The following is a 144,179-nucleotide window of genomic DNA, read 5'->3' on the forward strand; positions in this document are numbered from 1 at the left end:
GATTGAACATAGGAAAATGCATAGAAAAAACAATATGTCAAAGGATGAATGGAATACACTACTCAAACTAGCAGCACAACCCGATATAGTGATTCAACCCGCTGATAAGGGCGGGGCCATTGTGGTATTATCACAAGCAGATTACCACAATGAGATAAAACGACAACTTAGCAATACGCAATTTTACAAGCGCCTGACACATGACCCCACAGAGGAAGTACAACTGATTATTAGAACAGTGGTGAATGAAGCATTAGCTGCTGACCACATATCAAAAGCGACTGCTGAATATTTATATAATGAGTTTCCCAAAGTACCTAAGTTTTATGTTCTGCCTAAAATCCACAAACAGACCCGCCCTCCACCAGGTAGACCAATTGTTGCAGGGATTTCCTCTGCCTTAGAACCCTTAGCTAAGTATCTAGAATCTTTCCTTCATGAGTTTACTTTAAAAACTCCAGCATACATTAAAGATACTAAACATTTTATTACATGCATAGAACAACTGACTATACCACTGACTGCGGTGCTTTGCACCCTAGATGTTAACGCACTATACACAAACGTCCCCACGGACGTAGTACGTGTTATAATTGCTGATTTATTGGACTCACGTGCTAACTTACAACCTCCGACCCCATTTCTTTTGAACTTACTTGACATTGTTATGGAAAAGAACTACTTTGTATATGATGAGGAATTTTATTTGCAGATACATGGGGTCGCCATGGGGAGCGCCTGTGCGCCCTCAATTGCAAATATTTATATGATCGCATTTGAATATGCACATATATTGACCAATAACCCATTTAGTAATAAGATCTTTTTTTATTTTCGTTACATAGATGATGTTTGCTTGGCTATGCAAGATGCACATACTTTCATGCAATTTAACCAATGGATTAATGAACAAGATCTAAATATTCAATTGAGTGGGGCATGTAATTTAGAGTCAATTCCGTTTCTAGATGTGACCGTTTACAAAAATTCTGATGGTAAATTGGGCGTTCGCCCCTATAAAAAGTCTATGGCCAGGAATGCTTTATTGCATTATGATTCTTTCCATCCGGTCCATCTAAAAAATAATATCCCATATGGCCAATTACTTCGATTGAAACGGAATTCAACTCAACAAGTTGATTTTTTCCAAGCAGCACACAATTTGAATGCTGATCTCCTACAACGGGGATACCCTAAACATGTCATTCTAAATGCTATGCATAAAACTAATAACAAACCTAGGGAATCATTAATTACAGAATGCACCACTCTTAAGCCTACACGACTTACTTATGTGATGCAATATACTTCCATGTCACCTCTAATTGGCCAAATCCTCCGTAAACACTGGCACCTGGTGCAACATCTACCCGGTTGCCAAGTACCTCCACGGATTGCATACAAACGCACCAGGTCTTTTAGAGACATACTAATAAATCCAATATCACGCCCTATGTCCTCATCCAATTTGCCTGCAGGTAATTTCAAATGTGGCTCCTGTCAGAGCTGCAAATACATGCTGACAGTTCGTGAAATCACGAACCCAGTAACGGGTCGCATATTCAAAATTGATAGTTTTAATAATTGTGACTCACGGCACCTTATTTATGTGATCAGATGTGCATGTCCTCTCTGGTATATTGGACAAACCCAGAGACCTATAAAATACCGGATCAGTGAGCACAGGTCCAGAGTAAGAAATCACGTTCTGGAGGCTCCCCTTACCTCACATTTCCTGGAGAAAAACCACTCTGATGAGGAACTTTCTTTCTTTGTATTATGGCGTTATACTAACACTAAGAAATATGAGAAAACTGACATTGAATTGATACTTAGACGTCAAGAGTCTAAGTACATACATATGTTCGATTCCTTACATCCTAAAGGACTAAACACATCGCTAGATCTAGCATGTTACCTATGAGCAAGTACATCACTTACACTATATGGTTCTGTCACTTTAAAACATTCTGTTCACATGGTCTCCTTGTATCAGGTGACTAGACTCTTTAAATGCTCTCCGTACTCAGGGCTACTTTGCCAACGCGAAAGCCAGTTAGTAACAGCTCGCGTGTAAGTATCAATTGTTTGTTTATTCCTATAATGCTTACTTTTGATTCCTGTTATTTATAGACCATTTTGCATTGTATATATTGCTGTATTTTTGTAGTGGCCGCTGAGGAAGGCTTTTTTGTTAAGCCGAAACAGAAAGACAACCGGGCTTCTGTTTAAATGAAGAACTGACCTTCTTACCTCTTGAATGACAAGACGTTCTATACAGCTAAAAGGACTGCAAAAAATGGACATTGCACCTATGTTCTGTAGTTTAATTTTGTGTTCTTTGGTATATACAGTTCAGTTTGTAAACCAAGTTCACTGTATATAGTGTATATGATAGTTTGAATAACACTATTACAAGTATTTAATTTTGAATTATTCATTGTTTTTGCAACACGTTGCTGGTTTGGGTTTGCTCAACCTCCAGGTACTAGCTGGAGATCAGTTGTATTAGCAGATCTCCAGCTAGTACTTGGAGGTTGGCAACCCTACTAACAAGGAATGGCTATTCCTGAAACCCGTAATTTACTTGCATGGTAGGGTGGGAAGGGTATTGAGACAACAGGCCTGAAACATAAAAAAAATCACTGAACTCCAAAAGAGGCCCCCAGGAAGATATGTTTAGAATTCAGGGGCAAACAGAAGGCGGCAAAGAGGAGGTTATATTAGAATCAAACAAAAGTGTAGCATAGTTGGCTCAAGGCTAACCAGATACCAAAATAATACTGAAAAGAGAGACTGGCATCAGGAATCTTAAAGGAGGGATGTGATTAATGGTAAGCCAGATTAAGTGCCAGGTGCAGTGATGAACGTCAAACAGAATCTATGTAAACCATAAAACAACGATAAAAAATTTTTCCTGCTCTTTTCTTTTTTCTAATTTTACTTAGACGTTATGAAAATAAAGGAGACAAAGTATGACATGTTAAAAAACGTTGACTATTTGAATCCTGTTAAGGGGGTAAAAACATGTATTTTCCTTTTGCTAATAATCTCCCTTACCCTTTTTCCTTTCCTGTATCCCCATTTAATATCAGAAATCAATAAAAATATTTATAAAAAAAAAAAACAGAACCTATGTGACCAATGAAATTATTCCTGCTTTTATGTTAACCAATGATGTTCCTTTATGTTGTAACCAATTAGAAATAAACTAAATATAATCATTAGCCAATAATCTGTTAGCCAAAACTCTGTATCCAGTAAAAAGTTATTAGAAAATATGCATAAATTATGTATTGTAATGAGCTTGCTAAAGGTTATAAAACATCTTGCATTCTTTTGTCCTATACCCCCAGCTTCAATTTTAATGCTCCTGAGAGCAAAGCTTGGGTCCAGCAGCGGCTGCTGAAATAAAAACCTGTTTTTCCAGAATACTGGCCCTGGGTCTCTGTGCCTTAGAATCCTAAAATCCAGCTCCTGGTTTTTGCTACAACAGTATGCCATTTGTAATGAGTAGCTGTCAATCAAATCATTGTTGCTGGAGTGGCACACTGGGAGAGGAAGATGAGGCTTGTCACCTCCTGGAACAGTTAATATGCCTGCTGGGATAAACAAGGCTGGTGGTAGTTGTGAGATCTTTTGCTATTACCTGGTGATTGGCAACCCTAGGCCCCCACCTTGTGGAAAGGCCTGCCTGAGGAGGTAAGGAAGGCTCGCACTCGCTTGGCTTTCTGCAAACTATGTAAAACTGAATTATTTGCGACAGCTTTTTTATACAGGCAATAGGGTAGCACCGTACAAAATGATTCACAAAAATTAGTAGCAACTGTGGTCTATGCTACTATTAAGGTTGCTAATCTCCAGGTGGTGGCTGGAGATCTCCCGCTATTACAACGAATCTTCAGCTGATGGAGATCACTCCGCCTGGAGAAAATGGATGCTTTGGCAATTGGAATCTACGGCATTGAAGTCTCTCCCCTACCCAAACCCCGCCCTCCTCAGGCTTCACCCCAAAAACCTCCAGGTATTTTGCAACCTGAAAATGGCAACCCTAGCTACTATGTATAGCTTGTTAAAACTAGGATCCTACTATGCAATTTTGCTTCATTTAATGTGTCGTGTTAATATTTATTCTTTGCTTTAGTTCTGTTTTTACACTTCTGGTTGGTTCTACAAGTAGTGTCAGTCAGTATTTTATTACAGTCAATTGACCAGTTCCATATAAAATTCAGACAAAATCTACAACAGTCACTCTTCCAACATCCAAAGAATATAAATCCGAAAACGAATACTAATAGTTAAAATTCAATAATATACATTAATAAACGAATACAATAAACGAATACAAATAATATCCTTAATGCACTATTTAGTGAAATCATGAGTCCCCATTAAGAGCTGGAATAAAAGTATAAATCGGTTTGGCCTTCCTTGCCTTACACACCAGTCTGCAGAACCTGGCTGCCTGTTTTGTTATGTCTGGAGTTCATCATGAAGAAGTAGATTTACTCTATCTGCCTCAGCGTAACCTGTTCTTTTCTCAAGAAGGGGTCCCAATATCTTTCCGCGTGCCTCATTATAAAAACTACACCTAAAAAGAACATGCCCCGCTGTCTCCAGTTCACCAACCTCCAGGTACCAGCTGGGGATCTCCTGCTATTACAACTGATCTCCAGCCAATAGAAATCAGTTCACCTGGAGAAAATGACTGCTTTGTCAATTGGACTCTGTGGCATTGAAGTCCCTCCCCTCCCCAAACCCCACCTTCCTCAGGCTTCACCCCAAAAATCTCCCAGTATTTCCCAACCCGGAGCTGGCAACCCTATCTACAACCCTAAACCTATTGCATTGTTTACCAAATGTTCCATCCGTTGATTGTATTGACTCGCTCTGTGTAATCTGCCTCAACTCCAAGTAAGAGAGGCGGATTATAAATAACACAAATAAATAAATAAATAAATAAAATAATGTGTAGTTTGGGTTGCATGGTCAGTCAGAAGCATTACATCCTTTTCTCATAGGCCCTGCTTTCGGTCCCTTTAGGCCAAGCCCATGTACATTGATGAAACAATAATCTCACGGTAATTCTTTACCTTTCCAGACGTTTAACAAAAGGCAGCTCCACCCCCCTTCTTGGCTTAAAGGAATGTATCTGTTCATGTTTTAGAAGCAAGATGGCGAGGCTGATCCAAAAAGGTCATTCGGCTTGCCCAAGATAGTTGTGCGACTGCGGAGAACCGCTTTGAGCCTTCCTGCCCACAGCTTGTAGATTCCAAAGGAAGATGGACTTCCTGAAAAAAGAACATCTGAAAAAAGGTATGGCAGCTTTCTGAACAAGCCACCAAGTCACCAAAATGCACACCTCGGTCCATCCTTTACCCTAAATATTTGTTATCCATTAGATACAACTTAAGAACATAAGAAAGGCCCTGCTGGATCAGACCGAGGCCCATCAAGTCCAGCAGTCTGTTCACACAGTGGCCAACCAGGTGCCTCTAGGAAGCCCACAAACAAGACAACTTCAGGATCCCACACAGCACAGGGCTCCTGACTTTTAATAGTTGTGGACTCTTCAGCTCTCTGTGGCGTGGCAGCAATGTATAGTTTATATGTGAACCACGTGGGAACCAGCTGATGAATTATTTCAGTTTTCAAGGCAAACAGCAGTTTTCCACCATGACATCTGAACTGCCAAACTGTTTGCAGGAACAATGATAATCCTAGGGTCAATTGACATGTTACAAAACCCTTGTGTTCTGCATGTAGCCACCCTGGATCCTGTTAATCAGATGTGCTCTGGGAGTTCTGAGCTCAACGTAACGCCCATGCATGTGTGCAGGCACAATTTGGATTGAGACCACAGGACACATCGATTGGAGGCCACACATACTCCTGCTTTCCTGACGTAAAATGGCCTTGGGGAGCTGCTGTTTGTTCCTGTGGGGAAACTTACGTGTAATATATGCGTAGCCCCCAACAAGGCAAATAACAGGTCCCTGCAGCCATTTCAGGTTAGGAAAATTGTGTGGTTTGGAAGGTGCATGGTATGCTTCTTCTCCCTATGAGCTTCAAGACCGATCTGAATTGGCCCCATGCATGCATGGGAATTAAGTTCCTATGGAACTCTTAGACCACATCTGATTGACAAGACCCAGGCCAAGCCACATGGACACTGTAATATGTGAACTGGCCCCTAGTTTGTCTGTGTGACATTACATAACAGCAGTACAAACATAGCCTATTTTCATTCTTTATTTTCTAAAGACTACTTCAATGTTCTAATGCTTATGTGTTGCCCAATGTGCCTTTTGTACAATCAGCACCAAAGAATTGCAACTGGGGTTCCCATAAAAAGCCAGCGATGCTCATCCACATGGGCAAGATACTCCTATATGTTTACTCTCAAGATCCTGCTTCTCCCTGTAATTTTACGTTGGTTTCTTTGTTTCATAGGCTAACTAACTGCTTCTTGTTCTCTTCATGGCTAGCTAGCCAAATCTATGCTATCAGTTTTGTTTGGGGAGGATGGGGTATAAATAGAGTTGCCAACCTCCAGGTAGTAGCTGAAGATCTCACTCTATTACAACTGATCTCTAGGTGACAGAGATCAGCTCACCTGGAGAAAATGGCTGCTTTGGAATCTGGACTCCATGGCATTATACCCCATTGAAGTCCCTCCCCTCACCAAACCCCACCCTCCTCAGGCTCCCTCAGGGGAGGAGCTGTGGCTCAGTGGTAGAGCATCTGCTTGGCATGCAAAAGGTCCCAGGTTCAATCCCTGGTATCTCCAGTTAAAGGGACTAGGCAAGTAGGTGATGTGAAAGACCCCTGCCTGAGATCCTGGAGAGCCGCTGCCGGTCTGAGTAGACAATACGGACTTTGATGGACCAAGTGTCTGGTTCACTCTAAGGCAGCTTCATGTGTTCATGTGCTCCACCCCCAAAATCTCCAGGTATTTCCCAACCTGGAGCGGGCAACCCTAGGTATAAAGAAATTAAGTGCAGCTTTTCACTTTGCAGTCAGAACCACTCCTTGTTATTTCCAAATGATTGTACTTGTGTGAAAGTGCTATTAAGAAGTAATTTTTAAAAGTTCAGTTTTGCCAGCAAAGTGAAAGACAACATTGCTCCTGACCCCACCCTAAAGAACTGTTAATTAACAGTTGATTCATGAATTCTGAGGCTGGCAGTGGGAGAGGAGAACAGGAAGTAATTAATTCACCAGGTAGCAGAACAAAAGAAGGAAAAATGAATGGGGGTTAGTAGCCCTGAGAAACCTAATTAGTGGTTTGACTCCATACATGGGACAGTCTAACATAGCAATTGTGTTTTATTTTTATTTATGTATTTTTTATAATCCCTACCCAACCCTTCCAGCTACTTTAGAGTGACTAATTCTGAAAGTATATTCAAACTGAAATCAACCAACGTTAAAACAAATAATGCCCATATCTGAACAGCATAAAACCTTTCAAGGGTATAAAAAACACTCTGGAACAAAACAGTCTTGCAAGCCTTCCAAAAGCCTGGTAAAGGGACTGTGGCTCAGTGGTAGAGCATCTGTTTGGCATGCAGAAGGTCCCAAGTTCAATCCCCGGCATCTCCAGTTAAAGGAACTAGGCAAGTAGGTGATGTGAAAGGCCTCTATCTGAGACCCTGGAGAGTGGCTGCTGGTCTGAGTAGACAATACTGACTTTGATGGATGGAGGGTCTGATTCAGTATAAGGCAGCTTCATGTGTTCAAAGACAGAACTTTGTGCACTGCCTCTGTAATGGGGTTGCCAGCTCTGGGTTGGGAAATACCTGGAGATTTTGAGGGCAGACCCTGAGGAGGGCAGGGTTTGGGGAGGGGAGGGACCAGTGCCATAGAGTCCAATTGCCAAAGCGCCTATTTTCTCCAGGTGAGCAGATCACTGTCAGCTGTAGATCAGTTGTAATAGCAGGAGATCTCCAGCTACTACCTGGAGGTTGGCAACCCTACTCTGTAAGCTCATCCCAAAGAATTTGTGCAGCAACAGAAATGGCTGAAAACTACCAGCAGCATTGAGAGCCACCTATAGAGAAGGCAGTATGGTCAGAAACTATCAGGTGTAATGTAGCCCGTGCATAGGAAGGGTAATTCTTTTTATGTTAAAAAAATCACCACAAATCAGTTCTGGGGAAAAAGCTGGGAGGAGGGCAAAAACAACAACACTGGCATGCAGTGGGTCATAGACAATATTTTCTGGATTCTCCATGAAAACTGTGAATTAGTCATGGCAGGTTCAGACTAAATAGCTAGTGTGCAAGTAACCTATAGGAAAAAGCATTACATAACTAGGGTTGCCAGGTTCCTCTTCGCCACCAGTGGGAGGATTTTGGGGGCGGAGCCTGAGGAGGGCGGGCTTTGGGGAGGCGAGGGATTTCAATGCCACAGAGTCCAGTTGCCAAAGCAGCCATTTCCTCCAGGGGAACTGATCTCTATTGGCTGGAGATCAATTGTCATAGCAGGAGATCTCCAGCTGCCACCTGGAGGCTGGCAACCCCATACATAACTATGTAATCAGACAAGTTGCATTTTGAAATCAAATTTCATAATAAATGCATTTGTACATTTCTTTGCATTTGCGGTAAGGTTCTCTAATCAACTTTCCTTTCTAGACAGGACCTTTTCTTCCATTCCTTTAAAATACCATACTACTGTGATCCCAAACTCCGAAAAGAAAGGTTTCAGTTCTCAATCGAAGAGATTTCTGTTTGTCCCGGTAAGCAAGCCCCTTTTTCCTGCGATTCAGACAGCTTCTCTAGAGAAAAATTCTGTGACACCAGAAGCAACCCAGGAGTCTTGTGGCACCTTGAAGATGCCAACCTTAAGCCACAAAACCTTATGTCACAAGTCTTCACGGTGCCACAGGCCTCTGTTTGTATGCCCCTGTTTGTGTCTTCGAGTATATCTATGAGCTGTTTGGGGCAAGGTTTCAAATGCACTTTACTGAAGAGTTCAGCTCCAGCAAACCACATGGCGTCGTGAGATACGTGGTGATGCTGGCCGATCCACCAAGCAGGGTAGGAGAAGGAAGCACAGCCCGTGCTGAGGAAGCACATCTTCTAGGGCTGCCAGTTCTGGCTTGGGAAATTCCTGGAGATTTGGGGGCAGAGCCTGGAGAATTTGGGGAGGGAGGGAGCTTAGTGGGGATATGACTCCATGGAGTCTAACCCTCAAAAGCTGCCATTTCCTCCAGGGGAACTGATCTCTGTTGCCTGGAGATCAGTTGTGATTCTGGGAGATTTCCAGCTACCATCTGGAGGTTGGCAACCGTAACATCCTCCTACATTTCATAGATGAAAACAAAGACTTGTGGCGCTCAGAACCTAACAATACATTACAAGCAGTGGTTCCCAAACTGTGCTCCTCAGAGCACTTGGTGCTCCGTGAAGAGATTGGAAAGAAAAACACAAGTCATTCGGTTTAGTATATAGGTGCTAGGTGAAAATTAGTGCTCCGTGACGAATTTCCCTCCTGAAAAGTGCTCCATGACACAAAAAAGTTTGGGAACTGCTGCATTACAGGTTCTCCATGTGTTCCCCTACCTGGGTCCTGTTGATCAGACATGCACTTGGAGCTGCATGCTAGAAACTTAATCCCCAGGGGTCTGATTCAGAGTGGAATCACAAAACACAAGGAGAGTGGGCTTAAGCCTCCCCTCCCCTCGTACCGTTCCCCTGACCTGAACTGGCTCTGGGAACTGCAGGTTGCCCTGCTGGGGAAACACGTACTGATGGATCACAAATGCAGCAGTAGGTTACATGTAAGTTTCTTAATATTCTAGCCCTCAAGGTTCTAAGGCTAGGCTTAGAAAGCGCCCAGGAAATACCTAGTGGACATTCTATCATTTGCAGGTTCATACAAAACATTTTACACATACTCTAAAGTGCATACATGCCAAGGCTGCCCAGGAGAGATTTACAAACGGTAATGGCAAATCTCTACACTCAGGCAACAAAGCAGAGGATTCTGGGTGCATAGACTACCATGGGTTTGTTTGCAGCTTGAGTGAGTTTCAGCCGGGAAAATTGCAGCAATGATAGCAGCAGCGGCGTAGCTGCAAAACCATTTGGAGAATCACTTCTAGCTGTACTCCCATACCAGCCTGAAAATGTCCACTCAACTGGTCACCTGTGGCGAGCAAGATTCCTCTCTTGGCGATGAGGCAAAGAAGCTTGTTGTTTCTTTTAAGGTCAAAAGTGATTCAGAATGGAAATGAGCTTTACATGTCTGTTATCCATTTCTCCAACTGATTATAAAAAAATGCAATTGCCAGGGCTGAGATTCTGAATGTGAGACTGAAGCAGTGGGAGAGAGAGTATTCAAACTTTTCCTTTCCTCCTTTTTCCTAGTGTAAATAGCCTTTTCTAAACTTCTCTTACCTCCATCACTCTAAAACCCCAAAACTTTTCCCAGTCAAAGTAAAAAGAGTTTGCTGTGGCAATTTTCAGCAGCAAATGGGGGAGAGGCTTAATAATATCCCTTCTCTGGCCATACCGATCTCGCCCTTTAAATCACAGCTAAATTATATTTTTTAATAGTGATAAATTATGGCAGGCTAGTTTCAAGCGGGTAGCTGTGTTGGTCTGCGGTAGAAGAGCAAGATCCGAGTCCAGTAGTAACTTTTGAAACTTTTGAAAAGTGAACACGCATTTCTCTGCCAAGATCTTCTCAGATTGGGGTGGATACTCTTCCTTCTGACCAGTAGATGGCAGCAGAATTTCACAGAAGGGGCAAGTTCAGTCCTTCAGAGGTGTTTTGGTTGGAGAAAGCCAATGCCTAGAAAAGACAGGTTTTTCTCCAGCCAGAGCAGTTGTGCAGAAGACACTGGCGACCCCTGGTTGTTTGGAAGTGCACATTTGCTCACTGCTGCACTCACAGAGAACACATTGCACACCACTGCAATCGTCGTTGGCACATCTGACCTAAAATTGCTCTGGTTTTCCACACTAAATTCCCATACAGAATGTTTCGGGAGAGGGGATTGACCCTTTAACTTTATGGGAATGCTACTTGGAGGCAGCTGCCTTGGAGGGCAAGCCAGGAGCAAACCAAGCCCCAACGCTGGAAGAGCTACCAAGAATGGGCTGCTTCTTTTCCTAGACTTCTGTTGTCTTGTTTGAATGAAGCAACCACAAGTGTTTTAGGTCCCCCAGATATGCCTGCTTTTGAGAGCCATGGGTGGCCACAGTTTTGCAGAGCGTGTACACCAGGGGTGGGGAATGTCAAGCCCGGGGGCCGTTTAAGGCCCGCGAAATCATTTGGTCTGGCCCTTCGTGGGTCCTGGCAGATCTCTAGCTCAAAAGGATCTAAGACTGGCGCCACCGATTGGATGCCTGCCTGCTTGCCCGCACCCCCGGGGTGGATGTCAGCCAGGGCAGCTGCCTGCTTGGGGCTTGGTTGGCTAATTTTTAAGTTGATAGTTTTGTATGGCCCGCAAATGATGTTATAAATATCCAAATGGCCCTTGGCAGAAAAAAGGTTCCCCACCCCTGGTGTACACTGTGGTGACATAATGCACGGAGCAGCTTTCCACTGGAACGGCTGTACAAGCTTGATCTATATTGTGTGACATGTGGACCCAAACATGATGGGTCTTTTCACGCTGAGGTTTTGTGTGCTGAGCTGCCACCCCGCATCCTCACATCCTGTTTTCCATTTGTTTCCTCGTCATTTCTCTGTGCCTTCTGAAATTGCACCAAAGGTAGTTTGCGAAAACATGGATTAATAACGAGGAAACCGTGGAAAAAGTAGAGCTGGGAAACAAAGGGCCAAAACGCACGGTCGCTTTAGCCTCCTTTATTCCCTGTTTATCGACTGCTTGATGGTATGCCAATAAAGGTATTGAAAATTTATTCCCTGTTTCAGCCAGGATCCAGCCAGGATCGAACGCACGTTCGGCGAAAACGCATGCGTTTGATCCTGACTGAATCCTGGCTGAAACAGGGAATAAAGGAGGCTAAAGCAACCATGCGTTTTCACCCAAAGAAGCGAGGAAGCTCAAAGAGAAAAAAGCTGCAGTTCACCACCCAAAATGCAGGTGAACCTCCGAGTGAAACACCCAGCAATCTTGATGATTCAACGGCACACATATGGTATTACAAGCAAGGTACTAAGGGTCAAGCTATGCGATACACCCGATACATGCCTGGTCATGGGTACACGACCGTACACATAATTAGGCATACATGGGAAACTCACCTTTAAAAGCACTTGTTCACTCTGCGCTGTGAGTAGGGAGAAGGAGCTTCCTGTTTCTCTAACCACCCTGCTTCTACCAACAGAAAGGCGAAAGGTCGTTGTTGCCCTTTCCACTGGCAAAAGCAGGGTGGGAGGGAAGCAGGAAGCTCCTTCTCTCCTAGGGTTGCCAGGTCCCTCTTCGCCACCAGCGGGAGGTTTTTGGGGCGGAGCCAGAGGAGGGTTTGGGGAGGAGAGGGACTTCAATGCCATAGAGTCCAATTGCCAAAGTGGCCATTTTCTCCAGGTGAACTGATCTCTATCAGCTGGAGATAAGTGGTAATAGCAGGAGATCTCCAGGTAGTACCTGGAGGTTGGCAACCCTACCTATGTCAGAACATAAGAATCTGGGCCGGAGCTCACCAAGAGCCAGATGGCCCTAGGAAACAGGCCTTCATTCTACTACAGCAGTTGCCTCATTCTGCCCGTGTCAAGTCTGCGGTTCAAGAGCCAAGGTTCCAACAGAACCAGAATTGAGATGGTGCTCCAGCAAAGGCTGAGCATGAATTGAGGCCTTAAATACTCCATCAAGGAGGTGGAGATGTAAACCCCACCCCTCCAGAATAGGGTTGCCAACCTCCAGGTAGTAGCTGGAGATCTCCCGCTATTACAACTGATCTCCAGCTGATAGAGATCAGTTCCCCTGGAGGAAAGGGCCGCTTTGGCTGTTGAACTCTATGGCATTGAAGTCCCTCCCCCAGACCTCGCCCTCCTCAGGCTCCGTCCCCAAAATCTCCGGCTATTTCCCAGTCTGGAGCTGGCAACCCTTCTCCAGAAGGAGGCTACTAGTTTTTAAAGGGGCCTCACCTGGTCACATCAGCGAGCTCTGGGGGTTTAGGAGGCTTCAAGGGGAGAGACCGCATGTGCTTCAGTGGGCTCTGGGATGGAGGGTTCAGGGTCCAAATTTGAGGCACAAGGCTGGGTTGTATCCCAGGGTAAGTGGGTTGTCACTGACTTTTGGGGCCCCTCCTGCATCAAACAGCGCTGGGGGGGGGGTCTCTACTGCCTCCTTCTGCAATGGAATTGACCGCAAAATGTTTTGACCATCCATCTCCTCTCAGCAGCTTGATTGTATGAGCCATCCCCAAAACATCTTGAATTGACCCTCGACTTTTCGGTATGAGCCATGCCCCTGCTTTAAGCCCTGTTTCTTTGACTGAAAGGTGGTGTCCTGGACAGTGAATTAGTTTTGTTTTCTTTCGCTCTATAAATAGAAATCCCACCCAGAAATCGTTCTGGAATAAAAAGAAAAGGCATTTTCGGAAGGGAGGTTGAGTCAGGGAGGGGTGAGGCACCTTGAAATAATATACTCTGCCCACACGCTGAAATTATTTGGGCCAAATCAAGAGGTAAAGGTGGGATTAGGAATGCAACGGATTTGAACTCCCCGAGCCTCTCTCTTGCTGCCGCGCAGACACCGGAGAAATCTAATCCTCTGTTTCAGACCCATTTTTGCCGTGCAACTTGAGACTCCCCATTAAAATGAGATTATTTTGATTTTGAAACAAGCAGAGAGCCTTCTTAGCGTACAGTGACAATTGACAAAAACCAGCCAAAAAATCCAGAGGCTTAAATCATGGGAGGGGATGCATTGAGCCCACATTATAATGCCATTGTGTGCAACTCCACCCACGAGGTCATGCTCATGTCATGCATATTCTGGAGGGAGGAAAACAACCTGCCCTCATTTTGACATTCAGCGCCTTTTCTAATAGGGCTGACAACCGTTTACAGAATTTTCAGTTGATCGACCCGTATGCCTAACCAGTTAATGAGTGTAACAATAGAAAAGGTAGGGTTGCCAATTCCCTCTTCACCACTGGCAGGAGGTTTTTGGGGTGGAGCCTGAGGAGGGTGGGGTTTGGGGAGGGGAAGGGACCTAAGTGCCATAGAGTCCAATTGCCAAAGCAGCCATTTTCTCCAGGGGAACTGATCTCTATTGGCTGGAGATAAGTGGTAATAGCAGGCGATCTCCAGCTAGTACCTGGAGGTTGGCAACCCTAAGAAAAGGGTTCATTGGCCATGGTTTTCAGAAAACTCCCATCAATCATCAGGGATTTCCTGCGTATTGGCAGTACTCCCTCTGCAATATCACTCCGCCTAATCATGATTATGTGTTCTGTTCTCCCCAGAATGAAAATCCAGGCCCAGGATGTTATAATGTCAGACATCAATCTGCACTTCTCAACAGTGTTTCCCAGTCCCAGAAAGGAACTTGTTTTTTTCCTTCCTTGGTAAGGGAAATGGTAGGGCTGTAGTAAAATGGGAATGGTTTCGGAGAGGCTGCCGGGGGGAGGGAAAGCTGAAGACGGGTGCAAATAAAGTGGGAATCAGGAAAAGGGAGTTTTCAGGGAAGGGAAGGAGGAAATAATAGGAAATGAGATGCCCCACGTAAGTCCTTATGGGTCCCCTGTTTGTTGTTTTCTAACTTCTGTAATCCAGGGTTTGGGTTGTTTATGATACATCATATCTTGTACTGTTTCTATTACATTGTTTCCTAATTTTGTAACCTGACTTGAGTCTCAATGAATAAGGGAGACTACAAATAAAGTAAATCAATAAATGTTTACTGTCAAGAAGAAAAGGCCAGAACTATGAAGCCCTTGTCATTCTCTCAATGATTAAAATGTTAAATGTTCACACCTTTCCTTTTTTTTTTCTTTTTGCTGCAGCATAATAGAGCTACAGTAATAATAGCATTTCTTATTGTCAGGAACAGACCTGTGATAGAGAGCGAGAATTAATTATGGCTGAGATGGCTGTAATTAAACTTAAATTCCACCCTAAGGTTTCCCTTGGAAGGCAAATGTTTCTGAAATTAATGAGATGTAATTCCAGGCAAATGTGTCTGGAAGTGTGCTGGCAAATAGTACTTGAGATCCCAAAATATCTGTACTTTGTGTTTCAACATAAGATGTGTGCCATGTACAGCCAGCATGGTGTTGTGGTCAAGAGCAGTGGTTCAGAGTGGTGGACTCTAATCTGGAGAACCAGGTTTGATTCCCCACTCCTCCACATAAGTGGCAGACACTAATCTGGTGAACTGGGTTGGTTTCCCCACTCCTCCACATGAAGCCAGCTGGGAGACCTTAGGTTAGTCACAGCTCTCTTAGAGCTCTCTCAGCCTCATCTACCTCACAGGGTGTCTGTTGCAGAGAGGGAAGGGAAGATGATTGTAAGCTGGTTTGATCCTTAAGTGGTAGAGAACGTCGGCATATTAAAATTCACAGTTGGCCCATCCCCAAGGTTCAAGATATCTGCACAATCGGGTCACTCAGGGCTTGAGACTTTTGTTAGCGAAAGGTGGGTTAAAAATGTCAGAACAGAATGAATACATACAAAAGGGGTAGCTGTTTCTGAAACCCTCAGGTATGCAGAAAAATCTGGAGGGGAAATTGTATATGTTTGGGCGTTAAAAAAATCTCTGTTCTGTCAACGTGCTGCCATTATGGGAGATCTCCAGGCCCTACCTGGAGGTTGGCAATCCGTGAAAAGAAAAAAAGCATTGCCTACCCATGTTCTAGGGTTGCCAAGTCCCTCTTCGTCACTGGCAGGAGGTTTTTGGGGCAGAGCCTATAAAAAACATTGCTTTAAAAGGGTTTTTGGATACCACGGCTTATAAATGGTTGGAAGACGTCTTCACAGCTAAAGGGGCCAAACAAAGTGCGAACAGTATTTTTTATAACGTTTTCAAACTCTTAATAAATCGGTGGGAATACATAGAAAGTGCGAACAGTATTTTTTATAACGTTTTCAAACTCTTAATACATCGCTGGGAATACAAGTGCGGTAACCCTCCAGGTGAACTGATCTCTATCGGCTGGGGATCAGTTGTAAAAGCAGGAGATCTCCAGCCCCCAAATCGCTGGTGACGAAGAGGGACCTGGCAACCCTACCAACATGTCACTGACCCATCTCCAATCTCCCTTCCCCCAAGGCTCTGGGTATGAGCCTGAGGAGCTCTGGTGACCATATTATGAAGGGAACGGGCCCATGACAGACTCTTAACCAGGTTCAGGCCTGTCTTCAGAAATAATGAGTGAACGGGCCAGTTTTTTTTCCCCAACAGTTGTTAGAAAAACCATGTGAAGTACATCAGTTTCGTTATGCCCATATTACAGAAGGAGATCTGAAACTGAGAGACAGCAGCTAATAAAAGGCTACCCAGTTTCCTGGCTTCAAACCCAGGAATGCCTGATGCTACTTTTAAAAGGTCTGAAGGGCAATGGGTTTGAGAGCCTTTTATTACTCAAGGGCCATTTTGATATTTTCAAATCACTTCAGCCCCATCATTAACCCTTCTGATCATGTAGACAGATCAGAGACCTACATCAGTCAATGCATGTTTTCTTAGGATGATGGTGGTGGTGGTGGTGGAACTTGCTATCAGGTCGCAGCCGTCTTATGGCAAGCCTGCAGGGTTTTCAAGTCAAGAGACTAACGGGTGGTTTGCCATTGCCGTCCTCTGTGTAGCAACCCTGGACTTCCTTGGTGGTCTCCCATCCAAATGCTAACCAGGGCCGACCCTCCTTCCAAAATCTGACGAGATCAGGCTAGGCTGCACCATCCAGGGCAGAGTATTTTCTCAAGGTAGCCAAACAGTATGAACATACCCAATTTTTGTTTTCTTCTTCCCAGGATGTACGTATCGCTCGCCACAGAGCCCCTCACTGCCCTGCTGCAAATGCCTACAGCCTCCCTCCTACTCTTCAGTCCAAGCAAAACTTTAGCTTGGGATATTCCAGCATGTTTCAACAGCCAATTGCTAGGAAGATACCCAAAACACCTACTCCAGCCCCCAACCAATATAATGTAAGATGGCTTGAGGAAGTGGAAAGGAAATTGAGAGCAGCCAAGAAATGATGAAAGGCAGGCCAGATTTCAAATGTTGGCAAGAATTGGAACTGGAAAGCTATTAAAAGTGTGCGTGCGCGCAATACAATCCTAAACGGTGTTACGTCCATTGGAGTACACTGAAGTAGGGTTGCCAGGTCCCTCTTCGCCACCGGCGGGAGGTTTTTTGGGCGGAGCCTGAGGAGGGCAGGGTTTGGGGAGGGGAGGGACTTCAATGCCATAGAGTCCAAATGCCAAAGCGGCCATTTTCTCCAGGTGAATTGATCTCTATTGGCTGGAGATCTGTTGTAATAGCAGGAGATCTGCAGCTAGTACCTGGAGGTTGGCTGCCCTACCACTGAGGTCAGTGGGCCTAGAAGGGTGTAACTCTGCTTGGGATTGCCCTGTTAGTGTTGCTCTTTTGATCCCCCCCCCCCAGTTATATTCATTCATGTGCCATTTCCATCAGGCTCCGTTCATTCATTGGTTTAGACTAGTGAGGGATTTGGTCCACATAGTGGACATATACATGAACTTAAGCATATCTGAATAAGCCCACGTAAAGGCTTTGCTCCATTAGTTGCTAAAATTAGACCGACTTAAAAAAACACACAAGGTATTGTAAATGTGATGTCTCAAAGCAGTTTACAATTACCTTCCCTTCCTCTCCCCACAGCAGATACCCTGTGAGGTAGGTGGGGCCAAGAGAGTTCTGAGAGAATGACCCAAGGTCACCCAGCAGGCTTCATGTGGAGGAGTGGGGAAACCAACCTGGTTCACCAGTTTAGAGCCCACCGCTCACCACACCACTGTCACAATCAGCTTAAAAGAAAAAAACCCCAAGGAACTGGATACTGTGAATGCGGTCATTAAAAGGCAGAGACTTCCTCTAGCACGAAGAGCCTCTCTCCCACACAAGAGAGTCCTGGGGTCAGAGAAAGATTACCCCTATTAATGGAGCCCATTGGAGGCTGCAATGCAAGAAAAGAACCTGCTTCTACAAGAGACTGATCACAAATGAACAGGAGTGATCTGGGGTCAGATCAGGAGTGATGTGGGAAACCTGTGCATTTTAAATCTGTAAAAGCTGGAGGGGAGGGGGATCTGGAGTCTATTCTCTGATGCTGCAGGAGACCAGTCCTTTTAGGGTTGCTGTCAACTCTGGCTTGGGAAACTTGTGAAATTCCTGGAGACTTGCGGGCAGAGCCTGGGGAGTAGTGCTGCCAGGCCCCTCTTCGCCACTGGCAGGAGGTTTTTGGGCGGAGCCTGAGTAGGGCAGGATTTGGGGAGGGACTTCATTGCCATAGAGTCCAATTGCCAAAGCGGCCATTTTCTCCAGGTGAACTGATTGCTATCAGCTGGAGATGAGTTGTAATAGCGGGAGATCTCCAATTACTACCTGGAGGTTGGCAACCCTACTAAGGAGGGTGGTGTTTGGGGAGGGGAGGGAGCTGAGAGAGGGATGTTATTCCATAGAGTTCAGCCTCCAAAGCTGCCACTTTCTTTAGGCGAGCCGGTCTCCATGGCCTGGAGATCAGTAACTCTGGGAGAACTCCAAGCTCTACCCGGAGACTGGTAACCTAAATTACCTTATTCCCATTGTCTTCCTGATAGAAAAATCTTCCCCAAGCTGCTATTACCCCAACACAGAGAAATAAAAATAAGTACCCATGTCGATCCTTTCTTTCCCCCCTACCAGAGTTGGCAGACACACCAGAAACAATACTGTGTGTATGAGAGCGGGGTGGGGGGGGGACCAAAAGCCTGAGGCAGAAAAGCCCTGCGTCAGGAAACATGATGACTGCTCCCCCCCCCATTATGTGTCTTTCAGCCCTAAGTCATCTGCCCAGCTGGTGGCTCCAGCCCTTCAGCGTTTTGCTGAAGACCAGACACCGGGCACATTTTTTCCCCACCCTGAAGACATTCCCTATTTTTGCAGGTTCTCATTACCGTCTTGCCATCCACACCCTTAATAAAAATATTAGACTTATATTTTAATATTCTAAACAGGGCTTCTTCTGGGAAGAACCATCTGGAGTTAATCACTAACCCTAACCCGTGATTTACTCAGAACGACAGTGCGTAAGCTTTTGGCCAAGCCAAACAGGAAATGATCCATTTGAAAGGCACCTGAGCTGGGATAATTTATGGACAGGGGCAAGAGAGACACCTGAGGAAGAAACTGAGGGCCCAGTTTTGCAGTCTGTTGGGTTGCCAACCTCCAGGTGGAACTTGGAGATATCCTGAAATGACAACTGATCTCCAGAGTACAGCGATCAGTTCCCATGGTCAAAATGGCTGCTTTGGAGGTTTGTCTCTATGGCATTTTACTAGAGTTGCCACCGGCAGGAGGTTTTTGGGGCGGAGCCTGAGGAGGGTGGGGTTTGGGGAGAAGAGGGACTTCAGTGCCATAGAGTCCAATTGCTAAAGCAGTCATTTTCTCCAGGTGAACTGATTTCTATCGGCTGGAGATCAGCTGTGATAGCAGATCTCCAGCTAGTTCCTGGAGGCTGGCAGCCGTACATTTTTACCCTGAATGGACATGTTCATGGAGAAGAGGGGGATTCTTGGCTACTAGTAAAAATGGATACTAGTCATGATGCATACCTAGTCTCTCCAGGATCAGAGGAGCATGCCTAATATATCAGGTGCTTTGGAACATGGGCAGGATAATGCTGCTGCAGTTATCTTGTTTGTGGGGTTCCTAGAGGCGCCTTGTTGGCCACTGTGTGAACAGACTGCTGGACTTGATAGACCTTGGTCTGATCAGTATGGCTAGGGTTGCCAGGACCCTCTTCGCCATCGGTGGGAGGTTTTTCGGGTGGAGCCTGAGGAGGGTAGGGTTTGGGGAGGGGAGGCATTTCAATGCCATTGAGTCCAATTGCCAAAGCAGCCATTTTATCCAGGTGGACTGATCTCTGTCGGGTGGAGATCAGTTGTAACAGCAGATATCCAGCTAGTACCTGGAGGTTGGCAACCCTAAGCATGGTCTTTCTTATGTTCTTATGGGCAATGTCATGACTTAAAGGGCTTGATGATTATACCTAAACTGAGGCATTGGCTTGTTTGCATAGGGATCAAGGTCCCAAGCCATGTTTAAAGGCCAAAACAAGATCTTGAATCAAACCTGGAGTCAGACTGGCGATTAACGTAGTTGTTGCAGAATAGGATGTATATACACATGCCATGCATTGTTAGACAAAAAAAGTGTGCATATATTCTGCACCAATTGAAGCTTCCATATGGTTTTCATGGGCAGCCCCAAATATAGCCCACTGCAACATTCAAGCCCAGAAGGTAAGAAAGCATGGATCAGCATGGCAAGTTCAGATACGTCTGGATGAAAAGAGGTGCTCTTGGCAATGGCTCCAAGCTACTTTTCCAGAAGCAACACTGGGTGTAGGGTTGCTAGGTCCTTCTTTGCCACCGGCAAGTGATTTTTGGGTCGGAGCCTGAGGAGGGTGGGGTTTGGGGAGGGGAGGGACTTCAATGCCATAGAGTCCAATTGCCAAAGCGGCCATTTTCTCCAGGGGAACTGATTTCTATCGTCTGGAGATCAGTTGTAATCACAGGAGATCTCCAGCTAGTACCTGGAGGTTAGCAACCCTAGCTGGGTGACAGGATAACTTTTGGCTCTTGTTTAATAGGTGCTAACCTGTAATTGACATAGGGATGCCAAGCCACCAGCTGGCATCCTGAGCAACTTTTGGGGTGGGGTTATAAGTGGAACTGACATCCAGTAACATGGGACATCACATCTGCCCAAAAACCATGGGAATTTTTAGGGATGGCCAGAGCGTCACTGAACACATGTCATCACATCCATTTTTTCAGGAGGATGTGACATCATGAGTCCCTGGATGTCATTTTCAGCCCCAGGCCTTTCTCCCACCTCTCCAAGGAGCAAGGACTGGAGGGAGGGTCTGACCAGTGGGAGGCCTCCTGCTACAAGCGGGCAACTGGCATCCTTAGATAGACATGGCTGATAGGGCAATCCCTACCTTTCTGTCTCAGGAAAGTAAATCCACTCCAAAACATTGGCATTCTCGGCTAGTGTCACAGGATCTGGTGAAATCCAGTACTGTAAACCTAAATTTCTGTAGTAGATTTAACATAAGAACATAAGAAAGGCCATGCTGGATCAGACTAAGGTCCATCAAGTCCAGCTGTCTGTTCACACAGTAGCAACCAGATGCCTATGGGAAGCCCACAAAAAAGACAACTGCAGTAGCATTGTCCCAAAGCACTAATATAATGGGCATGCTCCTCTGATCCTGGAGAGAATAGGTATATGCATCATGACTAGTATCCATTTTTTACTAATAGCCATGAATACCCCTCTCCTCCATGACCATGTCCACTCCCCTCTTAAGGCCTTCCAAGTTGGCAGCCATCACCACATCCTGGGGCAGGGAGTTCCACCATTTAACTATGCGCTGTGTGAAGAACACATTTCAGAAGCCACATTTGGCCCATGTGCTGCCATTATTCCAGTTTGGTGATAGCCTAGCAAATGCCATTTTATTAAGAACAGTCAGTTGACATCTTTTTTTTGGTTGTTGTTAAAATGAACACCAGAAAAAATTTCTGCAGAAACCCCATTTCTATTCACAGGTCTCCCTGGATGCTTGCAAGAGGAGCCAGAACATAGGCGCCAAGTCAGTGTTCTCATCCAGAACAAGACGGGAGTTGCCAGTCAATAGCAAGGAAAGAGTTCCTTCTCCTTGTGAGTGATGATCATATGTTTCATTTAAGTGTGTGTGTGTGTGTTAAGTGCCGTCAAGTCGCTTCTGACTTATGGCGATCCCATGAATCAATGTTCTCCAAAATGTTCTATAATTAACAGCCTTGCTCATGCCTTGCAAACTGAGGGCCGTGGCTTCCTTTACAGAGTCGATCCATCTCTTGTTGGGTCTTCCTCTTTTCCTGCTGCCTTCATCTTTTTCTAGCATGACTGCCTTTTCCAGCAACTCTTGTCTTCTCATAATGTGACCGAAGTATGATAGCCTCAGTTTAGTCATTTTAGCTTCTAGGGTCAGTTCAGGCTTGATTTGGTCTATAACCCACTGATTTGTTCTTTTTGGCAGTCCACGGTATCTGTAACGCTCTCCTCCAACACCCCATTTTAAAGAAATCTACTTTCTTCCTGTCAGCTTTCTTCATTGTCCAGCTTTCACACCCATACATAATATGTTACATTTAAACCCCCCCACTCTTTCTTTTTCTAGCTCCCAAAAGTATATCAGAAATCAAAGGCATAATGTGATAAAGGGGTTTCCTCTCTTTTCCCCGACCAAGTGGGAGAGTTTGTCTCTGCCAGGGTAAGAAAAAGAAGAGTTGGTTTTTATATGCTGACTTTCTCTACCACGTAAGGCAGAATCAAACCGGCTCCCACTTACATCTTCCCCAACAAGGAAGAGCCAGTCTTGCCCTCCTCCACGGGATGCTTTAGAAACCAGGAACCTTTGTGTCTGCTGGGGGCACAATTGCCTCCACCATAGGCGGATACTTGGCTTGGAGTCTCCTAAACCTTTGTAGAACCTCTCAATGTTTTGTGACTGGCCCTGGACCTCCCGGCAGACATTTTGCGATTGGTTCTGCCCTCAGAAGCCACTTCACTATAGCACCCACTACCTGTTCTTAATGTTCCAAGACATGCACAATGTTTCAACAAGGTTGGGAATGTCTGTTGTAAGTATCCACCTTTCCTATACTAGTTTATCATTACAGGACAACTGCAACGCAAAACTTGGCTAGGCAAATTTTGGTGTCAGTTTCCGTGTTTGTTTTCAATTTAGGTCATTACCAAATTAAAGACTCTTTCATCCGGCAGTCGCCTGCAATGCTGGTGTCCTGCTTCAAGTCTACAACTACTCGTGAAATCAAAACACAGTCCCTGAGTCCAGGGCCTGCAGCCTACCAGCCCATTGGAAGTCCCATCCCAGTATCAAGGAAGTTCCTTGGCTTGTGAGTTCTGACCTACATTATTGAAGTGAGCGGAACAGGTGTATCCATGCCCCAAAGAGCTGGCATGAGGGCATATTGTGCATAGCGATAAACCCGTACTGAAACCTGAAATTAGCCATTTTTGCAATATTTGGGTTTTGTTTCGGACAAATACCGAAACCTGGGAATCTACCCAAAGCCGAATAGGCGATTCCCAAAAAGCCAATTAGATATTTGGCTTTTTTGGATTTTGGCTGTTCGCCTTTGCTCAGATGCACGGCTTTGTGCTTTCTTCCATTTTTCTATCTTTGACTGGTTTTGTTAGGCCCTTTTGAGGCAGGGGTTGTGTAATCGCAGCCAACTTGGTCAGACCAAACTAGTCTGGAAGGGACATTTTAAAAGACGGGCTTCACCCAGTCCCGTCCAGAGGGATATACCCTCTAACTAAAAATGACTAGCTTCCACAACTGCTTACCAGGCTTCTGAAGAAGACTCCTCACCCCCATGGATGAGCAATCTTCTTCACAAGAGCTGCCTTGGTCATGACTTCCACTGGCTTCACTATCACCCCCCCCCACGAAAACCTGCTCTCAAACGGAAGGTTGCCCCAAATAGTGGCTTCGTTTCCCCGCACCGTGACCATCTCTTGAAATCAGATTTTTGATGACTATAATAAAGGACAGTTCACCATTTGCCACCAAAATAAATGTTTTCCGTGCCTTATTTTTCTTGCATTTAAGCTGTTTTCCTCAGTTTGGAATATAATTTGCATGGACATCATGCTATGCACCCCAGATACAAAGGGAGCCCCCAGACTGTGAGGCACCAGCCTTCCAATTGGCTCTTTCCACCAGTCCTTGGCAATGCTGAACTTCTGACCCTGAAAACCGATGGACAGCTCGGCTCGCAAATGCCTGGAGGATGGGGGCAACTCCTTTGCAGGCCCATAAAATTGGACCAAACTTTTCCAAACTTCGGTGTCTGTCTAGGGAGAGTCCCTTGCAGCTATGCTGTAAATTTTGTGACTCTACCTTTTTGGGTTTACTGAAAAAATTCGCGCCCAATAAACCCGAACCTGAAATTTACCGATTTTGTGTGTGTGTGGCACAACCCTAGTTGGCATCAAGACTCTTTTAAAAGAAAATATCTGACCCTGATGAATCTAAAAGGTGGGGCATTCTTCGTCTGGAGATATTAAGAATCAGTGGAGGAAAACATTAATTGTTTAGAAGTGTCTTCGGGCAGGGATCTGCGTTTTTTGTTGTGTCACTCTAGACCACTCTAGAATCATAGGGTTGGAAGGGACCACCAGGGTCATCTAGTCCAGATCTGGGTTGGGAAATCCCTTGAGATTTTGGGGGTGGAGCCTGGGGAAGGTGGGGTTTTGGGAGGGGAGGGAGTGGGGTATAATTCCAACGAGTCCACCTTCCAAAGCTGCCTTTTCACCCAAGTGAACTGATCTGTGTAGTATGGAGATCAGTTGTAACTCATTTCTCCAGGCCTCACCTGGAGACTGGCAACCCTAGCCCATTCCCAGTGGTACCCTCTGTTATAACTCCATATATTCCAAAGGGTTAATAACCTCCAGGTGGGGCCTGGAGAATTCCCAGAGTTACAACGGATCTTCAGGCTACATAGATCAGTTTCCTTGTACATAACAGAGCAGCAATATGGGAGCAGTGGAAGGTAAAATAAAGATGCAGACCTGCATGAGTCCCAGCTGCATTATGACATGTAATAAAGGGAATTTCTACTTTCGTTCTGTAAGGAGCCGCACTTCCCCGTCATGCACTTTCCCCGGCACACACTTTCCCCTTTCCCTTCATCCTGAGGTCCAATAAATCTAACTATCAGCCAGTTACTCAACCAAGCCATTTTTTTTATGGCCACCGGACCTGTAAACAGCCATGTTGGTTTGCTTGAGATAAGATTAAGATCTAACCCCCCCTTCCTGGCATTCCTGCCCCTGTGCTCCTCATAGTCGGAGCCCTCTGCACGCGGTCAGGGGTATCTTTACTACATCTCATGCCTTTTTCTAAAGGCAGGGCTTTCTAGAGGAAGAGGGAGTGGGGGCTGGCACTGGCCTGGCATGTAATAAACCAAATATGACTTAGGGAAGATGTAAATCAAACCTGACGGGGCAAAGGAACATTCATCCACGTTGGCAGAAAATACCAGACCTATCAGCTGCTTGGAGACTAATCCAACTCCCATTTATGTCAGTGTGATTAATGCCTCTGGGGTCAGAGTGGCAGCTGGTGCAAAGTTGTCAGCTCCAACAGGGAGTCGAGGCCAGTTTGTTCCTGGTGAGCATCAGTCCCATGGATTTCAGTGTGTCCCTTCTAGTTTATTCTCACCAAAGTCCCCGGCTGCAGCTCTCAGCCAGAACAGGACTAGACTGGCCAGGGAATACTCAGCCCTTTGTCTGCCTTCTCTGTTGACCTGGCTGGGTTTGGTGTAACGGGTAGGGTTGCCAACCTCCAGGTACTAGCTGGAGATCCCATGCTATTACAATTGATCTCCAGCCGATAGAGATCAATTCCCCTGGAGAAAATTGCCACTTTGGCAATTGGACTCTATGTCTCTCCCCTCCCCAAACCCTGACCTCCTCAGGCTCTGCCCCCAAAATCTCCAGGTATTTCCCAACTGGGAGCTGGAAACCCTAGTTGTGGGTCTTGCAGCAAAGTTCACTTGGCTGCACCAGCTCCAGTTTAGGAAGAAAAAGTAAGAGAGGCCAATATGCAGTCACTTGCCTTACCAAACACAAAAGGTGCTGGAGGCAGAGCCGGATTTAAGCGAAAGCCAAGTAAACTACAGTTTAGGGCCTCAAGTAATAGAGGGGGGGGGTGTCTCAAAATGCAAAAAAAAGGGGGCCTCCAAATTACTATTTTGGTAATTATATGGAGCGCATTGAACTTGTTATAGTTTAGAGCCTTATCACGTGCTAATCCAGTAGGGTTGCCAACCTCCAGGTGGTGGCTGGAGATGTCCTGGGATTACAATTGATTTCTAAGTGGCATACATGAGTTCGCCTGGAGAAAATAGATGTATTGGAGGGTGGACTCTTTTGCATTGTACCCTGCTGAGGTCCCTGTCCTCCCCAGGCTTCATCCCCAAATCTCCAGGAGTTTCCTAACCTGGATCTGGCAACCCTGTAATCCAGCCTGGCTGGAAGGGGCTGTTGCCACCACCACAAAGGGTGCGCATTTCGAGCTCCACAAAATAGCACATACTTTGCTAATCACAGTGGTGTTCACCCTGTGTTCCTAGGGACTCTGGGCGTCCTTGGAAGCTGACCATGGGAACCCTCAATATAAGGCAATATATCATGGTGCATTCTAGTTTGCACACTGAGTTTACCGAGGGCCCAGCATGACTATCCTGCACCCCATGCAAAACCGAGAATGCCAATAGAACATTCTGTGGAACTCAGCACCAAGCAGATAAAGTTAGGGCTGTTAGTGCTCATCCCTTTAGAATGGGATTAGACAAATTCCTGGCTGATGGGTCTATTGAGAGCTAGTAGCTATTTTAGCCAAAAAGGAGCTCTTGTCCAGAGGCCACTTGTCCAGAGTGCATAGGCTTGCCAACCTCCAGATACTAGCTGGAGATTTCCCGCTATTACAACTGATCTCCAGCCGATAGAGATCAGTTCCCCTGGGGAAAATGGCCGCTTTGGCCATTCGACTCCATGGCATTGAAGTCCCTCCCCTCCCCAAACCCCCCCTCCTCAGACTCTGCCCCCAAAACTTCCTGCCGATAGCAGAGAGGGACCTGGCAACCCTAGGAGTTAGGGTTGCCAGCTCTGGGTTGGAAATACCTGGAGATTTTTGGGGTGGAGTCTAAGGAGAACGGGGTCTGGGGAGGGGAGGGACTTCAATGTCATAGAGTCCAATTGCCAAAGCAGCCATTTTCTCCAAGGGAACTGATCTCTGCCGCCTGGGCATCAGTTGTAATAGCGGGAGACCTCCAGCCACCACCTGGAGGCTGGCAACCCTACTAGGAGTGTAACACCAAGCTGAGATCTAACATGCAATCATTGCTTTTAAACATACCCAACTCTGTTCTGGATTCTGACCATGGGCCAAAGCTCAACTTGAAACCACTTATGTTCCACTCCAAGCCAAAGTCTGTTTGGACAGAATCTCTGTTTGCTTCTCCTAGGCGAAAGAACATTTTGAACTTCTCAGCCCCACCTGCCCATCGTCCCAGAACCCCCCCTCCGCCCGGACCTGGCCAGTATGAAATAGTAGACTATGAAGGGCCGAGCAAGCACTACATTTCCAGCGCTGTATTTGTCTCGAACACAGACCGTTGTTTCAGAGATAAATTCCACCAAGAGATACCTGGCCCAGGTAAGAGTACAATTTTTAAAAAATGTTTTGACAGCATATATTAAAAAAAAGAAAAGAAAAGAGGCGGCACGTTTCTTCATTTAGCAGAAAAGGTAGTTTATTATGAGCCCGAGAGAGGACCAATGCAGATTGACTTCTGTGGGCCATCAGGGTGGGCATTTTACTCCCCCAACAATAAAGCAACTTCAGGTAGCTGCGTGTGACTGAAGGTTTTGATCACCATTAAAGTGTTGAGTTAAACCCCTTTTTTGTAGGGTTGCCAGGTCCCTCTTTGCCACCGGCGGGAGGTTTTTAGGGTGGAGCCTGAGGGTGGGGTTTGGGGAAGGGAGGAGCTTCAATGCCATAGAGTCCAATGGCCAAAGCGGCCATTTTCTCTAGGGGAACTGATCTCTATCGGCTGGAGATCAGTTGTAATAGTGGGAGATCTCCAGCTAGTACTGGGAGGTTGGCAACCCTATTTTTGTGTGGCCCCAATCCAAATCATGTTCATGTATGCGTGCAATTTCCCCACCCCCGATGAACAAAATCTCTGACCTTTGTCATGTCTGTTTTGGGCCTGTGCCCCACATTAAGCAATCTTATTATTTTTCAGAAGAAATTTTGGGTGAGTCCAGTGGTTACTATAAAGCAGATTTGGGGGTTCAGCCCTCAAAGAGTTCTACCAGCACATCCATCTCTACCTTTTAAAATAAATCAGATACCTTCCATTTGAAAAGAGGCTATACCAAAAGTAGGGTTGCCAGTAGGGCTGTTGATTCGGTTCGGTCTGAACTGAAAAACAGCCGAATTTCCCGCAATTTGGTGGTTTTTCGGTTCGGACGAACCAAACTCAAAAAGGGGGGGAAACCGGGGAGCCGAATTCGCCGAGTTCGGGGTGTTCCCGAATAAATTCGGCGACTTCGGCCCCTTTAAACAGATCTGCGCCTTCCAGCTGGGAGGCGCAGATCTGTTTAAAGGGGCCCCCCCGCGCCTTCAGGAAATCCCCCTGAAGGCACGCGGGGGGCCGAATTTCCCCCCGAACTCCGGATCCCCCCGAATTTCTGGGGATCCAAAGCGGGGGAGTTCGGGCTTCGGCACGGCCCAAATAAAAAAGAGCCGAATTTTGCCGAAGCCGAACTATACCGAATTTTTTTTCCCAACAGCCCTAGTTGCCAGGTCCCTCTTTGCAACCAGTGGGAGCTTTTTGGGGCGGAGCCTGAGGAGGGATGGGTTTGGGGAAGGGAGGGACTTCAATGCCACAGAGTCCAATCGCCAAAGCAGCCGTTTTCTCCAGTGGGACCGATCTCTGTCGGCTGGAGATCTCCCACTAGTACCTGGGGGTTGGCAACCCTAACCAAAAGCAAAGAAAATTAGCCAGAGCTGGGAATAAAAAAAGGAAAATGGGGAGGGGGCAGCACCAGAACATGTGCTTTTCCTCATTAGGAAGCTGATACTCGCCTGCAAGTTTATTCTTGCCGAATGACTCCAACTGCATTAGGCTCAGCCCAATTACATTTTTTTACGAGAACACTTGCTCAGTAAGTCCCATTAGCACGTCACTCGACAGGGAAAGCTCTTGACACACAAACAGGTCTACAGTAGTGACAACAACAACAACAAAAAGCCAGATTTAGGGAAACAACATTTGACTCCGCATGTTGTCGTGGCAGCTGATTTCTTTCATTCATTTAGTTCGTGATGAGGTCAAAGGAGGGGCAGGGGTGTCAAAGGAGAAGGAGGATGACGAGGCCTTGTAATGTTTGACTTGCCCAGCCGGGAAGTGCTCTTAATAGCTAGCTTCACTTTCTGTCAGCTGCCCAAGGCTGCCTTCATATTTATTTATTTTAGCTTTCTTTGTTTGACCTGGGACCCGCCCTGTTCATCGAAGCACAGGGCAGGTGACAGGATGATAAAAGCAAAACACCTGTTCATTCTTTGCAGAGAGGGTTGCCAGCTCCGGGTTGGGAGATACCTGTAGATTGAGGGGGCGGAGCCTGGGGAGGGCGGGGTTTGGGGAGGGACTTCAACGCCACAGAGTCCAATTGCCAAAGCAGCCATTTTCTCCAGGTGAACCGATCTCTGTTGGCTGGAGATGACTTGTAATAGCAGGAGATCTCCTGCCACCACCTGGAGGTTGGCAAACCTATTTGCAGAGTACACAGGTTGCGTCTGGATCCCCACTCTGTGTCAGAGGTTCAGAGGTTAACCCCGTCACACATGAGTTGTGGGTTCTCCTCAGTTCCAGTGTGTGCCATGTCCAATTAGGATAGGGACCAGTGTTGGGCCTGTTGGGGAAACTCACATGGATCTCATAGGATACATGGAAAGACAAACTAATGGAATATGCAACCATGGCCCAAATGACCCATATCATGAACGTAACAGATGAGGTGACTTTTGATCAACATAACGATAAGTGGAAATTTTATTTATAGATATGTTGAGGCTGAAGATTAACCGAAATAATACCAAAAGTATATAACCATAAGGTCGCTTTTCAGTCTGGAGCAGAAAACTGTTTGGATAGTAACAAGAAATGTAGGATGTCTATTCCTTGAATGTACTTATATTTTCGCCCGGATAATAGCTAATTCGAAAGATATAACAGTCATAACGTAGTCTGTTCGACCAATTTTTTCAAGAGGAAGTGTTCTTTTCCCCTCTCTATTTCTTGATGGATACCCTGTTTTCCCTTCCCCTTCTTACCTTCTGTACCCTTAATAATATAAAATAAAAATTTATATATATATTTAAAAAAGGATACATGTGTTTCCCCAAATACTGACTCCCACCCCCCTCCTGGATCGTTCCTAGTTGGCAAAAAGGCAGAGGAGGGAAGGCTGAAGCCTGATCTCCAAGTGAAACATAATCCTGATGTAGGGTTGCCACGCCGAGCCTGACAACCAACAGGACTTCAGGGTGGGGGCATGGGGGCACTGTCAGCAATGGTGTTATGCCACTTCCAAGGGAAAACCTGGAAACAGTAGAGTTTCTAGCAATTGCTAGGGAGAACTCACATCACATCTGGGTTTTCCCCAGAAGTGACATCGCCATAGAATTTTCGTCAGTTGCTAGAGAGAACTGACATCACTTCCGTTCCCCCCCCCCCGGAAGTGATGTCACAGTCACCTATGGCAGTCCTTCCCTTCCTTTATCTCCTGGAGTGTTAGTGGGCAATGGCCACTGGGGGCAGGAGATCTCCCACATCCAGTGGTCATATGGCAACCCCATCCTGATGCTATATATTAATTATAGGAATAAGAAGTTCTATTATACATTCTATGAGAAATGCCTGGTTTTCCTAATTCTGGGCAGGAAACTTTAAGCACGTGTGGTTTTTTTTTTTTTTTTTAACCAATTCCTGCATGTGTGAATGGGCAATTTAACAAGGCACTCAAATTAATGAGGGTGGGTGAAACTTCACAACAGTCATGGGTAGGATAACCCACCTCCAGGTGGGACCTGGAATTCTTCTGGAATTATAAATGATCTCCAGACTACAGAGATCAGTTCCCCTGGAGGAAATTCATTCTAGCTTAGGGTTGCCAGGTCCCTCTTTGAAACCGGCGGGGGATATTTGGGGCTGAGCCTGAGGAGGGCGGGGTTTGGGGAGGGGAGGGACTTCAATGCCATAGAGTCCAATTGCCAAAGCGGCCATTTTTCTCCAGGGGAACTGATCTCTATCGGCTGGAGATCAGTTGTAATAGCAGGAGATCTCCAGCAAGTATCTGGAGATTAGCAACCCTATTCCAGCTGTATCTGAAGAAGTGAGCTGTGGCTCACGAAAACCCAAACCCGGCCAGAAATTTTGTTAGTCTTTAAGGTGCTACTGGACTCTTGCTCCTTTCTACTGCTAGTGACAGACTAACACGGCTACCCATCATGATCTATCTCTCTGGAGGAAATGGCATATTTGCAGAGTGTTTCCAGTTGAAACAGGAGTACTAGGCCAGGGGTATCAAACATATGGCCTGAGAGCTCTTATCCGGCCCACGAGCCACCTGAGGCAGCCCCCCCCGTCCTGATCTAGGCTGGTGAGTCCACTGTGGGCTTGCCAGCCAAAGCAGCTGTGTCCCACTCTTGATCTGGGATGACAAGCCCGCTGTGGGCTTACCAGCCAAGGCAACCCCCCCCGCCCCCGATTTGGGCTGGCAAGGTATGTCCCGGCCCCACCAAATAACGTTTATGTCATATCCGGCCCTCGTAACAAATGAGGTCAACACCCCAGTGCTAGATTGACATCACATCCTCTCTGAGCTCCCACTCTCCCCCAAATTCTGCCTTCCCTGGGCACCACTCCCAATCTCCAGCAATTTCCCAAGCCAGAGTTGGAACCCTAGTCATGGCCGTAAGTAACATGATCCAGTGACTAGCATTGGTTAGAGGAAGTAAGCACTACAGGAAATACAAATCTAAGCTCTCCTGACAGATTAATGTAGGGTTAGAAGCACAGAAATTTCAATTGAGCCCATTATTTACAGTATGCAGATGGCTTGATTCGTCAGTATGATTTGTACCTCTGCTGTGTGTTCTGGATGGTTGGATATACTTGTCGACAGGGCAACCAGACACAAAGAACAGAGCTCCTGTACCTTTAATCCAAAATGTCAAAAACAAAAACAAAATCAAGGGAAATTCATCAGAGAGAAAATACCTGAGTGTCCTTGGGAGCAGAGGGATTTTGTTCTATTTCAGGAATTCAGACTACCTTCTAGACTTGCCAACCTCCAGGTACTACTGGAGATCTCCTACTATTACAACTGACCTCCAGCCGACAGAGATCAGTTCACCTGGAGAAAATGGCCGCTTTGGCAATTGGACTCTATGGCATTGGAGTCCCTCCCCTCCCCAAGCCCCGGCTTCCTCAGGCTCCACCCCGGAGCGAAGAGGGACCTGGCAACCCTACCTCCTTCCTTTCTCGTTTCCTTATAGCCCGTCTTACTAATATCATGACTCCATACCTTCCTGAGCCATGCCCTCATGCTGAAAGGTTTTGGGAGTATGCCCTGAGGGCACCCATTACTAAGAAAACCAGTGGGGTCTGTAGACCATACACCATATCTTGTGTGACGGCTGTGTGACTTGCTGTTTCACCTCAATTCCCTCACACGCAGCACTCAATTTAGATCATGACTGTATCATGCACGGAAAGGGTTTCAGCTACCTCCACCCTTCTTGACCTGAAATGACCCATGAGGATGTTATTTGGTCTGTTGGGGAAACCCACAAGTTTGTGGTTCCCTAGGACCGCAGCTGGTCAGAAGAACAGTACAGGGTAAGGCTTAAACCCCCTTCTCTGTGCTTACCACAGTTTTAATGTAATTTGGGCACCACACATGCTGGAACTAAGAAGAACCCGTAATTCTTGTGTGAGAGTAACACATGACACAGGAGTGCAGGGACCCTGACCTTACTGTACTCTGTAATGTGTGAATTGGAGTCAGAATTAAAGAAGGAAACAAGAGATAAGGTGCAGGATCGGTCATAAGAGACAAGACACCAGGGGATCTTGTGATCAGAACAGAGAAGAGTTTATTAGGGTTGCCAACTCCGGCTTGGGAAATTCTGGGAGACTTGGGGGTATTGCCTAGGGAGGGTGGAGTCCAGCGAGGGGAGGGAACTCAGTAAGGATGTGATGACATAAAGGTTGATGTCCAAAATGGTCTTTTCCTCCAGGGGAATTGATCTTTGTAGTCTGGAGATCAGTTTTAATTCCAGGAGAACTCCACCTTGAGGTTGGCAACCTTAGTTTAATCCTTCCGTACCTGCACAGTTTTGCCTCTGAAATTGCCCCCATTGTGCAGGGGTCAAAGGATTAAACCCACTCCTTGCGTCACCCTGATCCAAATCCAGGCCTCGGTGTGTCTGGAATATATCTTTAAAAAGGTAAAGGTAAAGGTCCCCTGTGCAAGCACCGGGTCATTCCTGACCCATGGGGTGACGTCACATCCTGACATTTACTAGGCAGACTCTGTTTGTGGGGTGGTTTGCCAGTGCCTTCCCCAGTCATCTTCCCTATACCCCCAGCAAACTGGGTACTCATTTGACCGACCTCTTAAGGATGGAAGGCTGAGTCAACCTTGAGCCGGCTACCTGAAACCAGCTTCCATCGGGATTGAACTCAGGTCGTGAGCAGAGCTTGGACTGCAGTACTGCAGCTTACCACTCTGCTCCATGGGGCTCCTTAACAATTGTGTGTAAAGTGCCTTCAAGTCGCAGCCAACTTATGGCGACCCCTTTTGGGGTTTTCATGGCAAGAGACTAACAGAGGTGGTTTTGCCAGTGCCTTCCTCTGCACAGCAACCCTGGTATTCCTTGGTGGTCTCCCATCCAAATACTAACCGGGGCTGAACCTGCTTAGCTTCTGAGATCTGACAAGATCATGCTAGCCTGGGCCATCCAGGTCAGGGCCCTTAACAATTAACAGGTGCTAATTGATCCAAGATCTCTTTCCCATCTAGTTTGACCCTAGATCTGGCAACACTCAGGTTGTTTATGCGTGGGTACTTTCACTCATGTTCGCCCCCAGTCTGTCTCAGTTGTTCCTTGGAGTTATGCGTGAGTTTTCCATCCATTAGAGATGACCTCGCTGCCAGCCCTCACAAATCCTGGGGTTTCCTATTCCTCTATTAACCCAATTCTTCCCTCTCCCCTGAGCTCAGCCTGGGTGAAATCTCTGTTCAGAAGGCAAAGCACGGGACACAGAAGCTTGATTTCTATCACAGCCAATTACAAAGCAGCATGTCCAGAGGCGTGGATTTAAATGCTTCCTGCTTCCTGGGAGCTCTTTCTGAGCAGAAAAAAAGCTTTTTAAAACTGAGGCTTGGATTTCTCCCCTCCCCCCTTCCTTTCAGATTGCTCCATTTTTTGTTCTTAAAATGCTTTTTTATGCAGCAATTGGGGTTTGGGGAGGGATTTTCTCTCACAGTAAGCACTACAAAGTAAGCCAATTACAAAGCAGCATTTAAAGGGGCGGGGACTTGATTTGAACTTGGAGACTGCTGGTGCAGAGATTCGCAACTGGAAAGTGTGGGTCCAGCCAGCAATGAACCTCAGGTGAAACTCTCATGCATAAACGACCTCACAGGAAGAGAAAACAACAACAGTTTCTAGTTCCCTTCAGCAGTCTGCCAGCGGCCATCCCCAACTGTTAAGTCCTCAGCAAGAGAAGCTGCACCTTTCTAACTTACTTTCTCAGCAGGATCACTCTGGGTCCATCTGCTCAGGCCTTCCTCTGGTTCCGACCATCCTATCCTAAAGAAACAACCTGCCATCTCTGTTCATATTAACAGAGAGTCTTGCGGCTCCTTAAAGATGAACCATGTTTACTGTGGCAGCAGCTTTCGAGAGCCACAACCAGCTTTATGCAACTGATGAACTGGGCCCTGGTCCACAAAAGCTTGTGCCCACAATAGGGATGACAGCCTCCAGGTGGGACCTGGGGACCCCCCGAATTACAGCTCGTCTCCAGACTACAGAGATCAGTTCCCCTAGAGAAAATGGATGCTTTGGAGGGTGGCCTATGGCACTGTACCCCACTGAGGTCCCTGTCTTCAACAGGCTCCACTCCCAAATCTCTAGGAGTTTCCCCAACCTGGATCTGGCCACCCTACCCCTCCACCCACCCACCGGTGGCCAGTGGGGACCTGGCAACCCCTATGCCACAATAAAGTTTGTTTTTCAGAGGTGGCAAGACTTCTGGTGGTTTGGGCTGCAGCGGATTAATGGGGAATTTGTCTCAGACCATAGAGTCTGTGTGTTGCTCATTAGCCTCTTCCTGAGGCCCAGGAATGCCAGCAAATGCCTCTGGCAAGGTTTTCAAGGCAAGAGACAAACAGGTGGTTTGCCATTGTCTGTTTCTGCGTAGCAGCCATGGCAAAGACATCACAAACTCTCTACTGGAGTCTGTCTGGGGGCTCAAAAAAAGAAAAAAGAAAAAGCTGCCACCCTTTCCAGAATAGCCACAGGCTGATAAGCTGTAAAACACATTAAAAATTTAAATTAAAGAAGAAATTAAAGATGAGAGATCTAGTGAAAGGCAGGGGGAAAGGGTGAATAAATCAATGTTTCCCTTACATCTCATAGAAGTTATTGGAACTCCATGCAAATAGCTTTCCAGCTGTTGATGATGATTTCCCAAATTATAAAACCATGTGCCTGCCAGCTCTTTCCTGACAGTGATCTAGGTTACCAACTGTATTTCCCTCCCCCCCGCGCCCAACATCACTTCCTGAAGAGAGATCAGCAGAAAAATTGTCTCACGTTTATTCTAAATGTGAGATGCAACTTTTTTAACTAGAACTGCTGCTCTAGGTATAATTTGAGATTTGCAACCCACTCACAAACTCCCTAAGCAGGAGCCAAAACATGCTAAGCATGACTAGGGTTGCCAGGTCCTTCTCTGCCACTGGTGGGAGGTTTTTGGGGCGGAGCCTGAGGAGGGAGGGGTTTGGGGAGGGACTTCAATGCCATAGAGTCCAATTGCCAAAGCAGCCATTTTCTCTAGGTGAACTGATCTGTATACTCAAGAGGAAGTTCACATGTTATAAAATCCATGTGGTGGACACACAGGGTCAGATATGTGCCTGGAGTACCCCACTGGGAACTTAATTCCCAGACGTACAAGGGCCAAACTCAGAGTGGAACGATAGCACACCAGGGGATGTTGCTTAACCCCCCCCCCCACTACTTTCCCGACCCACTATGTGATCTGCACTGTTGGGGAAATATATGTATAAGAAAGGGGGGGATAGACCTGTAACCTAGACATAAATTGGAAAAAAAAGCCAAAGGGGGTAGCAATAAACCTGTTAGTTAAAAACCAATAAAATATGGACAAAATATGTCTTTTAATAAATAAACAGCAGTATCACAAAGCAGTCATATGCATAAAATGTACTAGTGTAGTGTAATGGTTAGAGTGTCAGACTAGGATCTGAGAGATCCAAGTTCAAATCCCCACTCTGGCATGGAAGCTCACTGGATGACTGTCGGCCAGTCACTCTTTCTCAGCCTAACCTACCTCACAGGATTGTTGTGAGGATAAAATGGAGAACGGAACAATGAAAGGCTCTTTGGGTCCCCGAGGTATTGATGAAGTAAATAAACGAACCACAACAGTATGTAAAACACTCCTCAGAAGACTGAACATAATGCCTTAGTCAGTTGGGTTGTTATAACAAAAGCAACAAGACAACATATTCCGATGTCAAAACAAGTACCCAAACCATAACCTCAGTAAGGCCTATATACAATACTCACAGGTAGGGTTGTCAGGTCCCTCTTCGCCACTGGCAGGAGGTTTTTAGGGTGGCGCCTGAGGAGGGCGGGGTTTGGGGAGGGGAGGGAGCTCAATGCCATAGAGTCCAATTGCCAAAGCAGCCATTTTCTCCTGGTGAACTGATCTCTATCGGCTGGAGATCAGTTGTAATAGTGGGAGATCTCCAGCTAATACCTGGAGGTTGGCAAACCTACTCACAGGGGGAAATTTGTCAAAAATACAGATAGACTGTGAGAGTCTTGTTGGACTGTGTCTAAGACAATATTCTTTTATAAGCTGATTTTCAGTAAACTGGAAAGTACAGTTCAGAAGAAACTTCTGCTGGTTTTCAAAACACCAATACATAATATACGGTTGAGCTCTCTTTTTTTTTTAATTCATTGGTATTTTAAACATGGCAAAGGTGGCTCCAGTAAGATGAAAAGGCTGCAAATTACAGAGGGGGAGCATTGCACCAGCCGGGCTGACACCCTTTCACAAGCTGCCCCTGGGGGCCGAGGGAGGGGCTGCGGCTCCAGAGCAATGCGCCTACCTCGAATGCAGATATTGCTGCTGGCGGTGGGTCCTAGAGGGACTAAATTCCAGGGGATCTGCTTATATGTCAGGCGATCTCTTTTCATCTGATCTTTGGCTTGGATCTGGGCAGTGTGAGGGGGGGGCTCCGGAGGGAATCTTTGTCTGGGGGCCTGTTAGCAGTGGCTCGAGGCAGCCGTACACGCAGAAGGACCCAGGTTCCGTCTCCGGTGTCTGTAATTAAGGGCTCCCAGAGAGCAGGTGTTGGGAAAGAGCTTTCTGTGCCAGGGGGCTACTGCCAGCCAGGAAAGACAGTGTTGAGGGAGTCATGCCGATGGATTGGCTGGGTTCCAGGCAGATTCATATTGATGTGCCTGGCTGTTTTCAGATGACAGTTCTTTTGTGTACAAAGGGATGGTGGGGGTGGGGGTGGCTTCCATCCCTCCCTCAGAGTCCAAAGCAGCCATGTAAAACAAAACAAATGGGAAACATGTTCGCCTGATTCTACTGGTGTAGTGGTCAAGAGTGGTGGTTTGGAGCGGCGGACTCTAATCTGGAGAAGCGGGTTGGATTCCCCACTAGGGTTGACAACCTGCAGGTGCTAGCTGGAGATCTCCTGCTATTACAACTGATCTCCAGCCGACAGAGATACGTTCAGCTGGAGAAAATGGCCGCTTTGGCAATTGGACTCTATGGCATTGAAGTCCTTCCCCAAACCCCGCCTTCCTCAGGCTCCGCCCCAAACACCTCCCGCTGGTGGCGAAGAGGGACCTGACAAACCTATTCCCCCCTCCTCCACATGAGCTGTGGATGCTAATCTGGTGAACTGGATTTGTTTCCCCACTCCTCCACGTGGAGCCAGCTGGGTGACCTTGGGCTAGTCACAGCTCTCTTAGAGCTGTCTCAGCCCCACCGACCTCACAGGGTGTTTGTTGTGGGGAGGGGACGGGAAAGTGATTGTAAGCCTTAAGTGGTAATGTTGGCATATAAAAACCAACTCTTCTTCTTCTGCTTCGCTGTTGTCCCTGGCAGCGTTGACAGCTCTTAGTTTCTGGCAAGGCTCTTATATGGCAAGGCAGGTATGTGGCCAGCAGAAATCCAGGGCTCTTTTCTGCCTGCAAAGGCTGCAGCAGGAAAAGGCATTTCCCATCCGAATGCCCATTTGTCATGCAGTGGGGTACACCTGTCAGGAAAAAAGATGGCAACCTAACACCTGCTGACACCCTTCCTCTGGACACCTGTTAAAAGCTACGGGATGCACCTTGGTAATCTGGTCACCCTAATTAAATCTCCTCTGTATTTTCTAAGTAATTTCTCATCGCAGAGTGTGGAACGATTCTTCCAGGACATGTAGGGTTGCCGGGTCCCTCTTCGCCACCGGCAGGAGGTTTTTGGGGCGGAGCCTGAGGAGGGCAGAGTTTGGGGAGGGGAGGGACTTCAATGCCATAGAGTCCAATTGCCAAAGCGGCCATTTCCTCCAGGGGAACTGATCTCTGTCGGCTGGAGATCAGTTGTAATAGCAGGAGATCTCCAGCTAGCACCTGGAGGTTGGCAACCCTATTGGCAACCCTAAGCACATATGTGAGGTGGTGCAACCATGCTATGTATTCAGAAGGGGTTAAAGCAGCCATTAAAATTATGAAAAGCTAAACATGAAACCAACCCTGACAACTTTTATGCCTGGTTTTTTTTCCCCCATTGTAGGGACGTACGACTTACCAGTACCCCAGAAGCAGTCCTTCATCTACAACAACAATAAGAAATGGGTGCCAGTACTTTGATGCATAGGACCCTGCGAGGATTTCTCTTGCCTGTGAACAAACAAACAAACAAAAAAATAATAACTCATCAGTTTGGAGTCCTGTATTTCTTTTGAGTGGATCACTGGATCACCCCCCGCTTTTGCATTTCACATGCTAAGAGTTTTCCATAGAAATGGGTGTCTGTTTACCATTGGCTTTAGGTGAACAAAATTGAATAGGCCTTTTAGGTTTACTGATAAAAGTACCAATCTTCTTTTAAGAAGTCCAGCAGGCTGGACTACTTTGTCTGTTAGGCCAAGCCTAGCTTCAGGGGATGGGCCAGGCTAGCCTGATCTAATCCGATCTTGTAAGCTATGCAGGGTCAGCCCTGGTTAGGGCTTGGATGAGAGAACACCAAGGAAGCCCTGGGTAGCCATGCAGAGGCAGGCAATGGCAGACCTGCTCAGAAAACCCTATGGGATTGCCATAAGTTGGCCACCAACAGTTTTGTGTGTGTGTAAAGTGCCATTAAGTCGACGCTGACTTTCAATAAGCAAGGGGCTCTCAAGGCAAGTGAGAAGCCGAGGTAGTTTGCCATTGCCTTCCTCTGCAGGGTCTTCCTTCATTAGGGTTGCCAACCTCCAGGTACTGAAACAGGCAGATAACAATGCATAATAACAATAGTGTATTAAATGTAACAACGTGCTACCAAGCAAATATACAACAAAAAGTCTATTAGTCCAAGTACAGTAACAATCAATCCGAGGTTGATGTCTTCAAATGAAGAAGGGTAGAAAGGGATACGATTGTTTAAATTCTTCCTCAGTCCCGTGGCTGCTGCAGTTTGTATCCCATCTGGGAAAGTGGAACTTTGAATCTGTCTGTGCAACCATGTTTCAATGGATATCCTGATGTTGGAATACAGAAACTAAGAAAGAAATATATATGGTTGCAATTTTGATCCCTAAAAGGGTAATGTTTAAAAGTTAAAAGTTTATGGAAATTATTGGAGCTACAGAAGCTTATATTGAAATTAATACATTTGACATCAATATTTAAACGGGACTGAGGAAGAATTGAAACGATCGTATCCCTTTCTACCCTTCTTCATTTGAAGACATCAACCTCGGATTGATTGTTACTGTACTTGGACTAATAGACATTTTGTTGTATATTTGCTTGGTAGCACGTTTTTACATTTAATACATTATTGTTATTACGCATTGTTATCTGCCTGTTTCTGTACTAATTTTCTAACCTTAGGTATAGGTACAGAGGTGTTGTTTTTTGATTGCTTAACCTCCAGGTACTAGCTGGAGATCTCCTGCTATTACAACTGACTTCCAGCCGATAAGAAATCAGTTCCCCTGGAGAAAATGGCCACTTTGGCAATTGGACTCTATGGCAATTGGACTCCCCTCCCCAAACCCCGCCCTCCTCAGGCTCCGCCCCAAAAATCTCCAGGTATTTCCCAAACTGGAGCTGGCGACCCTGTCCTTCATGGTCTCCTTTCAAAGTACTCACCCTGCTTAGCTTCCAAGGTCTGAGGAGGGGAAGAAGAAGAAGAGTTGGTTTTTATATGCCGACTTTCTCTACCACTTAAGGAGGAAAAAACCTGCTTACGGTCACCTTCCCTTCCCCTCCCCACAGCAGACCCCCTGTGAGGTAGGTGGGGCTGAGAGAGCTGTGACTAGCCCAAGGTCATCCACAGTCATACCTGCAACAGTTGTTCATTGTGTTGTTTTCTGTGCAGGCACGCATTGGGACTCTGCATACGCCTTCTGTCGGGAGAACGTTCTAGCTTCTGCAGACTGGAGAAGGTGCCCCTCCCTCTCAGCGTGCGCAGTTGCGTTTTCCCCCCGAAACCCATTCTCGCCTAGAGGGAACGGCACCTTCTTTCCCTCAGCACACAGCCATTCTCTGCTCCTCCCTCAGGCAGAGAACAGAAGGTGGGGTGGGGGTGGGGGGAGGACACTTTCGGTGTATCATTTATATTTTGTGCTCACGGTCAGTAGCGTCCACCCCACTCAGTTGTCCTGCTTTGCCAACAAATCCATGCCAATCAGAGTTAATAAACTATGGTAGTTTATGCATGGGAACTTTCACTCATGTTCACCCCCAGTTGTTCCTTGGAGTTATGCATGAGTTGTTCTGTCTCGGTTGTTCCTTGGAGTTTTGCATGAGTTTCCTCTCCATTAGAGATGACCTCGCTGCCGGCCCTCACAAATCCCGGACCTTCCCGTTCTTCTGTTAACCCGATTCTTCCCTCTCCCCTGAGCTCAGCCCGGCTAAAATCCCCGTGTATAAGGCAAAGCGTGGGGCACGCAAGCTTAGTTTCACTCACAGCCAATTACAAAGCAGCATGTCCAGAGGCGGGGATTCAAATACGTCCTGCTTCCTGGGAGCTCTTTCTGAGCAGAAGAAAGGCTTTTTAAAATCCGGGCTTGGAGTTCTCCCCTCCACCTTCTTTTCAGACTGCTGCGGTTTTTTTGTTTTAAGTTCTTAAAATGCTTTTTTATGCGGCAATTGGGTTTGGGGGGGGGGGAGGGAACTTTTCTGTCACTACAGCCAATTACGAAGCAGCATTTCAAGGGGCGGGGATTCAAATACTTCCTGATTTGAGCTTGGAGACTGCTGATGCATAGACTCCCAACAGGAAGGTGTGGGTCCGGCGAGCAACGAACCTCAGGTAAAACTCCCATGCATAAACATCGTATGTAGCCTATCAGATTTCATTATGCAACAACATCATGAAGCCAGTTCTGAGGGCAAGAAGCACATTGCTCTTGGTGAATGGGTGTTGCAGCGAGAACATTCTCGCACCACCTTGCAGATCCCCATCAATAGACTAGGGTTGCCAACCTCCAGGTGGTGTCTGGAGATCTCCTGGAATTACAAGTGATTTCCAGACCACAGAGATCAGTTCCCCTGGAGAAAATGGCTCTTTAGACTCTATGACATTATACCCCACTTAGGTCCTTTCCCAGGCTCCACTCCCAAATTTCCTAACCCAGAATTCTCTAGCCTAAATTAGAGGGGAAGTATATTGTGCTTCAGGGCAGCAGGGAGGGGAATGTTTCCAAAGTGTCTCCCCATTTTGACTCAGCTTGACTGGTCTGTGACTCTAGATATTAATGAGTTCTTTCTGAATAAATTGCAGACCAGAAGTGGCAACTCCAAACCTTTATGCCAAATAACACCTCCTTCAGTACCATCACTTTCGTTTCTGGTGCTACCAGGAATGGCTTATAGTCAGGATCACCAATGGGTTTTCCAACCTCCAGGTGTGGCTTGGGGTTCTCCCAGAATTACTACTGATCAGATGACAGAGTTTCCCTTGGAGGAAATGGCAGCTTTACAGGATGGACTTTATGACATCACATCCTTGCTGAACATCCCCCTCCCCAAACTTTACTCTTTCCAAGCTCCACCCCCAAATCATCAGGAATTTGCAACCCAGAGTAAAAAGAAGAAGAAGAAGAGTTGGTTTTTATATGCCGACTTTACCATTTAAGGGAGACTCAAACTGGCTTACAATCACCTTCCCTTCCCCTCCCCACAACAGACACCCTGTGAGGTAGGTGGGGCTAAGAGAGCTGTGACTAGCCCAAGGTCACCCAGCTGGCTTCGTGTGTAGGAGTGGGAAAACAAATCCAGTTCATCAGATTAGCCTCCACTGCTTGTGTGGAGGAGTGGGGAATAAAATTCGGTTCTCCAGATCAGACTCCACCCCTCCAAACCACCGCTTGTAACCACTACACCACACTGGCTCCAACCAATGTCCCCTCCATCCGACACCACATTGCCAAGTTTTACTCTGTCCTAGCAGCTGAGAAAAATCCTATGAAATAAAAGCTTTAAAAACAACCCTAAAGCAGAATTTTCAAGATCTTCTTCTGGGTCTTTGAGAGAATACATGAGCTAGCGTTTCTTTTCTCAAAAGTTATGTGATACTGGAAGTCTGAATTATTATATGGATTGTATTTTATTGGTCTTGGACTGTATTAAATAAATTTATTTATTTACATGTGCTATATTGCAGCAGGCAGCAAACTACTGGTAGTTCACAAGCTCCTTGTTGGAGACATCTGGCTTATAATATAACCAGGAGAGTGTGTAGGTGCTTTCTAGAGAGGGTCTGCCTGAATCAATTTTGATGCTCGCTCAAAGCTCTTTTTTAAAATGCGACCTTTAATTTGCCTATTCATGGTCCCGATGCAAAAGGAAAAATCCCACCCACCCCACTCGCCTGCTCCTTTGTTCCTTCCATTAGCCAACCGCTATTTGCATAGCTATTTGCATATTTTGGTCATGTCATGAGATGACAAGAGTCACTGGAAAAGACAGTCATGCTAGGAAAAGTTGAGGGCAGCAGGAAAAGAGGAAGACCCAACAAGAGATGGATTGACTCAATAAAGGAAGCCACAGCCTTCAATTTGTGGGATCTGAGCAAGGCTGCCAAAGATAGGACATTTTGGAGGACTTTCATTCATAGGGTCGCCATGATTCGGAAACGACTTGATGGCACTTAACACACACACACATTTGCATAGCTAATGCGCTGCTGTGCTTTTGCATGCTTCCTTGAGGGGATTCTTCGAGGTGGGCGGAGCAAACACAAAAGGTCATGTTGAAGGGGCTCTCTTAAGAAATGTGAAATAGGTATGCGCCAGCTTCAGTCACTTCCTGAATGATGGTTCAGCATGAAAAACTAAAAAAAAAAAGTATGTGGGGCACTTCAACCAGGAACGCGCTGCTAATTACCAAGCATAAATGGCCATACAGTCAGGTTTAAAAGTGCTAGCTGCCCTGGCAGTTAAATTTGTGGTTGATTCTGCTACCTCAGCAACCTCACCTCGACTGCAGTCTATCATTGTCATGAGTCAGCCTGCAGAGCCCTCCTCTGACGAAGGGGAAATAGAAGCCAGAACAGAGGGACATTCTCAGGCAGAAGTCTCACAGGAACAACCACAGGGCCTACAGCCTGCCCGAATAGAGGATCAACCAGTCAAGAGATGACTCACTGTGCCTGCAGCCTGCCAGCTCAAGGACTCCAGTTGGACCTGACACCTTGCAACATGCAGTGTCTCCAGAGGCCTCTCACCAAGGCCACTGGAGCAGAGAATAAGACAGGTTCGCCTGGCAACGCAGCAGAGACGGCAGAGTGCTAGACTGAAGGCTTTACAGAGGAACCTCCTCAGTAGCAGTGATGAGGAAGAGCAGGGCTGAAGCACCACCTGTGAACTCAGCCTCATCAGCATCAGCTGGCTCTGCTACAGCAAGCAGGAGAAGGGATTTAAGCCATCAGTTAGGCTTGGCTGTTGTGCAAGCAACTTGTCACCAACCTCCTTGTGTACCGGCCTTGTTTCCCTGCTATACTTTGGATTCCTGGTATCCTGACTTCTTGGACTGACTTTGACTAACGCCTTGGACTTCCCTTACCTGTACTGAGATCTTGGACTCAGCCTGAACTGTGAATGACCTTGGACTGTTCCCCAGACTACGCTTCCAGCTCTCGCTCCTTGCCTGCACCACGTCAATAATGCCATTTTGGCTTTCAAAACACACTCAGACACACAAGACCCTCCATGTTTAATGTTGACGCTGAAACAAATATATATATTTTTTCTGTCTCTGAGTCTTTATTACCGTAGAATATACAAAAAAAAAAAAGTTACAAAAATGTACAGAACAGAGACAAAAACCCACAATCAAACAAATGCACTGGGGAAATGTGAAGCAGCCTGGTTTTGAAATGCTCTAACTTCCTCCATTTGTTATTCAATATAAAACAAAGTATATTTAAACACAGACAAACACACACCTTTATATATATATATATATATTTATATTTATAAAATACTAAAAGGACATTGGAAATGTATAAAACAGTCACTCTCACCAGGCACTTCTCTTGGGGGCTATTTACATCCAGAGTTGGAAAGGCAAGGAATAAGGCAGTGAGGTGTGTGTCTGTGTGTGCGCACGCGCATGTGCATCTTTAGCAATGTTCAAATGCAGTTATGACAGTCTCTTTGGATCCACTTTGATGGTTTGGCACAGCAGACAGGTTTGCTGTTTCCTGTCATCGCGTCTCACACCTGCCTCGGCAACCACCTGAAAGAACACTTTGATTTCCTGAGTGTGAGACTGTGAAAGAGGTCTAAATTCAAGGCCTGGTAGAGGTGTGCATTAATAATAATATTAATAATAACAACAAGGTATAAAATATCAGCAACGACTCAACAGAGAAAAGTTCCACATTCACATTGAGCATGGATGACGTAAGAAGGGCCCCCTGGCAACCTGAGCCCTGCAAGCGAGTTTCTCCCGCTCTCTCCCTTCAGTTGGGATGTGTTCAAGTCCAACACATGGAGTTGATCGTTCAGGCAAGGGCGGAGGGAAGGGTGTCGAACTCCTCAGCTTTGTAAGTGGCATTTCAGCGGCCACACAGTCTTTCAAGTCCTTAGAGCTCCTTGAGGGTCACTTGGAACTTGTCTTCAGCCTCCACCACGTCCAGCAAAAATGCCATGTGGTTGCTGTAGTGCTGGATGATGTTGTTGTCCATATTCACCAGGATTCTGGAGGAGAAACGGACAGAAGAATGGGTGAGTTTGAAGAAGGCTGGTTTTTATATGCCAACTTTCTCTACTATTTAAGGGAGACGCAAACCAGCTTACAACCACCTTCCCTTCCCCTCCCCACAACAGACACCCCATGAGGTAGGTGGGGCTGAGAGAGCTCTAAGAGAGCTGTGACTAGCCCAAGGTCACCCAGCTGGCTTCGTGTGTAGGAGAGGGGAAACCAACCCATTTCACCAGATTAGCGTCCGCCACTCATGTGGAGGGGTGGGGAATCAAACCCGGTTCTCCAGATTAGAGTCCACTGCTCCAAACCACTACACCACACTGGAAAGTGATCCTTTCCAATCTGCAGAGAGGAGAGTTCTACAGCATGTCTTGGGGCGGGATCTGGGAGACCCACATTCAAATCTGCCAGGGTAGCGTGTTGGGTGACCTTGGGGCAGCCCCCACTCTCAGCCTGACCTACCTCACAGGGTTGTTGTCATAGGCTTAAACAGAGGACAGGAGAATGACGCTGCAAAGTGTTTTGGGTCTCCATTGGGAGAAAAGCAAGGTAGTACATATGCGTATATATTATTTCAGCGTGTTTATCTTCGACGTGTCACTGAGGCAGGGAGACACGAACATGCCTAAGACCACCTGGCGAATTTGTGATCAAGACATTTAAACCCGGGACTTCATGGTGTTCACACGTGGCACTACCTGAAGCACGCCAGCTCCCAGGTTAAATGTCATCTTAACCAACAAGGGCTGCACCCTTTCATGCTAAAATGCAAGGAATGCCCGCCACCCCCAACCACAAGAGGGAAAATTCCAGGCCTACAAAGTCAGAAACCAGGTAAATTATCGTCATATTTTACATTTACTAAACTGGGCAGATGATTGTCAGCTCTCACTCCCTCTTCACTACAAAGAGCTGTATTTTGTATACTAGCCATAGAAGCCGTGGAGTAACAGAACTGTGGGGATTCCTCACCTCATGGTAACATTTCCCTGTTATAATAAGAGAGAAGACCCTCTTTGTTCAACCATGGTTCATCCACATATCATTGCTACAGTGGAATGGCAGCGCAATATGCATCATGACTAGTATCCATTTTGACCAGTAGCCATGGATAGCCCTCTTCTCCATGAACATGTCCACTCCCCTTTTAAAGCCTTCTAAGTTGGCAGCCATCACCACATTCCCCCCCCAAGTCCCCCACCCCTCCCAAGAAGCTGCTACTTTGAGTCTGGTTAGGGTGCCACACTTGACTGTCCTTTCAGATGGGATGGTTTGAGGACATCAGACGGGCTCAGTCCGCATGCCTCACACCCATAAGCCACAGTGGGTCTATATTTGAGCTCTTTGGTGATGTAAAAGTAGCACCTAGTCAAAGGCAACCCCCCAACCCCAGACGGTCCTCCCTCTTTGATGAGTTTCCTGTTGAGCGTTCTCTTCGGCGCTCTCTGCTCACTGCAGGCAGTCATCCCGACTCCCTCCTGCTATCAAAACTGTGCATTTATCACGTGATAAGGGCCGTGGCTCAGGGATAAGGGGAAGGGCTGTGGCTCAGTGGTAGAGCCTTTGGTTGGCATGCAGAAGGTCCCAGGTTCAATCCCTGGCATCTCCAGTTAAAGGGACTAGGCAGGTAGGTGATGGGAAAGACCCCTGCCTGAGACCCTGGAGAGCCGCTGCCGGTCCGAGTAGACAGTACTGACTTTGATGGACCAAGGGTCCAGTATAAGGCAGCTTTAATGGACCAAGGGTCTGATTCATGCGTTCAACCTTTCCATACCTTTTAGGGGAGGGGCTGTGGTTCAGTGGTAGATAGGGTTGCCAGGTCCCTCTTCGCCACCAGAGGGAGATTTTTGGGGTGGAGCCTGAGGAGGGTGGGGTTTGGGGAGGGGAGGGGCTTAAATGCCATAGAGTTCAATTGCCAAAGTAACCATTTTTCTCCAGGTGATCTGATCTCTATCAGCTGGAGATCAGTTGAATTAGCAGGAGATCTCCTGCTACTACCTGGCAGTGGGCAACCCTAGTGGTAGAGCCTCTGCTTGGCATGTAGAAGGCCCCAGGTTCAATCCCCGGCATCTCCAGTTAAAGGCACTAGGCAAGTGGATGATGTGAAAGACCCCTGCCTGAGACCCTGGAGAGCCGCTGCCGATCTGAGTAGACGATACTGACTTTGATGGACCGAGGGTTTGATTCAGTATAAGGCAGCTTCATGTGTTCATGTGATAAAGGCCTCGATCACTGGATCTCATAAGGCTGGACACAGGGCAGGACCCGACAGCTCTCGATATATGGCTAGAGGGATCGGTTGGTCTTGGTGGGATACACATCGGCCAAACTTGGACCACCCCGTATCAAGCGAAGCCCCCCCCCCCACCTGCCTAGGAGCTCCATCCCCTCGTCTCAAGCCCTGCCAAACTGTGTCAGGCACACCTTCGACTCTGCTCCTGGCCTCACTTTCCAGCCACAGGCTTGGACTGGGGCCAAGGAAAATAATGAGCTCATCTTCCAAGCATCGATTTTGGAATGAGGCGGGGGGTAGACACTCAGGGTGCCTGATCATATCTTCCTGGCAAGGACAACTTTAAGGGAAGAAAGGCAAAAGGCTGCCAGCGGAGGAGACAATCCCCATCCATCAGGTGAGGGGAGAAGGCTGTGGTTTGGTGGAGAGGACCCGAGGCGGTTCAGAGACGCAGCTGTTCTTTTGAGAGTCTTCCTGGAAAACCTCCGCTAGCTTGTTCCCAGGGAATTAAGCTCTCCCTCTCCCACCCCGCCTTCCCGGAACAGGAGGGCCTCTTGGCCAGTTCTGCAGATGAAACAGCCCCACGTCTCTGAGACAACCCAGCTTTGGCAGCAGGCGAGTCCTTGGAGGAGAAGAACAAGCAACTTCTCGCCAAGCTCATACAGATGTTCGTTTTTGAAGCACACCGGCAGAAGTTTTGATTCTCACACTGCCATCACGCTACTAGGCCTTAAGGTTGCAAGGACAATCACAATTGTTTGTTGTGGTGGGCAGTGTGCATAAGGCCTGGATTCAAATCACAACTACAGTCTTCGAATTTGCTAGGTGAACTTGGGTCAGTCACACCCTGTCTCGCTCAATCTTGTCTACCTTGCAGAGTTGTTGTGAGGATAAACTAGGGTTAACACCCATGTAGACCACCCTGAATTCATTGGTGGAACAGTAAGAGCGCTAATTTTTATAAATACTATATAGTAGGCAACTAAAGTTTACGTGGGCTGTGATAAAAAATATAAATAAAATAGTAACAAGATAGCCATCCTAATTGTGAGCATGAGATACATTTCAACTTGCATGACTTGCAACGGTACATTAGGGTTGCCGGGTCCCTCTTTGCCACCGGCAGGAGGTTTTTGGGGCGGAGCCTGAGATGGGCAGGGTTTGGAGAGGGACTTCAATGTCATAGAATCCAATTGCCAAAGCGACCATTTTCTCCAGGTGAACTGATCTCTATCGGCTGGAGAGCAGTTGAAATAGCAGGTCTCCAGCTTGTACCTGGAGGTTGGCAGCCCTATGGTAGAGGCCTCCTGAACAGTTTATCCACTCTCAGCCTGAGACACAGGGAGCATCATTCATAGCCCAGTACATGGAAAAGGGTCCCTGGCAAAAGATCTCAGCCCATGCTGTGCCTGCCTGATTTCAGTGCTAAAGCTAACCCTGAACCAAAGTGGTTCATTTATTTATTGGACTTTTATGCCACCAGGTCAGGCTCAGAGCGGCTCACAACAGTTCCGACACAATTAAAGCCAACCACGATGTACAATTAAAACTGTTAGCACGACTTAAAAATCCAAGGAGCCCTTCAAACCATAAACAGTAACAATATAACCACAGTGGGAACCATACAGAGCGGAATAAGAGAATAAACACATTCCCGCAAAAATAAATAAATAAATAAATAAGACAAACCCAACAAATGATAAAAGGAAGAGAGGGAAGGGAGGCCAGCAAGATGGAAACTGTCCTCAGCCATATGTTGGACAAGCACTTCCCAGTGCCAAACTGAATGGGGACATTTAGACTTTTATTAAACTTTGTAATTAGTATTAGAGCCCCGTGGTGCAGAGTGGTAAGCTGCAGTACTGCAGTCCAAGCTCCGCTCACAACCGTAGTTCGATCCCGATGAAAGTTGGTTTCAGGTAGCCGGCTCAAGGTTGACTCAACCTTCCATCTTTCCCAGGTCGGTCAAATGAGGACCCAGCTTGCTGGGGGTAAAGGGAAGATGACTGGGGAAGGCAATGGCAAACCACCCCGTAAACAAAGTCTGCCTAGTAAGTGTTGAGATGTGACGTCACCCCATGGGTCAGGAATGACCCGGTGCTTGCACAGGGGACCTTTACCTTTTTTTAAAGTTAGTGTTAATTTTATAGTCCCATTGTGTTAGATAATTTGATATACTAACTTTTGGCTGGTCAAACAGACCATATAAATAAATTGATTGATTGATTGATTGATTGATTGATTGATTGGGATGTTAAGGTCTCACCTAGGGCTCGGGGTGCTAGCTTGCCTGGCTTGGGAAATTCCTGGAGATTTGCGGGGGTGGGTGGGTGGGTGCTGAGTTTGGGGCAGAGTTTGGGGAAGGGAGGAAGTACAGCCGGGATGTGATGCCACAGAGCCGGCCCTCTAAAGTGGCTATTTTCTGCCGGGGAACTGATTTCGGTTGTCTGTTGTCAGTGGTAACTCCAGGAGAACTCCAGGCCCCAGCTTGAGGTTGGCAACCCTGTGAGGTAGCTGCTTTGCCCAGGCCAGGCTAGTTGGGACAAGACCCTGGGTGTGTGCAGAGTCCCACGGGAGAGTTCCTTTCGCCTGTGCCAGCATCCCGTTTAATCAGGCCTCTGTGCGAATGTCTAGGCTGGGGCGACCCTGCCCTTTCTGCGTCACAGTCTTGCCACTTGGATGCGGCACAGAGCATTTGCAGAGCCAAATCGCTGGGCAGGAGGAGGAGGTTGGGCCTTCCTCTGCCTACGGATCCTTCCCTTTTGTGGTGGAAGGGAGCCAGGAGGAGATGGAGGATGGGCACAGGAACAGAAGGCCTGTCTGTTCTCTCCAGCCAAGTGGAGAAGCGCTGGGATTAACCCCCCCTCCCGCCCCATGCCAGTTCCTTTCCTACAAATCATCTTCGTTTTCCCTTTGGTTGGTTTTCATAAAAGGGATTATGTGGGATTTTGCGTGTGGATTTTTCTTCTCGCTGCATTGCACTTAACTGACAAAGCTGTGTTTTCTAAAATAGCCCCGAGTTCTGCCCTGGACGGGGAGGGGTGGGGGAGTGAAACTGAGTTTCCCTTTTACCTGTTCTGTGCCTCCCAGTAAAAGCCTCAGGGAGCTGAAGCTCTTTGTGAAACAGCAAGCTAAGCAGGGACGGAGGTGTGAAGTTCTTTTGTGTACAAACAAGCTCATCATCCTGATTGTGCTTTAATTAAATCTGTGTACAGGGACTAATGCACTCAGGGAACAATGTATATATCAAGCCAGCAACAGGAGGGGATGGCCACCCCAAATTGGTCTACTGGAGGCTGAAATGGAAAGAGATGGTTGGACATTGGATGGATACCCACTGATGGGTAGGGTTGCCAACCTCCAGGTAGTAGATCTCCCACTATTACAACTGATCTCCAGCCAATAGAGATCAGTTCCCCTGAAGAAAATGGCCGCCTTGGCAATTGGACTCTATGGCATTGAAGTCCCTCCCCGCCCCAAACCCCGCCCTCCTCAGGCTCTGCTCCCAAAATCTCCAGGTATTTCCCAACCTGGAGCTGGCAACCCTACTGATGGGCCCTTTCTCCTCCATGCATCTATCTAATGCCCTTTTAAAGACACCTATGATCCTCACTACACCCACTGCCAGTGAATTCCACCTTTTAATGACGGGATGGGTGAAGTACTTTGTACCAGCTTGCTTTTAAGTGCTGAAAAGCACCCATGGGTATGTGTGAAGTGGCAACCCAGGAGGGGTTTCAAGACAAGAGACTAACGGGTGGACTGCCATTGCCTTCCTCTGCATAGTGACCTTGGTATTCCTTGGTGGTCTCCCATCCAGGTACTAACCAGGGCCGACCCTGTTTAGCTTCTAAGATCTGACGAGCTCAGGCTAGCCTGGGCCATCCAGGTCAGGGGGGTTTGAACTGGGTCTCCCAGATCCTAGTCTGACACTCTCACCCCCAAATTTGCACCTGTGGTTGTCAGTTAACACATGCAAATGCTGTACTCTTTTGTCCTGCTTTTTAATGGCCCTTTTCTATTCCGGGGTCATCCGTGGAAGGCGCTGTATTTCCCAGACCACTTCAGGATAGTTTAAAGCCTCAGGCTGAAATTCCAAAGTGACTCCCTTTCTCCTACTAAAAAAAGTTAAAGGTCCCCTGTGCAAGCACCGGGTCATTCCTGACCCATGGGGTGACGTCACATCCCGACATTTACTAGGCAGGCTTTGTTTACGGGGTGGTTTGCCAGTGCCTTCCCCAGTCATCTTCCCTTTACCCCCAGCAAGCTGGGTACTCATTTGACCGACCTCAGAAGGATGGAAGGCTGAGTCAATCTTGAGCCGGCTACCTGAAACCGACTTCCGTCGGGATCGAACTCAGGTTGTGAGCAGAGCTTGGACTGCAGTACTGCAGCTTACCACTCTGTGCCACGGGGTTCTTACTTTCTCCTACTAGAAAGGCATTTATTTATGATCTTTTCACTCATCACTGCCTCATACTTGTTATGTTTCCAACAACAAAACATAACATTGCAAGCAGCAAAGCAAAAGAAGCCACCAAGATAAAATAGTCAGGTAATCCTCCTCCCCCAGATTCAGCAATCAGAAATACAAAACCTTCAACCACATTTAATTCGCTGGTTTACATGGCGCACAGCTCTGGCACAAGCCTCAACAAAAGGGACAGGAGCTCAGTCCATTTCCATGGGGCTTGCTCAGGAGGATGCCTCAGTGGATTGTGACCCATGGGCCAGGTTCTACTTTGCTTCCCCTTGTGAGAGAGCCAGCGTGGTGTAGTGGTTAAGAGCTGTGGTTTCGAGTGGTGGACTCTGATCTGGAGAACCGGGTTTGATTCCCCACTCCTTCACGAGTGGCGGAGGCTAATCTGGTGAACCGGGTTGGTTTCCCCCCTCCTCCACACGAAGCCAGCTGGGTGACCTTGGGCTAGTCACAGCTCTCAGCCTTGCCTGTCTCACAGGGTGTCTGTTGTGGGGTGGGGAAGGGAAGGTGATTGTAAGCCGGTTTGATTCTCCCTTAAGTGGTAGAGAGAGTCGGCATATAAAAACCAACTCTTCTTCTTCTTCTGTTGGCCATGTGGCCCTAAAATCTACCTTGCTTCCTGGAGCTGCTGGGTTAGTAAGAAAACTCAGCAGTCCTTTAAGGGATGCTTGAATCCCTGATTGGGAGGAGGGAACAGCCCACAGGGATCCTGTGACATTAAGAACCATTCTGTACAATTCTACTTCAAGCCCATTTTAACAAAATCCCAGGAGGGCTTTGGAGACAGAGAAGCTGGCAGCTAAACCTCCAGTCTCCAATGGGCAGTTTTCCAGACACAACAAGATTAGGGGAGAGGTCAGGAGAGGGCAGCCCCCTCCTTTCCAAATATTTTCCTTGTCTGGTAACATCGCAGGGGGGGGGGATGCCTGGGGAGAGATTAGTAGCGGTCTCACATCATTGATCCGATCCGATTGTTATTCCCCAGTCCTGAATAGTAAGAAGTGAAATGTATGTTGGGGGGGGGGGGATAGTAATCTCCAAATCTCCAACTAGTGTTGGGAGGGGGGGCGGCTGTTCAGTTGTTGGGCTTCGGGAGAAATTGGCCAGGGGGGGTAGGAATCACTAAACACAAAAAGAAAGAAAAAGATAGAAGAAGAATTGGTTTTTATATGCCAACTTTCTCTACCACTTAAGGAAGAATCAAACCGGCTTACAATCACCTTCCCTTCCAGTCCCTCGCAACAGACACCCTGTGAGGTAGGTGGGACTGAGAGAGCTCTAGGAGAGCTGCGACTAGCCCAACGTCACCCCGCTGGCTTCGTCTGGAGGAGCGGGGAAACAAATCCAGTTCACCAGATTAGCCTCCGCCGCTCAGGTGGAGGAGTGGGGAATCAACCCCGGTTCTCCAGATCAGACTCCACTGCTCCAAACCACCGCTCTTAACCACCACACCACACTGGCTCTCTGGCTTACCATCCATTTCCCCCAAATCCCGTTCCTTGGCTTTACGTGCCTTTAACACTATCACAGAAGGAAGGAACCTGGCACTTGGCTTGCCATTGGAAGAAGGACCCCTGTTTTCCCTTTAAAAAAACAAACAGTAAGCTTCTAGTCCTCAGGGTTGGGTGTGTCAGTTTCATCTACTGACTTCTCCGAAAGGTTGTGCAGTGGAAGAAAGACAAGGCAAACGGGGCTTGGGGATGACCATAGAAAAACCAGGCCCATCTCCCCCCCCCCATTCCAGCTGGTTTGGGGTGGGGGGCTTGGCTCCAAGAACTGGTCCAAAGGGTGGGCCAATTCTATGCTGATTGTTCCACAGCCCACACCTGCATCTCTCTCTCACTTTAAGACAGGCTGTAAAGCCCCAATAAAAAAAGGATTTTAGGGCCCCTCACCAGTAAACCTGGACTAAAAATGCAGATTCGCCCCAGAGATGAGTGGCCCTGACCAGTTAATCCCCTGCCCCCTCCAGCCATAGCCTTTGATGCTCATAATTTGGAGCCATCGTTTTCATGAGGCACCGTTTCCCCACTCCTGCTGGCAGGTCACTGCTTATGTGGAACAAGGTGGGTGGGGAAAATGTCCTACGTGACGGCTCTGAATTTTGAGGCAAGAGGTACTCAACTGATAGGGATCAGGGTGGTAGGAACCTGCCCATAGGGGCATCAGGCCTCATGTGGCTCACAGATAAGTGAAGCACATCAGGTGGCTAGACCTCATTAATCCCTCTGACCACTGGTTTGACTCTACCGGCAGCTGCTCCAGCCCTTAAAATATCCTTCAAGCGCAGTACCGATACCCATAATCAGCCCTCCTCCCTTCAGAGAGCTGTCACAACATTTTTCATTTGCTAGCATGGTTGGACCAGCCGTCGACTCTCCCTAGGAGCCCAAAGGTCACTCTGACCCCGCTCTGCTGATCTGAAGAAAGTCAGAGCGACTTGGAAATTGAGCCAGCTTATGAAAACCAAGTCTGGTGTCCCGATGTTAGAGATAAAGGAAATCTGTTGTAACCTAAAGAAACTGCTTGGGAGGGGGGGTTAACAGCATATCCAGAAACTACCCAGTCTATTGCACATACGCACACCTGCTAATTCCTTTTCGATAGGAAAACACGCCTTATTTTAAAAAGTCACAAAATCTCCCTCTAAGAACTTCTCAGTAGCCTGAATAACCCTGACTAGCCCGATCCTGTCGGAGCCTGGAAGCTAAGTAGGGCTGGCCACGGATAGAACTTGGATGGGAAACCACCCAGAAAGACCAAGGTAGCTATGTAGAGGAAGGCAATGGGAAACCTGCTCATCTTTTGCCTTGATACCCCCATGGTCCTAGGCTAGGGACTCCATGAGTCAGTTGTGGACTTGATGGCAGTTGTTATTAAATAGCATCTCGAAAGAGGGATTTTTGGTTTGCCTTTTCTTTGTAGGGCTCCCACCTCCATTGAGAGTTATCAGGAAATGTGGCTTGGGGCAAAATTACTTTCTTGCCTTGGGTATAAGCGACCAGTCAGATGACGCAAGCTGGAGAAAGCCCGATCGTTCCCTGGCCTACCTTCTCCTGGTACAGGAACGCACACAATTCGAGTCCCGTTGCCCTTTTGCCAATCAGCGCAGGGGTGTAATTGAGAAACTTGCAAGGTAGGTTAGTCTAACTGGCATCGGCAAGCTTCCTGGCAGAGCAGGGGTTCGGACCCAGTTCTCCTGGCCCGACACACTTTAACCGCTACACCAAATGCGACCTCCCTTCCCAGTTTATGCAGCATCCAGACTGCGCTTAACAGAGTAGCCATGTTAAGTGTAAAAGTGAAATAAAGGGAAAGGTAGTCCCCTTTGCAAGCACCGGGTCATTACTGAGCCATGGGGTGATGTCACATCCCGACATTTACTAGGCAGACTTTATTTGCGGGGTGGTTTACCAGTGCCTTCCCCAGCCATCTTCCCTTTACCCCCAGCAAGCTGGGTCCTCATTTTACCAACCTCCGAAGGATGGAAGGCCGAGTCAATCTTAGGCCAGCTACTTGAAACCGACTTCTGTTGGGATCGAACTCAGGTCATGAGCAGAGCTTTCAACTGCAATACCGCAGCTTACTACTCTGCACCATGGGGCTCCTCCCCAAAAGTGAAATAGGTGTTTCTAAATACTGTGGGACATTTCAATATTCTTAAACAAGAGGTATCTTACTCTTCTTTAGGTTGTGATTGGATTAATTGTGCTGGCTATTGCTGTAAATAAATTCATTCATAAATTCATTCATTCATAAATACTGTGGGACATGAGCTGCGGAGCACTGATTGCTCATGGATTCACAGCATACATCCACTGCACGAACACACAATACCTAACACCAGGACTCCACACAACATGCGAGTCAGCTCTAACCAGGTTCTGGAATCTTAAAATTTCCTTTCTTCAAGACCAGCGTTCTGTTGCATAACTAACTAAAGTGTAGCAAGCCGCACACAGCTCTTCCTCTGGTCAGACAGCAACACCATGGAAGGTTGGTTAAGAGTTCTGTGTAACCCCAAAGCCTGCAGAGTCCTAGGTCAACAGATACTTGCTAGCTTTTTCTTTTTACATCCAACACAACATCTTCTGCACAGACTAAGTGGGTGCAGAACAACACTTACCCTCGTTTGCATTTCTTGTACACTTTGTAGATGCTCTCTTCAGGCAAGCCATATTTTTCTGAAATCTGAAATGGGAAAAAAAATGTTGATGTTTTTTAAAACCCTCTCTGAGTTAGTTGTTTAAAAGCCCATTTATTCAATCACTCGTGCCCTCATTTGGCACACTATAGTACAGGATTGTTACAAATGGCAGTTTCTCATGGTGATTCTTCTCTAAATGAAGGCATCAGTCAAGAATTGAAATACAACATCCATCCACTATCTTGTGGCACCAATTACTGTTTTTTAATTCTCTGTTTTAATTAATTTGGGTTTTTTTTGCATTTTATTTACTGCTGTCTCCCATCTTGGGTGTCAAGGAGAAAGGTGGGGTATACACATGCCTTAAATAAATAAAGTGAATGGTGACAACCTGGACCATATTGTCACCTCAATGTGTATGGCAGGTACTTCATAATCCTTATTTAGTTTAACCACAACCATGGTAGGCCACTACCATTATTCCCATTTTACTCATGGGTCAGAGCCAACAAGCTTCATGAGCTAGGAAGTCCCCAATTCAAATCTCATTCCACCTATGAACGGTGCCTTAAGGAAACCACTCGGTGTCATTCTCCCTGTCTGCAAGGCACTGATCATATATGGTTGCCAGCTCCAGGTTGGATAATTCCTGGAGATTTGGGGGCTGGAGCCTGGGGAGGGTGGAGCCTGGGGAGGAGAAGGAGTACAATGCCATAGAGTTCACACTCCAAAGCTGCCATTTTTCCCCCAAGAAACTGATTTGGAGTCGGAAAATCCTAGGATCGTGACAATGATCTACTTTACAGGATTGCTGAGAACATTCGAAAGGGCTATGTAGCTAGGGATTGTCATGGGCAGGTAGGATTGACCCTGGATCTCCTGACCCAACTCAAAAACTTTAGTGACAGAACATTATTATTGTTATTATAAACATCATTATATGTTGAGTATATTTTTGAACATTTCCTATACACTGTAAAAATAATTAAAAGAATTTTAACTGGTCATAGGGCAGGTCCGCTAGACTATATTTCAACTATAAGAGTCTACGATTCTAGAATCTTTGGGGTCAGCCCTCGCCCCACTGTCATCTTTCTTCAGAAGTTGAACACCCTGCTTTCAAAAAGGAGCAGAGAAAAAGCCACCCTATAAACCGACATTTTGTTCCTGGGCTAGGGTTGCCAACTCCAAGTTGGGAAATTCCTGGAGATTTGGGGATGGAGCCTGGGGACTTTGGGGTTTGGGGAGGGAAGGGATCTCAGTGGGTATAATACCATAGAGTTCACCCTCCAAAGCTGCCATTTTCTCCACGGGAACTGATCTCTGGATCAGCTAGAATTCTGGGAGATCTCCAGGCCCCCACCAGGGAGTTGGCAACCCTGTTCCTGGCCCTTTGTTCTGTTTTAAAGTGTGCAAAAATGGGACACAAACTCTCTCCCTGCTTCTCCCCACCCCCAAGCACAACCGTAAAAAACAGAAAGGTTATCAGATAATTTTGGAGAATTGTTTGCTCTATTTCCCCACCTCTGCCAAGATGGAGCTGTGGCTTATCAGGAATTTGGCCGATAGGAATCTCAGATATATGTTGTGTGCTCTTCAAACACTGAGAAAGGGGAGGGGGAGTTTCCAGCCAGCCCAAGGGAAAAAGGGAGAGGTGTGGTCAGAGGGAGAGACCGAACAGGAACATTTTCCCCAGAGATACACAGTCTTAGTAGGGTTACTAGCCCCAGGTTGGGAAATACCTAGAGATTTCTGCGGCGGAGCCTGAGGAGGGTGAGGCTTGGGGAGGGGAGGGACTTCAATGGGGTAGAATGCCATAGAGTCCACCTTCCCAAGCGGCCATTTTCTCCAGGGGAACTGATCTTTATCGGCTGGGCAGTTGTAACAGCGGGAGATCTCCAGCTAGTACCTGGAGGTTGGGAACCCTAAGTCTTAGGAGTTTGATTGGGGAGGGGATGCATATTTCAGACATATTTCTGGAAAAATGGACAGCTGTGCTGAATTCCCTCCCCAGGCTCTGCCCCCCCCCCCCGTCTCCAGGAATTTCCCACGCTGGAGTTGGTGATCCTTTCTACCCATTTATTTTGACTCTATGAAAAACTGTGCTCTGTCCATCACAGGAGTGATCCCCATGTGAGGGAAGGTGAAGCAGCTGTTCCCGGCAGGCAGATTTTAGATGCCACTAAGGCTTGCTCTGGGACACACAGATGCAACCCTTCCTGGGAACTTTCTCCTGCTCAAGCCCCATTGAAATGAACCAGTGGGCACAGGGACACAGCAACCCAATAAGGATGTGCAGGAGAACTTCCTAGTAGATTGGGCCCCACACAAATGAATGGAGGGAGCTGGTGGAGTTTTCTATCTTGCTCTCTTGGTCTGACCCCAATTGTACACACAGTGTTGCTACTGTTCAATTCTATCCAGCTTTCCACAATTTATATTTGCTTCTCTTTGATTTTCTTGGCCGCCAGGCCATAAAGTGCCATTTTTTTGGGAAATATAGGGATCCATATCTGATAACAAATGAATTAATTTATCAGCATCAGATAATGATTGTAATGCAGGTAGAATATTTGCCCAATACTTTTTTCGGGGTTCAATATATAAAGAGCAGGCATATTCAGTGTTTAGCCCATTGGGACTTTTGTTGTATACCAAATCAAAAAGAGAGCAGTAACATTCACCTGTAGAATCTCTATTTCTCACAACACGAATTCGTGTTTCTCACAAGTAAAACCACAAGCACCCATTGTCTTTACTGTACCTTAGTGAAATGCTGGTAAGGGCATCAGGGATCAGAGGAAATTGCCTTGGAGGCCAGGACCGGCTTCAACTTCTAGAACTGCCAGTCGGCCATCCCTGCCTTAATGTATTTAACATGGTAGCACGTAGAAATAAGAGTGGAGTAACTTACAGCATTCCTCAGGCCTTTCAGGTCTGGCGTCTTCAGCATGAGAGCATCAAAAACCTCCTCCGATTCCCTCCGCACATAGAGCAAGACTGACAGATGGAAGAAGCCACAAGTATTAACATGAAGCCCTCCTTGAATGCAGAGCATGGGAGCCCCCCCCACCCCCGACCTTCCAATCTAAGGGGCATCAGCAAGACAGCCAGCATGGTGTAGTGGCTAAGAGCGGTGGTTTGGTGCGGTGGACTAATCTGGAGAACCAGGTTTGATTCCCCACTCCTCCACGCTAGCAGCGGAGGCTAATCTGGTGCTCCGGGTTTCCCCACTCCCACACATGAAGCCAGCTGGGTGACCTGGGGCTAGTCACAGCTCTCTTAGAGCTCGCTCAGCCCCACCCACCTCCCAGGGTGCCTGTTGTGGGGAGGGGAAGGGAAGGTGATTGGAAGCCGGTTTGATTCTTCCTTAAGTGGTAGAGAAAGTCGGCATATAAAAAACCAACTCTTCTTCAAGCTCTAACTAATCCTGCCACTTTCTTTCCACAGGCGCCCCAAGTCCCCCCTCCCCCTACTTTCGGCCTTCCCTTGATCTCTGAGCCAAGCTTACCCACATATAGACCATAAGTTAATTGCACTTCTTACTTATCTATTCTCCCCTAACACCCACCCACCCCGCTGGAAACCCTTGCTAATGACAGGCTTATTGGAGAGGATGGGCAAAGGATGCTTCAGTGCCAATATTACCTCGCTGAGGGTCTTCTTCCTTCGCTTGTTTTGAAGCTAAAGGATCAAATTCGTCTGTGAATGAAGGGCAGCTTCGCTTCAAGGGTAACCTGAGCAAGGAAAAACTGGGGGTGAGAAGAGGTCCAGACAGCCCCCGATAGTGAACCTAGGAAAATGTGAAGCTTCTTTCCATGGAGTCAAACCATTGGTCTAACTAGCCCAATATTGTCTACTCTGATTGGCAATGGATCTCCAGCAGAGGAAGATTTCTCCCCAGTACGTTACCCTTTTAGCTGCTGTGCCAGGGTCAGAATCTAGGGCCTTCTGGTTATAAAGCATGGACTCTGACCCAGAGCTATGTTCAGATACAAGGGGCTGTTCTACCATGACAGTCAATTATTATTAAAAACATTTATTAGTAGCATTACTGCCTTATAGGAACTCAAGGCGGTGTAGTGGTTATAGGCTTGCCATTTGCTCTGCCCTTCGCCCCAATTTCCTGCCCTTGAGAAACTGAGAGAAAAAATGACCAGGAAATGGCCTCCATAGTGATGCTCCAGGAATTTTCCCATGTCTGTATGGTCTTTACCACACAGATTAGGGAAATTCCTAGAGCATCACCTGGAAGTGACATCACAGCCTCCCCAAAGTACACCCTCCTCAGGCACCATTCTCAAAATCTCCCGTATTTGCTGAAGCAGTGCTGGCAATCGTAAGTGGTTAGGGAGTTAGACAAGGGACTGGTTTAGTCATCATGGCTGACCTTGGCCTTATTGGGAACCAGTCCCATAACCCCACAACACCCATGCAGTTCCCTCAAATGAGGTTCATACAGAATATCCTTCCCAAATTGTGCCTGGGGCACAGTCTACCAGATACAGCAACCTCCCTGAAGCTAAGCAGGCCTGGGTTTGGTCAGTGCCAAAACAGGAGACCACTCCGAAACTCTGTGCTTGGTGCCTTTGGGCTCCCCAGAGGAAAGGCCCACACCAGGGTAATAAATAAATAAAAATGTGGGAAGTGACATTACGGTCCAGGGCAGAGGTCCCAACCCTTTTGAGCCTAGGGGCTCCTCTGGAATTTTGACACAGTCTGCACAGTCAATCAAATCTCCAACGCCCAATCAGGAGCCCTGCTTTGCAAAAGCCCCACCGGGCCCCGCCCACTTTTTAAAAAGACTTGGTGGATGGCCGGAGATATATCAGCGGGCATCATGGCGCCCACAGGCACCACAGTGGGGACCCCTGGCCCAGGGGATGTGAGGAAAATTTTAGACAGACAAGCCAGAGAAACGTCTCTTTCCATACCTGGTAGGGTCATGAGGAACACCAACGGTAGGCAATGCCTGCTGAAGAGAGAGAGACTTTAAGAGAGAGCCCTTCGACATGATAATAAGCCCTGCTCTGCGGGGACAAAAGCGCTGGCACCCCACAATGAGTCCTCCACTCCTCCCCACTGTGCTTTAGACCCAGTGTGGTTATTCTTCAAAGCCTTGTACATCTCCAGTTGATTCACCTTTTCTACACTGACTAACTCTTGTTACAAACCATGCAGTGGAGCTACAGTGAGGGAAAAAAGTATTTGATCCCCTGCTGAATTTGCCCGTTTGCCCTCTGACGAAGAAATGACCAGTCCATAATTTTAATGGTAGGTTTATTGTAGCTGTGAGAGACAGAATAACAACAGGAAAACCCCCAGAAACCCAGAAGACAAAAGTCAGAGATTGATGTGCATTATAATGAGTGAAATAAGCATTTGATCCCTTTGCAAAAGATGACTTAGTACTTGGTGGCAAAACCCTTGTTGGCAATTACAGAGGTCAGACGTTTCTTGTAGGTGGCCACCAGGTTTGCACACATCTCAGGAGGTATTTTGTCCCACACCTCTTTGCAGATCCTCTCCAAGTCAGTAAGATTTCGAGGCTGATGTGTAGCTACTCGAACCTTCAGCTCCCTCCACAGATTTTCGATGGGATTAAGGTCTGGAGACTGGCTAGGCCACTCCAGGACCTTAATGTGCTTCTTCTTGAGCCACTCCTTTGTTTCCTTGGCCGTGTGTTTTGGGTCATTGTCATGCTGGAATACCCATCCTCGACCCATTTTCAATGCCCTGGCTGAGGGAAGGAGGCACTCACCCAAGATTTGACGATACATGGCCCCCTCCATGTTTGACGGTGGGGATGGTGTTCTTGGGGTCGTAGGCAGCACTCCTCCTCCTCCAAACACGGCGAGTTGAGTTGATGCCAAAGAGCTCGATTTTGGTCTCATCTGACCACAACACTTTCACCCAGTTCTCCTCTGGGTCATTCAGATGTGCATTGGCAAACTGCAGACGGGCCTGTACATGTGCTGTCTTGAGCAAGGGGACCTTGCGGGCTCTGCAAGATCTCAGTCCTTCACGGCGTAGTGTGTTACCAACTGTTTTCATGGTGACTATGGTCCCAGCTGCCCTGAGATCATTGACAAGTTCCCCCCGTGTAGTTCTGGGCTGCTTCATTACCGTTCTCATGATCATTGCAACTCCACGAGATGAGATCTTGCATGGACCCCCAGACCGAGGGAGGTTGACAGTTAGGGTTAGGGTTGTCACCTTCTCACCAAGCTGCTTGGCAATAGTCTTGTAGCCCAGTCCAGCCTTGTGCAGGTCTACAATCTTGTCCCTGACATCCTTGGGCAGCTCTTTGGTCTTGGTCATGGTGGTTAGTTTGGAATCTGATAGATTGATTGCTTCTGTCGACAGCAGAACCCTAACCTTAACCCTAATCTGGCTGGTTGATAGGGGATCAAATACTTATTTCACTCATTATAATGCACATCAATCTCTGACTTTTGTCTTCTGGGTTTCTGGGGTTTTTCCTGTTGTTATTCTGTCTCTCACAGCTACAATAAATCTACCATTAAAATTATGGACTGGTCATTTCTTCGTCAGAGGGCAAACGGGCAAATTCAGCAGGGGATCAAATACTTTCCCCCCTCACTGTATGTACGCTTCCTAGCAGGGTGTGTGTGTTATGTTTTTCCACCACTGAATTTCCCCCTCCATCCCTCCAACCAGAAGTTACAGTTTAATCCCTTACACGGAACACCCCCATACCATAACTCTTCTACCACAAATCCTACCCAACGAAGTTGCAAAACCTCTTCAAGTAAACTAGAGTTGAATCTTTAAAAATTTCCCACAACAACACTGAGAGCAGGCCTTCCTATAGCCCAACCAGCTTCTCGAGGCTTTGACGGGAATTTGAAGGCATCGTGGTAGTGCCATTAAAAAAGGGACTTACTGTTCCGCATCTCTGGAGGTTTGGGAAATGGACGTTTGGGATGAACAAGACGGGTTGCGTTTCCAAATCTGCCTGAGGCTTGAGGTATGTGATTTCATTGCCTCGGAAGCCTGAAACCAAACAGCTTTTCAGACCTGGAAGGCAGAAGAGAAATACTCCTTTTTACCACTGACGTCAAGGAGAAGAGCATCGAAGCCTGTTCTGATCTGTAAGACCCCTCTGTCAAGGTGGTAAACTCCAATCGCCCTCATTTGGTGAAGGAGTGGGGACTACTCCTGGTGAATCGTTGCTTTGGAAGTTAGTACTGGGCAAGCCGTTGCAGATTTAATGAACAGGGAAGGTAGCAGGCAGCAAACAGCCCTTGGCCACGTTTATCGATGGTGAGGGGGGTACAATGAGGTGTTTGGCTAGCATACAAGAGTGCCCCCGTTTTTACCTCTGAAGTGTTGGAAGGGCACGTTAAAGTACAAAATCTCTAGCTAGTGCATTTTAACCTTGCCCTTCTTTCCAAGGAGCTCAGGGAGGTGCACGTGGTTCTTTCACTCCCTTTCGTCCTCACCACAACCCTGTGAGATAGATTAGGCTGCGAGATGCAGAGAGTACGAGCGGCCCAAGTTCACTTAGAGTGAGGATCTGAACCCAAGAACCCAGGATCTTAGTCTGACATTTTAGCCACTGCACTAGCTCTCCCAGTTTACTAATTTTTCCCAGCTTTTATCTTTCAGCCCTCCAAAAGGTCCTGCAAGGCACTTTACATCTTCCCTTATAACTCCACAACGAAAAGGGCTGGAAACTTACTTTAAAAGCAATGAAAGCTGGAAACTAGTAGAATATGGCCATAGACAGTCATAACACTACAGAAATCTAGCAATTCCTGATTTTTAAAAAGCCCTCCCGTGGTGGGAGGAGAAGGGCAGTCGAGGGAAGGAAACTCCAGGAAAAACTGCTGTTGTGAGTGCTCCATTACTAGGGTTGCCAGGTCGCCCCTTGCCATCAGAGGGAGATTTGCGAGCGCACAGCACATGCAATAATGTCCCTGCCAGGGTAAACCCGGAAGGGATGGGGACACTCTGGTGCGTCCCTAAAAACACTGTGGTACTATAGAGTTTTTGTAGGAATGTGCTAGAGCATCCCCATTGAACCTGGAAGTGATGGGAACGCTCTCGCATATTCCTCCAAAAGATGATTTTTTTGAAGGGTGCTAGAGCATCCCCGTCGCTTCCAGGTTTACCTCAAAAAGGACATTACTGTGCCACCCTTTAGATAGCCTGTTTCCCCTGCCATTAACAGGCACCTGGCAACTCTATCCATTACCATTATGAACACCTCTGCATTTTCAGCAGCAACAAGACTTATATGGAGAATCCACTCAATGTGGGTTCCAGCACAAAACCAGCAGAAAACTCTCCCAGATCCCTCAGTGGGATGATGGCCTTGTAGAATGGGCTTTGGCTTGCAGTGGGATCATAGAACTTGAAAGTCAGCACACTGAACTCCATCCCCGGCATCTCCAGTTAAAGGGACCAGGCAAGTAGGTGATGTGACAGACCTCTGCCTGAGACCCTGGAGAGCCGCTGCCGGTCTGAGTAGATGATACTGACTTCGATGGACCAAGGGTCCGATTCAGTATAAGGCAGCTGCATTTGTTCATGTGTTCAAGTGGAAACAGCCAAAGTCATAAATCCAGCAGGCAGGCATGCCCCCCCTCAAACAAACAAACACAAAACAAAGCACATAAACTGAGAGCCAACAGATTAAAAATCTCAGAACGAATGCAGGAATATAATCTGATCAGCCCCTGTTCCCCCTAAAGCCTTCAGAAATAAAGCTTTCAAGAGACTAGATAAGAGACAGGAGGCCTGGAAAGTTTGCGTGGGAAGGGAGTTGGTATAACCTGCAAGATCTCATTCTCAGACAAGAATGATTATATGTGTCTGGGGAACAAAGAAAAAAAATTGAGAACAGAGCACAGGAGCCTCTGTCTCACAATATTATTAATAATAATTCCTAGAGTGCCTACAGTAACTTGGCACACTGCTCATTAATCTCAATGAAGACACAGGCTTTGCCCGTCGGCTTGCTGTCTAAAAGACCAGACGCCAAAAGAGAAAGGAGGCGCGGCGGGTGGGTGGAGGCAGAGGATGACGCTCAGCTGGATACCGCAAAGAACAAAGAGGTGATTTTTTTAAATAGCCATTTCAATCCTAGCTGGGGCCAGGCTGATCTCCACCGGCCAGTGCTCTTATGGGGATAAAGGCCGTGCAAACACGTCCAGAAGACCTTCAACTAGCAATCGAGAGCAGACTGTCTGTGCCATGTGGTGCAGCGGTTAGAGTGTAGGACTAGGACCCGGGTTCGAAACCCCACTCTGCCATGGAAACCCACTGGGTGACTTTAGGCCAGTCACTTTCTTTCAGACCGATCTACATCACAGGGGTGTTATTGAGAGGATAAAATGGGGGAGGAAAGAATGCTGTTGTAAGCCTCCTTGATTTCCCGCTGGGGAGAAACGCAGAATATCTAAATGAACAGATATTTCCTCTGCAACCAGAAAGAGGGTTGGCTACAACTGAAGGTCCTAAAGCATCAGGCATTTTGTTGACAAGACCATCGTAGGGCTCGTTCACATGTTCACAGAATCTTCATGGCTGCCACAAGGACTATATCGGACTCGCAATGCAAATTCTCCCGTCGTCTTCCAGATACAGGCATGTTGGTTTTGATTGTGCTGAGTGTGGAGAAGGAGCTTCAGCCTACCCACCCCTCCCATGCTTGTAACACTCTATCACAAAAATTATGATTATGTGATTTTTGCAATGGAGCAGTTTTAGAATGCAAAAAGGGCACGGGGGGTGAAGCCCATTCTCTGTATGTGCACAGGCAAAATCAGGCCCCTGTGTATCTGGGAGGCACAAAACTCCCACCCCACATTTGACATTTAGTCCTCATGGCCGCCGCAAGCACTTTATAACACAAATTTTGCCATTTAAAGGTTGGCTCCTGGCCCGGCATCCCATGACCCTAAACATCGTTCCCTGCACGGCAGCATTCAGAAGCAGTCCCCGCCGGCTTCAGTCACACTAACCGTTATTATTAGCATCCAGGCACTTCCCCTTCCTCCGGAACTGTTTGCGTTCATCGTCCCGCATTTTTCTCTCTGCTCCCTGGGAGGAAAAGTCAGAGATTCTCAGATACAACCTTTGTATCAGCTCCTTGTCACAAACCGCACGCTCCCGAGCACTTGTGACGTTTCTTGCACTAATGGAAAGCCTTTAAGTTACAGGGACTGTGTGTGTGAGAGAGAGAGGCGGGACTGTGTGTATACACACAAGCAAATACTCATACGTGCACACAGAAAAGGCCCTGTTGTTGTATGGCCCAGGGTGTCAAGCAAAAGATCGTCACTACTAAGAACAAAGGGCATATTTTGCTTCCAATTTAATGTTGCCCCAAATGCTGCTGGCCCCAACATTTCTCCTTCTGGGAAAAGCCAAGAGAGGCATCAGGGATACCTTGGGCTCTGTAGTTAATCCTTCCTCTGGGGACTATTGTGCTGGGGAGTTTAGTCACTGGTCTCCCTCCCAGCCTTCAATTGTTCTGCAAATTACAGGTCTTTTATATCATGGCTAGGTATACCAGCTCCGGCTTGGGTCATTCCTGCAGATTTGGGGGCAGTGCCTGGGGAGGGGTGGGAGCTCAGTGGGGATGTGATGTCACTCTAGGACTTATGTTTCTCCTAGACTCTATGGTACACTATAGATTCTGCCCTCTAAACTGGCCATTTCCTCCAGGTGGAACTGATCTCTGTTGTCTTGGGCAAAGAGAACTGCAGGCCCCACATTGAGGGTGATAACCCTAATCATAGCACTGAAGGAGAGACTTTGTGAATCAAGGCAGGCCATTCCATAGCCCCTCCTCTCACGCAACAGCAGTTGGGAGATCATCCATGATCTCCTCACCATAGAGCACTTTTGCTATAAAGCAAGGGTCAATTTCAAAAACAGCTACCCAGAAACTATTATATGAAAGAAAATGACTGCCAGGAAGACACATCCAGAAGAAAGGGGATTGCAGACTGAGGGTAGGGTTATAATCATGGAAGCAGCTTCAAAAGGAGGATAAGTAACAAGAAACTCTAAATTCAGGCCAAAGATTTGCACTAGCATATATTTTTCAACTCATACTGGTTGCAAAGCAGTCAAAAACAGCCAAGTTAAATCAGCCGAAAATCTGGAATGGCTGGCTACTCCTGATGCATCATAGATCAAACTGACTCAGGCAGTGATTTTTATCTCTTAGCCATTAAAAAAAACCTCCTAGAAGCCCACCAGCGTACACATTTTATTCCTGATTAATTTACAACTGAACTCTTGCACAGCTTAATTTGCTCCTCTTTTTAAACCATCATAACTAGCAGATGAGCTCTTGCAAAACTGCTTGTGAAAGCCGATGTCTTTATTTAGGAAGCCACAGGGGGAGACCCCCCTGCTTCTTCCGCCAGCCCCAGAAACCCTGTCCCCAAAGCTTGACTCTACCTTATCGCAGAATATTTTGATCTGGCACACAGCTCGATGGACCAGTCGGTTTGTCCCGGTGCTGAAGTCGTAAGTGTCTATCTGGAGGTTCAAAGGGACTCCCTTCACGCCTTTCTGGGAGGAGAAATCTGTACTCAGGCAGTTCACCCCAATAAACACCTGCAAGGAGAAATGGATTGTTTCAGAATTCAACGACACAGGTCTGAAACACATACTAAACTCCAGCAGGTTCCCGGCACTATGATATCCTAGGTTATTACTTGCTCAGTAGCCACACACCCCAGCTTGCCAAAGCAGAAGCAATTGGGTGCAATGGAGATTGTACAATTGGCTGACAGAGGTGGTTTTACCAGTCTCAAGGTAGGGCCTCAGTTCTTCTGATCTCCAGACTACAAAGATTAGCTCTCCAGATAGGGTTGCCAACCTCCAGGTAGTAGCAGGAGATCTCCCGCTATTACAATGGATCTCCAGCCAATAGAGATCAGTTCCCCTGCAGAAAATGGCTGCTTTGGCAATTGGACTCTATGGCATTGAAGTCTTTCCCCTCCCCAAACCCTGCCCTCCCCAGGCTTCGCCCCCAAAATCTCCAGGTATTTCCCAACCTGGAGCTGGCAACCCTATCTCCAGAGGAAATGGCAGCTTCTGAGAGTGGACTGAATGGAATCACATCCCTGCTCAGCTCGCCTCCCTAAATTCTACCTAAATTAGGCAGTGCCTCTAAATCTCCAGGAATTACCAGTGCTGGAGTTAGCAACCCTAGTGGGGTAGCATTCAGTTCTAGAAAGAGGGTTATAGAGAGTGGAGAAGGGAAGCTCCATTGCTTAATTATATTGGTGCAGGGACAATCAGAAGTTGCTTGGTGGTGAAGGAAATGCACTCTGCACACACTCAAAAGGCACTCTGCACACTTTCAAAAGGCACAACTCAAAAGGCACCCCCAAAGATGGGAAGGGGTGATGCTACACTGGCATGGCTAATGGAACAGGGAGGAGGGCTACAAGGCTAGCCATTTCCACAAGAGATTTCTAGTACGAATCGTGGGGAACATTCTCCCAACCCAGGTGGAATTTTTGCTTCTCTAATTTGAAATCTCTTTCGGCAAACTCTTCGCACAGGATGCCTGTGAATTCCCCAGGGCTTGGAGAAGAGTCACAGCTTAGTTTTCAGGAACTTGGGTGCCAAATGTAGCCAAGAGCTTAAACTAGCAAAACACACTATCAAACGGACATTTTAAACAGCCGCCTTTCCATGTGAGAAACACAAAAGCACGGAGACGATTCCTTCTTCTGCTTCCTCACATCAACTTCACTATTTAGGCCCCGGCGCCAGGAGCTGTACATTCATTCAGCACGGGCGCTGTGGAATTCAACAAACTGCCCCAGTGAAAGAAGTCAGCACTGGCTAAATTAAAGCAACAGAGTAAGCACCAGCAGTGGCTTCTTAGTTGAAGAAGGTCCGGGAAGGTGGGAGTGGAGGGGTCTCTTTGTGACGCTCTTGCACCGAGAAACTAATAAGTATTGTTTGAAGTTCAGGGGCGGAGAGGAGAGGAGCCGAAGGTGGTCAAAAAGGGTCTCCAACAGCAGCTCAGAAGCCTTTCACATCTCTGAAGTCCTAACCCATAAAACCGCCCCAGGCCAGAAAGGAGGCGATCTTTCTGCTAAGCGCAAAATCACATCTAACCTCAGTGCCCCGCAGGACTAGCTGCATGCCTGGGATGTTTCTATTGGAGGAGAGTTGCGGGGGACGGGACAGGATGTTGCCTCAGAGACCGTTTGTAACCTTTTAAAACTGTGTAAAGATAGAAATGGCCAAAAATAGGACCAAGGATGCCTTTGGGCTAGAAAGGTCTCACTGAGATCCCGGAACAAACAAACAAAATAACCTCTTTGTCAAGTTTGTGGGGATTTTTCACCCTTGCACCATTTTTCATAGGTATATCTCCTTGCTTGGACTTCCCTGTACAATATAGGTCTGTTTGCAGGCTGTAATACAGCTGTGACCTGCGGAGCCAAAGGTAACCCAACGTATTGGCGAGGTGGGTCACTCATAACTTAATAAACCACCTATTTTCATTGCCTGTTTGGGACTGCAAATACTGGAGGCTAGCAGGCCACCGTACGTGGCAGGAAATAAGTCGTTCGGCGTGGTGGGTCATGAGCTCTGCCCTATTGCAACACAGAACTGCAAGAAGGCCACAGTTCAGGTTTCCGTGAGAGCATAACCTTTGTACTGCGTCACTCATTTGAAAGAGAATAAGGGGCCATGTATGTGTTCTGAAAATTGTGGCAGGGTTCTTCCACCCTCCCCAACTGCAGGTGAAATGTAGTTTATGTTCTTTCCTGATTAAGAGGAAGAACTGTGCCCCCACCTCAAATCTTAATCCAGGCATGGATTCTTTGGAAGACCATGCATAATCCCGTGTTTTTCCCACCCACCCCAGAGAAGCAAAGCTGGTATATTTCCATGTGCAGACTTATTCTGTTATTATCTCTGGTCAAACACGGTTTGCAGGTTTTGATCGTGTTGTGAAAACCTTCAAAACCTGTTTGACCTAGGACTGCTATCTCTGGCTTGGGAAATTTCTGGAGATTTAGGTATAGTGCCTCTGGAGGGGGTGGGATCATGGGAGTGATTTCACCTAGAATCTATGGTATGCCACAGAGTTTGTCCTCCAAAGTGGCTATTTTCTCCAGGGAAACTGATCTCTGTCATCTGGAGATCAGTTATAATTCCAGGAGATCCCCAAGCCCTACCTGGCTGTTGGCAACCGTAGTTTGACCACGTGTAGTAGTGGTAGACACAAAGACATGAGTGAGGTACATCAATCATAAGCACACAAGAGGAGTCATTGGAACATGCTTGGATGGGTGCAATTCTCAAGAAAGCAAAATTGACTTGTGCTGAAATGAATGGGACTTGGGTTAGTCCCAAGCCTAAGCATGCTTCATTTGCTCCAGATAGTGCCTAGGAGGAGAAAGTCCAGGTCACTTCACACAGCCTTTTTTTGGACTTGCTTCCAATCCAGGTTCATATTTGTTCATCGCAATTAGGGTTGCCAGGTCCCTCTTCACCACTGGCAGGAGGTTTTTGGGGTGGAGCCTGAGGAGGGCAGGGTTTGGGGAGGAGAGGGACTTCAAGGCCATAGAGTCCAATTGCCAAAGCGGCCATTTTCTCTAGGTGAACTGATCTCTATTGGCTGGAGATCAGTTGTAATAGCAGGAGCTCTCCAGCTAGTACCTGGAGGTTGGCAACCCGAATCACAATGGGCTATGGGTAAAAAAAAAAAAAAGGCTGAACTAAAGGGCATATTTGCATTGCAGATCTAAAGCGGTTATTCCCTCTCCTTAGGAAACCATGAGGACTGCAGCTTGGGTGGAACTGTTAGGACACTCAAACTACATTTCCCAGGGTTCTGAGTGAGAAATGGTTGCATAAAACAGATAACAGCTTTGTAGTAAAGGAGAGGGGGCGGATACTTGTCCTCTTGTAAGGTTCTAGAGTCATACCTTTGCTTCCTCATGAATGTTCCAGACAAAGGACAAGGCGTTGTAAGCTACTTCCTCGATATGTTGCACGGTATTGAAATTCTCTTTACAGTCAGCTGAAAGGCATTAAATACATAATGACTCTTCTAATTGCCAAACTCTAGTTTTTGGAATTGAGCAACTCCCATCTTCTTAAAGAGGTGTGATAAACCCCACCCCGCTAAGCCATTAAAAAACTCTTCCTAAACTCCACCTGGAAGCAAAGGTCAAAATCCAGAGAAGCCTGGGCGTATACGCTCAGGGAAAGGAGGGTTTAGCAGTTTTCATTTATTTTTAAAACAATTATACACCATCTCATCAGAGATCTGCTTGAGACGGCTCACAAAATAAAACAAGATTTAAAAAATAATAATTAAAATCATAAAACAGTTGATATTAGCAACCATTAAATTAGCAACCTAATAAAACCCCAGGACATAAATGTGAATTTAAAAAAACATAATCCCCTGAGCATAAAAGCAAATAAAAACCATATTTAGCAGCCAAAATGATCCTCATAACAGTCATCAGGCTAGAAGCAGATTGCAAGAGAGAGAGAGAGAGAGAGAGAGAGAGAGAGAGAGTTTAGAAATTAAAAAACCCTAGTTAAAAGCCTGGGTAAAATGAAATGTTTTCTCCCGGCACCTAAAAGAGAGGAGGGCAGGTACCAAGTAAACCTTTAGAGCAAGGTGTCGACCTCATTTGTTACGAGGGCCGGATATGACATAAATGTCACTTGGTTGGGCCGGGCCATGCGTACCATAAAATTTAGTGCTAGGTACTAGAGATACAAACTTTATAGAAGACACAGGCAAAGCCAATTAATGATATTATGTCCTTATTTTTTTTCTTAAAATACAAACATCCTTAAAACAATAACACTCTTACAGTATTTTCTTTTATTTAACAGTCTTTGATAACTGACACCTTGGGAGCAGGGCGGGGGGCTGCCTCGGCTGGCTTGCAGGCCGGATAAGAGCCCTCAAGGGGCCGGATTCGACCCCCGGGCCTTATGTTTGACACCCCTGCTTTAGGGGCAGGGTTATTACACAGACAAGGTGCCATTCCCTATTCCCAGGGCAGCCCCTTGTGCCAGGTGCTAGTCCAAAGGGTTTTCAGGGGGCTACCACATGAAGGGGACCTGGAAACACTTGTGGAAATTAGATTGGCAACCATTTCAACTGAATTCCAGAACTGCCACCAAGGACTGCAACGGGACTGAACCCCATTGGCAAAGGGGAGCTTGCGATCTTTTTCCTTTTCCTCCCAGGCACGGATCCCCACTCCCGAGCCAAAAGTATCTTCGTTCCGTACCGACATCGATGACCCTCTGTTTGGCCGTGGGTTGGCGCGAATGCCAGTGCTTCCAAAATTTGAGCTGCTCCATTGGGATCTTTTCGTTGTCGAAAACGACCATCACAACGCTCTAGAAAAGGGAGGGAAAGCCAGTTTAGGTCCCAAGTCCTAAACGCAGATTTAACGAAGAAATTTATCTGCAAAGTCAACGCCAGCTACAGATAACCCCTTTACGGTTGGCTGTACAGCTGGGCCTTCTCTGTAGAAAAAGGTACAATGAGATCTCGATAGCAGCTGGCTCAGCAATTTGTTTGGGTAGTGACTTCTTACCTTCACTTTATTGGAAGTCAAGTGTAAACATTTGGCGTCTCCAACAGTCCTTAGGGTGACTGGGTAGAACTGTCCTTTGTTGAGGTAGGCCATGGGTGAGTCACCCGATTTGATGTGAATCGCTTTGGGGGATCCCAGTGTATATTCAAAGTCACTTGGATGGAACAATAATAAAAAAAAGGATTGTGAATACAACCGTTTGTGCCATTTTACTTTGAAAAACACTCACAGAGAATTGTCTTAGACAGTGTATTTCTGTGGTCCGCCTAGAGTGACTTCTCCCTCGAGTAACACTAGCCCCCAAAAACACTTCAACGGCTTAATAACCATACAAATATGTACCAGAACCAGCTTGTATCAGGTTTCCCTGCCTAGTTGTCCAGGACCATTCTTACATGCTGCAGATGACCAGGCAAACAGCCATTTGTTTCCTTTCACTTATTCATTTAAAAACATATGTATCCCTCGCCTCGACCAGAGAACCGATTCCTAGGGCAGCTAGCGGCATAGTCAAATAACTAAGATATCCATAAAATACAAATTCTATTCAAAACACAAAGAGAAGAACTTAAAAACCAAGAAGCATTAAAATTATGTTTTTTAAAAACAGGAATTACCCAGAAGAAATTTTAAAAAAGCCAAAATAATCACAGCACGAAGGGGTAGGGTTGTCAACCTCCAGTTAAAGGTGGTTGCCAACCACCTTTAACTGTGGTTTAACTGTGGCTTCACATGATGTATGAACACCAGGGTTGCCAACCTCCAGGTACTAGCTGGAGATCTCCTGCTATTACAACTGACCTCCAGCTGATAGAAATCAGTTCACCTGGAGAAAATGGCCGCTTTGGCCATTGGACTCTATGGCACTGAAGTCCCTCCCCACCCCCAACCCCGCCCTCCTCAGGCTCTGCCCCCAAAATCCTCTCGCCGGTGGTGAAGAGGGACCTGGCTGCCCCATGAAGGGGAGAAAAACAAAGAGACAAGACAGAGCAACCGAGAAAGAGACCAGGACAACCTCACTTAAAAATTTGGGGGAAATAAATGAGTGTTCATCTGTCACTAAAAAGATATCTGATCTGGCACCACAATATCGTCCAAAGGCATTCCTGACCTGAAGTGCCACCACGAGGGAGGCCCTACGCCACACTGCCGTCTACCTCCCCCCGGCCCAAAACACACTTTTTTTGGTTACCTCTTGGTATCTTCAGCGGAGTAAGCCTCTGAGCATGGTGCTTCTGTCTGGGATTTGAGAATATCATTGAAGATCACAGACTGTAGAGATACAAAACCAGGATAGCTCTATATGAACTCTATTCTAAGTATGAAACCAGCCAAGACGTGGGAAAATCTGCATTTTTTTTTGTAAATAGCAGCCTTTGGATACCACAAATTCTGATTGGGACTATGTATGGCAGGGAGGGTGTTCAATCCTCCCCACATGCCCTTTCTCCACCTTCCACTGGCCGGCATGGAATAGCTTTTTCCCCCATTTGGGAGGGGGGCATGCGATTTGCCAACCCATTGCAAGAAAATAAAACAGATCCCAAACAGACCCCCTCCCCCAAAAGGCACGTCCCAATTCTGACTGGAACCAAGATTGACAATCATTTTTAATGTGGGGGGGGGGCAGAAAGAGTCGTCAAATTTTATTTTAAACAACCCAGCCGCTGTGCCTTTCATAGCGACCCCAACGGGCAGAAATTTCACTAGTGAAGCTTTGACTGATATGGAGAGATGAAACTCTTCCCCTCAACACACACTTATATTTTGTGTGGTGAGGCCAGAAGTAGGGTTGCCAACCTCCAGGGACTAACTGGAGATCCCCTGCTATTACAACCGATCTCCAGCCGATAGAGCTCGGTTCCCCATGGAGAAAATGGCCACTTTGGCAATGGGACTCTATGGCATTGAAGTCCCTCCCCTCCCCAAACCCCGCCCTCCTCAGGCTCCGACCCAAAAACCTCCCGCCGGTGGCGAAGAGGGACCTGGCAACCCTAGCCAGAAGAGAAAGTTGCCACCCCTATCAACTTCCACAGGGTCAGGCCTTGAACAAAAGGCACAATGCTTGAAGTTGAGACCACCTTTTCAGTATCATATTTCTTAAACAGGCCTTTGGAGAAAATCCCAGGAAACCTGTCAAAAGGGTGATGGATATAAATGAGAGGGAGCTTTTCTAGACAGCATCAGGTAAATTATGAGCTACCCAAATTATGAACTATGAGTCATGAACTACCCAAAACGCTTCCTGGTCAGAAAATGTCCCGGTAAGCTGAGGAGTTACGCGGAAATTACACTCCTTCTCTTCCTACTCTAGACATGAAGCAGGTTGGTGTAAAAGCTCCTGGTAAACCCAGAACCCTCTATAGACCCCCTCATTTACACAGGGCCCACTGTGTTGTTTTGACTAGAGATCTCTCCTTCACCCAAACCCTGTTATTCTCCTCACCCGGACAACATTTTAAACAGAGTTAAAAAAAAAAAAAACAGAAGAAGAAGAGTTGGTTTTTATACGCCAACTTTCTCCACCACTTAAGGAACAATCAAACCTTCCCTTCCCCTCCCCACAACACACACCCTGTGAGGTAGGTGGGGCTGAGCAAGTGTGACTAGCCCAAGGTCACCCAGCTGGCTTTGTGGAGGAGTGGGGAAACCAACCCAGTTCACCAGATTAGCGTCCGCCGCTCAAGTGGAGGAGTGGGGGATCAAACCCAGATCAGAGTCAACCGCTCTTAACCACTACACACTACACCAAATTTTCAAATTTTTCAAATTTCAAATACCTTTATTGGCATAGTAAACACACTACACCAATCATCACAGGCACACAGAATGGCATATCCACAGTAGGAAGGCAGAAAGACAGCATTTACTAGGGGCAGGGGGGATGCTCTCTTTCTCCATCTTTTCTTATTTTATCTGTTGGCAGCTCTTGGTTCTGTCTAGTGGCTGGGTCAACCCCAATGAGATGGGGTGAGGGCAATAAGCTTGCTGCACCCCACAGCAGATGAACAAAAGTCAGGAATGGACCAGGAAATAAAATCCACCCTGGAGAAAGGCAGCCAAGGTATCTCCTGTAGGACTGCCAGAGTCGCAGGGGTGCTTAGCTTGGACTTGGTCCATGGAGACTATGAGAATGGGCGTAGGACTGAGCTAAGTGACCTCGACAGTACTGCCAAGGCCACAGAGGCCTGTTGGTTCAGCAGTCCTCTAGAACCTTTCCCAGTAAAGTAAAGGGCTGGTCTGTCCCAAACCTGCGTGCAAGGGGCGAAGACAACTGAAAGAAGGAGAAAGAACATCAAGACGTTTTCCCAAACAAAACTCAAACAACAACAAAAAACCATCCCTTGAATCTCCATGACGGTTAACATGGCATGTAAAGGACACTCCCTCGGTACGCCTATTTAGTACAACGTGTGCTGCTCCCATTTTATATACTATGCGTGTCACATCCTGCATAGAGATGGGCAGAACCACCTCACTTGGCTCTGGGAAAGCTCGACAAACCCAGTTTCTCAGTCCAGATTCCACCAAGTCTTCCGGGTCAGATTTCAGAGTGTGCTGGATTTTTTTTTCTCCCCCTCCCTCTCAAACGTCATCAATTTATTCACTTATTCACAAAACAATCAGCCGCCAAGCGAAAAGGCTGCAAAACCGGCATGCGGTTCTAACCTCCTGGGGGTCCTCTTTGTAGGTGCTGTCCGGCTGCCATCTCTGTTGCGGAGGGGCCACGTGGATTGTGTCGAAGAGGGAACTGAGAGAGCCGTTGTCATAGACGTCCCCCGAATTTATCATGTAGTGGTCTGGACTGGCCTCCAGCTTGCTTGTGCCAGGGGGCAACGCGGGCGGCTTGTGAGGAGGGGGGATGCCATCCAAGCCTAACCCATTCTTCTTGGGCAGGTCAGGATATTCCTGGTTAATGGAGACGTTCTCGGCCAGGAGCTTCATGAGATGAGCAGAACTTTCAAAGGACGAAATCTCTGGTTCGTACTCCATCCCGTGGCAGTGCCTGAAGGGAGGAATGGCAAAGAAGCCTATCAATGAGATGCATATTGTTTTACTACAATCAATCCTGTGTACCATCCTTTACAGTGGTTGGCAGAATTGCACCACCCTCTTGTTCCCCCAGATTTTTTAAATCAGCGTCACAGGTTATGTGGCAATGGTCACATATCTTCAAACATTTGCCATATTGTTACTTGGCAAGTGGTACACAGAGGCTGTAATACATTTTCTTCAACATGTATTTAGACCTATAAGTGCTTAATCCAGATGGATGTTTAGACTGAATGAGTGACCCCGAATGACCTATTACTATTATCAGGAATACCATCCATACAAAGCCACATATGTGGAACTTTACAGAGCTTACAGTTCATTCATCATTAGAATTTTATGATGTGATTCTTTTATAATAGATTTTAATCATTTTATCCGTAAGCTTCCTTGAACATCTTTGGCAGAGGAAGAGGGTGAGAGATGATGAAAATAAATAAATACCCTGAAGAAACTGGGGTGCTCAGACTTCAGAACTTTAGCTGGAGTTATTTGTTTTTGTTTTCTCCTAATTAGACAGTGGCTTAGATCCAGTGGCGAAGAAGAAGGAGGAGGAGGAGGAGGAGGAGGAGGAGGAGAGTTGGTTTTTATATGCCAACTTTCTCTACCACTTAAGGAAGAATCAAACCGGCTTACAATCACATTCCCTTCCCCTCCCCACAACAGACACCCTGTAGTTCCATGGATGGAATGACTTCCACGTGGTGATGGTGGAAAAGTGCCGTCAAGTCACAGCTGACTTAAGGCGACCCCGCAGAGTTTTCAAGGCAAGAAATGCTAAGTGGTAGTCTGCCATTGCCTGCCTCTGCATAGCAATCCTGGACTTCCTTGGTGGTCTCCCATCTAAGTACTAACCAGGACCCATCCTGCTTAGCTTCCAAGATCTGACGAGATCAGGCTAGCCTGGGCCATCCAAGTCAGGGCAACTTCCACCTTTAGAGTGAATTTCTCTCCTCCTCCGGCTGCAGCCCAAAATACCAGCCAAAATTTCAGGGAGCACTTTGGAAGGCAGTGGGCAAGGGAAGTAGAGAAAGTCACACTCCACAGCTGGAAGTCGTTCCATCCACAAAAACACTCCAGTGGACCGAAGCGATTGCTTCCTTGCTGCAGTTGGCTGAATCACTTGGCTGATTCATACAAATTCAAGACCAGCGGTCCATGTAGTCCAGCATCCTGTTTCAAACAGCAGCTGACTAGTTGCTCTGGAGGGCCAATAAACAGGGCATAGCCAAAAAGGCCTTCCCCTGAATTAGGGTTGCCAACCTCCAGGTACTAGCTGGAGATCTCCTGCTATTACAACTGATCTCCAGCCGACAGAGATCAGTTCGCCTGGAGAAAATGGCCGCTTTGGCAATTGGACTCTCAGGCATTGAAGTCCCTCCCCTCCCCAAAAACCTGTACCCTGAATGCTGCCTCCTAGCACCCATATTTAGAAGTTGGCCTCATTCATGTTTCCCCAATGGACCTCACAGGGCAAACAAAGGGGGGGGGGCTTATAAACTCATTGAAAGGGCAACGGTTTAAAAATAGAACATTTATTTTTGAAATAACAACAACACATAGCTAAGGGTACAGAGAGTCCAGGAAGCGGAACTGAACTGAGAGATACCAAAGTGACCGTTAACTTATTTTGTTAGGGTTATCTGGCCGGCATGGAAACCAAAAAGGATGAAAGGAAGAACATAGCCTGTTTTTGGAAGCGGTTGAAACAAAAGCCGGCTAATCACCTTCGCCGCAGGTTTAGAAAGACCACAAAGAACCTCCAAGTTTCTCTGTGTCCTTTGCAAGTATTATTGGGGGGGACGGGACACAGGGTGAAATTCAATCCCTCTCAGGCCAGATGAAAGGGAATGCAGAACCGTTTTCTGAAGCACCATACACCTTTAGCTTATAAGGGTTAGAATGCCCATTTAGTACTGGGAAGCTGGTAATCCAGGTTCAAACCACACTCCGCTATGAAGGTCCGTTGCGGACCACAGAGCCGTCGGCCTGCCTCAATCTAAGCTACCTTGACAGGTTGTTGGTAGAATAAAATGGGCGAAGAGGTATGGTAGCGAGGGAAAGGGTCGAAAAAGAGTTTTGCATATTGCCCTATTTAAAAGTTCACTGGCTATGGATCAGGATATACGGGATATCTACAACCAGGGCAGGCATGCAGGCATGTGTGTGTGTTAAGTGCCATCAAGTTGCTTCCAACTCATGGCGACCCTATGAATGAAAGTCCTCCAAAATGTCCTATCTTTGACAGCCTTGCTCAGATCTTGCAAATTGAAGGCCGTGGCTTCCTTTATTGAGTCAACCCATCTCTTGTTGGGTCTTCCTCTTTTCCTGCTGCCCTCAACTTTTCCTAGCGTGACTGTCTTTTCCAGTGACTCTTGTCGTCTCATGACGTGACCAAAATACGATAGCCTCAGTTTAGTCATTTTAGCTTCTAGGGTCAGTTCTGCCAAAATAATTGAACAGAAGAGACGACCATTGTAACCTCCAGCCCTCTCATCCCTTTTTTAATGTTTATCTTTTGTTTGGAGGGGGGACCTTTTTTTTTTTTTTACTGCATAAGCTACAAATCCAGTGAATCAGATTAACAAACTAGGCTTTCTGTTATTCCAGTATTCTTGAGCCAAGGTGGTCCCACTGACCGAAGACCTGCAGCTCTGGCATTCACACTATTCATTCTTGCTCTGTTATGCAATAACAGAATGTGGATTGCTTTTACTAGAGATATTGGGAGTCCTTACAACCTAAGCTTGTAAGCAGTGATGGTCTTGAACGGGACAGTGCGGAGAAGCAGTGTTGGTCTAGGATCTGGGAAACCCCAGTTCAAATCCTCACTCACATTGACCCTTGGCCTTGGGGCCAGTCACATTTTCTCAGCCTGACCTACTTCACAAGGTGGTTGTGAGGATAAAAACAGAGAATGGGAGAGAACCATGTAACTCTGAGCATCTTGGAGAAAGGGCAGGGCAAAAATGTACTGAATTAAGTAAACAAATACACAAATGGCTTCAGGTGAGCATTAAAACAAGGAGTCACAAAATCTGTCTGTGGTTGGCTTCCACTTGGTGACAGTTGGAACTTGGTCAGACGCGAACCGATTTCCTCCCAGCAGTGATGGAGATATACAAAAGGGCACAGGGTGGAACAGATCTTGTTCTCTCACCTCTTCCCAATTTCATTGCGTCCTGTAGTTCCCGATGGAAGAATCCTCTTTTCCTTTGGAACCTGCACAGGGTAAAAGGAAACACTGCTTATATAACAAAGGAACCATACCTTAGAGTTGGCTTTCCACTTCCAGTATATGTTGAGCCATTTGATGGAAGGCTGATGTTTCACGCTATCTGAGCAAGGATGCTTCCGTCTGTGTCTGCGTTGCCAAGGCTCACACTTTTCCACACATGGAGTGACTCCTACCTGTCAATCCTCCATGCCTGCCTACTTGTGCAGATGTTTTATAAATGAGCAATATCCAAAATTGATTTGCCAACAGCTTATTGCTCATGTTTTTGACAACAAACAAGTTCACCCCTTAAGGTAAAGATGCCTGCCTGCCCATGCTGCGGACACAAAAATATTGAGTGAAAATGATTCCATGTGTGAACAAAGAAGCAGGAGACTACACCGGGATTTCCAAACCTGTCAGGCCCATAGACAATTTTTTGGATGCTGTGACCCACCACCAAAAAATGACTGCCATGGGGACGGGGTCCAGTCACAAAATATTGGGGAGTTTCCAAGCCAAGCATCCTCCTATAATGGAGATATCTGTTTCTGAATGGGTGCTCTAGAAATATCCACCAATCTCTATGGTCTTTACGAGATTGGGGAGAATCCTAGAGCGTCACCATTGATGTAATTTCCCTCCCCACCATTGATGTCATTTCCTTCTCCCACTGCCCAAATTATTAAAGGCTGAGGGCAAGAGTGGGAAGTTGCCTGCTGCTATTGGCCAAACGGTAAGCCTAATAGCAGCCCACTAGATTCTGCTGCGGTCCACAGCTGCTGATTTGCATGTCCTAACTCCATTGACTTACTTGCAAGCATTCCACCATCCATGTTCTTAGCTGTATACACTGCCCAACATAGAAAAGGGTATGTGGGTAATGCAGGAATCTATGAACATGAGCTGCGAGAGGGCTTGTGAAGGGGTGGGTATGTGGATTAGTGGCTGCAAAGGGAAGCATGACCAGAGGAGGGAAGGGGCCCCCTGTGCACTCTCTGCCTAGAACCCCCCAAAATCTGGAACCGGCTCTGCAGACTAACGTTTCTGCAGGCACAATTATTTTTGCGCAAGATGCATATTTGTCCAGACTCCCCCCTCCCGCAGCACCCTGAAATTCCATTCGTGGGAGAGAAACAACCCCCAGGAATGCAATTTGAGGGGGCATGTTGGGTTGCTGAGAGACCAGGAAGGTGGGGGAAATGGTGGATAGAACAGCCTAGAGTCTGGACCCAACCCTTCGTCCTGCAAGAACCATCAAATGAGGCAGTCAATGTTATTTCTCGGTTTAATGCTGGTTGCATTTCATACCATGTAATAGTCATAGAGGAGACTCAGGGCGGCCACGCTGTCGTCATCTCCGTTGACCCTCATCATAGCCTTGGTGGCTGCCGTCAGGGGGTTCTCGAGGTAGCTCTTCCAAGCCTCGTCTTCGTTCACATAGGAGTATTTCTGGAAGCCCATCCCATCGTTCTTCATAAGGCGCACAGATCTGAAACTGGAGTTCAAACACAAAAGGGCAAATGTTGATCTCCAAGATCTTTCCAGGGGACATTTTTATCAGCATAATTTCTCTTTATCAATCTTGCTAAAAATGTATGAGCCAACTTCAAGGGAGGGATGGAGACCCAGATGTGACCAGTGAGAGCAGAGATCTTATTGTCATCGGTACGTTCTTTCCTTTTCACCAGAGAGGTCTTTCTGGAAGGCCTCTCTCTCTGTCTTTCTCTCCCCACCTTGGTCCTATGGTACAGAACCCCAGAAAATGTTGTATTCCATTCAGTCCTTAGAATGGACATCAGATGCTCTCAAAACTACATGTCCTAGGGTTCCTTGTGCCTAGGGCACTGTCACAACTTTATTCAAAGCACCAGGGTGGGGTGGGGTTTCACAGAGTGACCTCCAGAGAGGATTCCCTACCACCAGACAGGCAAATGGCACAGAGTTCTTCCTCTGGCCCGGGTTATACTCTTGAGTCACAGAAAATGTTTCCAGACAACAATACTTTGAATCGAATGTCAGCTTTACAGATGTCAGCAGTTGAAAAATCTGCATGAGAGAGGGTTGCCAGCTGTGGCTTAGGAGATTTGGGGGTAGTGCCAGGGTAAGATGGAGTTTAGAGAGGGCAGAGAGGACGTGATGCCATAGATTCTGTCCTCCAAAGCTGCCTTTTCCTCCAGGGGACCTGATCTCTGTAGTCTGGAGACCAACTGTAATTCCAAGGAACCCCCAGGCCCCAACTGGAGGCTGGAACCCCGTCTTGAGACAACTACAAACTGTGGCAACTTGGCAACTTTTCAATGTGTAAGTCTTTCCATGTATAGGAAAGATTGCTCCAGAAAGTGGTCTAGCAGGGGGGTCTAGCAACCCAACAACATTATTTATTCGTTGCTCCCCACCCCAGGCTGTGGAAAACAACAGCATTCTCCTCTCCTTTATGTTATCCTCACAATAACAACCTTGTAAGGTAGGTTAGGCTGAGAGTGTGCCACCAACCCAAGTTCATCCAGCAACCTTTCACGGCACAGTGGGGGTTCAAAACCTCGTACTCCCAGATCCTAGCTCGATACTCTAACCACTACACCATGCTGATCTCACCTGGCTATTCTCATTTTGCATCCAGCCCCCAAGAAAAAAAAGAATCCTAAGCCTGCAGATCCTGTCTCAGAGCTTTAGAGGGCCCCTCAACTCAGAGGATCCGGCCTTTCTCTCCCCGTCTTTCATTTATATGGATCCGGATGGTGATATAGATGGTTCTTCATGACATTCTTGTGGCGCAGCTATAAAATCTCAACCACCAAAAGCGCCTCAGAAATATTATGAAATGCAAAGGGGAACAAAGGCTTGAGAATGGCGGAAAACAACAAATCCGGGCTTGTTTCCTTTCTTTCGCCTCTTGTTTGCTGAAAGTTCGTCCGATTATTTGGTTCTGGGGATTTACATCACACCCCGCCAAAAAGGCGTGGGACAAACCCATGGCAACGGAAAAACCAGAAGATATCAAGTGTCCCAAACAATAGTGTCGCTCCACTCCTATAAAATCTATTCGTACTATTTAAACCTAGACTCCAATAAGTGATGAGAAACAACCACTAGGGTAAACTGGAAACAGTCGCAGAATCATTAAACAATGCTCTTCTGCAGATGCTACAAGAGAGAACCAGGATGGTATCGTGGTTAGAGTGCTGGACTAGGATCTGGGAGACCCAGGTTCAAATCCTAATCCTACTCTGCCATGGAGGATCTGGGAGACCCAGGTTCAAATCCTAATCCTACTCTGCCATGAAAGCTTGCTGGGTGACCTTGGGCCATTCACACACTCTCAGGGCACAACTACATGAATACCTTGAACACCTGAAGCTGCTTTATACTGCATCAGGCCCTCAGTCTATCTCAATCAGTCTTGCCTGCTCTGCCTCTCAGTAGCTCTTCAGCTCCGGTCGAGGTCTTTCACATCGCCTCCTACCTGATTCTTTTACCTTGACCTGCAAGGGATCAAACCTGGGACTTTATGCATGCAAGGCAGATGTTCTACCGCTGATACACGGTCGCACCCCTCCTCTCAAAAGAAGTATGGATATAATATTTGTTTACTTCACACCCCACCTTTCTCCACAATGGGAACCCAAAGTGTCTTAAATCATTCTCTTCACAACAACCCTGTGAGGTAGGTTAGGCTGAGAGTGTGTGAGAGCCAGCGTGGTGTAGTGGTTAGGAGCAGCGGACTCTGATCTGGAGAACTGGGTTTGATTCCCCACTCCTCCACACGAGTGGCGGACTCTAATCTGGTGGACCGGGTTGGTTTCCCCACTCCTACACATGAAGCAAGCCTGAGTGACCTTGGGCTAGTCACAGTTCTCTCTGAACTCTCTCAGCCTCACCTACCTCACAAGGTGTCTGTTGTGGGGAGAGGAAGGGAAGAAGATTGTAAGCCAGTTTGATTCTCCTTAAAAGGTAGAGAAAGTCGGCATATAAAAGTCAACTCTTCTTCTTTTAGTCCAAGGTCACCTAATGATCCCTGGTTTTTTCAGGATTACCAGCCATTCACAGCAAACAATCAAGCTTTTGCTTCTGTGACAACTTCTCCTGCCTTGGGTCAAACAAACGGAGCCTCTCTCCCTTCCATCTGGAGAACCAGCATATGGCATAGTGGATGAGTTCTGAAATCCAGGTTCAAATCCCTGCTCAGCCATAAAGCTCCCTGGGTGACCTCGGGCCAGTCACTATCAGTCAGCCTAGACTACCCTACAGGGTTGCTGGGAGGCTAAAGAGAAGGAAGAAACTCCTGAGGATTTTTTAAAAAAATCTTCAATGAGGATGGTGGGGGAAGCAAACAAGAATCAGCAGAGCAAAAAGAGAGCTGTATTGCCAAAGGGGACAGAGCCAAGTGCATCTTTGCCAAACCCCACCCTTGCACAGAGGCGCCGTGGCCGCGGGGGCAAGACTTTTCCCTCGGAACGCTGTCGGCTCCAGCATCCCAGAACAAAACAGGAACTATGGTTTGCTATTGACAGTCACAAACCGTGGACAGACCTTTTAACAAGGCTAGCCGGCTGGGAAGATTCCCCCCTCCAGAATAATCTTTTTATAAGAACATGCAGAACCGCCAGACTTGGGCAGATCTGCCTGTACAAACAGATGTCGTTGTTTTTTGTTTGTTTTTTAAAGTATAAAGCAAATTGAAGGTAGTTTCCCCTGCCTCCAAGAAATTTACCCCATTTCTCCCACCCCTTTCTATGATTCCGCCTCCTAGAGACAGATGAAACGTTAACAGCAGTGGTGTTCCTCATGAGAAGCAGTTGTGTGAAGGCTTCTGGCCCCATCTGCGTTCATCATCATCCACCATCTAATATTTCTGAACCTGTACCATCTTGGATTACCAACTGACCCCGGCTGTCAACTAGTGGGAGAAAGTGGGGGGCAGGGTCTTACCTTTTCCGCATCGGTGCGGGAGGGGCTGTGGCTCAGTGGTAGAGCCTCTGCTTTGCATGCTTTGCATGCAGAAGGTCCCAGGTTCAATCCCTGGCATCTCCAGTTAAAGAGACTAGGCAAGTAGGTGATGTGAAAGACCCCTGCCTAAGACCCTGGAGAGCCGCTGCCAGTCTGAGTAGGCAATACTGACTTTGATGGACCAAGGGTCTGTTTCAGTATAAGGCAGCTTCATGTGTTCATGTGTACTATTCACCCAAAACTCTATGGTTTAACCACAGAGTTTTGGGTATATGCTAGAGCATCGCCTGACACAATGACATTATTCCTGGGTTGCACCAGAAATGACATCATGGCATTGGAGCAATGTCTCCCCCCTCCCAATTTCCCCTGGCATTTCCCCTCTCCATTTCCCAGCTGACCAGAAGCGGGCAGCAGGGGTGGAGGGTGGGAGGGAGACCTGGTCTCCCTAACCATGGCTCGGGGTAGAGCAACTGACTGACTGACAGAAGGTCCTAGGTTCAAATCCCTGGCAGCTCCAGTTAAAAGGATCTGGTAATAGGTGTTATGAAAGACCCCCATGTAAGACCCTGGAAAGCTGCTGCCAGTCAGAGCAGACAATATTGTCCTTAATTGCTCAACGGCCTGACTTAGGAGAAGGCAGCTTCACGGCAAGCTGCTTTTACAACATGGCCCAAATCTTACCAAAAAAAAAAAAAAGTTCATTTATAGTTAAAAATTGAAAGCAAAACTTGTCTTTGTGCTTTTCCAGAGAGGACTATTTTTTTTTACAGCCATCGCACCCGCCCGAATCACCAAACACCTATTTTCTTTCTCCAGATGTGGCCACCACCAGCAAGAAGGAAAAATTCAACCCCCAAATCCAACCCAAATCTCCAAGGGCAAAAAATTCCACACACTGATTTACGTCTTTTATGTCCTCGCTCAGACAACAACCCCCCTCCGCCTTCCCCCACCTCTCCCCTGCTGGGATGATGCTCTAAAGCTCGTTGGTTTCACCCACTGCCTAAAAACTCTTTAACAGGTGTGTGTTTTTTTCTTTGGTGAGTTTCGTTGTCTTTAAATTTTCTCACGCAGCCCTTCCTCCCCTTTAGTGCCGCCCCGGCTGTCTCCAAGGAGCACACATTAGAATGACTCAGGTTTCACCACCATCGACTTTGTTCAGTCCTGTTCAGACAAGAACCTTCACCCAGAGTGAATCCCAAATATTCACATGAAAAGGAGTGGGGAGGGGGGAGAGAGAGAGAGAGAGAGAAGAGCCAGAACTGATGCTGTTTAACCCAAGGGTGAGCACAATTTAATCTTGCGTCCTCATTTGGATATTACTTGAATCCACATCACGTTGGGTTGTTGTTGTTTTTTCCCAAATTTACAAAGCAAGGTTGTATGTAAAGCATCTGTATTCAGTAAGCCTGAACATGTAATTCTTCTTAATAAGTGCATTCAGTTCCGAGGCAGATCGACCTTGTAACTTCCCGGGAACGTTCCCGGAAGGGTGCTCCCAAGGAGGGCTACTGAGCCCAAGCGGTATCTCAAATGGCAGCAGCTCCACAGGGTCAATCTTTATTGTCACAGTCCAAGACCAGCGAACATACAAATTACAGTCAGTAGTTGTAAAAAGAAAAAAGAAGAAAACTGTATAAAATCTAAAACCCTGATTGAATAAATAGGCTAAAGGTAAAGGTAGTCCCCGGTGCAAGCACCGGGTCATTCCTGACCCATGGGGTGACGTCACATCCTGACGTTTACTAGGCAGACTGTGTTTACTGGGTGGTTTCCCATTGCCTTCCCCAGTTGTCTACACTTTAACCCCAGCAAGCTGGGTACTCATTTTGCCGACCCCAGAAGGATGGAAGGTTGGGTCAATCTTGAGGCAGCTACCTGAAACCAACTTCTGTCAAAATCGAACTCAGGTCGTGAGCAGAGCTTTGACTGCAGTACTGCAGCTTACCACTCTGCGCCATGGGGCTCCTTAAGTAGGCTAGCTATATAACTATCATAAGTAAGCTATGTGAACCTCAGCTACGACATACATTAGTACTGTGAATGTAGGACCATTAATCTACCTCCTTACTCGGGAGCTAAGTAGCAGAATTTTGCCATTGCATGGGATACAGCAGCCTCCTTATCCTCAAGCAATAGTTTGACCAGAGCTAACTTTGCACCTCCCAACTCCGCAGGATCAGTTTGGTTCAGACCCAGGCTGCAGTAACCATAACAACGGACCCTTGTCATCACCGTAGGGTCTGCTTGGCTCAGACCCCCATCGTCATCAACACCCCCCAGGTTTCAGCCAAGCAGACCCAGCCAGGGAGGCACAGGGGTTAGTGTCAGACTAGGATACGTGAGACCCAGGTTCGAATGCCCATTCTGCCATGGAAGCTGGCTGGGCGACCTTGGGCCAGTCGCTCTCTCCCGGACTAACCTACCTGTGAGGATAAAATGGAAAACATAAGAAACATAAGAAAGGCCACGCTGGATCAGACCAAGGCCCATCAAGGTCAGCAGTCTGTTCACAGAGTGGCCAACTAGGTGCCTTTAGGAAGCCCACAAACAAGATGACTGCAGCAGCATTGTCCTGCCTGTGTTCCAAAGCACCTAATATAACAGGCATGCTCCTCTGCTCCTGGAGAGAATAGGTATACATCATGACTAGAATCCATTTTGACTAGTAGCCATGGATAGCCCTCTCCTCCGTGAACATGTCCCCTCCCCTCTTAAAGCCTTCCAAGTTGGAGGAGAGGAGAAGAATGTAATCTGCTTTGCATCCCCATCAGGGAGAAAGTCAGAGCATAAATTAAGCAAATAAATTTAAAAAAAAGGCTCTGCCAACAGTTCCGGTGCCACTTGGCTCAGCTTGCTGCAGAAGCGCTTTACAGTGCAATTCGAAGCAGAGTTCCACCCTTTCGAGTCCATTAAAGCCAATGGGCTTAGAAGGGTGGAACTTTGTGTAGGATTGTACTAAAAGGTAAAGGTAGTCCCCTGTGCAAGCACCTGGTCACTACTGACCCATGGGGTGATGTCACATCCCAACGTTTACTCGGCAGACTATGTTTACAGGGTGGTTTGCCATTGCCTTCCCCAGTCATCTTCCCTTTACCCCCAGCAAGATGGGTCCTCATTTGACCGACCTCGGAAGGATGGAAGGCTGAGTCAACCTTGAGCCGGCTACTTGAAACCGACTTCCGTCAGGATCGAACCCAGGTTGTGAGCAGAGCTTTTGACTGCAGAACTGCAGCTTACCACTCTGCGCCACAGGGCTCATGTAGGATTGTACTAGCAACATCCTAATCCACCCACCTCTCCTGCGGTGCCTTCCTACGTCAAACCCAGTCCCACCTAAGCCAGCGCTCTTGGGAAGAATCTCAGCAACCAGCAGGCATCAGGCCCACTGGAAATATCTTTTACCTGTGCTATTCAACCTTATCTGGACTTATTCCTTGTAACTAGAATTTATATACTATCGAGAATCACTCAAACACAGAGAGGAGTTAAGAAAATTATTTGCCTAATCACTGTATGATAAGGCAGAGCTGCCTAGCTCCACATTCTTTAATCACACTTGTCAAAATCTGAAGATACATGCCAGATAAGATTTGAACACATATGAACACATGAAGCTACCTTGGAGCGGTGGACTCTGATCTGGTGAACTGGATTTGTTTCCCCACTCCTACACATGAAGCCAGCTGGGTAACCTTGGGCTAGTCACAGCTCTCTCAGCCCAACCTACCTCACAGGGTGTCTGTTGTGGGAAAGGAAGGTGATTGTAAGTTGGTTTGATTCTTCCTTAAGTGGCAGAGAAAGCCGGCATATAAAAACCAACTCTTCTTCTTCTTCTTCTTATACTGAATCAGACCCTCGGTCCATCAAAGTCAGTATTGTCTACTCAGACCGGCAGCGGCTCTCCAGGGTCTCAGGCAGAGAGGTCTTTTACATCACCTACCTGCCTAGTCCCTTTAACTGGAGATGCCAGGGATTGAACCTGGGATCTTCTGCATGCCAAGCAGATGATCTACCACTGAGCTACAACCCCTCCCCCATTTTCAAGGTTCCAACTGCAACCTAGAAATGTCCACATCTGCTGAAAAGTGTAAACACCCAATAAAACAAGGTCGTGCATTCCAATATTTAAGATACTTTTTTTCTAGGTTCCAAAAATATGCTAAAAGCAAACAAACCCTATTCCCCATCTAAAGAGATATCTCCTCATTCAGCACCAATTGCCAACTTGTATTAGTGGTTGTAAAGAGAGATTTAAGTTAATTCAGCTTTCTGACCTTTTAATTTACCGACTAAGAAGCTTTCGAGGAGCATGCTGTAGATTGCAAGCAACCTAGTTTAGCTTTGGCGATGATGTCGATCAGTGGAGAAGCTAAACTAACTGCAACCTGATTTATGAAGCCTTAGCAAAGACACAACGTACCCTGCTCTGAGGCTTTACCCCAAACAAACTTGGCAGCTATCGCTCCTATGGCCAAACCCACACCCCTCACTCCTTACAGGTGAGTAGCATACTGCACTTCTGTAGGGCTGGCACACATGAACCCATGAAGCTGCCTTGTACTGAATCAGACTATGAGTCTGTCAAGGTCAGTATTGTCTACTCAGACTGGCAGCAGCTCTCCAGGGTCTCAGGCAGGGGCCTTTCACATCACCTACTTGCCTAGTCCCTTTAACTGGAGATGCCAGGGATTGAACCTGGGACCTCCTGCATGCCAAGCCGATGCTCTGCCACTGAGCCACTGACCCCCTCCCCTCTGGGTTGGGGCTAGCACCAATTTCACAGAACAAATTAAAAGGAACTTTTCCGGTTTCTGCATTCTGCATCAGACCACCTTCCCTAAGTGATTTCAGAGACTAAGTGGGCAGAGACTGGGAACACGGCCTTTATAGTGGCAGATCCCCAATCTATGGCAGAATCCTGAGGCTCCTTGGAGAATACCTTTTTAAAAATTCCCCCAAGGCTTCTCATTGCTTGATTTGCAACTCTTCCATTTTATCCGACTGTTACCCAGTCCTGGGATTAGTTTTATGAACTCCCTCAGCTGCGCTAAATCTGTTTCCTTATGAATCTGTAGTTCTTGATTTTTATCATATGCTGCCTTAGAGACTTTTCATAAAGGTGGCCTATAAATTCTTAAATAAATAATCTCTGGAGGTTTACGGGTTGTTGTTTTTTTTTTTTTAATCTACTCAAGAGGCCTAAGGTGAATTGGAAAATGTGACTAACAGCAAGGCTCTGAATTGTGAGAACAAATCTGTTTCAGGTGCCGTAAAATGATGGAATTGCAAAGGCACTCAGTTTCTCCGCCCCCAGATATTAGCATCTTTCTTCTCTAGTGGAGAAAAGACCCCTGCAGAATGCCCCCAGATCCTTCTTTCACCCATCCTGCAGACTTGGTCATGCTGATCTTGAGCAATATGTACAGTGTGTGTGTGTGTGTGCTCAGTCTCTTTGGCAAAACAAACTTTCTTTTTTACAAGCTGTCCTCTTTTGTATAGCTGTCAGACTAAAAGGGGCGATGGAAGATTGGGTGGGAGGGAAATCTGCTGTTGTAACATATGCCTTAGTCAAGGTGACCTTTGTTGAAGCAATGCCCTTAAAAAAAAAAAAAGCCCTTCCATTTCTATTCAGTGTGGCACATGAAAACAGTACACATGGATGAACAGTAGATTTGTCTGGAGCATACCTTCTTGCAAGAGCCCATACACAACTGGGCATTATAGGAGCAATCAAGAACTCTTCCATTCTGCCAGGCCCCCAATTCCACATACAGTTTGCATGCAGGCTTGCTCTAGGCTTGGCAACTCAAGCTTAGAAAAATCCTGGAGATTCAGGGATGGTGACTGGGGAAGGCATGCGATACCGCAGAATCTGCCCTCCGATGCCGCCATTTCCTCCAGGGGAACAGATCTCTGTAGTCGGGAGATCTGTTACAATTCTGAGAGAATTCCAGGGCCCAGCTGGAGACTGGTGAACTATGGGGCTCTCCTCCTCCTGGTTCATTTCTGTACATACATGAGGCATGTGCACAGTACCAGAGAAATTCACCAAAATGTGGCCAGATCTACGTTCTCAGAAATGCATTTGGCTTGTAGGCCAATACATAGACCAGACTTATCCCATCCACTGGACACTGTAAACTTTTTTTTTTTTTTTTAAAATAGATTGTTGTTCTGTATGGTCGCTAGCGTTGCCAGGTCCCTCTTCGTCACTGGCGGGAGGTTTTGGGGGCGGAGTGTGAGGGTGGGGTTTGGGGAAAGGAGGGACTTCAATGCCATAGAATCCAATTGCCAAAGCGGCCATTTTCTCCAGGTGAACTGATCTCTATAGGCTGGAGATCAGTTATCATAGCAGGAGATCTCCAGCTAGTACCTTGAGGTTGGTAACCCTAATGGTCACTCTTGCTCTTGTTTGGTTCCTCAGAAAACTTGGTTTAAGAGCCCTCTCACTGGCCAGAAGGGGGAGAAGTGGCCTCATTGTTGGGGATGAGTAGAGAAGGGAGGGCTCTCCAGTGCTGTCCCCTAGAGAGTTGGTGGCTGGACCACTAGTTGTTTATGGCCTGGACAGGCCATGCAACTTCCCAACTAGTTGGACCCTACATCCAGAGAAAAACAAAACAGAAGCACAGGCATTTGCCCAGGGACCCCTTTTTGGCCCAGCCATTGCCCACCATTCCTGGCCCCAACCTCAAGACCACCAGCACAGCAGATCCATTTCTAACACGTTGTTTTTGCTTTTCAGTGGGATTCACAACCACTTCCTAGCCATCTTCAATATTCTGCAAAGGATATGGCATGGGAATCTGCAGATCCATTCCAGCACAGCAGTTAAATTGTGGAACTCCCTGCCTCAGGATGTGGGGATGGCTGCCAACTTGGAATGCTTTAATTGCGGAGTGGACATATTCATGGAAGACAGGGCTATTCATGGCTACTAGTCAAAATGGATAGTAGTCATGATGCAGACCTATTCTCTCCAGGATTAGAGGAGCATGCCTGTTGTATTAGGTGCTTTGGCACACAGGCAGGACAATGCTGCTCCAATCGTCTTGTTTTGCGGGCTTCCCAGAGGCACCTGGTTGGCCACTGTGTGAACAGACTGCTGGACTTGACGGACCTTGGCCTGATCCAGCAAGGCCTTTCTTATCTTCTTATGCTTCCCTTCCCAATGCAAGAGGCGTTCTGTTGACACAAGGGTCCAGGTGAAAGCTTTTTGCCCTGGGCAAGGTGCTACTGTTTCTGGTATGATCTAAACCACAGTACGGGGTGGGGGGGAAAGACGACAAAATAGTCAAATTGGAAGATAACCTGGGTTTTCCCTCTTCCCTACACCAGTTTCTGCACAAACACATATGTATATACAGTCTCTTCTTCCTCAAACTCTTTTAATCTTCTTTTTGCCCTCCTTACCTTCAGCTCCAGTAATAACGTAACATTATCCCTGATCAAAGCTGAAAACAGAGACACTCTCATTTGCCTAACTGTACATATAATCCGTGTCTGTTTACCCAAACGTAAAAATCACACACAGCCTAACTTCTTACCTCAGGCAAAAAAAAACACAACCAAAATAAAATTAATAGCCTCTCCACAGAGCACACAGAAACACTCTCTTCTATTAAGGGCTATGTCCTGCTGCACAGTCTACCTTCTAGATTTGAAGCTGCAGCTGTTTTAAAAGCGCCAGAAAATTTGGTGCAACGCAAAGGACCCTAGTTTTAATCAGGCAACTATTTGAGACGGTATAAATGACCCAGCCATGGAGAAAACGGAGGTGCCGAGCACCACCCTACTTTGTGCTCTCCTTATAAATATCAAGCAAACCAAAGCAGAAGGTCCCTGGCCTCTAAAAGTGCTAGCTGGAGATCTCCCGCTATTACAACTGATCTCCAGCCGATAGCGATCAGTTTCCCTGGAGAAAATTGGCTGCTTTGGCAACTGGACTCTATGGCACTGAAGTCCCTCCCCTCTCCAAACCCCGCCCTCCTCAGGCTCCGCCCCAAAAACCTCCCGCCGGTGACAAAGAGGGACCTGGCAACCCTAGATATACCTTTAAGAACAAGAGAGTAGCAGAACATTCTTTTCTTCAAATTAAATTCTGGCTGGTGAAAGGAAAGAGGGGAGAAATTTGGCAGAAGCATCTTCTCCTAGCAGAGTTCTGCATCCGTGGGAAAAGCTGTTCCACTCTATACAAACTTATTAAGTCACAGGAGTTCTGTGCAGATACGGTTGCCAGGTCCCTCTTTGCCATCGGAGGGAGATTTTAGGGGTGGAGCCTGAGGAGGGTGGGGTTTGGGGAGGGACTTCAGTGCCATAGAGTCCAATTGCCAAAGGGGCCATTTTCTCCAGGTGAACTGATCTCTGTCGGCTGGAAATCAGTGGTAATAGCAGGAGATCTCCAGCTAATACCTGGAGGTTGAAGAGAAATACAGCACCCGGCTCAAATAACACTGTTTATATATGTGTGTAGATATAAAGGGGGTAAAAACCCAACCAAAAAAATTTCTCAGTATAACTCTCAGTGTAACTTTCAACAGAAACTTTCATACACGTACCAAAAAATTACCACATCATGCTGACCCTAGCTGTATTTCTCTTCAATACCTGGAGGTTGGCAACCCTATATGCAGACAATCTATTTTATTATAATATAAATTTTTATTTTTTTATAATAAAAAAGAAAAAAAAGAAAAACAAAACAAATTATAATAAACATAAATCCAAATACAAAAAAGAAAACATAAAAAATACAAAAATACAAAAAGAGCACTTATACAACCATCAGAGTTACTTTATATTATATAATTTGTAAAATATACAGTGCCCTAATATGCAGACAATCCTGACTATGTCAGATCAAGTTGGCCCCTCCCAGCATGAAGTCCCCATGCAATACAGATTCAGTTCAAATTGAAATACCTGGAGGTTGGCAACCCTATATGCAGACAATCCTTTTTTTTATAATATAAATTTTTATTATTTTTATAATAAAAAAGAAAACAAAAACAAAAACAAAACAAATTATAATAAACATAAATCCAAATACAAAAAAAGAAAACATAAAAAATACAAAAATACAAAAAGAGCACTTATACAACCATCAGAGTTACATTATATTATATAATTTGTAAAATATACAGTGCCCTAATATGCAGACAATCCCGACTATGTCAGATCAAGTTGGCCCCTCCCAGCATGAAGTCTCCATGCAATACAGATTCAGGTCAAATTGAAATTTTCAGCCCGCATACAAGTATAACAAGGCTACCCATACCAATCCTCTCTCTTTTGAAACAGGCTGAGCAATAGGACAAAAAAGGCAAGATCTCTCTGGGTGGACAGGGTTTTTAAGCAAAGGCGGGGACTACCACTTCCTGTCGTACGACTGTGATGTCACGCTACTTCCTGCTCAAGGAATGAGTGCTATGCTGCCACCTAGGGGTTCAGGTGGGTCACGGCCCCGGAAATATCGAAGACCCCCCTGTCTTAGAATCCCCATGACCCCCCACCAGCAGCAGGTCTGAAATTTGCAAAGCAAACTCGGCACTCAAGGAACAATTTGTTTCCTCCTTCAGAATATAAACAGAGTTCTGCAGGTTTAAAATAAGGTTCACCTAATCCAGCATTCTTTGCAAGAATCTTAGCGGCCAAAAAGTGCCAGCTGATTCTCCGGGAAGAGCAGACCGCTGTGGAACCATCTTCCCAACACAGCCACCGATTTAGAGAACACAAATGCCCAGTTTAATTGGCAAGGAAAGTATGATTTTTTAAGTACAAGTTCAGTGCATCCAACCTGTCCAGTTAATGAGAAGCAGGTACTTAGGGTTAGCAGGTCTCTCTCTGCCACCGGCGGGAGGTTTTTGGGGCGGAGCCTGAGGAGGGCGGGGTTTGGGGAGGGGAGGGACTTCAATGCCATAGAGTCCAATTGTCGAAGCGGCCATTTTTTTCCAGGTGAACTGATCTCTATCGGCTGGACATCAGTTGTAATAGCAGGAGATCTTCAGCTACTACCTGGAGGTTTGGCAATTCAAAATAAAAGCACCAGCAAAATTATACCCAATAAGGAAACTATAATGCAATGCAATTGCTGTTAGAAAAATATATTCAGAGTGAATTCTTACTGACACAACCTAAGTTGAGTAGATAAACACAATAATTTTAACAAGACCCAATATAAGGACTCAAAGGCGTTACAGAATGAGTAAATGCTAGGCACTATAGCTCAGTTCTTTAAAGTCCATACATATAAAGTGCAAATGCAACAGTTTAGGCAGCAGAAACTGGACGTTGTGCAATGGAAATCCGGTATAGTTCCATTTCATGCAATACTTTTTCAAGCTTTATCAGTCCTTTTGTGCATTCAAATCATGAAGGAGTGTACCTTCCTTGTATGCATGGACGGCGAATTTTGAATTGCCAAAACTCCTGAGTAGCACTTGTAGCCGTCTTTGACTACTACCTGGAGGTTGGCAACCCTACAGGTACTGTATCTATTTTTTTTAAATGTACACTTGCAGGCCTTGCCTTCAAAAATCTCCCCCACCCCCAAAACACATTTTTTAAAAGAAAATTTAAAAAACACACAAAAAAAGGCAGTTGGCTGGAATTAGATTCCTTGCTGCCAGGGTGACAAGCATTTGTGGGGTTTAATAAAAGGCTTTAACCTTTTCATCCCCCCCCCCAAAAAAGTATAACACGACATTTTAATAGCACGTCTTGTTGCATGACAAAATTTTGCTCCTGGCAATCATGGTTTCGACCACAAAACCACAGCAGGGAGCAGCTCTTGTTTAACTCTTTCAGGGTTGCCCGCTGCTGCCGTCGTGATGCACATCTGGTTCATCAACAAGGCTTGACATGTTACAGTTTGGTCTTTGGGGGCAGGTCACATGTAAGGAGTCCGATCTCCACCTTGCTTCCCTACCAGAATATGGTCGAAGAAAGTCCAGGTCTCTTGCCACATTCTTCTTTGCAGAGCAGGATTAATGCACAAGTAAAATAAGGTACAGAATAGGGCCTCAGATTACCAAGGGGCTTCTAAATACAAAAAAAAAAAACATTTTAACATGACTAAATTGCTGTTTTTGGTAATGTTTGTGGGGCCTCTGGAACTTGAAATTTGGGGCCTCTGCTAGGGCGGCCGACCTCCAGGTGGTGGCTGGCGATCTCCCGCTATTACAACTGATCTCCTGGCGACAAAGATCAGTTCCCCTGGATAAAATGGCCGCTTTGGCAATTGGACTCTACGTAGGGTTGCCAACTGCCAGGTAGTAGCAGGAGATCTCCTGCTAATTCAACTGATCTCCAGCCGATAGAGATCAGATCACCTGGAGAAAAATGGCCGCTTTGGCAATTGAACTCTATGGCATTGAAGCCCATCCCCTCCCCAAACCCCGCCCTCTTCAGTCTCCACCCCCAAAATCTCCCTCTGGTTGCGAAGAGGGACCTGGCAACCCTAACTCTACGGCATTCAAGTCCCCCCCATCTCCAAACCCCCACTTCCAAAATCTCCAGGTATTATCCAACCCGGAGCTGGCAACCCTAGCCTCCACATCTCAGTCCAGCCCTCTGGCCCCTGGACTTTTGCCATCACCTAGCCTCTTAGAGCCATTTCATGATACGGGCATGATGAAGGGAGCTGACTCTCAAAGGCTTATACCCCCAAAATTTTGTTAGTCTCTAAGTTGCTACTTATGGTTGCCAGGTCCCTCTTCGCCACTGGTAGGAGTTTTTTTGGGTGGAGCCTAAGGAGGGTGGGGTTTGGGGAGGGGAGGGACTTCAATGCCATAGAGTCCAATTGCCAAAGTCGCCATTTTCTCCAGGTGATCTGATCTCTGTTGGCTAGAGATGAGTTTTAATACCAAGAGATCTCCAGCTATTACCTGGAGGTTAGCAGCCCTACCGCTACTGGACCCAAATCTAGCATTTGATGACATAGGCAGGGATGCCATTTGCCCACTTTTAGTGGGAGGCCTCTAAGTGGTTTGGACCTCCCACCAGCACTTGCCCTTCTGACTGGCAGAATAAAAAGCCCAGGCATGATGACATCTGCCCAAAAACCTGGATTGTGATATAGATATGTCAGGACAAAGGTCTGCTAGTCCCCAGAAACTCCCTGGTAAGTATCATGGAGTTTTTGGGGGACAGCCAGAGCATCGCCTGGCAAGCTTACATAACATAAAGGTTTTTGTGCAGATGTGATGTCAAAGGACGTCATTTATGGCCACTGCTAGGGTTGTCAACCTCCAGGTACTAGCTGGAGATCTCCTGCTATTATAACTGATCTCCAGCCGACAGAGATCAGTTCGCCTGGAGAAAATGGCCGCTTTGACAATTGGACTCTCTGGCATTGAAGTTCCTCCCCAAACCCCACAATCCTCAGGCTCCGCCCCCCAAAATTTCCTGCCGGTAGCGAAGAGGGACCTGGCAACCCTAGCCACTGCCTGCCCAGAAAGCTTGCAGGAATGCCGGATGGTGGTCTAGCATCCCTAGTCTCAGGGCTACACAGATTTACTTCTGAAAGTGTACTGTAACAAAAAGCCAGATTTTGTCCCAGTAACTTAGCAAACATGTACATATGAATGATTTTTCAGAAATTCCTATGCACTTAATCAGTGGACAGTGAATATATGCCAATGGGAAAATATAGATGGTCCGGTTATCCTTACCGGTGAAAGAGGGGAAGAATAGACTGTACAAGTCATCTTGGGGGTCATGTTTTTAAATATTCCCCTCCTGGAAAAAACCTCACTGGAGGTATTAAATTAGAGCAACAAAAAAAAAAGTATGGCTTAGAAGCTTGAAATTTAAATTTTAAAATTTCCAAGCACTTTTTTCCATATATATGCATGGCAGGGGGAAGTATTCTTTAAAAAAAGGCACGTTCCTCACCTACACCCTCTCTGTCTAGTAGATTTTATCCCTCGTTTCCTTCAAGAAGGTCAGAGCAGCGTACCTGGTTTTCCCTTCCCTGTTTTTTCCTCACAACTCTGTGAGGTAGGCTAGGCTGAGAACGTGTGATTGCCCCAAGATTACCTGCCAACAAGCTTCCATGGCAGAATGGGGATTTGAACCTGGGACTCCGAGATCGTAGTCTGGTACTCTAACCACTAAACCACACTGGCTTCTCACGGCATGGAAGTAAACAACACCACTATGCTAATTAACATACTATTAAGCCTTTATTAAAGGGACAGATCATTGTTCTTCAGGCCTGTTGATAACCTTGCTCAAGAGATAAACAGCACACATGCGAGAACCACCCTTTCATGTGGATAATAAATGACCTGCAAAACACAGGACAGGCTTAATCCCACCTGTTCTTTCCACCTGCCATTTCTCAATGTCCACTTATGGCATCCTCAATAAGGAAAGTGTCAGAGCCTGGAGCCTCCTGCAGGCCAATATAGATAGGCATCTTCAAGATATTAAGCTCACAATCAATAAATCGGACCGCCAGCTATTTCATCCTGCTCTACGGGTCACTCTTGGTTTGATACAAAACCAGAGATGGATTTATTTATGATGGTCACCGCCCCAGGCCTGCTTGCGGACCCAGTCTAGGCTTCTGATCAAATCACTGATGATTCTACAAAGGCACAACCTAGGGTTGCCAACCTCCAGGTACTAGCTGGAGCTCTCCTGCTATTACAACTGATCTCCAGCTGATAGAGATCGGTTCACCTGGAGAAAATGGCCACTTTGGCAATTGGACTCTACGGCATTGAAGTCCCTCCCCAAACCCGACCTTCCTCAGGCTCCATCCCCAAAACCTCCCGCTGGTGACGAAGAGGGACCTGGCAACCCTATTGTGGACCCAGTCTAGGTTCCTGATCAAATCACTGTTGATCCTACATGGGCACAACCCTACCTACCCAAAGGTGAAGGTTTGTATCTCAATGCACAAATATCTTAATTGGATGGATCCAAAAACTGGTCCATCAAATCATGCATATGCAAGAGATCACATCAATTTAAAATTTCTGAACCAGGTACTCTTCAGCCTGCAATTGCGCATCCACACAGCGCAACTTTGTGCACATTATCACATGTGCTGCATACTGACGACCTTTTTAGCAAGGAACATCTCTTCAATTTCTGCTTTGCCTCTAAATGCCAGGTTGCCACCACCAGCCCCAAACACAAACCCCTTCCCTAAGAAATACTTTAAAAAAAAAAAACACTCCTGGTTCTAAGAACACAGAAAAGCCTGACTAATTGTTGTGCTTTCCAAACTGCTATATTCCCCCCTTTTCAAATAACAGACAGGGAGGTGATTGAAGGAGAGGGGGGTTCCAGAGCTTGCTATTTTTTTTACTCTCAATATATAAATTCTTCTTCAACTGAATTCCTTCTAGGGACTCTTAGATGCTGGATCAGAGAAACTTCACAACCCACCCCCCAACGCCGAACGTTGAACTGGGATTGATCTGTCTTTTGCAGACAGAGAATAAATGCAGACAACCTCAGCTGGATACTTAGAAGGGTATACAGATGCCCTCCAACCACTAGGGAAACAATATATACACCTCCACTCTTGTTTTCACATCAGTAAACCTTGCCCGAGGGCCCCACTTCTAATACACGTTTCTAAAAACTCTTCTCTACTTGCTGCATTAATTTATTCTGCAATAGTAGGTCCGATTATAAAGTATTAGTTGCACACAAATCTCACTGACTACGGCACATGATATGGCAGATTCGGTACCACACATGGCGCCTTCATGCGTGTCCATTTATGTGCTCAAAATGTCTCCAGTCCCAATCATGGATTTAAATTCCAGCGTGCTAGAGGAAGAGGCTGAAATCTGTAGAATGTGGACATCAGCACACAAGGAAACATATTAAATTTTTAAGTAAGCACTACCCTCAAATCTCCCCTTCCTCTGGAAAGCAAAACATGAACCACAGTGTTTTGCGAAGGATAGGTGTCAAAGAGAGAGGAAGAAAATGAGCCTGATAAAATTGATGTAGTTGGCATACAGTTGTAACCACTTGGAAAGCCATTTGGGGTTGTCTGTGCTCACCAGCTAAGCAGAGAGATGTTTAACACACTTTTAGACCTGATTTTTGAAAAGGGGATGAAGCAGGAGAGAGATAAAAAAATTCCTCACCACTTGTCAGGATGATACAGAGAAGGACCCACACAGACCATCAACTTCTATCTGATGTGTTGTAAAACACCAGTGATAATTAAAGCCTTCACAACCTGAGACCCGCACATATGAAATGCCCCATCTCCCTGTAGAAGCCCATGTTCACCTGTGGCTCACAGTGTCTTCCCATAGATCCATGCCTGCTAGGGTTGCCAATCTCCAAGTGGTGGCTGGAGATCTCCAGCTATTACAACTGATCTCCAGGTGACAGAGATCAGTTCACCTGGAGAAAATGGCCGCTTTGGAAGGGGAACTCTATGGCATTAAACCCTATTGAAGTCCCTCCCCGCCTCAAACCCTGCGCTCTTCATGCTCCAACCCCAAAATCTCCAGGTATTTCCAAATCCGGAGCTGGCAGCCCTAATGCCTGACTCCTCAGCTCAGCCCAGGGCCTTTTCAGTCACCAGACCAACACTGTGATACAGTTTGCCGAAGGAAGTAAAGCACTATGGTCACCTATTTTTTCAAGGTGTGCATTTTTTTCAGAGCACTTTTAGTTGAGGGGGATTATCGCACGAGCTTTATTACAGGATGTTGATCAAGCTGAATTAAATTTCAGACCATTCTTTTTTTAAAAAAAAATATGATTTATATTTCATTCTTTTATAGGAGGCTTTTAAAAAATTGCCAGCAGGCAATTTTGTGAACTGCCTTGAGTCCTTAGAGAAAGGCGGGATGTCATTATTTTAATAAACAAATGATGATACAGCTACAACCAAGATACCCCAGGACAGGAGGCAGTCAGCTCGAACAACCAGCTAACTCACACGCTCCAGTGAGCAGCTGTTTTGGGAAATGGATTCATCTGTATTGAAGCCCGAGTTTTCTCCTCATCTACACAAAGGGAAACCAGTTGCGACTAGGGATGCCAGCTTCCAGGTGGGACCTGGGGATCCCCTGGAATTACAGCTCACCTCCAGATTACAGAAATCAGTTCCTCTGGAGATATTTGCCAGGTCCCTCTTCGCCACCGGTGGGAGTTTTTTTGGGCAGAGCCTGGGAAGGCTGGTTTGGGGAGGGGAGGGACTTCAATGCCATAGAGTCCAATTGCCAAAGCGGCCATTTTCTCTATCGGCTGGAGATACTGTATTAGCAGGAGATCTCCAGCTAGTGTAGGATTGCCAACCTCCAGGTACTAGCTGGAGATCTCCTGCTATTACAACTGATCTCCAGCTGATAGAGATCAGTTCCCTTGGAGAAAATGGCCGCTGTGGCAATTGGACTCTATGGCATTGAAGTTCCTCCCCTCCCCAGACCCCGCCCTCCTCAGGCTCCGCCCCAAAAACCTCCCACCGTTGTGAAGAGAGACCTGGCAACCCTAAGCTAGTACCTGGAAGATGGCAACCCTACCCCCCACAACCCCCCCATGGCCCATCCAGCAATTGCAGACAATTTTTCACATCTTTCCTCTTTAACCTCCTCTCTTCCCTTGAGGGGATGTGATTATTCTTAAAACAAAAATGCCTTCTTTCCTCTCAGCATCTGAGATCTCCACATCTGCAGCGACTGCAGAGCCTTTAGGTTGAAGATCCGTCAGCTGTCCCATTGATCATCCTAAAAAGCTTGCCTACATCTACAAAGCTATAGCCATGAGGTTGAGCTGATAGAAAAAGGCATCTATTTGCCTGAAGGCCGTGAGCCAGAGATGAAACACACAAGCAAGTTCCCATCCGTACAGATCAGAGAGAGGGCGACAACTTGGTGGGGTTTTTTTTAAATTAGCCATCAGTAAAATCAGCATCACAAAAGGAGGAGCCCAGTCCTCAGCCCTCTCCGGTTCCTTTGAAGGTAGGAGCATAAGCTAGCAAGTTTTTACAGAAGGCACAAGCAGTCTCGATATAATCATGCCATCTCCTTGCTCTGAATTGAGCTTTTTTAAACAACTGCAAAAAAGACAGAACCACAATTGAAGATGCATACACACACACACACTCATCCATTGCCTGAAAGATCCGTTAGTTCAAACAAAAAGAAAGTCAAACTCTTGTAGTTCAAAGACTTCACAAGGAAAAATAAACCGCAAAAGCAGACTTTCTTATTACAATACCGTTGACGGGTGGCTCCATGGTGGAGAAATTGCCTGTTTCGTGTTGCTTTGTAAAGCACCACCTACATAGGGTTGCCAGCTCTGGGTTGGGAAATATCTGGAGATTTTGGGGGGTGGTGGAGCCTGAGGAGGGCGGGGTTTGGGGAGGGGAGGGACTTCAATGCCATAGAGTCCAATTGCCAAAGCGGCCGTTTTCTCCAGGTGAACTGATCTCTATCGGCTGATGATCAGTTGTAATAACGGAAGATCTCCAGCTACTACCTGGAGGTTGGCAACCCTACATGTACACCAATTGCATATTTAAATGGATAATAATAGTGGTTTATATGTGCAAGCATAAGGCTCACATACAACCTTACAGTTCTATTACAGAGAACTTGCTCTTGGTCACCCTGGAAACTGCAGTTGCTTCCGTACTAGTAAATTTCCCTCTAGCTAAGAAACTTAAGGCGTACTGGATCAAATCTTAGCCAGGCACTCTGTCTTAGCCAAACCTCCGTTCCAGGGATGTTTTTGCAAGAATGAAATGGAGGAGGGAAGAAGAACTTTGTAAGCTGTCCCACTGGGGAGAAATGCAGGATATTAGTATCTAAATAAAATACATCAAAAAAGGCATCTTGTGCCACCTTTGCCTTAAAGGTGCATGGAAATTTCATAGACCACAGAGCCCACTTGATCAGATGCGCAGATCTCCTTAGCTGGCAGATATGGATGTAATAATAAGTGTGAACAGTGGACTCAAACAAGAAATGCAAGAGGGACAGTCTGTGACATTTTTTAAATAATTCTAATTTATATTAATAAAAATGGACAGTCAGCAATAGGTATATGTGTGTGTGTGTTAAGTGCCGTCAAGTCGCTTCCGACTCATGGTGACCCTATGAATGAAAGTCCTCCAAAATGTCAAATCTTTGACAGCCTTGCTCAGATCTTGCAAACTGAGGGCCTCGGCTTCCTTTATTGAGTCAATCCATCTCTTGTTGGGTCTTCCTCTTTTCCTACTGCCCTCAACTTTTCCTAGCATGACTGTCTTTTCCAGTGACTCTTGTCGCCTCGTGATGTGACCAAAATACGATAGCCTCAGTTTAGTCATTTTAGCCATAGGTATATACATAAACTAAAAAACAAATAGCCACATAATCACATAAAATCACATAAAGTACTTTACAGCTCTGCATCAGTAACCCCTTCTCATTTAACCAAAACTGAAACTCCTTATAAAATTGACATCTCCATTCTTTGAATCGTTCTTGCCATAAAAGGTCTACCCTATAATATCATTATTTTTGGGGATAAGCAGTTAACTTCACTAAAAATGTAGATCTCTTTTATTTTTGATATCCAATCATGTATCCTAGGGGAGGCTTTCTGATTCCATGGTCTAGCAAAGACCATTCTATCTGCAGTTATCGTAAGTCTGTGACATTTCTATGCACAAATCTGTTCCAAATGTGAACAAGACGATAACTGAAACAATTGGTGAGAAAACAGCTTTGCTGTCCTAACTGAGCACCTGTATGGGGGTAGTGGGTGGTCATCCTGATTGAGTCCTAAACAGAATAAAAATTGGAGATACATTCAATTTACAGGCTCAGTGGCATAAGCACCCAAAAAGCATGCGGCAACCACAGGCAATATCTTCCAGTTTCTTCGCCAAGGGCTATAATCCTAAGAACACTTTCCTGACAGTACCCCATTGAATAAAACAGGGCTTATTGCCAAGTAGACCTGTTTAGGATTGCTCCTGAGGACTCATAGGTATGTGATGTCACCCTGGAAAGTGGATCATGGCATGCCTGAAACGGTATGTGAAGGTGCGAAAGGGCTGTACCTATGGCCCCGATCCAACAAGCATTAGTTGTATGCTGATAACCACTATGGCATAATCTTTCACATTGTGCCGCAAAATGACTGGCATGACGCTTGGGAAACACTTTGAGCAACTGGAAGAAATCTTCATGAAGCATCATAAGGATTACAAACGGCGATACTCTGAAGTAAGAGATATTGATGTGATGGCTGTGATGTCATTGGTGGAAAAGCTCCATAAAAGGGGAAGGGTGTTAACTAAATTAAGGTAGACTGGACATCCTTAGCATTAAATTGCCGAATTTCCCCCAACTTTGCACTTTGACATGGAAAGCTGCCCAACACACACAAACACACAGAGAAAAACTGTTCTCATGATTTTTCCCTCTGTGCAAAATTTAACTTACTTAAAAACAGGTTTTATATATATTAAAAAGTTGCCAAGTCTGAGTGTAAAAATACAGGTAATTGTGTACACTAATTTAATTTTATATCCCTCCGTTCTCCCCAACAGTGGCTTACAACAGCATTCTTCCTTTCTCTATGTCAACCTCACAACAACCCAGTATGGTAGATTAGGCTGAGGCAATGGGCTTCAGTGGCAGAGTAGAGATTTGAATCTCCCTGATCCTAGTCTGACAACATGCTGGGCTTTTTTAAAAAGGAGCAATATCACAAAATGTGCATTCCAAAAAGGAAACTTCAATATCTGTCAAAAATGGAACGGGAATCTGGATTTGTAACCTTTAGATAGCAGCTAGAATAGAATGCCTGATCATTCAAAGTCACTGACTTCCTTAGTGGGCACAGTATTCTGCGCCTGAAAAGTTTTTCCTTCTGTACTGTACTTGAAGTGCTGAGTTTGGTCACTGTCTACAGGTATACACATTTTGCAAGAAGAACCCACCTGCTTTTAACATTCCCATAGGATGGTAATCTCCCCATTCAATGAATCAGCTCTAACTAGAAACTTGCTAATCTACTTATGCATTTATATGCTGACTTCCCATCTTCAAAGACATTTAAGGTGAAAAACATATATCAACCAAGGGTTGGTCCAATACGAGAAGTTACACAACAACAATTGTGTACTCCAGATCCAAATGCCCCTTTATTTGAAAATGCTTCACGCTCGTTCAAGAATTCTGCAGTATCACTGAACAGAGCAGGAGGGACCCTATTCTAGACCCCATAGCTCCACCTCCTCTAAACACACAAATTCAGATCTGGAAAAGTTCAGAACTGCCAGATGTATCTGTAGCGGAGACACACAATAAACGTTTCAATCACAACTTTCCAGAGTGCCGTAAACACAATTTAATGTTACACATTCACTTTGCTGTATCTAAAAATGACAACGAGTCTATTGGCTCTCTAAAGGTTAACTTTCATGGGCTAGAGAAAGTGAGAAAGGGCTACAGCTCAGTGCCTTACACACAAAATCCCTGGCATCTCCAGACCAAAAAAAAAAATCAGGCAGGAGACTATATGAAAGACCTCCTGAGATTTTGGAAAGCCGCTGAATGTCAGAGTAGACAAGATGGACTTTGCTACACCAATGGACTGACTCCAGTATAAGGCAGCTTTGTGTGTTCAACAGATTCTGCCGCAATAAATGTGCTTGTTCTTAAGATGCCACCAGACTCTGCTGCTGTATCCTACTATCCCAGCTGCTGCTCCTCCTCTGGAATTTTCTCCATCTGTTTGTTTCTCTCCTGGATGTAAAAATACGAGTCTATTTTCCATTGCCCAATTCTGCAAAGCAAGGATTTTCCAGCGGATCATAGGCAAAGCAACTTCAAGGCTACCAGAACATCTCCCTTCAACTTCAGCTGATCTGATAATCCAGGTCAACACAAGCTTCTTGAAATCTGTCACTGATGCCCCACATGCATCCCAAGAAGTTGGCTTTTGTCTACGAGGGTTTACGCCTCTATCAACCTGTTAGCCTTTAAGATGCCACTACATTCTTGGGTCTTTCTCCTGCAACAACAATAAATACCTTCCAAGATTTAATCCATGAGGTGTCATTAGGTACAAAACCCATCACTCCAATCCACAAGTCATCAACTCCACAGTAGATGTACTGAAGAAAATGGAGCTACTCCAGAGTAAGCCTGAATTTCTTCACAGTGGTTTACTGGATCTTGGAAGTTCCCCAAAACTATATTTTCAACAATATTGGGAATCGTTAAAAAAAAACCTTGTAAAAATGTTGCTAATTCTATGCGCGGTATTCTAGTTACAGAACCTTCTCAGCAAAAAAATAAATAAAGGATCTGAAGTACTGCTTGCCAAATTCCTTAATCCCGCTGCTGTTCTTTACGTATCAAGAAGAACTCTGAATCACATCCAAAACTAAAACACATCTGGCAAAACCTTTGCGGAAAAATAATCTTAAACAAGAATCACATCCAAAATACTTTCATATCCAGGGTAGTTTTCACTGAGGAACTCCCATAAGCTAGAACATCAGAGACACATATCTGTCAATTGCCAGTTCTCAAAATTTAGAAGCTTTGCTTCAAGCCCAACCTATTTCATCATGAAAGCTAAGCACAGATTTGATTATAATCCGTGAAAATCCATGGGAAATTTCAAGAGTTTTTAAATTTAAGACCAGATCATTTTTCTTACTTCTTACCTAGGAGACCTTAAAGTAAACCACAGGCACCCCCCCAAAAAAAAGGCTTGCAATATTAAGGAGACTATCAAAGCACTCCACACAACAAAAGGCTGAACTTTCGTACGTTTTTCTTTTCCAGTAGCCAGAGAAGCTGCTGCCTTAAATTCGTACGAAGGACAAGCAGCTCGAAATCCACAGTGGGCACGTTAGGGATTACTCAGAATAATAAAAGCCGTTTGACTTACTCAATCTCATTAGACATGTTTCCACACAAAGTTTTCCAATCCGTCACTGGCAATCAGACCTTTTGCCGTTTTCTCTCCTAGTACCTTCTAAACAGAGACATCACCTGCAAAGTGAAGGGTTTGATTCATCTTAGAGGTTTATGTGTGCAAGCATTCTGCTGACAGGTAGGTTCCCTCTGAGCTTGGCTGCTGATTGGCTGGAGGAGACAGGTGCCAGAAGACAGGTACACCTCAGCAGGTGCAGCAGTTTTAACCCTTTGCAAGCTGAGCAGCGAAGCTGAGACGACAGAGGTGCCCCTTTCTGAACCGGGTAGGAGGAGGGAAGAGCCAGGGAATGTCCCTCAAGGCAGAAAGAGAAAGGAGTGGATTATCTCATGAAATAATTAGTTTTGAGTTTTGTATTGTGGGTTTTATCTAGGGGAAGGTGTCTACAATGCCTGCCTGGCATTCTTGGAAAAACTCATTTCTCTTGTTGCCGACGAACGAGCTGTCCACTTCTTTTGCGATGCACATAATGTGATATGCATATTACAGAGTTGGTATGGCCACAGCCAAGAGTGACCAGACTTAGTCGCTTTTGCAAAAGAAGGGATTTCAGCTGCTTTTCTCACCCATGCAGCACAAAGACTGGAGAAGCTGCACCCCCTGAAATTCCCCCTTCTGCTTGACTACTTTAAAACAGAAGCTTTGCACTACATATGGTCACACAGTGATTGGGATATCGCCTGAGAAACCTAGCATGGTGTCATGGTTAGAGTGTCAAACTGGGCTCTGGGACACCCAGGTTCAGATCCCCACTTTGCTGCTGAAGCCCACTGAGTGACTTTGGGCCAGCCACTCTCTGCCAGCCTAACCTACCTCACAAGGTTGTTGTTGTGAAGATAAAATGGAGGAGGGAAGAATGATGCAGTAAGCTGCTTTGCGTTGTCATTGGGGAGAAAAGCAAGGCATAAATATCTAAATTATTTTTACAGTTCTTTGGGGGGGGGTCTTCTTGCTATTCTTCCCACGCTATCTTTAGTCTCTTCTCCTCATTTTTCCATGGCCTGGTTTAAAAATGACAACAAGCAAGAAAAATTAGATACGCATAGTCACATGAGCCTGATGTCTTCTTGAACCCAAGTTGCCTCACCTTTATGTGCACAAATATTAATTTGGGCAGGTTCTGAGCTGGTGTATTCACACTACACACATCAGCTGTGTGCTTGGTTTTGACAAGACACACTGGCAGATTTTTCTTGATTGCATGGCAACATGTCACATCTATTTGAACAGTTTTCCTTGCTTAGTGTGCAGAAGACACCATATTCAGTCCCTGGAATCTCTGTTTAAAAACATCTCCGGTGTTAGGAAAGACCTTTCTCAGAGCAGACAACACCGAGCCAGTTGAACCAGTGGTTCTGATCCAGCATAACGCAGCTTCATAAGCTATTGGAAAGGGTCTTCAGCTCAGTGGGAATGCCCATGGTTTCATGCGCTCCTAAAACAGATTCCTGCTATCTCTGGTTAAAAGATCTTTGCGGCTGCCAGTCTGAGTCGGCAATACCAAGCGAGAGGGGGCAAAGGTCTGACATGGTAAAAGATAGCCGCACGCGTACTGTGTTCACGCTGCCCCGAAGCTGTTGGGGCTTATGAGGGTGTGTTGATCTTATGGGTGCATCTGTAGGCTGTGGGGGTTCAGAACAATCTGGCACCAGCGGCTAAAGCAATTTCTATGTCTGGATCAGGAAATCAAAACAAACAGGTACCGTATGTTGTGGGCAAAAAAGTCTTCCATCCCCTTAATTTAAAAAAATAAAAATAAAAGTTCTGCTGCTTAAATTAGCACCATCACAACTGCTAAAAACACAGTTATGGGATTCATGAGTTTAGGAGCACCCTTTTGGCATTTAACCTTCCACAACCCCATAACCATTTGGTGAGCACTAGGGAGACCCTTAAGTACTTTGCTGCTGGTGTTCTTACAGGGATTTCAAGCCACGGCTCTCACACCGGCAGCAAATTCAAGTACAAAGCAGTAAGATTTATGCAACAGAAACAAAACTCATTGAGAATTCAGGCACTTCCCATCCTCCTGGAGAGTTTCTGTCACCCACGTTGCAATGAACAGGCAAAAGATGGGCTTGGCGTGTGACTCAGTTTGGCTGGGCACGGAAGGATTCCAAAAGACTTGTTAGAACAGGCCTTTTCGTCGGGAAAAAAAAAAGGTTCACATCTTTCTCGCCCCTTCTCTTTCTTTTTCCTCCTCTGCTATTTAATCTGCATTAACTCATCCACCCATCTCAGCTGGTAACTACACCAAGGAAGAACACACTGCCCCCTCCCCCGCCCCACCCCCACCCTCTCCTACATCCAGGGTCAACCTGTAAGCATACCAGCTGCAGAAATGTTCTTCTCCACCCCTAAGAACTAGGGTCACTAGGGCAGGGGACAAATTTAGTTCCCACTCCACACTGTTTCCAATACAGATGACCTGTTTCTACAGTGGAAAAAGATCAGTTCACCTGGAGAAAATGACCACTTTCGCAATTGGACTCTATGGCATTGAAGTCCCTCCCCTCCCCAAACCCCGCCCTCCTCAGGCTCTGCCCCAAAAACCTCCCGCAGGTGGTGAAGAGGGACCTGGTAACCCTAGGGCCAAACTACCCCGGGGATTGGGTTGCCAACCTCCAGGTAGTAGCTGGAGATCTCCTGCTATTACCCCTGATCTCCAGCCGATAGAGATCAGTTCACATGGAGAAAATGGCCACTTTGGCCATTGGACTCTACAGCATTGAGATCCCTCCCCTCCCCAACCCTGCCCTCCTCAGGCTCCGCCCCAAAAACCTCCCGCCGGTTGCAAAGAGGGACCTGGCAAGCCTATCTCCAGACAACAGGCATGAGTTGCTCTGGAGCAAATGGCTGCCTTGGAGAATACTTTATGGCGTTAGCTCACTGAGGTCCCTCCTCTCCCCAGACCCCGCCCTCTCCCAGATCCACCCCCAAATATCCAGGAATTACCCAGCAAGGCACTGGCAACCCTAGGCCCTGCCCACTTTCTAAAAACTCTTGGCAGGTGCTAAAAAAGATGTTGGTGGCCCCTGGTTGGAGGCCCCTGGTTTATGGGTTGCATGAAAGTGAAGGGGAGAGGGCTGTGATGAGAGGCCAAAAAATTGGGATCGGAGGTTTTCTAGTGCATCAAAGAGGGTGGGTTAGGGTTGCCAGGTCCCTCTTCAACACTGGCGGGGTTTTTTTGTGGAGGAGCCTGGGGAGGGCGGGGTTTGGGGAGGGACTTTAATGCCACAGAGTCCAATTGCCAAAGCAGCCATTTTCTCCAGGTGAACTGATCTTATGGGCTGGAGATCAGTTGTCATAGCAGGAGATCTCCAGCTAGTACCTGGAGGTTATAGCAAAACAATTCACTAACAGGCAAGAATCAACTCGCAGACTACTATGTAGCATTACGAAAGTTACAAGGCTGAAGAAGCCATTATTGGTGAAAGCGTCTATTACCTGGAAGACGTTTCCATTTAACATTACGTGCCAGCTTGGTCCTCGCTTGAATCTCCCGCAGCACACGGCCAGTGGATTAAAGAGTCTGATTCCTCACATGGACTTTATGAAAAATCTACAGGAATCTTTCCCACTTTTTGGACCAGCTCTTACAAAGGCTGATATTATTACTGGAAAGTCTTAAAGATTTAGAGCAGGGGTGTCCAAACTTTTTTCAAAGAGAGCCAGATTTGATGAAGTGAACATGCGCGAGGGCCGACCATTTTGCCTGACATTCTTAATTAAATTAATTAAATGCAAATTAACTATTTTGTGCAAAGTTTATTGCAAACGGCATACTTATTATGCCCATAACCACAGACTGCACCACAAAAACCATGGCTATATCCTTTCCCCAAAGCCCCTTTTAGCTCACCGGATGCCCCCCAGCTTCTAAATCTCCAACCTTCCTTCTGTAGGGAGGGAGCAGGAACTCTTCCTCCCCCCCCCCCCGCTCATGTGCCTCTTTGGGACTGTCAACTCTCTCCCTTCAACCATGCCGGGGGTATTCTGTCCTCCCCTCATCTGAGCCAGGAAATGAACTGGTTTTCATTCTCATGGAGTCCAAGATTCAAACACTCTGACATCTCCCGTGCAGGGAGGAATGTGGGGTTTTCCTCCCCATGAGAGCCAGCATGGTGTAATGGTTAAGAGCGGTGGTTTGGAGCGGTGGAGTCTGGGTAAGAAGGAAGTGGCCTCTCTAGGGTTTCAGACTCACTGGCCTTCATTCCGGGAGGTGGGGCTGAGACAGCCAATCGAGGCGACCCTCCGCCCAAGCGTCGCCCCCTCGGTCGGGGATGCAAAGCACAGGCGCAGCCCCCACGCACCCCCTTTTCTCTCTCTGCAAAACAGGCTGGGGGGGCCGTATTAAAGCAGCCCAGGGGCCGCAATTGGCCCCCGGGCCGGACTTTGGACATGAATGATTTAGAGAGAAACATTAGACATAGATTTGTTATATATTATGTTCTTTGACTTGTTCTTTGATACTTGTTGTACTAGGCTCTCTTGTTTGACTATCGCTCACTTGTAGATATTGCACTACTTTTTGTATTGACTTTCTTCCTTTAAATATATGTATAGCACTGAGCCTAGTGTTGATCATTTTTGCACAGTACCTGGAGGTTGGCAACCCTAGGGTGGGTGGAGGGGAAAAAAAAGAAAATGCTTCTTAAGAGGCTCAAGAAGGAACTGCTTCAGTAGGAAGAGAGAAGCTGCTGTTTACAACCTCCTTGGCAGCAGGCGAAGCTGTTGGGTTTTGAAATCTCCCCTCCTCAGGCAGGAAGCTGAGATGGGTGTGCTGCTGCAAATGCTTTGAGCAGCACATAGCCCAGGGAGATCCACGGAGCTGGGCTGTCCTTTCTTTCCGCAAGGCATGTCCTGGGGTCCTTATTCCTCCCCCCCCCTTCTGCCCCACTGTCGAGAGAGTTACTTCAGCCAGGGAGAAATCCTGGGACGTCAGCAAGGCTGGCTTTTGCTTTTTTTTGTACGAGATGGCGTAGGACAAGAATATCCCCAGGCCATACCTCCTTTTAGGCTCTAAAGAGCTTTTTAACCTTTCCCAGCTGAGCCATGCTGTAGATTTACAGCACAGCTAGGTAGGAAAAGGGGCTTTCCATCCTGGGGGCGTGGAGTGGGGATAAAATCACCCCGATGGAGAAAAGCGGGAGGATCAGGGGCAGCAGTAGCAATAAGTGAAGCAGGAATGGGGTGTGTGGGTGGGTGGAGGTGCCATTCCCACCTCATGTGTCACTGCTGCCGTTGCAGGGCTGTGTTTTTGCGCCGCCATGAAGATGCAGCCCTGGTTGGAGTCCTAACTTGGAGGCAAGCCAACAAACCACAGGTTGCAGTTCACACTGCAAGGATTCCCTTCACCTCTCAATTCGCACACACAAAAGTGTCTATATAAAACCAGCAAAAGCAACAGAAATTGTTGTGGAGCCAGCGTGGTGTATTGGTTAAGAGCGGTGGTTTGAAGCGGTGGAGTCTGATCTGGAGAACCGGGTTTGATTCCCCACTCCTCCACATGAGCAGCCGAGGCTAATCTGGTGAACTGGATTTGTTTCCCCACTCCTGCCCACGAAGCCAGCTGGGTGACCTTGGGCAAGTTACAGCTCTGTTAGAGCTCTCTCAGCCCCACCTACCTCACAGGGTATCTGTTGTGGGGAGGGGAAGGGGATTGTAAGCCGATTTGATTCTGCCTTAAGTGGCAGAGAAAGTCGGCATATAAAAACCAACTCTTCTTCTTCTTCTCTGTGGACTGGTTACTAATGATCTGCATCTAGTTTTGGAAATGCTGAACTTAGCCATCAAAGTGTGGGTTTTATTGGGGAGGGTTCCTGCCCCCCCCACTATTAGGTGGTACTATCAAATTTGGCTTCCATTGATTTTGTCCCTAATGTGTAGGCTTGCCAAGTCCAGGTCGGGAAATTCCTGGGTCTGGAGTGTGGGGAGGAAAGGGAGCTCAGCAGGGATGTGATGCCGTAGAGTCTGCCCTCGGAAGCTGGCATTTTCTCGCCCGGGAACTGATCTTTGTAGTCTGGAGATCAGTTGTAATTCTTGTTAATATAATGACTAACACTTCCCCACCCTGCTCTTAGCCTTCTGATAGATCTGTATGTCCCATTTGGTGTTGGAGAAAGAAAGAAAGAAAGAAAGAAAGAGAAAGAGAAAGAGAGAGAGAGAGAGAGAGAGAGAGAGCAGACCTAGATAGATAGATAGATAGATAGATAGATAGATAGATAGATAGATAGATAGATAGATAGATAGATAGATAGATAGATAGATAGAGATATGGTCTGTTCGACCAGCCAAAGGTTAATATGTAAAATTATCTGACTTAATAAAACTGTAAAACTAGTATAAATTACAAAATTAGATAAAAGGCTAATGATGTTAAAATGTAGGATATTAAAACAAATCACAAGAATTAACTTAACAACTTAACATTTCTAAAAGTATAGCCTGGTTTAGTAATTTTTTCCCATTCTATTTTTGCAAATTTTAATTGCAATGGCACAGAATTTGGGATATGGCTGATCATACCCTCTTGTTGAGGTGTTTGGAGGCAGAAGTAAGTGTCAGGATGCATGCAGAACTAGTTCAAATAATTTCTTGCAGATTACAGTCAAAAGTTTACTATTGGAAACTAGTTATCATCAGTGTGGGGCCTATCCTATGGAGTTCCACAGGGTGCAATTCTATCCCCCATGCTTTTCAATCTCTGTGTAAAGCCCTTAGGACAAATCATTCATAGCTTTGGGGGTGATTGTCATCAACTGAGACCCAGCTGATGATACCCAGCTCTATATATCCTTATCCAAATCCCCTGGTGATAAGGGAGAGGTCCTGAATAACTGCCTGGCCGCTGTGGTAAATTGGCTAAGAGTGAACGAATTGAAACCAAACTCTGAAAAGACAGAGGTAATGCTGGTTGGGAAAGCAGAGATCTTGAAGGACATTGTACTCCCCGCTTTTTATGGAGTTCAGGTGACCCTTGCTGACTCAGTTAAGAACCTTGGGGTTACGCTGGACCCAATGTTAATCCTGGAAAAGCAAGTTAATGCAGCTGCAAAAAAACAAACAAAAAAACCCACAACTTTCTTCCAACTCGGCCGAGCCCAAGAGATGGCCCCTGACCCCGAACTTTCCCGAATTTTTTTTTCCAACAGCCATGTACAGTTAGTCCAAAGTTTAGATGATTTGAGAAGGAAGGGATATGACAATGAAGACAATGAATAGCTCTTTGGGCACAGACATGTAATTTTTTTCTGTTTGTTTTTTGCTTGTTTGCTTCTTTTCCCAAAGTGTTTTCCCCCTTCTTTTTTCTGTATCCCTATTTACAAGTTGCCTTGTAAATTCCATGCTGGGGTTGCCTCAAGTCACTTGCCTCTTGACTGCACAAGTCACTTGCCACATAAGCTCCACAATGAACATAACGGCCATTTATGCTTGGTAATTAGCAGTGCGTTCCAGGCTGAAGTGCCCTGCACATTTCTTTTAGTTTTTCACCCTGAACCATCATTCAGGAAGTGACTGTGAAGCCTGCGCATACCTGCTTCGCATTTCTTAAGAGCCCCTTTAACAAGACCTTTTGTTTTCGCTCCGCCCCCACACCTAAGCATTTACTGAAGGAACCATGAAAAATACCATAGCGGCTTAGTTAGCTATGCAAACAACCATTGTCAATGGCTATGCAAACGAAGGGGCAGGCAAGTGGTGGGGTGGAATTTCTCCTTTTGCATCGGGGAGCATGAATGGGCATTTTAAAGGTCGCATTTAAAAAAAGAGCTTTGAGCAAGCATCAAAATTGACCCTGCGTAAATGGCCAATGAGATTTACTTCCAAGGAACATGTTGCACAATTAATCAAAAACTGATCTTGTACAATATGCAGACTGGGAGCATTGCAAATCAACCCTAAGCAGATCTGATGATCAGGAGGAGATGGCTTACCCCTGAAACAGCTCCCTTCCCCCTCCTGTCATCATCCATCCTTATGAAGAATTCTGTAGAACTCAAAAGTGTGCACAGTTTCGTGATTGTTTGGTCATTACTAACGTCACTATATGCTTTTTGTTTCTGAATGTGAACCATATAGTTTTGGTGATTGCTACCTTCAGTTTAAAGTAAAAGCTCTTTTCCCTATTGGCAACTGTGTGTAAAGTGCTGTCAAGTCGCAGCCGACTTATGGCGACCCCTTTTGGGGTTTTCATGGCAAGAGACTAACAGAGGTGGTTTGCCAGTGCCTTCCTCTGCATAGCAACCCTGGTATTCCTTGGTGGTCTCCCATCCAAATACTAACCAGGGCTGACCCTGCTTAGCTTCTGAGATCTGATGAGATCAGGCTAGCCTGGGCCATTGGCAACTAGTTTTTTGCAATTCCAGATGAGTTAGTCTGTAGCTTCCCAACAAAGGAGTCTAGTGGCACCATAGACACTAACAAAATTTATTCCCGCAGAAGCTTTAACCCCTTCTTCCCTGGTGTGAAAAAGCAACTATGGTTTTGTCAGAGTTCAACTTGAACTACTTTGTTTGAATGAAGAGAGGCAGAGAAAAGGAACGAAGCAGCTGATAGGTGTAATAAAGATGTGTACTGACTTTTTAAAACCTTCATTTATTTAGCTCACTGGTTCCCAAAGTGGGCAGTACCACCCCTGGGGGGCAGTGGGATTATCTGGGGGGCACTAAGAGGCAAGGGGGCAGCAGGGGGCGCTAGAGGTGGGCCCCTTCAACTGTGTTGTTGGATAGGGTAGGGGGCGCTGGGGTTGAGTTTCTGGAACCAAGGGGGCGGTGGCCTGAAAAGTTTGGGAACCACTGATTTAGATCATATCTTTGCCTCTTCTTAGTACAATACACCCCAACTGGCTTACATTGAAATCAGTATAAACACTGAAATACATTGTATCCATTAAAAGGAATAAAAATGGCAACATTAAAAAGCCAGTATTTGTTTACTTCATTTATTCCCAAACATTCCCCTCAATGGGGACCCAAAGCAGCATAGATTGTTCTGCTCTGCTCCATTTCATTCTCACAACAACCCTGTGAGGTAGGTTAGGCTGAGAGTATATGACTGGCACAAGGTCACCCAGTAGGGTTGCCAACATCAGGACTGTGAGCTGCCATGGGAGTTGGGGGGAAACCTGGAAGTGATGTCAGTCCTCGGTAGGAATCATTAGAAACTATAGTTTCATGGAAGTGATGTCATGCGGTCTCCAATGGCCAACCCCCATGTTCTGCCCTAGGGTTGCCAACCTCCAGATACTAACTGGAGATCTCCTGATATTACAACTGATCTCCAGCTGATAGAGATCAGTTCTCCTGGAGAAAATGGCCGCTTTGGCCATTGGACTCTATGGCATTGAGGTCCCTCCCCTCCTCAAACCCCACCCCAAAACTTCCCACCGGTGGCGAAGAGGGACCTGGCAACCTATTGCCCAGTGAGCTTTCATAGCAAAGTGGGTATTCAAACCTGGATCTTACATATCCTAGTCTTGACGCGCAAACCACTACACCAGGGGTCGGCAAACTCATTAGTCAAAAGAGCCAAATATCAACAGTACAACGATTGAGATTTCTTTTGAGAGCCAAATTTCTTAAACTTAAACTATATAGGTAGGTACACTGTTTATTAACTTAATAAACTTTAATTAAAGTTTTAAGTCTTAATTAAACTATAGGTACACTGAATAAAACTTGATATCACACTTAATAGTGATCTTATTTATTGATAAAAATTAAATTGTAAGTCCCTGCCATTTCCCCCTCCCTGTCTGGAGTCCTCGTCTGGAGGCCTGGCCTACCGCCATAAAAGCCTATTGGTAGACCTGGCCAGTGGGTAGACATGGCCTCCCAATGGGACTCAGCCGGAGGCCAGGTCTACCAAAGGAAGCCCACCCTGCCCAACAGCTGATAGGTGGGGGGGGCCAGGAACCACCGAGCTGCCCGCCCAGCAATCGCGCAGCTAGAGGGGAGGGGAGGCTTTAGCCTCCCAACCATTGAGGGCAAGGGAAAGGGGGACCCCGCCATTCTCCATGGTGTGGGGGGGAAGACAGCGCGCCCGCTCTCTCTCTCTCTCTCTCTCTCAGGTGCGCCGGCTCCACAGCCCGGCTGCCGGCGCGAGCAGGCGCAAGAGCAGGGGCTCTGAACCAAGTTCGGAGAGCCGCACTCAACAGGCCAAAGAGCCGCATGTGGCTCTGGAGCCGCAGTTTTGAGACCCCTGCACTACACCATACTAACCACTATACTGCTATTTGATGTAGCACAGATCTGAAATACAGGGAAAGTTTCCCGACATTCTGGCTTTGCAGTGGCCACAGAGATGTGGGAGCTGTGCTATGAGCTTCTTCTTTTAGGGCTGTGACTGTCATTCCCCCCCCCCCCCCGCCCAGTGTAGCACCTGTGGTTTTTACAACTGAGTGCATTTCTTCGCCCAAGGTGTAATTAATATATGGAATTCACTGCTTCAGGAAGTGGTGAAGAGGCAACTAACTTTAATGGCAAGGTTTAAATCCAATTCAGGGAGGATATTTCTATCAGCACCTAATTAATGCTGACAAGCAAGATGAAACCTCCATGTAAAGAGGCAGTATACCTCTGAGTATTAGACTGGGGACAAACAGAGAAAATGCAACATCCCCATGCCTTGGTAGTGGGCATCAAGAGGCATCTGGCTAACTTCTGGGAGCAGAAAAGCTGGATAGGGCGGACCTTGGTCCGCCAAAGAGTTCTGACATCCTGATTCATGACAGGCAGGAATCAGAGCAGCGTCCTCCTAGCACAGGGCTACCTCGGTTGAATATCTGACTGCCATTCCTCTTTGAAGAGTGACAGATCTACAGCAAAATAAAACCCGAGTCCAGTTAGGATGGCCAACTTTACAACGGGTCTCTCCAGCTGTCCCTATAATATTAGCAAGTATCCTGTGATGTGATTTAGCACCATGTCCTCATGCTTGTGTTTTAATGGTTTCGTCTCTGGAGAGGCAGCATATAAATTTTCTAAATAAATAAACGAACTGCTGCTCGTATCTGCAAATTAAATCTCTATTAAAGATAGAGGACATTTTCCCCTCTGGCAGAGGCAATGTGAAGGCTAATAAAATTTATTCTAGCGTGAGCTTTCGTGAGTCAGAGCTCACTTCATCTGATGCGTGAAGTACACACCCGTACCACTTGAGATGTACACTTAACATGCAATAGATCAGGGGTCCCCCAACATGGTGTCCGTAGGTGCCTTGGTGCCAGCCAACACCTTTTTTGGCACCCACCAAGTGTTTTTAGAAAGTGGGTGGGGCCAGGTGGGACTGTTGCCCAGCACGGCTTCGGATTTGCCCCTGAAGATGTGATTGGCTATGACAGCTATCATCACAGTGTTTGTTTTATTCTCTCTCACCCCTCTTTTCCAGTGTACTTTTTAATTACCCTTTTCCCCCTCTTGCTAGGGTTGCCAGCCTCCAGGTACTAATGATAAAAAAAAACCAGTACATAGCTATAAATATGCCCAAATTGTATATAGAATTGTGTGTGTTAAGTGCCGTCAAGTCGCTTCCGACTCATGGTGACCCTATGAATGAAAGTCCTCCAAAATGTCCTGTCTTTGACATCCTGCTCAGATCTTGCAAATTGAGGGCCCTGGCTTCCTTTATTGAGTCAATCCATCTCTTGTTGGGTCCTCCTCTTTTCCTGCTGCCTTCAACTTTTCCTAGCATGACTGTCTTTTCCAGTGACTCTTGTCGCCTCATGACGTGACCAAAATACGATAGCCTCAGTTTAGTCATTTTAGAATTATAGTTTAGTCATTATAGAATTACCCAGTAAGAAACATGAAAAATATACATATAAATACAACACTAACAGAAATGCAAACCAATTGTGAAGACCAAGAATGAAAATGACAATATATGTGAATATACACACAAAAGCAAACTTGTCTCCGTGTCCTCCGCTTCATCGCTGATATAGGATCGACCGTATCCTGAAGAGAGAGCTTCCCCTCCTTTTTGAAGCAACACGGACAATTGACATTTATATCGTTCTAGTATGAAGTCTGCTTGACTATCGAAAGATATACATTGATCATATTGACAATCATTTCGTGTGTATATTCACATATATTGTCATTTTCGTGCTTGGTCTTTACAATTGGTTTGTATTTCTGTTAGTGTTGTATTTATATGTATATTTTTCATGTTTCTTACTGGGTAATTCTATATACAATTTGGGCATATTTATAGCCGTGTACTGGTTTTTTATCATTAGCTACTACCCACAGTGCAGGTGATTTCTTGTATTGTTAACCTCCAGGAACTAGCTGGAGATCTCCTGCTATTACAACTGATCTCCAGCAGATAGAGATCAGTTCCCCTGGAGACAATGGTCGCTTTGGCAATTGGATTCTATGGCATTGAAGTCCCTCCCCTCCCCAAACCCCGCCCTCCTCAGGCTCCGCCCTAAAAACTTCCCACCAGTGGTGAAGAGGGACTTGGCAACCCTACCTCTTGCACTTGGGCATTCTCTGTGGGCTTGGCTCCACCTTTTGTAGCAGCAATTTTGTGTCAGAATACTCCAGGCTCAAAAGGGTTGGGGACCCCTGCGATAGATGGTGAAGTGAGTTCTGACTCATGGAAGCTGCTGCTGGAATAAATGTTGTTAGTCTCTGAGGCGCCACAAGAAATGGGAGGCAGCATGATATAGCCCATTCTCGTCAGATCCCGGAAGCTAAGTAGGGTCGGTACTTGGAAGGGAGGCCGCCAAGGAAGACTCAGCGGAGGAAGGCAATGGCAAATCACCCCTGCTTCTCACTTACCTTGAATGTCCCTTGCTGGGGTTGCCATAAATCGGCTAAGACTTGATGACACTTTACACACACAAGGTGCCACAACTAGATACAAGTCTAGTAGCACCTTAGAGACCAACAAGATTTTTTCTAGAGTCAAAGCTGTCAGATGCAAGGGAAACTAAGGAGCCGCAAGACTCCAGATTTATTTTCCTGCTACAGACTAACCTGGATACCCATGTGGAATTTAGATCTGCTATGGAATACTTTAGCATTGCAATAGCTAGTCAAAGGTCGTTTATGCATGGGTACTTTCACTCACGTTTGCCCCCGGTCTGTCTTGGTTGTTCCTGTGAGTTATGCATGAGTTTTCCGTCCATTAGAGATGACCTCTCTGCCAGCCCTCACAAATCCTGGGACTTTCCGTTCCTCTGTTAACCCGATTCTTCCCTCTCCCCGTAGCTCAACCCGGGTGAAATCCCTGTGCATAAAGCAAAGCATAAGACACGCAAGCTTGGTTTCTCTCACAGCAAATTACAAAGCAGCATGTAAAGAGGCGGGGATTCAAATGCTTCCTCGGAACTCTTTCTGAGCAGAAGAAAGGCTTTTTAAAACTGAGGCTTGGATTTCTCTTCCCCCCCTTTCAGATTGCTTTGTTTTTTTGTTCTTAAAGTGCTTTTTTATGCAGCAATTGGGTTTGGGGGGGATTTTCTCTCACAGTAAGCTCTACAAAGTAAGGTAATTACAAAGCTGCATTTAAAGGGGCAGGGACTTGATTTGAGCTTGGAGACTGCTGGTGCGTAGATTCCCAACAGGAAAGTGTGGGTCCAGTGAGCAATGAACCTTAGGTAAAACTCCCATGCATAAACGACCATAGATGCAATAAGATATCATCAGGCAAGAGACTACCTCACATCTGACATGATTTGGGACATGCTGAAATAATTTCTTACAAGCTGCCCAGATTCCTCTAGGCCTGGGCCCCTAGAGATTATTACCATTCTCTAGGTTTTTGGTATTTTTAATTAGTATTTTCTCCCTTAAAAAATATAATACTCCACCTTCTGGGAGTGCTTGGGGGAAATGGGTGGGAAGGGAGAGACTGAAGAAGGAAGAAATTCTCCGCGCACACGGCCAACCAGCTCTCCTTCCACTCCCCTGCCAAATATACCTGCGAACAAAAGCCCATTATGATATTCTAAAAATAAAACGAGACAGGCAGTTAAGATAAACTGCAGGGCAGAGCTGGTATTTAAGAGGAGATCTCGAAGAAACGACAGCGCTGTGATGTGTTTCGTAACCAGCGAGACGTCTACGGAACACGTGGGACCACTTCCTTAGGAGCACGATGTCTCGGCATGGTTGAAAATCTATTCGACTGCCTCTTTGATATGCTAGGAAAACACAGCAGATGGTTTAATAATTACACGGGGACTGGCAGACGGGACATACCATGAGCAATGCTGGTTGCAGGAATGGCAAAGGTTCTGGTGCAATGGTGACAGCTCTGTGAGGGGCTGTGTGTAGCTCAGTGGCAGAGCCTCTGCTTGGCATGCAGAAGGTCCCGGGTTCAATCCCCGGCATCTCCAATTAAAGGGACTAGGCAAGTAGCTGATGTGAAAGACCTCTGCCTGAGACTGCTGATCTGAGTAGACAAAACTGGCTTTGATGGACCAAAGGTCTGATTCAGTATAAGGCAGCTTCATGTGTTCATGTGTTCATACCTGTCCCCCTGCAATGGTTGGTGTTGGTGGGATCAATGGGGGGGGGGACTGACTTGTGGCATAATCCAATTGTTTGAAACCCATGGGTGGGTTGAAACCCTGAGGTGGGACATGCAAGCACTCTAGAGCTGCCTTTTTGGGTGGGCTACCAGTGGGAAGGACCTGCTGCTACTGCACATGAGTAGAGAGCATGGGCACCAAATAGGGGAAGACCTGGGGGGCAGGATAGGGTTGCCAGCTCCAGGTTGGGAAATACCTGGAGATTTTTGGGGCAGAGCCTGAGGAGGGTGGGGTTTGGGGAGGGGAGGGACTTCAAGGCCATAGAGTCCAATTTCCAAAGCTGCCATTTTCTCCAGCTGAACTGATCTCTATTGGCTGGAGATCAGTTGTAATAGCAGGAGATCTCCAGCTAGTACCTGGAGGTTGGCAACCCTATGGCAGAAACATGGGGGGGTGGCCATTGGCGACAGCATGACATCACTTCCATGAAACAATACTTTCAGATGATTCCTACAGAGAACTGACATCACTTCCAGGTTCCCCCCCTCCCAACTCCCACTGCAGTTCATGGTCCTAAAGTTGTTGTTTTATTGATTATTATAAACTGATTTTAGTGGTGCCCTGTTTTAATATCTTTTACACTTTATTACATGAGCCGCTACTTGTACCAAAACTGGGATGTCTGTATTTTAATAAATAAATCCCAGATAAAATGTGGTGAAGGCATGAAAGATAGATCTGTATTTCTTCACCCTTCCAATATCACGTTTAGAAAACTGCCAGCATTCATCCACATATCTTTTGAATTTTCAAACATGGATGAAAACAACATTCATGTAGTAATTTTGGCAGTCAGTCACCCAAATCTGGTCATTCGCTAGAGTTGCAGGCTCCCCCTCTCCACTGCCTGAGGAGGGCGGGATTTCTGGAGGGGAGGGACTTCAATGCCATAGAGTCCAATTGCCAAAGCGGCCATTTCTTCAGGTGAACTGATCTCTATCGGCTGGAGATCACTTGTAATAGCACACACACAAGCACAAGATAGACCCATATGAACCATCCTCTATTTGAAAAATGCAATGTGAATTTTTTTCTAAATGGATTGTGTCCTGCAAGAAGTCACAAGACAGTAAAAACAAAGAAATGCCCCAGTTTGTTATCATCCTCTGCAGCCAGGGGTTGTAGAATATAGTAACTAGAAAAATTCCTGGGTTTTTTAATTTGGTTTTATGTGTGTGTGTGGCTTTAGCTGGTTCTACCAGTTTTCATACAGTAAAAAGGGTTGAGTTGTAAACAGTTTAACTGTCTTGGAGGCAACTGTTTTCAGTTTAAATATAAACAAATTTCATACACACACAGTGCATTTCAGTTTAAAGGTATTCTGAGATGCACCCTTCACCTAGCTGAGAACAATTATTTCTAGAGAACCTGGGAGGTTACGCTAGATACTACTACTATAATTTTACTTACTCTTCGTTAAAGACTGGGATCTTTGAACCCATGGCAAATTTTATTTTCCCAAGAGGGGAGAGGCAGGAAAACTGGAATTTGGTTGAACCATTTGGGCCTACCTGCCAAAGAGGATCTGATGGATGGGCATCATAAAATTCAATGAGGGAGAGAGATGAAGGCTATGTACCAAGTAAAGTTCCCCATCTCCAAATGGTAGCTGGAATTCTCCCGCTATTACAACTGATCTCCAGGTGACAGGGGCAAAGTGCATATTTTGCAAGGTATTTGCAAAGCAACCACTGGATTTTTCAGGGTCCTGGCCGGCACATGCCAAAGTTGTATGTGCACGCCAAACATATATGTTGCAACTGTGTATATTAGGAGGATCATGAGTAGAACATGCTCCTGATTTGCATGGTTCCCAGGCTGCTGGTACACATGAATGTAACATTTGACAGGATTACATTCATGTATGTATTTAATAATCTATACCAGAATATGGTTTTTTTAGATGCCAAAGGCTACTTTTAGCCTGGTGCTTTTTGTGACCAGCTTTCCTATGTTTTGTGTGAATGATAGGGTTGCCAGGTCCCTCTTTGCCACTGGCGGGAGGTTTTGGTGGGGGCAGAGCCTGAGGAGAGTGGGGTTTGGGGAGGGGAGGGATTTCAGTGCCATAGAGTCCAATTGCCAAAGCAGCCATTTTCTCCAGGTGAACTGATCTCTGTCGGTTGGGGATTAGTTGTAACAGCAGGAGATCTCCAGCCACCACCTAGAGGTTGGCAACCCTAGTGACCGATGATCTGTCCCTTTAGAAGCAGTGGTGGTAGTAGAAAATACCATTAAGTCACAACTGACGTATGGCGACCCTGTAGGGTTTTCAAGTCAAGAGATGAACCAAGGTGACTTACCATTGCCTGTCTCTGTGTAGCAACCCTGGACTGCCTTGGTGATCTCCCATTCAAATACTAGTCAGGGCTGACCCAGCTTAACTTCCAAGATCTGATGAGACTGGGCTAGCCTGGGCCATCAAGGGCAGGGCTTAGAAACAGTAGGAAATAGCAAAAGTGTTGTTGTTTATTGTTGTAGTGATTCATGCCAAACAGTGTAAATCCCCAAGGTCAGCAATGTTAATGTCTTTCCTGACTGAGCTAAATTGCAAACCATAAATAACTACTGCAAACCATAAATAACATAAATTTTAACTTATACATAAGTATGATTTCTATTCATGGAGTTACAGAAAACCTGAGATACACATGGAACGCAGGAGATAAACTCCAGTCCGCAATTTCTCCCGTAGTTGTCCTTTGGAGGTCTGAGACTAGGGTTGCCAACCTGCAGGTAATAGCAGAAGATCTCCTGCTGTTACAACTGATCTCCAACCGAAAGAGATCAGTTCACCTGGAGAAAATGGCCACTTTGGCCATTGGACTCTATGGCATTGAAGTCCCTCCCCTCCCAAACCCTGCCCTCCTCAGGCTCCGCCCTAAAAATCTCCCGCACCTGGCAACCGTATCTGAGACCCTCCTTCCAACGAAACCAAAACAAGTTGTCGGTGTGCTAGATGGAGGTTGGCAACCCTAATAGGAACCCTTGACTTCCTTGGTGGTCAGTATTCAAGTACTAACAAAGGGCGACTCTTCTTAGCTTCTGAGATCTGGCGAGATCAGGCTAGTTTGGGCCTTCCGGGCTGGGACAGTGATAGCATTACAATCATTATTTTGGTACTTGGCCGTATGCTCAGCGCAATTGTCTTACAAAAAAAAGAAGGGGTAAAAACTTGCAGCTGATCACACACACATTCCTTCCATGAACTGGCTTTGAATCACTGCTCTCTGCCGCTCCCATACCTTAGAGGAAATTTGGGGAAAGCTCCCTCTTGACTCATCAATGCCTACCAATTGGATGGTATTAGTAAGTTGATTGGGGAAATACTGAAAATCCCCAGCCTGTCCTGGGAACAAGTGCCTCTTTCCAAACCATGCAAATATTATTCCTTTACATCCTTCTATCCTTTTTGTTATATAAACAAGCCAGCCATGGGGGGTGGGGGTGGGGAGAGAGAGACTGCTGCCTGATGAACATGCAATATCTGAGGTTGGCTTGGAAGCAAAACGCACCATGCAAAGTTGTCAACAGGGATATCCATTGATTTGAGGCCACTGACAACAAGAAGAGATCAAAATCAGGTTGCAATGCTGTTCAGTCTGAACCAAATTCACCAGCTCGTTTTTTTAAAAAAGCCTTTTGTTACGAACAATGCTATAGCGGCAATGTGTTGTTTTGTAGTCACAAGTGTGTTGTCTTGAAGCAGGCTTTTTCCACCAGGAGGAAAAATCCCAACAGCCCTCAGGGCTTGCAGTAACATTGTTTTGTAGTCACAAGTGTGTTGTCTTGAAGCAGGCTTTTTCCACCAGGAGGAAAAATCCCAACAGCCCTCAGGGCTTGCAGTAACATTGTCTAAATGACCATCGCTGGTGTTTTTAGAGTCCTTCTTCTACCAAGTATGACAAAAGGAATGTTTGCGGGGGTATTTTTTTGTAATAATGCTGTGGGGTAAGCAGGTACTTTGGTGTGAATCTAGCTCAGGGTTGCTTCTGATGTCAGAGTTACTTTGGTTTTAACTTTTAGGGATAAAACAAATGTTATGATGAGTATGTGCTTTTTTTTAAAAAAAGAAAAGAATATATATAATCTTTCTGTCCCGGTAGGGTTTTGAAGGTGGCTCACAACACATGAAGAAGAAAAGTAAAAGCTATCAAGAGGAGACCACATTGAGCAGCAGTAATAAAACTAACAATAGTGGGGGAAATGAAAATTGTTCTTTTTTAAACTATGGTGCTGAGGTCGGGGAACTTTAGCTGCCAAAGACTCGAATGTCACCTTTTGAGTAAAAGAAAGCACCGGACAAATATCCCTTGAGAGGGAGATTCATAAGCAAAACAAACCTGCTGAAAAAGCTCTGTCCCAAGTACCCAAAAATCTTCACTGGTGTCTTGTCTAGCTTCCAAAGGTACCATAGAGGTACCCAAAAACGGACCTCAACAAAGGGGCTCATATGGGAGAAGATTACGGTTGCCAGGTCCCTCTTCGCCACCGGCAGGAGGTTTTTGGGGCGGAGCCTGAGGAGGGGAGGGGCTTCAATGCCATAGTGTCCAATTGCCAAAGCAGCCATTTTCTCTAGGTGAACTGATCTCTATCGGCTGGAGATCAGTTGTAATAGCAGGAGATCTCCAGCTAGTACCTGGAGGTTGGCAACCCCAGAGAAGATGGTTCTTCTGGTACCTTACGTCCAGACCATTTAAAACTTTGAGGGTCCAGGTCCACACTTTAAATTGTGTTCATCCCCCCCCCCCAAAAAAAGGATGCCAGTGAAGGTCTTTGAGTAGCAAAGAAATAATATGTTCCTTCCAGCAAGAAGTATCTGTGAATAGCTAGCTACCATCGTCTTGAGAGCAGCTGAATTTCCTGCCTTTTCAAAGGCAACCTCAAGTACAATGCAAAGATGTGATTTGCAGTGGTAGATCACATTTAATCCACATTGTTTGTGTCCCGACATCCCTGGTCCAGTTTCACTGACTCTCAGCACCAGTGGTTGCCAGTGATGTAGAGGTAGGAAAGACAAGATGCCTTCTAGACATGGATAAAAAGGTGTACTGGTTGTTGAGGAGTGTCATATAAAGCCCAGGTAGGGTTGCCAAGCCCCTCTTTGCCACCAGCGGGAGGTTTTTGGGGCGGAGCCTGAGGAAAGCGGGGTTTGGGGAGGGACTTCAATACCATAGAGTTCAATTGGCAAAGCAGCCATTTTCTCCAGGTGATCTGATCTCTATCAGCTGGAGATCAGTTGTAATAGCGGGAGATCTCCAGCTACTACCTGGAGGTTGGCAACCCTGGGCCCAAGGCTGCCCTTTTGGGCTGCAATTATAAGTTTATTGCAATGCCCAGTTTGGCCCTTCCTGGCTAACCGGTGCTTTAAGATGCATTTATTGATTAATTTATTCATGTGAAAGGTTCCTGTCCCTTAGTTTCATTAGCAAGTTCCATGTTTACATTTGCAAGTCAATTCATTTTGTTTTGTATTGCCATTAGGTCACTGCTGACTTATGGTGACCCCGTAGGGTTTGCAAGGCAATGCACACATTTGCAGGTCAATTCATACACCGTGTGAACTCAAGGGAACTGGTCTTCTGCATTGTCTGGTAGGCAGCAAAAACAGTCATGACCGAAGCTTCCTAGCATCCTTGGTTGCCCGAAAAGTGTGGTTCCCTCCTTTCCGAAACAGCAAAACATCGCTGAGTCTCTTCTTTTTTTTTTCTTCAAAACTCCACCTTTTTCTATGAAGAACTTCACCACTTGGCTTGTTTTCATTGCTTTATTTGCCAATCCTGTAATCTGCCTTGAGACTCAACAAGAAAGGCAGACTGTAAATGAAGTAAGTGAATAAGTAAACAAAAGATCCCCAGCTAAAGCAAAGCCTAGCCCTCAAACCAGATGTGGCGAGGATACACCTGTTCCCATCCAAAGTGTGTGTGAGGGCTGTTGTTGCTTTTAACAAAAATCCAGAGCATGCAGGTGAGAGGAGATTACCCTGCCCCCTTCCCTCTCCTGCCTTGTCCTCCATTGTTCAAAGCACCCCTGCAAGTCTACATGCAGTACTAGAAGTGAAAGGCAAGTTGGTTGTGACTTGATAACTCATACGTACACACGTATATAAAGGACTATAGATTTTAATGGCCTTGATTTAAATAGACTTCTACAAGAAGAGTCAAACTCAAGATCCAAACTCTTATCCCGTGCATAAAGGCATCACTATACCACAAATTCAAACCAGTTCAATAGCCATTCACACTGTCAAGAAAACCCTGGAAACTTATGGCATATTAAACTGATATACACTTGTAGTATATATGTAAGCTGCAATGAAGAAGAGGTGGTTTTTATATACCAACTTTCTCTACCACTAAGGAAGAATCCTTCCCCTCCCCACAACAGACACCCTGTGAGGTAGGTGGGACTGAGAGAGCTGTGACTAGCCCAAGGTCACCCAGCTGGCTTCATGTGTAGGAGTGGGGAAACAAATCCAGTTCACCAGATTAGTGTCTACCGCTCATGTGGAGGAGTGGGGAATTGAACCCGGTTCTCCAGATCAGAGTCCACCGCTCCAAACCACCGCTCTTAACCACTACACCGCACTGGCTCTCAATGTCACTGAAGTTAGTTAGTACTAAAATCCATTTGGCCCAATGGAACACAAAAAGTCTTGACTAACTTTCAAATCCAACAAGCTAATCATGACTCTATTACAAGATCAAGTTAATTCATGCCATCGTATTCCCTATTATTATGTATGGGTGTGAAAGCTGGACATTGAAGAAAGCTGATAGGAAGAAAGTAGATGCCTTTGAAATGTGGTGTTGGAGGAGAGTGTTACGGATACCATGGACAGCCAAAAAAACAAATCAGTGGGTTATAGATCAAATCAAGCCTGAACTGACCCTAGAAGCTAAAATGACTAAACTAAGGCTATCGTACTTCGGTCACATTATGAGAAGACAAGAGTCACTGGAAAAGAGAATCATGCTAAGAAAAGTTGAGGGCAGCAGGAAAAGAGGAAGACCCAACAAGAGATGGATTGACTCAATAAAGGAAGCCACAGCCCTCAATTTGCAAGATCTGAGCAAGGCTGTTAAGGATAGGACATTTTGGAGGACTTTCATTCATAGGGTCACCATGAGTCCAAGCGACTTGACGGCACTTAACACTTAACACACGGGGTCAAGGTCTTTTAACTGCCCTTGAAATGCAGTTGGGAAGAAAAGCCCAACCAGAAATTGGATTCTCTCTACCTCATTCTTAAATCCCTCACCCAGTGCCCTTTTCATATAATGTGGATTAAGTACATGCCCCATCCTGGTATCTGCATTCGACTGCATTGCCAAAGGTTTGCCCCGCAGCTTGTAGGTGGCTAAAAAGAGAAAGCCGAAGTTACTGCAGTGACCCTTGGATATCTGCAGCCTCCAGGGATGGTATGGATGCAAGGATAAGATAGCCCCAGAGATTTGGAGATGGCAAATAACCAGAAGGTGACAAAGAGTTATGGAGGGGTTGATGTCTGCAGCGTTTGATCTCCCCATAAGAGTCAGAGGGCTGGTGGCTAGAAGGGTCACAGGCAGACCCCTGCTGTTCTTATCTGCTTTTATGCCTCTCCTGGGCTATATCGGCAAAAAGAACAAGAACCGTGGGGATGGGGGGATTTCTTGCCCCAAGGACATCTCAGTTAAGATGCAGATGGGATTGACTGAGAGCAATCAAGCAAAACTCTCTCCTGCCTTTACAAGGGTTACCAAAAGTCAAGGATGCCCATGCAGGAAATAGGCAGCACAGATTAACCATGCTCACTGTTCTGTTTCTGGGGGCAGGAAAATAAGCCTATGCCAGCCAACCTTCCTTTGCCCAGGGTTAGGGTTGCCAACCTCCAGGTAGGAACTGGAGATCTCCTACTATTACAACTCATCTCCAGCCGATAGAGATCTCCATTTTCCCATGGAAAAATTGGCCGCTTTGGCAATTGGACTCTGTGGCATTGAAGTTCCTCCCCTCCTCAAACCCCACCCTCATCAGGCTCCACCTGAAAAACATTCCGCCGGTGGTGGAGAGGGACCTGGCAACCTTACCCAGGGTATAGGAGTCCTGCCCTTTCTTGCATCTCTTTACCCTGACCCCATAGCAGTTTCTCCTGCCTGTTTCAATGCATGCGCAAATACACAGGAATTCTCTCAAGCTGCACTCAGTGGATCAGAATTTGGGCCTGGTTCAAATGATGCCACTCTTATCCACTTTTTATGTGTGTGTGGGGGGAGGGTGAAAGCCAGCGTGGTATAGTGGTTAAGAGAGGTGGACTCTAATCTGGAGAACCGGGTTTGATTCCCCACTCCTTGACATGAAGCCTACTGGGTGACCTTGGGCCAGTCAGAGTTCTCTCTGAACTCTCTCTGCCCCACCTACCTCACAAGGTGTCTGTTGTGGGGAGAGGAAGGAAAGGAATTTGTAAGCCGGTTTGAGACTCCTTAAAGGTAGAGAAAGTCGGGGTATAAAAACAAACTCTTCTTCTCCTTCATTCCTTAAGTTGAAGGCAGTAGGAAAGGGCCCAACATGAGATGGATTGACTCAATAAAGGAAGCCATGGCCTTCAGTTTGCAAGACCTGAGCAAGCCTGGTAATGATAGGATGTTCTGAAGATCATTAATTCATGGGGTTCCATAAGTTGGAAGCAACTTGACAGCACATAAAACACATCCCAAGGCAGGTCAGAGAAGCAGGTTACAGCTTTGCTGCCATGCACAGAGGGATGGTAAAGGCTTTATCTGGGATGGACTTCAAGACAACTTGAAAAATGCAAGTGGTGCAAAATCAACAGCTAGGGCTGTCGATTCGGTTCGGCCCGAACTGAAAAATAGCCAAATTTCCCCTGATTCGGCGGTTTTTAGTTTGGGACGAACCGAACTAAAAAATGGCGGGAAAACGGGGGAACCGAATTCAGCGAGTTCGGGAGTTCACGAATAAATTCAGCAAATTCGGGGCGCAGCAGCATAACTGTCAGTAAGCAGCATTCTCCCCCGGCCAATCGGTGGCCAAGCTGGGTCTTCTTCTGGCCAATCAGTAAGGATTGAGTAAGGGAGGAATCAGCTGCTGCGCGGCCCGGCCGGGGAGAGAAAGAGAGAGAAATCCTCGTGGGGGGGTGAGTGTGCACATTCGCTCCTTTCCATGGCTGCAGGGGGTGCATTTTTGGGAGTAGAGACCCCAAACTTTCAGCGGAGCTTCAGACGAGCCTTCTTAAGAGACCCCCCAAGTTTTGTAAACATTGGGTCAGGGGGTCCTGAGATATGGGCTCCACCCCTTTTTCTTCCCCCCTTTTCCATTTCTGTGGTTGCAGGGGGCGCTTTTTTGTGGGTGCAGCCCCCAAACTTTCAGCATAGCTTCAGACGAGCCTTCTTAAGAAACCCCCTAAGTTTTGTAAAGATGGGTTCAGTGGGGGCAGAAATATGGGCTGCACCCCCAAAAATGCGCCCCCTGCAGCCACAGAAAGAGAAAAGGGGGGAGCCCATATTTCTGCCCCCACTGAACCCATCTTTACAAAACTTAGGGGGTCTCTTAAGAAGGCTCGTCTGAAGCTATGCTGAAAGTTTGGGGGCTGCACCCACAAAAAAGCGCCCCCTGCAGCCACAGAAATGGAAAAGGGGGAAGAAAAAAGGGGTGGAGCCCATATCTCAGGACCCCCTGACCCAATGTTTACAAAACTTGGGGGGTCTCTTAAGAAGGCTCGTCTGAAGCTTCGCTCAAAGTTTGGGGTCACTACTCCCAAAAATGCACCCACTGCAGCCATGGAAAGGAGCAAATGTGCACACTCACCCCCACCATGAGGATTTCTCTCTCTTTGTCTCCCCGGCCGGGCCACGCAGCAGCTGTTTCCTCCCTTACTCAATCCTTACTGATTGGCCAGAAGAAGACCCAGCTTGGCCACCGATTGGCCGGGGGAGAATTCTGCTTACTGACGGTTATACTGCTGCGCCCCGAATTTGCCGAATTTATTCGTGAACTCCTGAACTCGCTGAATTCGGCTCCCACGTTTTCCCGCCATTTTGAGTTCGGTTCGTCCCGAACTAAAAACTGCCGAATCAGGGGAAATTCAGCTGATTTTCGGTTCAATCCCCGGCATCTCCAGTTAGAGGTGCTAGGCAAGAAGGTGATGTGAAAGACCTGTGCCTGTGAGACCCTGGAGAGCCGCTACCAGTCTGAGTAGACAATACTGAATTGGATGGACCAGTCAGATTCAGTATAAGGCAGCTTCATGTGTTCATTATTGGGAGTTTAGTGCTATGAACATATTTATCCTGTTCTAAACCCAGTCATAGTGGCTGCTACCTATTTGTTTCTGAATTCAATTTCCCATGCTGGTGCTCCCTTTTAAAACTCTTGATGACTCAGGACCCACCTATGATGACCTGGTTTTCCTTGTTCTCAACACCTTTGCTCTTTCCCCTCCTTCCCCTGCAGAGAACACGGTGCTATACGAGCTTGCATTGTGGCCAAGATAATGCTGAGGAATCTGGGTTGCCGAGGGCCATAATGAGCCCCAGGCAGAGGTCCCCTTTGGACCTCGCCATCTCACCTCCTGGACTCAGCCCAAACATCACAAGGAAAAAATTCCATGGCTGCCCAGCCCAGGGTCCCTCAAACCTTGCCTCCCTAGTCATCCCCCCGCTCTACTGCCAACAGCCCTGCAGGGAACAAGCCAGGATTAAGCCAGGACGTCCGTGTTCATTAGGGTTGCCAGGTCCCTCTTTGCAACCAGTGGGAGGTTTCTGGGGCAGAGCCTGAGGAGGGTGAGGTTTGGGGAGGGGAGGGACTTCAATGCCATAGAGTCCAATGGCCAAAGCAGCCATTTTCTCCGGGGGAACTGATTTCTATCAGCTGGAGGTCAGTTGTAATAGCAGGAGATCTCCAGCTAGTACCTGGAGGTTGGCAACCCCGGTGTTCATACATCATGTGAAACCACAGTTAAGAATACCATGGTTAAATAAAGAACCTGCCAAACATTGTTTCAGATACCTGGTTGTACGTACTGCAGTTAACCATGGTTTGTGGAGTGGCCCATGTTCAGACAATCACACTTAATTGAGCACAATTAATTCAATGTAATCACATTTTTGAGCCATGACTGAACTGAGCAAGAGAAGAAGCTAAACAATGGATAGCTTGCCGCCCTTGACAGATGATCCAAAAGTTGCAGATCTGAACTACACTGTCTTGCCAGTGACTCACTCCATGGCCTTGCCTGGAAGGAATCCAATGGCCCCACACCCAAGCTCAGCATCTAGCCTTGATACAAGCCTATCCAGCCTCCACATTGTGTAAATGACAAGACCACCAGAGACACTGCAGTATGGTTTTGCTTGAGGCAGGGACCCCAAGGGGTTTATCCCTGGAACCTTTTCCTGTTTCCAAAGGTCACTGCCGGACCATGTGAAGTAAACAAGACTTGAGGTCCTTTGAGTGCATCCAAAGTGCTTTCCTCCTTTGCCATTGAATAACCACGTGCATAGCACTGCAACTGAGACCAGGACTTCTAGGAATGATTATCAGGTGGGACTGAGCCCCAATCAATGACTTTCCTTTTAAAATGTAAGCCATGAGTCTAATTAGAATTTTTTTTAAATGTTGGTGACTGTCATTTCAGCTTCTGAATTATGCACAGATATCAAATCCCTTCCCAATGGCAAGGGTGTTTGGAGGTTCTGAGTAGCTGTGTGTGTTAAGTGTTAAGTGCCGTCAAGTCGTTTCCAACTTTTGGCGACCCTATGAATCAATGTCCTCCAAAGTGTCCTATCCTTAACAGCCTTGCTCAGATCTTGCAAACTGAGGGCCGTGGCTTCCTTTATAGAGTCGATCCATCTCTTGTTGGGTCTTCCTCTTTTCCTGCTGCCCTCAACTTTTCCTAGCATGATTGTCTTTTCCAGTGACTCTTGTCTTCTCATAATGTGACCAAAGTACAACAGCCTCAGTTTAGTCATTTTAGCTTCTAGGGTCAGTTCAGGCTTGATTTGATCTAAAACCCACTGGTTTGTTTTTTTGGCGGTCCAGGGTATCCGTAACACTCTCCTCCAACACCACATTTCAAAGGAATCAACTTTTCGTCATTGTCCAGCTCTCACACACATACATGGTAATAAGGAATACGATGGCATGAATTAACCTGATCTTGGTTGCCTGTGACACATCCTTACACTTAAGAATCTTTTCTATCTCCTTCTGAGTAGCTAGCAGGTTGATATTTCCTAATTGTGATACAAGGAATCAATCCAGGAAGACCACAGTTTTCACATTTCCATACCTGACTCATGCACAGTCAGGGCCAATTTGCATCAGTGTTTTTCAGCACCGCATCATTCATAGCCATTAAGGAGCGTAGGTAGCAAGGGAATCGTTTGACTGTGTTCTATGTAGCAATGTTTTGTAACGAGACATGAGTGGGGAGGGAACAGGCAGGGCCATGTATGTGCACGTTCACCTAGGACTGGGCACACGTCCTGTGCTTTCATCGTGCGCTTATTTTGAAACGTAAATAGCAAATTTCTATTGCCCACATTGGCTGAAAACAGCCTGGGAGCCCAGCTGCTGTTTTGGGGTGTGTTTTTTTTACATCACAAACCAGAAAATGGTTGAGGAGCATTTCCAAGATGTCCAGTCAAAAATAAGACTTACCTGAATCAGACCTGTCTAATTCTGCATCAGGTTTCCACAAGCACCCAGCTGGATGCATCTGAGAAACTTGCACACTGGGCATTCAAATGGTGTTGTTGTTGTTTTTTAAATATAAGAGGGATACAGAAAGGAAAAAAGGGAAAGGGGAAAAATAAAATAAGAAATACATCATCCTCCGAACTTCCACATAGTTTAAATTTAAGAAATAGAAAGAAAATGTTACCAAATATTCTGTCATTCATCCTAAACTTTTTAGAATTCTCTAAAAGAAAAATAAATAATTTCATCCACTAAGCCTCCACATCAGCTAAACTTAAGAAAACTTAATACCGTGTCTACTACTGAATGTCTTAGATATGTGTGTATCTTATATACCTCTATGAGTTCTCTTATATATTGCCATCTACCTTATTAAATAGCTTATTTGCCACCTAAATAATAATCATAAAAGGGCAGCCATCTCAACACAAATTCATCTATTGACAAATGATGTCTTTATGTTTCTTCTGTCCCTCTCATCGAGTGTTCAGAGATACACTGTCCCTGTTCTTGGGAGATCCATGGGTTGGTTTTCAGTAGACAAGACTGACTGCGATAAACCCACGGTGCGGCTCAATAGAAGGCAGCTTCATGTGTTCTATATTATAGGTTGCTTTGTCTCAAGCAAGTCCCTCGACAATCTACATATGGTTGGCAAGAGTGACTATAAGAAGTGATGTAACTTATTCAGTGTCCCAGGAGAAAGGTATCCACTCTCCTAACGTAACACTTCAATATCTCACTAGGAACACTGAACAGGTGAGAGCGATGCTCTAGGTCTGTAGACCAATCCGATCTCTTTTAACTAACTGTTAATGCCCTGTGGCACAGAGTGATAAGCTGCAGTACTGCAGTCCAAGCTCCGCTCACGACCTGAGTTCGATCCCGACGGAAGTCAGTTTCAGGTAGCTGGCTCATGGTTGACTCAGCCTTCCATCCTTCCGAGATTGGTAAAATGAGTACCCAGCTTGTTGGGGGTAAAGGGAAGATGACTGGGGAAGGCACTGGCATACCACCCCGTAAAACAAAGTCTGCCTAGTAAACGTCGGGAAGTGACATCACCCCATGGGTCAGGAATGACCCAGTGCTTGCACAGAGGACCTTTATCTTTTTAATGCTTTGTTGCAAAAGAATGCTCCTTAGCACATCTGGAAACCAATAACCAGTTAACACTGTCTGCTGCGTGTTGTTGTTTTTAAACTTCCACATGGGTCCCATGACTCCAAAAATGATCTTTCCGGAAGACAGAAAGGGCTGCACAAGCAGACAGGGCTGTTGGAGGATCAGCTCTTCATGTCTGCAGCAGCAGCAGCAAGCCAGTGGCTGGATGCATAAGCTCTTGCACAAGATGTGCTTATGAGTGTAGATGTTATTGTAAATAATAGGCAGCATCAGTATGTGGGATGCGCAATCAAAAGCACATCAGATTGATGCCCACGTTACTTAAAAACGATGATATCCGCATGGAGTTTCTGTGATTATCTTGAGACCATGGGCTGGAAAAGCAGATCATTCCACGGAAGTGAAGCAACAGGTTTGGCACATCTCTAAACTGCCACTAGATGTGATGGACCGATGACTTTAATCAGGATTAGACAGCGGCATGCAGGAGAGGTCTATCGACAGTTAGTAGCCATAACAGCTAAATGGAATTTTCACATACCAAGGTGGGTAGACCTGTGTCTAACTGCCAAATTTAATTTTATTTGCAATGGGGCCAGCCAAAACCACCATATAATCTACACACACGAAGCTGCCTTAAACTGAATCAGACCATTGGTCCATCAAGGTTAGTAGTGTCTACTCAGACTGACAGCAGCTCTCAAGGGTCTCAGGTGGAGGTCTATTCACACCACTTTCCACCTGGTCCTTTTAGCTGGGGATTGAACCTGGGACCTTCTGCATGCCAAGCAGATGCTCCAATTTTTAAAAAAATGTCGGGTTTCCTCCCTGATATTTAAATACAGGATCTGTGCAGTCTTTGGTCTTTTTTGCAAGGTTATGTCCCTCACAGTCACCCCTCCGACGACTTCAGGCCTTTGTGCTGATTATGCATGTTGTTTTCGACCGTCAGAGGTCGCCTCGCTCTCCCCCCACGTTTTGCCCGTGTTTTCAGAGAACCTGTTTTATCTCGAATTTGAAAACACGGGCAAAACGTGGGGAAATGCAGGGGGAAGCGAGGTGACCTCTGACTGTCGGAAACGACAGCCATAATCAAAACAAAGACCCAAAGTCACCAGAGGGCAGATGGCGAATGAAACAGCCATGCATAAAAGACCATCGAAAAACCTCTGGCTGAAGTTTGGCCTGTATTTTGGGTTACCATAGCAAAACATGTTGAGGCACCTGTCTGGAGATTCGGGGTGAAGTCTCTAAGATGGCCAGAATGAAGATGATGGAGGCAATGTTAATGGGGGGGGGGTAGCAGAAAGGTGATGCGGTAGGCGTGGCAAGCAGGAGGTTAAGGTGCAAGACTTTGTGGGTCTCCCTTTTGTACCTCTGAATAACAGATGTGTGTGTGTGTTAAGTGCCGCCAAGTCACTTCCGACTCATGGCGACCTTATGAATCAATGTCCTCCAAAATGTCCTATCTTTGACAGCCTTGCTCAGGTCTTGCAAACTGAGGGCTGTGGCTTCCTTTATAGAGTCCATTCATCTTTTCCTGCTGCTCTCAACTTTTCCTAGCATGACTGTCTTTTCCACTGATTCTTGTCTTCTCATAATGTGTCCAAAATATGACAGACTCAGTTTAGTCATTCTAGCTTCTAGGGTCAGTTCAGGCTTGATTTGATCTAGAACCCAGTGATTTTTTTTGTTTTTTTGGCAGTCCATGGTATCCGTAACACTCTCCTCCAACACCACATTTCAAAGGAATCTACTTTCTTCAATGTCCAGCTTTCACACCCATACATAGTAACAGGGAACACGATAGTACTTTGGGAATAACAAAAAGTTTGCGTTGGGACCTTCTCAGGAATTATTGCCAGAAACAGGTGAACTACTTGCTTGATCCAGCAGAACAATTCCGTGCATTCTGCAAACTGACAAAGTGCCACAGGCTGAAATAGAGCAGCAAATCTGGCAGCAATCGCATGATTCTGCTTTTTTAAAAAAAAAAAAACAGAAAAATGCAAACCCTTTATCATGTGCTCAAGATCACAGTTCCTTATTTCTTGGCTCATCCCAACCTGCCTCTCCTTCTCAGCTGATGTACGCCATGGCAGAGCATGCATGAGAACAGCTTCGCATAAACAAGCATTTGGGCAACAGCTGTGTTTTATCGCATGGAAGTGGTTAGTTAAGCTGCATCACAGCCACTGATCATTATCAACATGCTGAAAGTTTCGGTCTTAAGGAAAGTGTCTTCACATTTTCCAATTAACACGCTACAGCAGCAGCTGTTTTGCGTCTATTCTCCCCAGGCTTGCCAGCCTCCAGTTAGTGGCTGGAGATCTCCTGCTATTACGACTGATCTCCAGCTGATAAAGATCAGATACCTGGAGAAAATGGCTGCTTTGCCCATTGGACTCTATGGCATTGAAGTCCCTTCCCCTCCCCAAACTCCGCCCTCCTCAGGCTCCGTCCCAAAAAACCCTGCTGGTGGCGAAGAGGGACCTGGCAACCAACCCTAATTCTCCCCTCTCTGCATAGCATTCTGGCTTCGCTTGTCCTGATGGTGTCAGAGGAACATGCAGGTCTGTTCAGAAGCTCAGGAAGTAGAGAAAGCCTAGACAGGGTTTCCAGTATGTTCATTAGCATGTCCTTGCTGGATTAGACCAAGAGCCATAGTCCATCATTCTGTTTCCAAAAACAGCCAGCCACATGCTTCAGGGGGAACAAGTAAATGGGGCTAGAGCAGTGATGGCGAACCTTTTAGAGACCGAGTGCCCAAACTGCAACCAAAAACCCACGTATTTATTGCCGAGTGCCAATGCGGCAATTTAACCTGAATACCACTCCCAGAGGGGGCCCAGAGGGAGAGGCTAGGGTTGCCAAGTTCCTCTTCGCCATGAGTGCGAGGTTTTTGGGGTGGCGCCTGAGGAGGGCAGGGTTTGGGGAAGGACTTCAGTGCCATAGAGTCCAATTGCCAAAGTGGCAATTTTTTCCAGGGGAACTGATCTCTATTGGTTGGAGATCACCTGTAATAGCAGATCTCCAGCTAGTACCTGGAGATTGGCAACTAGTTCCTTAGTGTTTTCTCTCTACATATCAAGACAAATGGAAAGGTGTTTGGAGGATAGCTTGTGGGCACTTCAAAGGTGGAATAGGACTGCACGCCCCTCCGCCCGCACAGACCCAGAGGGTGCTGGAGAAGCCGCTGGAGGGAAAGAAGGAAGGAAGGAAAGAAGGGAAGGGAGGGGGAAAGGGAAGGAAGGGAGGGAGAGAAAGAAAGAAAAAGAGAGAGAAAGGGAGAAAGAAATGGAGCAAGGGAGAGAAAGAAAAGGACAGAGGGAGACAGAAAAAGAAAGAGGCCATTTATGCATGGGAGGTTTTGCCTTGGATTTGCCACTCGGTGGGGCGCGGTGGCAGGCTTGTGAGAGGCGAGCAGGGTGGGGCAGAGGGCGCCTCCTTCGCACCCACCGACCAGCCATGCCCCTCCGCCCGCACAGGCCCAGACGGCGCCGGAGAAGCCGCCAGCCATGCCGAGTGTGGGCGCTCGGCTTCTGTTCCCCGCTCTCCCACCCGCCTGGCTGGCCGCGCACGCTCCAGCGGCAGCAATGGCGGCAGCTTCTGTGGGAGAGTCCGGGGGCCACCGCCAATGATGTCGGAGGTTCCCCACCCCTGGGCTACAGCCTCCCCCATCCGGGGTGGGGCAGAGCCGGAGAGGCCAGCGGATTGGAGGAACCGTGAGTGCCGGCAGAAAGGGCTACGCGTGCCGGAAGTGGCACCCGTGCCATAGGTTCGCCAACACGGGGCTAGAGTATTGTTCATTCCCAGCATCTCACGTTCAATGGTACACTCCTTCTTTACTTGAAGGTTCCACAAACTGGGTTTCAGCATGAGCACGCACACGCACACACACACTTTGGTCGTTTATCCATGGGTACTTTCAGTCATGATCACTCCCAGTCTGTCTTGGTTGTTCCTTGGAGTTATGCATGAGTTTTCCGTCCATTAGAGATGACCTCACTGCCAGCCCTCACAAATCCCGGTACTTCCCTCTCCTCTGAGCTCAGCCCGGGTGAAATTCCCGTGCATAAGGCAAAGCCTAGGACACGCAAGCTTGGTTTCTCTCTTACAAAGCAGTGTGTAAAGAGACAGGGATTCAAATGCTTCCTGCTTCCTCAGAGCTCTTTCTGAGCAGAAGAAAGGCTTTTTAAAACCGAGGGTTGGATTTCTCCCCCCCTTTCAGATTGCTCCGGGGGGGGGGTTGTTCTTAAAATGCTTTTTTATGCAGCAATTGGGTGGGGGATTTTCTCTCACAGTAAGCTCTACAAAATAAGCCGATTACAAAGCAGCATTTAAAGGGGCGGGGACTTAATTTGAGCTTGGAAACTGCTGGTGCATAGATTCCCAACAGGAAAGTGTGGGTCCAAGTGAACAACAAACCTCAGGTAAAACTGCCATGCATAAATGACCTCTGACACCCATAATTGAAAAGAGGCCCTTAGCAACTTATTACTAATGTGCATACGGAAGTGGGTTACTTCTGATCAAACATGGCATTCTTGCTTTACAGTTATACTCCTCTGCCTGGTAGGAGACCCACTCCAGAAAGGACAGCAGCAGGTGTGATCGACCAGTCTATCACAGTTGTATTTTGCACTTTCTACAAGGAGCTCAGGCATTCACAACAGCCTTCCGAGGTTGGGTCGGCTGAGAGGCTGGGCCAAGATGAATTTTGAGTTTGGTGGCTGACAAGGGACTTGAAATCATCCTTCCAAGTCAAACATTCCAGACATCAGAGCACACAGACTGTGTTTGGGTTTGATATGTTCTATTTACAGGGGGGGGGAATCACAAGCAGTGGTGGGGTTGCCAGCTCTGGGTTGGGAAGTACCTGGATATTTTGGGGGTGGAGCCTGAGGAGGGTGGGGTTTTGGAGAGGGGAGGGACTTGAATGCCATAGAGTTAGGGTTGTCAACCTCCAGGTACTAACCCGCATGATCCACTGCAAATATTAGAAATGTCTGTGTAATGCATTTTTATCCTGCCCTTCCTCCAAGGAGCTGAGGTCACCGTACATGGTTCTCTCTTCCCTATTTTATCATCACAATGGCTCTGTGAGGTAGGTTATAAAGTATAACTGGTCCAAGGTCACCCAGCTAGCTTTTTGGCAGACAGGAGTTGAACCTGGATCACCCAGATCCTAGGGTGACACTCCAAACCCCTACACCACAATGTATAGGGTTCCCAACCTCCAGGTACTGGCTGGAGATCTCCTGTTATTACAACTGATCTCCAGCCGATAGAGATCAGTTCACCTGGAGGAAATGGCTGCTTTGGCAATTGGACTCTATGGCATCGAAGTTCCTCCCCTCCCCAAACCCCGCCCTCCTCAGGCTCTGTCACCAAAATCTCTCGCCAGTGGTGAAGAGGGACCTGCCAACCCTACATAGAGTCCAATTACCAAGGCGGCCATTTTCTCCAGGTGAATTGATCTCTATTAGCTGGAGAGCAGTTGTAATAGCAGGAGATTTCCAGCCACCACTTGGAGGTTGGCAACCCTAAGCAGTGGGATCTAGTGTGCTCTGGCCATACACTGACAAGGGGAATGCACGGGGAAGTATTTGCACTGTAACCTTGTTCCCCCTGGTGCCCTGCCCTGTTTCTCTTCCGCAGACACAGAGGACGTGCTACTTTGCAAGGCAGTCCTGAACCGGCATCCCAATTTGATGTCCTCACTCCTACTCCCAGGTCCTGATATAATCTGATATTCTAATGTGCAAAGAAGTTTAAAAAAAATTTTTTTAAATATTCATTTCATCTGAATGATTGGGGTGGGGGTCAAGGTGGTTTGTGGACACTGCTGCTGAAATACCAGATCCTCATTAGCCAGAGTTACATACCTGTGATTTTCTTCTCCTAGCTGTATTCTGGGAGGAGTCCCAATCAAAGATTTAATGTGCTTTACTGTGTTAGGTTGCAGGCACGGAGCCTAGGAAATAGGAAAAAGAAGAGTTGGTTTTTATGTGCCGATTTTCTCTAACTTTGAAGGAGAATCAAACCCGTTTACAATCTCCTTCCCTTCCTCTCCCCACAACAGACACCTTCTGAGGTAGGTGAGGCTGAGAGAGTTTGAAGAGAACTGTGTTGGAAGAGAACTGTCACTAGCCCAAGGTCACCCAGCTGGCTTCATGAGTAAAAGAAGAATAAGAGTTGGTTTTTATATGCTGATTTTCTCTACCTTTTAAGGAGAATCAAACCGGCTTACAATCTCCTTCCCTTTCTCTCTCCCCCCCCCCCCGACAACAGGCACCTTGTGAGGTAGGCGGGACTGAGAGAGCACGAAGAGAACCATGACTAGCACAAGGTCACCCAGCTGGCTTCATGTGTAGGAGTTCGGAAACCAACCCAGTTCACCAGATTAGAGTCCGCCGCTCATGTGTAAGAGTGGGGAAACCAATCCGGTTCACCAGATTAGAGACCATTGCTCACGTGGAGGAGTGGGGAGTCAAACCCGGATCTCCAGATTAGAGTCCACCGCTCTTAACCACTACACCACGCTTCAACTGTGCTTGGCACGCTGCCCTCACTAAGCCTCTACTACTTGGCTTTTCATCTACTGGCTTAGAAAAAAATTATCTCATTATTCCAAACGGAAGCCATCACTTAATTGAAAATTGTTTTAAATACAGGTCAATATTGTTACATGACCTCTGGTGCCAGTTTTTTCTGCCCTGGTCTAGCTTCTGTTGGGAGGAGGGGGCAGGTTCCCCTATTGCCCCACCCTACTTACACTACTGGGCCTGCTCAAAGAGAGCATGAATCAGATTGCAAGTATTTGCAGGAATGCATTGTGAAAGTACTGGGAGCATGTGTGTGCGTGAGGGGGTGGGGGAGAAGTTACTTAATAATATATTTGTAATACAGTTGCCGTAGGGTTTGGGGGGCGGCAAAGCTCCTGTGCTGTAACAGCTGCTTGTGAGGTAGAAACAGGACTGGCAATTTTTTAACCTCCATGCTGATCTCTTTGTTATAGAGACAGGAGAAAGCCGGACTGTTTTATTCTGTCCATTCAGCAAGGAACTATCCCTTGTGCTCCTGTACCTAAATTTTGGCTCTGTCCACAGGAGCTTTATTGGGAGTGCGGTGGGGGGGAGATGGCAGTGCTATCTATTAACCAGAAATATCCAAATGTTTGTTAAATATTCAGGGAGCACTCCTGCCTTCATTTATTATCTAAATCGAAACAAAAACGTAGGTAGCCAAAATTAGAATGCCATACATGTATAACGTTTGGCCGCAAATATAAAGAAGTCCATCAGATTACAAAAAATCAATAGTCTGAAGAATGGTCGTGGAACAGTTTTGCAAGGGGAACAACACAGTAAAAGAAGACGGTCTTCTGGAAGTAATCCGTTTCGTCCTCAGACTTCTTCAGTTCCGTCTGAACTCTGCCATGCACTAACTTAATAATAACATATATTACAGTAGTATACAGCTTATACATGACTAGGGTTGCCAGGGCCCTCTTCGCCACCGGTGGGAGGTTTTTGAGGTGGAGCCTGAGGAGAGCGGGGTTTGGGGAGGGGAAGGACTTCAATGCCATAGAGTCCAATTGCCAAAGCAGGCATTTTCTCCAGGTGATCTGATCTCTATCAGCTGGAGATCAGTTGTAATAGCAGGAGATCTCCAGCTACTACCTGGAGGTTGGCAATCCTACACATGACATTCCAGGTAGCATATAGTTTATAAGCAGCTTACAACTTTCTTCAGACTTTATTGATGTTTTTATTCTGATGGACTTCTTTGCATTTGCGGCCAAACATTATACATATATGGCTTTTTAATTTTGGCTACCTATGTTTTTGTTTTGATTGAGGTTTCTTCGTCAACACAGTGGTGCTTTATTCTGATTCATTTATTATCTACCCAGCAATTTAAATGGCTTTTACAGCATAGACAACTACACAGATCCCTGTCCCAAGGAGTTTGCAATCTAAAGCCCAAGAGGAGGGGTAAAGCCCAGTAGAGAGGCAATGGAACCGAGGTCAGACAAAAACAGTCACATCCTTCAGTTTCATTGTGTCTGTCGATGAAGCGCAAACATAATTCGATGTTGCTCAAATTAAACATTCCCCTCCCCACGCGCAAATCCCAGCTATTAAGGTTTGCAATAAGAACCGCCCCCTTTCCCCCTTTAAGAAAAATACAGAGAGGATTAGGGAAAGTTGTGCAGATGTCCAGGTTGTGTGTGGTTGGGCTGTGTGTGGTCGCGTTGTATCTGGCTGCTTTTGTTACATGATGAATAGAAAGGATGGCTCCTTAAATTAACACTCCTGTAAAGTCGTTTAAATTAACTCTCACAGGAGGTGTTTTTTTTTCTGGGAAAAATCAGAATCAAACCATGGAGCAGTTAGGCTGGTCCAAGAAGCTCCCCCTTCCTTTCTTCCTGTTGCTCAGCATGCATAAAGGTGAGCTATTAGCACAGCAGGAACTAGTTAAAGCAGATGCGAACGCCGATATTTATCTGCTGGGATGGTTATTCCCGTAAGCAGGTGCATGGCGACCTACCGCTGGCTCCATGCAGCATGCGTCTTCCTGAGTTTCAGTATGATTATCACAATCTGTACAGCTGCAAAACCTTGCCCCTAGATATAGTTCACTGGAGGAAATCCTCTGATAGTAGGGGTTAGGGTTGCTAACTTTTTTTTGAGTAACCTTACTCTTTCACA

At 46.4% G+C, this 144,179-nt stretch overlaps 2 protein-coding genes across 2 annotated transcripts; one reads left to right on the plus strand and one right to left on the minus strand.

Annotated features, from left to right (window-relative positions):
• Nucleotides 1-5,282: 5,282 nt before the first annotated feature.
• STPG1 (sperm tail PG-rich repeat containing 1) lies at nt 5,283-38,990 on the plus strand. Its single transcript, XM_056846433.1, has 8 exons — nt 5,283-5,316; nt 8,640-8,743; nt 14,394-14,495; nt 16,900-17,073; nt 21,709-21,820; nt 22,893-23,061; nt 27,205-27,395; nt 38,872-38,990. The coding sequence occupies exons 1-8, from the start codon at nt 5,283-5,285 to the stop codon at nt 38,946-38,948; spliced, it is 963 nt and encodes a 320-aa protein (XP_056702411.1). The 3' UTR covers nt 38,949-38,990.
• A 6,330-nt stretch (nt 38,991-45,320) lies between these two features.
• GRHL3 (grainyhead like transcription factor 3) lies at nt 45,321-107,187 on the minus strand. The gene is made up of 16 exons (XM_056846712.1): nt 107,058-107,187; nt 81,531-81,717; nt 80,163-80,224; nt 76,619-76,955; nt 74,142-74,221; nt 72,950-73,103; nt 72,638-72,749; nt 71,306-71,400; nt 67,800-67,958; nt 66,350-66,428; nt 63,265-63,398; nt 61,292-61,332; nt 60,006-60,094; nt 59,272-59,357; nt 56,337-56,401; nt 45,321-45,490 (listed from the first exon to the last, which is right to left on the minus strand). Exons 1-16 carry the CDS (start codon nt 107,072-107,074, stop codon nt 45,376-45,378), a joined length of 1,812 nt encoding a protein of 603 aa, XP_056702690.1. The 5' UTR covers nt 107,075-107,187; the 3' UTR covers nt 45,321-45,375.
• Between the last annotated feature and the right edge of the window lie 36,992 nt (nt 107,188-144,179).

This window comes from Euleptes europaea, chromosome 3 (genome assembly GCF_029931775.1).
Source record: "Euleptes europaea isolate rEulEur1 chromosome 3, rEulEur1.hap1, whole genome shotgun sequence".
Taxonomy (NCBI): domain Eukaryota; kingdom Metazoa; phylum Chordata; class Lepidosauria; order Squamata; family Sphaerodactylidae; genus Euleptes; species Euleptes europaea.

What these genes read in the sequence shown, in the direction of transcription:
- STPG1 (XM_056846433.1), top strand. Translation starts at nt 5,283, where the DNA reads ATGGACTTCCTGAAAAAAGAACATCTGAAAAAAG. An exon ending in GGAAAGAGTTCCTTCTCCTT is followed by an intron (nt 21,821 to 22,892) that starts GTGAGTGATGAT and finishes TTTTCAATTTAG; the next exon opens with GTCATTACCAAATTAAAGAC. An exon ending in TCAAGGAAGTTCCTTGGCTT is followed by an intron (nt 23,062 to 27,204) that starts GTGAGTTCTGAC and finishes TGCTTCTCCTAG; the next exon opens with GCGAAAGAACATTTTGAACT.
- GRHL3 (XM_056846712.1), bottom strand. An exon ending in CGCAATGAAATTGGGAAGAG is followed by an intron (nt 76,956 to 80,162) that starts GTGAGAGAACAA and finishes TCCTCCCTTCAG; the next exon opens with GCACTGCCACGGGATGGAGT. An exon ending in GTTCCTCATGACCCTACCAG is followed by an intron (nt 60,095 to 61,291) that starts GTATGGAAAGAG and finishes TTCCTTGCTCAG; the next exon opens with GTTACCCTTGAAGCGAAGCT.